Below are 133197 nucleotides of genomic sequence, written 5' to 3' on the forward strand. Positions count from 1 at the left end.
TTTAGGTATATTTGTCTTTTTCTTCCTCTGTAATATAATGTTGAAAGATATTAATTTATTTTATGACAGTTATTAAAGACTATGTTGATGTTAAATTAAGATGTTTGTTTCTTTTTCCTTGATTTTTTATATTTTCAGATGTACAGGGTGGGTCAAATTCGACGCTTTTAAATGGAAACACACTTTTCTATAGGAGATAGACGAAAACTAATATCGGTGTCTGGAGCTCAATTTTCATCAAAAACATGATGGTGAAAACCGCATATCAATATTTGTTACCGTTTCGGAGTTACGGGGTGTTTTTCAAAAATGTACATTTTTAACAAATCGCTGTAACTTTTTTGCTATGGAAAATTTTGTATTTTTATGAAAACATTTTCAAAGCACCTTTTTACGTAGAATTTAATGGTTTAAGTATAATTTTTTTAAAATTAATAATTAATTCAAGAATTATCAACAGAAAATTTGATTTTTTATATGGGACACCCTGTATATTTTTACTTTATTGAAAAGAATTTAAAATTACCTTTCCAAAAATATAACACACTTGATATTTTGCTCGATCGCTCTTCGAGATATAGAGAGTATATAAAAATTCCCCGGCTTTAAATAAGTAGGCTTTGAACGGCACCGGCTGTAATGCAAAAAAATTCTAGCTGTGAGCATCAATTAAAACGAAAATAATATTTGCTATGAGCGATGCAGAATTTTATAACAATTTAAATTATATTTAACCAACATCAACACATTTAAACTATATCTAATAACAATAAAAATAAGTAGGAAACCAAGACATGAGATTTTGCTACAGGTGTTCGACATATCAACCGTCTTCTGTTATGGACAGACGGGGCAGTTTTTGAACATTTCTCGCAGTATTCATTAACTCAGTGGGGGTGAAAGATACCCCCTCATAACTGCTAAGTATTTTTAATTCTTGTCTAGATTATACAGAAGAATAAGGAACCTTTATTCTTCCGCAAATATATCCATAGGATTAGATCCATGGGTACTAAGTCAGGCCAACTGAGATCTTGGTTAGCTATTCAATTATTCTTAAAATTGGCTGCAAAAATTTGCTGATAACTTCAGCCTTCAGAGGCGGTGCGTCGTCTTGCTGGAAAAATATGTTTTCGAGTTCCATTAAAGGGACATCATCAGTAAGGGGTCCAAAGCCTACTAGTTAAAAGTGACGAGCTTTTAAAAATTCTGTATTTCGAAGGGGATTATAACAAAATATCAAGTGTGCTATATTTTTGGAAAGGTAATTTTAAATTCCCTTCAGTTAATTAAAAATATATAGGGTGTCCCAAATAAAAAATAATTTTTTCTGTTGACAACTCTTAAATTATTAATTTAAGAAAAATTATACTTAAACCATTAAATTCTACGTAAAAAGGTGCTTTGGAAATGTTTTCATAGAAATACAAAATTTTCCATAGCAAAAAAGTTACAGCGATTTGTTAAAAATGCACATTTTTGAAAAACACTCCGTAACTCCGAAACGGTAACAGATATTGATGTGCGGTTTTCACCATCATGTTTTTGATGAAAATTTAGCTCCAGACACCGATATTAGTTTTCGTCTATCTCCTATAGAAAAGTGTAATATGGCCCACCCTGGGTGGGCCATATAGCCTGGTGAAAACCGCACATCAATATCTGTTACCGTTTCGGTTTTTCAAAAATATGCATTTTTAACAAATCGTTGTAACTTTTTTGCTATGGACGATTTTGTATTTTTATGAAAACATTTCCAAAGCACCTTTTTGCGTAGAATTTAAAGGTTTAAGTATAATTTTTTTAAAATTAATAATTTAAGAATTAGCAACAAAAAATTTGATTTTTTATATTGAACGCCCTGTATATTTTTAATTCACTGAAAATAATTTAAAATTACCTCTCCAAAAATATAGCACACTTGATATTTTCTTTGAATCCCCGTCGAAATACAGAATTTTCAAAAGTTTGCCAGTTTACATAGTAGGTTCTGGATCTCTTATTGATGATCTGCTCCTAATGGAACTCCAAAAGATATTTTTCCAGCAAGACGTAGCACCGCCTCAGAACGCTGAAATTATCAGCAATTTTTTCAGCCAATTTCGAGAATAATTGGATAACTAACCAAGGCGCCAGCCGCTGGCTGTCCAGGCCGCCGGATTTAGCGCCTATTGGGGTTCTTATCTTTGGGGTTCTTGTTTTTATATTGCCTGTATACGTTAGACAAGTATTAGACATTTATTACTCTGTATATTTACGTACAGATAAAACAATTGTAAGTGAATAAATAGTAGTTTATTTAGCGATAATTATAAATAATAAACTTCTTATAATTTTGACAAATAACAAAGAAAATAATAAAATTACAGAAAGACTTACATTAAAAACAGACCAAAATAGTATGAAGGTTTAACCTTATCCTAAACATCTACATTTCAGTGTTTTTTTTTACACTAACAAAATTATATAGCTAAAATATTTTGCGATTTTAAAATATTTTGGCATAATCTGAAAAACAAATATTTCAATAAATATTATAGTAGGCATTACCGGATGAAGCTCGTAGGTTCGAGTCTTTGTCACCATTTGTCACCAAAATTTTTCTAAACTTAACTAACAAAATTACAAAAAAACAATTATTGTCTTATACAAAAAAAACAGATTTACCTTAAATAAGACATAACATATAAAACTATTTACTAACTAAAAACAAAATTGTTCAACTACCATGGTATTTGAACTAAGAAGAACAATAATTTATAAATTAAGAGTTTTTTTAAACTACAGGGTGTCTAAAATGCACCTTTCACTAAAATGACTACATTCAAGCCGATACAGAAGATACAAAACAACAATATATAGAAACTGGTAGAGTATGAAGATAGACTGGTAAATTCCTTGTATTCTTCTCTGGCTATACGGGATTTGTGTCTTGAACCTGTTAAAAAAATGCTAATTTTATTAAAATATAACATTAGCAGCATCCTGTTTCATCGGAAATGGCTATAACTTTTGATTTTTCAATGACACCCTCGGTATTTTTTTACTTTATTTCGATAGAATATGACTTTCTGAATAGAATGACACATGATACAAAGAATACAAGGTATGATATTGCGCAGGTTGGTTACTACGTCACAGGTGATAAACGCAGGATAAACGGCACCATTGGTCGGCAAGCTCCGCGCGCCAATTTCAAATTGTCAAACAGATGACACAATAAACGCGAAAATAATTTTTCAAATGTCATGCTCGATGATTTGACATAATTTTTGGGGTTATGTCCTGATTCTTCCCTATTTTATGTCTTTTTTTTATTAGTGGCAATTGAACAATATGGATATTTTTCTGTATGGCGTATGACGTCACAGGTGGTATGCGCAAACTTAACGAAATTGGAGCCGCTATCGATCATACCTTGTTTTCTTTGTACCATTAGAATGACATATCCGTAGCTAACGTCATATTCAAGGCCTGACTGTTTTGACAGTTCTACCGAAGTGGTCGAGAATTAGTAGTCCTGAACAAACCAATTGTTTTCATTAGTTTCGCAACAAATCTGTGTTTCTTACGCGTTTCTATGCTAATATAATTATACTAAATAATTTTGAGTGAATAGTGAACTATCTAGATCCGATTCATAACATCGTACCCGCGAAAAAAACCATACTTTCGGTAAAAATTATAGTAACACCGGCGATGCCGGCTGTGTGTCCGGACTAGGAAAAAGTTGGGAAATTTATATAAAAACATAATTAATAGTGTTAGTGTTAGTGCATAGTGTTAAACCAACGTAAGTGACGTGCATTTTTAGGTAAAACAATTGTCGTTTCTTTATTTTTACTTTGTGAAATAAAAAATGCCGCGACATTGTTCTGTGTCTGTGCCTTGTAGCAGCAATTATAATAAGTACTCAGGATCTGTCTACATTCTCTTTCCCAGCAATATTAACTGTAACTAAGTCACGTCCAAAACCTACAGAAGATCTTGTGCCTACAATTTTTCCAAATTAACCCTCTTATATGACTGTGCATGTTCCCATAAAGAGAAAACATCCCGATGAAAGAAAACAAGATTTGGAAATTCAGGATGAAATAAATGTTAAAAATAATTATTATTATTATGAAATGGCAATATATTTTAAAGAAATTAAATGAATTGTACTTTATTTCAGTATTTTATATAAAAAAAATATCTTTATCTTTTTATTTAAAATTTACCGAAATGGTTACTTGAACATCGAACTACAAATTACTTAATGATAATAGTTAATTCTACCTGATATCCACATTTTTTAAATATGTTAGGCAAATTTTTACAATTATTTTTAATTAAACTTTAAAATGTATTCTGCCCTTATCATATACAATACATTTTCTTAACTTGTCGATAAAGTATAGTTTTCAAATTTTTTAATATTTGGAAACTTTATCACTAGGTATATTATTACTAGCTGCTAAATACTCGCTAACGCAATTTTAGGACATGCTTTTTATTATCTGGATTTTATTCTGTTCATCTTATGCTGTTGTTTATTTCATATTAATATTCGTGTTTTAGATCTAAATTTTAATGCTATTCAATTACTTTAACGCGATAAAAGTTAATGTTATTTTTTAATACCTTTGTGTATAATATTTTTCATATTTATATCTGGCAAAACTATCAATAAATACTATTATTTATGCAAAAACTGTATGCAGTACCATATGGCACAATTCAAAAGCCCGACTATTGCGGTGACGTCACAAATCGATGTGTCTGGCCTGTATCTCATGTTGGTTATGACATATCATATGTCAACTTTTGACGTTTTTGTATATGATTTATTTGACATTGTAACATGCCGTTCATAACGACAATTTGACTTGAAATAACAAGTGTGTTATACCAAATTATTCGTAAAAAATGCTTCTTCCAAATATGCTAATGAGTAATGAGCCACCCTTGTTTCATTTGAAAAAATTGAGATAATATGATTAAAAAACGATTTGGGCATTTTTTAACCGGCTAGGTCAAGACACGAAAAACATTAGATGATCAAATCTATTTTTTCACTTTTGAGAAGCACCCGGTATATTATAAAATTGTATATCTACTTGTATTTTTCTATACTCACTTGACATATGTATGTTAAGTTGAATTTCACTGTTGGCTGTCACGTCGCAAAGCTCACAATGGAACGTTTTACCATCCCTTTCGGCTCTGGATTTGTGTCTTCTTCCTTCCAAGTGTCTTTGGAGAATTTTGGCACTGGTTACCCGGATATTGCAAATATCACAGCATAACTACAAACATTAAAATCTATAAATATTCTATTTTGGCAAAATGAAACAAAAAACACAAAACTGATTTAGTTTATGATAAGAAAAAGATGATTATAAATGTTGTGCTTCTTTAACTGTTTATTTTTTTAAATACCTAGTAGTTCTATGTCCTCGGAATATTGGGACCAAAGACTGGGACACACTGTATATTAGAGTTTCTTTTAATATAGTTTTTTTCCAAACGTCACAAAACTATTAATTTTTGCGACATGATTGACAATATAAAAAGGTCATTTTAACGCCTAGGCAAGTACGAAAATATATGATTAAACTGACATAAAGTGTCAAATTCAACGAGCGTAACCATAGTTTCTCGATATATAACTACATATTACATCCAAGATATTATTTTCAAAAATTTTTATATTATTTGGAACGCTTGAAATTGTGGCATTTGAAAAAAAATAGCATGTTCTATTCGGAGTAAAAATGACTTTTTGTGCGTCGCCTGTATGTCGGACTTGCTAACGCTCGTCCGTCAAACGTACAGGGTGTCCCACTAAGAATAGCTCTCGGCTGTATATAAGTGACTATATAATATACATACGTGTAGTAAACCGATAATTTATGAAATTCACTTGAATTAACTAAATTATATATTTTTCTTGCATTTTAGTTTTTATTTATTACTTGTCAAAGATTAGATGTCAAAGAATTTAGATAGGTTAATTTGACTTACCTGCTTCAGTAGCGTATCGGATGTTTGTGTTAATAAATACTTATTATAACTTATCTATTTTTATTAGAATTATATATTTTTATAACAATTTTAATAACTACCAACATTTATTCACAACGTAAAATAAAACAACAAATTATTGAGTCTACCCCACGTCTACCCTGCATCATAGTTTTACATTTTTTAAATAAAATTAGAACGACACTGATAAACCGGAATTTAAGTCGGCCATATTTGAGGCCCATCGCGGTGTACCTAAAATTTTTGATATGCTCCTTCCTTAGTCTTCTTATTCAAAGGTAGGAGTCATATTGACATCAAAATCAAATTTCTTATGTCAAAAAACTCCCAGACACCAATGTTCATCCAAATATTGACGTTACTTCAGAAATTATTTGGAAAAAATCGAATTAAAAATGAAACTTCTACACCCTGTATCTCCGAAACTAAGCATTTTAGGACATACATTTATACGAACTTTTTTACTTATTTTTATCTGCAGAATATGCTGCCGAAGTTTCCGGAATACAGTTCGGACCACCCTGTATATCGTGAAACTTTGGTTACGCTCGTTGAATTTGACACTTTATGTCAGTTTAATAATATATTTTCGTACTTTTGTGCTTAGGCCAAAGGCTTAGGCGTAAAAGTGCTCTACTTTCATGCCTAGGCGTTAAAATTCCTTTTTTATATTGTTAATCAAGTCGCAAAAATTAATACTTTTGTGACGTTTGAAAAAAATATATGCAGTGAATATTTTAAATCAGTTTTTTTATTTGAAATTAACGTAGAGGTATTTTATTATGGATTACACATTTACTTACCGACAGTTCACTGGCAGAATTTCCATTTCCAATAGTACTTATAGTACTGTATTTCCCAGTTTTCAGTAACTCTTCGATATTATCACTTTTGGTCAAATCATGCTGATTTTCCAGTTCATTTTGCTCGGATAATATCACATCCTGCACGCCACTATGTATATCTCCAGACATTATATCGGTCTTTTTATTTGTATAGTAAGAAGATGTTAAATTACTAACATTATTCATGGAAAATGTAGTAGAATTGTACATGTGGACGTGTTGTTTAAACCGACTAGTCTCAGTGAACGGCCAGCGCAAAAAGAAATACCTATTTCAGAGAATCTGGACAAAAAAATTGTGTTTTTTTAATATAATATGTTGTCTGGTAGATGATATAGTACTATATACAGGAATATTTAAATTTTGAATTTATTTTGTTGTAAAATTATAAGTTTATTTTGTGATTTATAGTTATAATCTATTAATGAATAAAATATTCTCAAAAGAATATGAGATTTTTTTAATTTCTGAAATTTACTTTCCTATACCGTGTGCAGGGGTGGATGGGCCACATGGGAAAACGGGAAAATTCCCGGTGGGCCGGTGGAAATATAGGCCGGTGCGGTGGGCCGGTCCCGATCAGAACTCAAAAAAAGATTGATTTAGCAAAAATGAAATGGTTAATCTTCTAACCAAAATTACGTAAGATTCTAGTGACTGCCTAACTAACTAATCAGTTTGCATCAATATAATGGTTAGTTGCTTTTAAACATAAACATCAATTTTTAAAATAACTAGGTATTGTTAGATGTTTTTTCTGAGACACTTATAATTTTAATAAACATCTAATAATTTTGTTTGTTGTTCCATTTGAAATGTTTTTTTTGTTTGCTTTGTGCAAATATTTTCAGGGCTGGTAGATATGAATTAAAAAAGCATACTATATTCTCTTTGCCGTGTTTCAAATAAGTCCAAAATAACCGAGTTATTAAAGTTTGAATTTAAAAAAAACTGATTTTTTTAAAAAAATTTGCCGCCTAAATCTTTCTGTATTTGCATCACTTTTTGTGCCGTAATATCAAAGATTAAGAAACTATACCGTGGCAAAATTTGCAGTGAACAGGAAGTTCTAAAAAATTTTCTAAAATATACAGGAAAATTTAAAAGAAAAAGCACGATTTTCAACATCTTTTTTTTACAAAATAAAAACTCATAGACGTGTCCTGGCACCTGGTGGTGACATAATATACCACCCCTGAAAATATTTGCGCTTATTTAAGACTCATTCTGTATAGTTTTACCAATATTCTTTTATTAAAACACATTTATATCCACTGCTTAGGTATTGCCTAGGTTTTTTTCGTTTGAGTCAAGGCATTATCATACAAGATGCCAAATGTAGAAACTAGGAAAAGTTACGTGATGAGAATTATACCAAAATTAAGACACGTATACATGACGAAGCTGCTGCTGTACCAGAAAAGAGAGACTTTCTTTCTACAATCTGTAAGAAAGTATATACCTGAAAATCTAAAAATAATGTATTTCATAGAGGATTGGGCCAGCTGATGAACTGAATGAATCAGGAAGTCAAAACCGTGATTCAAAATCGTAGCATATTCAAGATCAAATGTTATCGATAATGGAAATAAAACAGTAGAACCCTCTGAAACTGAGCTATTTTCTAGTAAGAATTCAGATGTCCGACCCGATATTGATCTTTATAAAAACTTGGATCAAGACAATTTCAATATTTTTAAAAAATCGGAGGCAAAAGAGTTTTTTTCGCCCGAGCGAAAATCACCCTTACTTGGGCTGATTTGACCCTTATCTAGGGTGTCCCAGAAATAAGTGCAAGTATTTTAAGGGGGGTAGATTTGGTCAAAATAAACATTTTTTCTCTTTACCGTTTTTCAAGTAAGCCCAAAATAACCTTTTTAACCAAAATTTTACTATGAAAATTTAAACAAAAAATGCTTTTTTGCTTAAATTTTGAGAACCACTGGATCTTTTCTGTATTTTCTTTCATGTAAATTTAATCTACTACTTATTGTCAGTTGTCAGATTATCAAGAAATTATGTTTTCTTAACTTAAAACTAAAAAAATTCCAAAAATTTCTTCAAAAAATTCCAAATTTTCGCAAAAAAACTGATAGGCGTGTTTCTGAGGCCGAAATATACTACCAGTTAAAATACTTGCACTTATTTCTGGGACACCCTGTATATTAATAAATAAAATATGTTTCTTCGTTATGGTCATTTTGTTTTTGTGGATTCGGGCCGGTTGCCTGTTATTCCCGGGCCGGTTTCCACTTCTCCATCCACCCCTAACCGTGTGCGTCTCAAAAGTGGCTCACCCATAGACTTAAAATAAAATATAGACTGAGCATCTCATTCATAAATAGCTGGAACATGCGGTCAGACACTGTCTTGTTATTGTTGTGTTATTGTTTTAGGTTATAACGAGTGCGACACGAGCGATAGATAGGTTGTCTTTGTCGTAACCATAGACAAACTAACAAAAGCAAGACGCGTCAACGCTGTACTGTAAAACGGTAACAAGTTTGATAAGAGTTTATTACCGCGCTTGCGTCAACTGGCCTTTTAGACGAGGACGGTTTACTTATGGATTGTGTATTTTGTAGTAGCCTTTTAGACAAGGATGTTTAATTAAAAAGCGTTTTTAAAATCAAATAAATTTATTTCCATCGGTAAAATAAACAATAATTTCTGGACATAACAGATATAAAAACAAAAGTTAAATAAACGAAAACGTATTCCTCTTATTAAAATAACAAAAAGATGATAAAAAACAACAGTTATGGTAAACGAAATAAAAGCATTCTTCAAAAGGTACAAAAAAATAATTATGTATGTTATAATATTAATAATAGGAACAACAAGAAACATCTTAAAAATATACAACTTTTTCAAATATAAAACAAAAACATAAACTTCACATTTTCACAAGAATTTGCAAAAATATTAACATTTCGAGTCTATTATAAAATATAAAGCACGAAAATTCAAATCATAAAAAGATTAAAAAGATAGAGATTCTTATAACTTACAGTCAATTTGTAGGACCTTCGTTTTGTCTACGTTAGCGATGTAATCACAATAATATGTATAATCACAGTAATTATTATGTTCTTCATAAATGTAAAATGTATTAAATTATTTGTTTTCGTTTTGTACGCTAATAAAATAATAGTAATAACCAAACAAAATGCAAAATCAGGAATTCAACAGTTCGTTCAAGGCAAAAACGTTTTTCGTTTTATTTAGGTTAGGTTTGACGAGTGCGACTGCGCGATGATTTCTGACTCAACTGGCCAGCGCAAAAACAATAATTCGACTTCCTCAATCCTTTGAAAAGTCTTGCTTTTGTTAATTTGTCTATGGTCGTAACGGTCGTGCCCTGACGACTCTGCCGAGAAACACAACACTGTCTTTCGTTTCTCAAGTACACCTGAACTCTCCGTATCATAGCCGGGTAATTTTTTTATTTTAATGAAGCTATAATTAAATTAAAAATATATCGTATTAAGTAACTTTTTTATATTTTATTAAGATTTAGGACAGGTTTTTTACATAAAAGTTTAGAAAAAACGTCTTAGAGTCCGAAAAGGATAAACATAATAAAATACACGTTATAGAAGAAATTTTATAATCGAAATTACGTAATTTTTGAAATTAATAATAAATTATTAATTTTAGTCAAACATTTACAACCCCTAATATTAATCAAAACCGGATCTATTCCACAGATATAATAGAATCGGCGACAGGGAGAGAAAAAAAAATGATTGTTGTAATTTTTTTTCTGGTTAAGTGATGTCTTATTATGTAAATTAGAGAAAACATAAATCTGTTCCATTAAAGCAAGGAAGGTGATAGGAAGTGGATAAAATAAAAACTACATTTATTTAACTCGGTACTGTCTTTATTATACCGGGTGCGTCTCAAAAGTGGCTCATCCCCATAATTTTTTTATATTTTCAAATAAAAAAACAAGATTTAGTATGTTAGTATATGAAATAAATTAGGATTGATTGACGCATTCAATTGTTTTTGGTCACTTCCTGTGTCACCGGAAATGACTATAACTTTTAATTTTTAAACGGCACCCTCGGTATATTTCTACTTTATTCGATAGAAAATGACACTCTGAATAGAATGAAATATCATATGTCAACTTTTGACATTTTCGCATATGGTTTAATTGTAATTGTAACACGCGGTTCATAACGACAATTTGACTCGAAATACCAAGTGTGTGGTATCAATATATTCATAAAAAAATGCTTTTTCCAAATATGCTAATGAGTCACCCTTGTTCCATTTGAAAAATTGACATATGTATGATTAAAAATACGATTTGTACATCTTTTAACCGGCCTAGACAAGACACGAAACCTATTAGACGATCAAAACTATTTTTCCAAGGCTCCTTGATTAAAACTTAGTGGATTGAAAAAAACTGGATTGAAATTTAAAATAGGATATGTTTTTAAGCGACAATGTCAAAAGTTGACATATGATATGTCATTCTATTCAGAGTGTCATTTTTTATCGAATAAAGTAGCAATATACCGAGGGTGCCTTTAAAAATCAAAAGATGTAATCATTTCGGTGAAACAGGAAGAGACCAAAAACAATTGAATACGTCAATAAATCCTAATTTATGTCATATACTTACTAACATACAAATTTGTTTTTTTATCTGAAAAAATAAAAAAAGTTATAGGGTTGAGCCACTTTTGAGACGACCCGGTATATTAAAAAATATTGTTTCATAATGTAATATCATTTTAAAATTCTTGTATGTTATTTTAGATTCTGAAGATAATTTTAGAATAAACCGGAATATATTTTTAATAAAAACATTATTAATTATTAACAGGGTTATAATTATGATTTTGTTACTATGTAAGTAAGTAAATAATGTAATGTAAAAGAAAAAATTCAGATTTTACATTTTACTAAAATATTATCTAAATAAGCGCCTTTCTACAACAACGCCACTGACTGCCAATGGGTAAATTGAGAGTTGCCTACCGGTAAAAAGTCGTTTCAAGACTTAAATGGATTATTTAAGTCAAATTTCTTGCAAATTTGGCACTGGCGAACCATATTTTATAGTTTTTGAACAGAAAAAGTCAATAAAATAAACACTTAAGGACTACAAGCTAAGAAAATGCGTTAATACAGCCGGGGAGATAGCGGCAACAAAGCTTTACCGCACACGTGCGACACGTACTACAAGGTAATAAATGAACGAATAGGCTCCCTCGCCTCTAATCGGTGTTGTCATATTGTAAAGAACTTATCCTTATTAAACAGTATCCGACTTATAATTTAGTAGTATAAGGACTATTTAATACATCTATGGAATATTAAAACCTACTTTATTAAACTGTAGTATTAATATCTCAATATATGTGTATAACAAGAAATAAATATTGATAATATTAAAGACGTGACAACATAGGCTGGATGAGGAAGGCTCGGTCGACTGTACCCAGAAGTAAACATGTGTACAAAAAAGGGTGTTTGTCCGCGTTGAGATGTAAATAGTGTAGTCTATATTTTATTTTAAGTCTATGGGCTCACCCCTATAACTTTTTATTTCTTCAGACAAAAAGTGAGATTTGGTATGTTAGTATATGACATAAATTAGAATTGATTGACGTATTCAATTGTTTACGGTCATTCCCTGTTTCACCGGAAATAACTACAACTTTCGATTTTTAAATGACACCCTCCGTATTTATTTACTTTATTCGATAGAAAATGGCATTCTGAATAGAATGACATATCATATGTCAACTTTCGATATTCTCGCTTGCTTAAAAATAAATCGTATTTTAAATTTCAATCTAGGGTGTCATGGCCGTGTTAAAATCACTAATTTTTAATCAAGGAACTTTGAAAAAATCGATTTGGTCGTCCAATGTTATTCGTGTCTTGACCTGGCTGGTTAAAAGATGCCCAAATCGTATTTTTAATCATATTTCAATTTTTCAAATGAAACAAGGGTGGCTCATTAGCATATTTGGAAAAAGCATTTTTTCGAATAATTTGGTACCACACACTTGGTATTTCAAGTCAATTTCAAATAAACCATGTACGAGAATGTCAAAAGTTGACATATATGTCATTCTATTCAGAGTGTCATTTTCTATCGGATGAATTAAAAAAAAATACGGTGGGTGCAATTTAAAAATTTTAGTAGTAATTTCCGGTGAAACAGGAAGTGACCGAAAACAATTATTGAATACGTCAATCAATCCTAATTTATGTCATACAGGGTGGCGCCTCTCATACGCCGCGGAGGCTCCAAGGAGAACGACAGTTTGTATTGAAATGAAATTTTGTGAGCATATGTAGGTTAATTCAGAGCACTTTTTAAAAATATAGAGTTCTACAGGGTGTCTCCAAAAAAAGTTACATATCAAAGTTGTGTTTTTTGTAATGAAACACCCTATATATTAATTGATTTTCGGATTCCGGGCGAAAAATTAAGGAGTGTTTTATAAGAAAAGTATATGACTAAAATGTAAGGTTTTTGACATATTTGACATTTTCTAGAAATAAAGAACAATTTTTAAATTACAATAAAAGCTACCTAAATTGAAATTTACCCGGTATAGCCTAATATGTAGTTAAATTAACTGTTGTACTTTAAATCAAATTAAAACTTGGTCCAAAAAGTTATACAGGGTGAGACAAAATTAATATTGAACATTGGTCACCTTTAAAAGCATGTTACTCTTTTATTTTAAATGGAACATCCAGTATATTATTCCGATATTCAATAGAGAATTCATGTCTCTTCAAAATACTATTAAGGTTGCCTACCCCTCAAACAAAGATTTTCCTAGATATTTTCATTTACCTGATTTGATCTGAGTAGATCTTTATTATTTCATAAAATCTAGGTGGCTGTGATATGTCTGACGTTACTTCAACATGGCTGTCTAATTAGTCCAACTTTAGCAACCAGTTATCGTTTTGTGTCAGTTAAAACAAAAAGAAATTCTTAGAAATTTGCCTAACATGCAAACTTATCCTACATTAGAAAGAATCGATATGATTCTATTAGTTGGTGAATGCAGTGTGCATTCACCAATTAACAGAATAGTTAAATGCTCCTGATTTTATCTAGTCTGGGTTTTTTATGGGGATATGTTAAAGACAGTGTTTACAAAACTCGACTAACTATTGTCGACGACATGAGAGAAATTATTGTAGCTGCTTTTCGAGGCAGAACTCCACATTTGCCTTTTAAAATGAAAAGATCATTTTGCACAGACATTCATTTTATGCAGTTAACAGGAAAGGAAGTATTTTGAGCATTTGATTTCATCTAGCTAATTTTTCTCATATAATAGGTTTATTTCTAGTTTTAATTCTGTAATAATTAAAATATGTTTTAAACGTGTATCTTTTTATTACCATTGAGTATTTTACTCTACAATCTTTAATTTTTGTTAAATTAACAAAAGGTATATTACACAGCCACCTAGATTTTTTCAAATAATAAAGAACCACTGACGCAAAAGCATAAAAATTAAAATATCTAAGAAAATCTTTGTCTAAGGGGTAGGCAACCTTAATAATATTTTGAAGATATCTAAATTCCCCATTGAAGACCGGAAAAATATACTGGGTGTTCTATTTAAAATAAAGGAGTAACTTGCTTTTAAAAGTTACTAATGTTCCATATTAATTTTATCTCACCCTGTATAACTTTTCGGTTCCAATTTCAATTTTGTATAAAATACAATGGTTACTGTAATTAAATATCAGGCTATACAAGGTCAACTAAAATTTAGGTAGCTGTTATCGAAATTTAAAATTTACTCTTCATTTTCACAAAATATGAAATATATCAAAATCCTTAGATTTTAAGTATATGCTTCTTTAATAAAACTTACCTTTATTTTTTTCCTAGAATCCGAAAATCAATTAATATATAGGGTGTTCTATTACAAAAAACATAACTTTGATATGAATGTTTTTTTGGGGACACCCTGTAGAACTCTCTATATTTTTTAAAAGTGCTCTGAATTAACCTACATATGCTCACAAAATTTCATTTCAATACAAACTGTCGTTTTCCTTGGAGCCTCCGCGGCGTATGAGAGGCGCCACCCTGTATACTAACATACCAAATCTCGTTCTTTTATTTGAAAAAATAAAAAAAAGTGATAGGGGTGAGCACCCTTTTGATACACACCCGGTATATCCACAAAAATGTTAAAACTCTTATAAAAAATTCCCGGAATGTAACTGAGAGGTATCAAGAGGTATTCAATATTAATATGGCGTCGGCGCCGATTGTTTTTGAGATTTTTTCTTTTCTTGTCAATACAGAGGCGGGGGAACAAGGGGGGCATGGAAAAACGTGACGCTTTTCCTTGAAAATTTCGTATGCGTTGACCGTAGCGTCGGACCCAAACAGAAAAGATGCCGCCCGCGCACATGGCCAACTCTTTGTACGGTATTTAGGAAACTATATGACGTGCGGGATATAATTAATGATGTATATAGTGGCAATACATGGCTCTTTTTAATTGGGTAATGATATAATCCAATTAAAATGACCGGGGACGTTATTATAATTAGACCCTGACGTTTATTCAGGTTAAAATAGTGCAGTTTATTGTTTGTTTATTTTAGACCTAATTCAGACGAAGCGACACGATATTAACACGACAGCCGAGCAACAGGTGCATCAGATTGCGAAAAGTAGTGGAGAATGCCCAACAGTGAGACAGGTCCAACAGTGAGACATTTAATCTCCTTCATTTAAAACGCGTCGAATCCAATTCCCCTTTCGAGAGTAAACACCAGAACACATCATCACTGAAATGACAACCATTCGTGCCACATAAATTTTCGTACGACTGATATCGGAGATGGAGAACTACCAAAATGATACACTCTGTACATGTAAAAATAATAAAATTATATTTGAAGTACACATCAGCACTGAGATGACAACCATTCGTGCTTTTAGAGATAACTTTGGTACGACTAAACTCGGAGATGGAGAACTACTAAAATGATACACTCTGTACAACATGTAAAAATAATAAAATTATATTTGAAGTTTTTGTTGCAGTAATAATACTCTGAATATTTTTACTAAATCTGCTTGGTCATAAAGTCAATCTTTTAAAAGCTATAAATATGTACATTTACCCAGAAATAGGTACTTGTTAACCACAAATTGTGTAATTTTTTAATTATCCTGATGATTGTGCAAATAAAAAATCCATACATTCAAGTAAAGGTTGCCACATACGTACAGTTTTACTTCAAGGCAAAATTAATTTTCCTTTGAGGAAAAAAATTGTTTATGCGAGGGATATTAATCTGCCTGTTTGCAATGGTGGGGGTGTTCATACAAAGGGGTAGAAAATGAGAAAGGAAAAAATTATTCCAAAACCAAAGCAAAAACAAGGATAGGAATACTTGAGCCAAAAACTAAATACTCCAAACTAATGTTCACCTACCCCAGCATCCTTGAGGAAATCTACGCCATCGAAACATGCGTACAACTTATTTTAGAGACTGATATAGATCGGAAACAAAAAATATGCCGTCTTATCCGATAGTCAAGCAGCCTTAAGATCGATCAACTCAGTAACAATCAATTCGAAGTTGGTCAAAGAATACCTAGAGAAGCTGAAAAAATTACGTAAAGAAAATAAAGTCCTTCTACTCTGGGCGCCCGCCACAGAGTAATAAGAGGAGAAAGGAGCTACAGCTGTTGCAAAAACGATATCAGCCGGCCATATTGATCTTAGTTTTGTGTCATTTGTGCTTTGGGAATTTTTCCGTTTGATTTTCTTCTAAATTAAATGTTTTTCATCGATAATTTCACTGTTTTTTTATTAAAAAAAAGCGATGGTGTGTTGTACGCAGTTGTAGGAGCAGGAAAGGTCAATATTTCACTGGACAGGATAAATACTGGACAGGTCCGTAATGACCGAATTAACGACTGAACATTAATTAGTATTTTATGCTTATTTTAAGTTTGGTGTTGTATGTGTGTGTGTGCCCAGTATTTTGTTCATTGCCATGCACACGGTTAATAGATAATGATATTACATTAGCTCAAAGCAAATTTTGATCATTTGTTTGCTTTTATTATTTGTTAAGTTTTACCTAATCCGGTTCTGCCCAATTTGTAGACTTTTGCCCCGCCTCCTTATACCGTTTTTAAACTACAGAAATATACAGGATGCTTCAAAAAACATGTCTCATCTCTCGTGGAGACATTCCTCAGGTTAAAACAAGATTTATTTTTCATATCAACATAGGCATATATGTATAGGTCCGTCCGATTCTGCTTTGTTTCGTAGCGACAGGGTGTTAAATTCTTAATCTTTTTTCGACTTATTTAAATTTTCTTCCAAGTACTTTTAACGTTTCGAAAGAAAGTTTGAGGGTAAAAGTTAGTATAAATGCGACACATTTTAAAGCTAAAAAAGTGTGGACATATTCACCCGGGACGTGCATATGAGTTATCACTGGAATATTTTTCTAAAAAAAGCATGTACCTCACTGACTTTTTTTCCCTTGTTAGCGAAATAGTGTAAGCAGTTTAAAGCCGATGAAAAGTCGTCTTTCGATATTTTGTCGATTTTGGCCTCCTTGATGAGATAAACGGAATTTCATTAATTTGCCTTGATCCAAGCCTAATAGCAACCTTTAAAAAAAAATAATATCATTAACTTGCGAAAGTTTTAAATAAGTACTCATTGATTCCTCATCAAAAAATATGAAAAACAGTTCCTGTAAATATGGGTATGCCAATGCATAGTTTTAGAGATACAGGATGTTAAAACTTTTTAAAATTATGTTTTTTTTGTAATTATCTTAAATTCCATTATCTTGTTATTTAAAATTGCTGTAGGTTGTATTAGTCCAACCAAGTAATAATAACTAATAGTAATAATATTTAATAATAAATTAGTTAAAATATATAACTTAAAATTGGCGCAATGTTTTTTTTTTATGAAAAATATTCCAGCCATTACCCATATGCACGTCTCTGATAAATTTATCGACAATTTTTTAGCGTTAAAATATGTAGCACTCGAGGGTTAAACCGCAGAGGGAAAAGTGTACACCATAATTCCTTTTACTCAAATAATTCCTCAGAATTCCTCGTAATTCCTTCGGAATTCCTTGGAATTCCTGGTCTTCAAGGTCAAGGTCAATCATTCAAGGTCTTCCTTGGAATTCCTTGGTACGAACTCGGTAACTCTTTCAGTCTGAACCAGCGTTGCCACCTCGATTTCGCAGTTCCGCTATGAATTTTCTGGTGATTTTTATAAATGTCTAATGTCTCTATAAGTAAGTATCTAACAATAAAAAGTACTATTACGAGATTTACGTTTTTTTAGTTAAATTTTAGGACTAATAGGGGATAATGAGGTAAAAATACTGAAAATATGTCGGCACTTACTTATTAAAATTAATTTTTCTCGGGATTTTTTGAAAATGATAGGTACCTAGTTATACTCGTATCTATAGGAAAGGAAATTAATAAAACTTCAGTTGCGCGTCATAATACGATCACCAGTAAATTCCATAAGATTACGCATGGTATCATTGATGAAGTGCACCTAAAGTTGTATTAATTTCCCTATAGTATATACCTAGGTATTATTCCGAGGAAATGAAAAAATCAACTTTACACTTTCTGGAGTACTGAATAAAAAAATCTTATGAGGGTTTCTTTAAAATGGCGAAATCAGGGAACGTTATAAGTAGATCTCTCGGGGGTGGTTCGGCCGTACTATTGGAAAATATTTTAGATATATAATCGAGGGTACAATATTAAATTAAAAGAATATCTAACCTGTAGATATTTGATATTGGGAAATTTTGGAAGCGAAAACGAAAAACGGATAGTAAAAAATCGCCTGCAAAACGTTTTTCTTTAAATTTAGTACTACCTATTATAGTATTCATGGTTTACTAATGTTCGTTAATTTTTTATAAAGTTGCTTGTAATTCCTCTTAATTCCTGTGGAATTCCTCTAAATTTCTAAGGAATTCCTTGGAATTCTTACGGAAATAATTGGAATTCCTAGTAATTCCTGTGGAATTCCTTGGAATTTCTCGTAATTCCTTGGAATTCCTGTAGAATTCCTTGGAATTCCTCGTAATTCCTTGGAATTCCTGTAGAATTCCTTCATAGTGTACACCATAATTCCTCTGCGGTTTACCCCTCGGTAGCACTTATAGTAACTTTTAGACTCAAAATTTCATTCGAATCACTAAAAGTGCTTGGAAGAAAATTATAATAAATCGAAAGATTATTAAGACTATAACACCCTGTAGCTACGTAACAAAGCAGAATCAGACCTATGTTGATATGAAAAATAATTTTTTTTAGGTGAGGAATCTCCCCACAAGGGGATGGCACATGTTGTTTGAAACATCCTGTATAGTAGCGTCTTCGCTCGATTGAGGCTAAGAAACAACGGATTCTGTGGGGAAAATGGGGAAACACCAGAACACTTTATCACTGAGTGCGCCGAGACGACAACCATTCCTGCCATGAATTTCGGTACGACTGATGCCATCAGAGTTAGAGAACTAACCTCTGTAAAACCGTCTCAGTTACTGGTTTTTGTCTAAGCTCTGAGTCTGTATGATGAGTTATAACTGAAGAAAGGGGGCATAGTAGTTCTATAATTTTCGGTTTAGGTTTAAAAACCTGTTCCGCTTCACCATCTCTGTATTGGTCGTCCAATACTTCTCCTTCCTGGAGGTTGATATCGTAGCATTTTTTGTGCAATTTTATCATCTGGCATTCTTTCTACATGTTCCTTCCATTTGTTTTTATATACTCTTACTTTTTCTTCTAATGGTTGTATTTTTAGTTCATTTCTTATTGTGCCATTTCTTATTCTGTCTTCTCTATTGTAGTGTAACAACCCAAATTCGTCAACAAAGTTGAAGAGGTAATATTTTGACCAACTGTATAACAAACAATTTAAATGAAAGAAAGGAACCTACGTTGTGTTAAATATTTTTTTATTGTGATTACGTCGGATGCGCCTCGACAAAGCAATATTTTGGGAAATTTGAGGAGAATAGGTTATGTAAATAAAACGCTAAATTTGTAAATAGCCCTACTTATTTTATTAAATGAAATGAATGGAATGCCGTACTCTGCCTGGAATTCACATGTAAAACAGCACGGCAGAGAAAACCATGATCATTATTCCAGAGAATCTAACTATGCTGTCCTGAACTTTAATAAAAGAGAAATAATAATATAGAAACTGTCCTCATACCTAGGTTTGTAGTTTAATACATTCAAAACATGCCACATTTATATCTTTCAAAACTGAAGAGGTTTTTGTTAGTTTAACGGGTCCCCACCCGTAGGTACGAAGTCCCTTGTTGCGGAATCGACGCTAAAGTTGAAGGTTTGGTGCCAATATCTTATAATTTAATAAATTGTAAGTTATTCTATGAATTATTGTATTTATTGTTTTTGTTTGCCCTTTTGCGAGCTAAGATATTCGCCCATGCAAGGTCGAAAATTGTTAGTACACTCTACAAGCCTCTTATTCTCACAAACCACAAACATCGGCACGAAGGATCAGTAAACGATTTTATTTAGATTACTTTTAACCTGAAATTATTTACAGCATAAATAGATTCCATTAAATGCATACACATGTTATATATTGTCTTTGTCAGATCAAATGAATAATGAAAAAGCTTTAGAATAGAATTACAACAAGAAAACAAAATAATATGATTAAGTTAACATTAGTTAAATAATGAGAAAACATTTACTTTACCTTTAATAACATTCTTTGTCACAGAACTCAAGAACCAAAATAAAATCAATGCGTCTCGAGTGGTAGTCTAGAAGCTATTATCTAACAACTATCACCTCTGTTCGTCGCCTGATTTCCCTCTCCCTAGTTTGTGAATAATATTTTAAAAATCGTCATCGTTTTTAAAAAAAAATATTTTTAAAAACGTCATCTCCGTTGTTCTGAGTCTTTGTTTTTTAACTTTTGTGGTAGTCCAGGCTTCACTTCCGTATAATACTATCGGTACTGCTAATTTATTATATAGTCTCACTTGCGTTTCTAGCCGTGCATTGTTTTTCAAAGTTTTAGCGATAGTTCCACACTGACTGGAATTTATTTATTTTTTTCATGTAGTCATTATCTTTATCATAGGTTATGTGGCATCCCAAGAAGCTGAAGTGCGATATTTGCTGTAGTGGTTTATTTCTTAAAACTATTTTGGTGCGGATTCCGTCTTTGTCCCAGTGTGCCATCACTTTTGTTTTTTCGGTAGATATTTTTCCATGATATTTTGTTATTATCTTGTCTAGGAGATGAACCTGCCTTTGTAAGGTATCCTCGTCTGGTGCGACTAATCACTTGGTCGTCTGCAAACAGTCTGGAACAATCTAACGTCACTAACGTCTACAATCACTCTGAGGTAAAATATCAATTCAATTTTTTTCGTTAATATAAGGAAGTGGGTGTGCGTTATCGTAATCTGGCGGTGCGCCTGATAAACCATCCATATTCGCTAGCAGGAAAATTCAGACGGTACCGCCGCGAACATCGCAACGTTAGTTTGAAAAATGTTTCAGCGCTTGACAGACCTACGAGTTGCGGAAAATGGACCAAGGCGTGAGAATTACTAGAGAGAAAAACCCGCGGGAGAAGGCTTCTATTTTTTCTATTATATTATTCTGGTAAGTAGATCTTTTAGTTTTTAGTTTTAATTCTAAATTCATTATTAAATACAGAGAAAAATATAGTGCAAATATTTTTTGATAACAGATTTTTTATTTTTAATTTTAAAATAATTTTTGAATTTGAGAAAAATAAGTGTAATAATTCTTTGAAAACAGAAGAAATAAAAAAGCAGTGCTTAATTCATAATCTACACTCGCCGGCACGAAAAACGGGTACCTTAAAATTTTCATGTATTTTAAAGTTTTATATACAGGGACCGGCAATAGTGCGTCGGGCATCTGTAGCTCCTAGAATAACAAACTTAGAAATGTTGTTTAAGTTCAAATCTAAAGTATGTTCTAGGATGTATTCCAGGAAAATATTTTAACTTCTATAGGGTGGCTCAAAAAAGTGTGAGTGGATCGGGACGATTCTTTTTAAATGGAACACCCTGTATATTATTGCATTTTTGGCTTCTTTTTAGATTACTTTACATAATCCTAAGATAATATGAGTAAATATATTTCGATAGTTTCAGAGATATTCATAAATAAATAAAAAATATATATTTTTCAGCCTTTCTTAAAAAAATTATTAAAGATACAAAAACTGTCCTGAAATCAAAACTATATGAGATATTTACTTTAGATGGTCTGTACTTACTTTGCTATAAATATGGTAATCGTATATTATACAGGATGTTCAAAATTTTACGCCAAACTTTCTAAAATATAAAATAATTTTTCTTCGTTTTTTTTTAATCGAAACACCCTGTATATTATCTTTTCAATAGATGGAGAATTAAGAGATGAACATCCTGATCCACTCACACTTTTTTGAGCCACCCTATAGAAGTTAAAATATTTTCCTGAAATACATCCTTGTACATACTTTAGGTTTACACTTAAACAAAATTCCCAAATTTTTTATTCTAGGAGCTACATATGCCCGACGCACTATTGCCGGACCCTGTACTGTATATTGTGTTCTAGTTGACCGATTTTCAGGATCTTTTAAGCAATTTGAAGCTGAATTATTTGACTTTTTAGTATCTCTTTCTAAATTAAGAATGAAAGTTACCATCTGTCAATTATACAAGGGAACACACCATGTTGTTATTTTGGGGGAAGTTTGGAACACCCTGTGGAATATGTTAAAAAATCAAGGAATTTGAAAATCATTTTATTATCTATAAGTGCATCTTTTCTCGATTGTTTATATTTTGGTTAATCTCAATAGCTTTATTTTTCTTTGGAGATTTTCGCTTTTGAAGAAGACACTAACATTTTTTCGTATTTTTATATTAAAACCATGACCTAAGGCAAGTTATAACAGTGTTTATGATTTATGTAATGTTACTTCTATTGAAAAATCATAGTATTATTGCTTGTTGGCTGTTGGGCAGTTACTTTCGCAGAGATGGGTTTAAGTCCAGAAGTTGTTTCCGCTATAGTTGCTTTAATTGAAGATGATAGAGATCAAAATTATGTCGCTAATATATTTATGTGTTCACGAAGTATAGTACAGTCGGTTTCTCAAGACAAGTTCATATGCTAGACGTCCAGTAATCGAAATTAATTAAAAAAAAATCGAAACTAATTTTCAATTTAGAAAGATATACTAAAAAGTCAAATAATTTAGCTACATTTTGCTTAAAAAATCATCAAAATCGACCCACTAGAACAAAATATATTAAACTTTAAAATATCAAAATTTTAAGGTGCCTGTTTTTCGTGCTAGTGAGTGTATTTCAATTAATCATGAAGTTAATATAAAATAATCTTCTTTAATCATTCGTTAATTCAAAATTAATATTCTTATGACATTTATATTGGTGGATCTATTAATTCCTATGTACAAGGTGTTTAAAAAAACATGGGCTTTCCTCTTGTAGAAATAAGATTTATTTTTCATACCCACATAGGGTCCGATTATGAATTGTTTCGAAGCTAGAGGAAGAAGCACTTGGACGAAAATTATAATAAAGCTAAAAAAATTAAAATTTTAATCCCCTGTAGCTAAGAAAATAAAGCAGAATCGGACCTATGAGGAATTTCCAATTTCCACACGAGAAATGACACATATTTTTTGAAACGCCCTGTATAATATCTATATCCTTGTGGCGTCTTTATTTCTTTAAAAGACTTCTGGGTTTTTGGTCTCTAGAAGATTCACTAGAACCATTTTAACTTACACTAAACCATTGAACACTGAACAACAAACAAAAAAAATGTAATATAGAAAATATCATGTAAAGGTGATACATTTTATATTGGTGAAACATCTAATGTTCTCTTTTGTTAAAAAATATTGTATTGCAAAGGATGTAGTTTTGTTATAGGAATCCATTTCTTGTAAGCTTGAAAAATTGAAAAGTAGTTTTATTGGCCCGTATTGCGATTATTGACAGCATCCTCACTAAATTTAGTAGTTTTTTCTTAACTTAGTCAGACACGACTAAACCTACTGTTTTATACAGGGTTGTTCACCACATACGACACGGAGTATTGTAGCTAAACGATTAGATTTTACAAATTGTAAGTTTTGGGTTCGTTGAAGGACTATTGGAGCTACAATTTAAAAATATTTTTACAAGATACAGAGTGTCCCAAATAAGTAAAAAATATTATAGTTGTATTTTTTTAAACGGAACACTCTGTATAGTATTCTATTTTTGGATTCTACGATTGAAATAAAGGTAAATTTGATTAAGGTTTATCACACTTAAATCTTACCGTTGTTGAAATATTTTCAATTTTATGAAATTGCAGAAAAAATTTCAAGGCTTCATTTCTCCAAGGGTATCAGAGTTTTTAATACTAAATATTTACTGCACATTATTTATTGATCAGATATTGTGTTGCAATAATAAAAAATTTTCTATCTTATACAGAGTGTCCAAAAATTTACATTAAACAATTACTAGCTTTAACCGACAATAAGTTGTTTAATTTAAATGGAACACCCTATATATTTTAAGTGAATCAGATGCACAATGTAATTGTCTATCAAATTGTATTATACCATTTTTTACCCATGTCTTCAAGTTTTCGTTGAAAATGCATTTTCTTATAATTTAGACCTCATTTATCAATATACCCATGGAATATTGATATTTTAGATTATTTTTAAAGATGTAACAAATTTTCAAAAAGTACAGATACTAATATTGTCGATATAGTTCGCTTATTTCATTAAAAAATAAAAAAAATATCTTTTGTTAAAGAGGACCAGTTAATATGACCCCAGTATTCAAACTACATTAATTGACTGTTTACGTTGATTAATAATAATTGCTCCAAATACTAAAAAACTAAATTTTGGGTGTGTATTAGACAGTGTGTTAAAAAGAAACATCTTATAAATGTTATTTCATTTTTTGACGAATGCTTATTTATAAAAACAGAGACGTTCATTTAAATAACTTATTATTATATTAATTTCTGAGCCAAGTCCATATTTATTTAGAATATTTTATTAATTAAAACAATTTAAAAGTATGTAATTAACTAATTTTTGGTCGGACATAATGGTGGTATATTTAATTGGTATATTTTTTTACAAAGATTTAAATAGTTTTTTTGTATACCAATGGGCTTGCAATATTTACCACCTGTACATTTTGTACATATTTGTTGCTTTAAAAAAATCTGAAATGTCAATATTCCATAGGTATAGTGATAAATGAGGTCTAAATTATAAGAAAATGCATTTTCAACGAAAACTTAAAGAGATAGATAAAAAATGGTATAATAAAATTTGATAGACAATTAAATTGTGCATATGATTCACGTAAAATATACAAGGTGTTCCGTTTAAATTAAACAAGTTATTGCTGTTTAAAGTTAGTAATTATTTAATACAAAATTTTGGACACTCTGTATAAGGTAGTAAAATTTCTATTATTGCAACACAATATCTGATCAATAAATAATCTTCAGTAAATATTTAGTATTAAAAACTTTTATACCCTTGGAGAAATGAAGCCTTAAAATTTTTACTGCAATTTCATAAAATTGAAAATATTTCAAAAACGGTAAGATTTAAGTGTGATAAACCTTAATCAAATTTACTTTTATTTCAATCGTAGAATCCAAAAATATAATAATATACAGGGTGTTCCATTTAAAAAAACACAACTATAATATTTTTTACTTATTTGGGACACTCTGTATCTTGTAAAAATATTTTTAAATTGTAGCTGTAATAGTCCTTCAACGAACCCAACACTTACAATTTGTAAAAATCTAATGGTTTAGCTACAATACTCCGTGTCGTATGTGGTGAACAACCCTGTATAAATTTAAAAATATTTAGATGTATCAGTTTTAACTAAAAAAATAATATATTAACTAAAAAGTATCTGTTTCATCTTGATACTAGTTGGCCCCATTAACATATTTCAAATGTGTACATTCTATAAATACACATCTGTTGTTTTAAAATGAACTTTTCTAACTTTGTATGAGTTTATTTAAATGTATCCTTGTAATTTATAACCACTTCTGAGAGAATGACCTAAACAAATACATAAAAAATAACATATGCATTTAGGGGAATCACTGCAGGATTCTGAAGTTAATTGATATATTTAGTATTGACATCAGATGTAAACAAACGTTTAAAAATTAAAAAAAATCCATATAAAATAAGCAAGAATAAATTACGATTTATCATGATTAGTTTTATTTTAATAACGCATATGTGGTTCAAATTTATTTATTTTTATAAACAATATACATCTTTGTTAAATTGTATCAATGTACTTATAGGCCAGTAAGCGAGGATAAAAATAGGGTATTACCTCCGAATTGTTGACACCCGCACCGATTGACGTGAAATTTTAACAGAGAATAGATATACCTATATGTAAGAAACAAAAGTTACATAGTAGCGATATGTGCTTTTACCCTGGGGGTGACTGCCACCCCTTCTCGGGGTGAAAAATAAATCACTCATTTTAATTGAAATCATCAATAAAGGGATGCATTCTAAGCAAAAAATGTTCTATAACATTTTTTCAGAAAATTAATATTTTCCGAGTTATTTATGATTGAAAATGTTGATTTTTCATCTAAAAACTGCATATTTTACTGCCATTTTTTATAAATAACTCGAAAACCTTGGGTTTTATCTCAAAAATGAAGATTTTGGAGAGGAGAAGAAAATGAAGATTAAGAAAATAAATATGGCCGTTTTTAAAGTGCTCGAAAAGACCTTTTAAATGCTTTTTTAAAAGTTCATTTCAAGTTCGTAGCTCAAAAACTCGCGGAGTTATGATAAAAATAAAATGGTCATCTCATATTTTCGGAAAAAAATTAACAAGATCTATGAAGAAAATATTTCAACTATCGAATGGTTTTATTCGAATAAAATCATTCATTCATTGTATACTAAAGCATATGTGACAACCTCGCCGTGCGACTAAATGGTTATCGTTGCGCCACGAGCCACGACTATCGAATGCTTTTGATAAATGAAATTTAGTATTCGTTTGATTTTTGTGTGCGTCAGTGCATTATTAGTTCTTCCAAATTTTTATAACTTCGCCTTGTAAATACTATGCTATTTTTGCGTTTATTAAAATATTTAAAATACTAAAATAGTAGTTTTTTTAATTGACGATTGTGTGCGAATTGGTCAAAATTTTTGCCGAAAATTTGTGTGATTTTCCATAGCCCGATCTTTCAATTATTTAATTTTATATGGTATATTATGGTTAGGTTAGATTGCATTTTTTAATGGGAAATTTTGAGAAGTAGCAATTTTTAAGAGAGATGAGATCAACTTACAATTAATTTTAAAAATACATATTTGTATTTTAGATGTTTTAATACTATGAATTTTGAACTTAATAATCATATTTAAGTAATGTGGTTACGTAAATGTGGTTATCGAACTCAAATTTTGGAAAAAATTTTCGAAAAAAAAATTGAAAAAATTAAATTGAAAGTTTTACACGTGCCAATTTAAAAAAAGTTAACAATGTTTGTATTTTGTTTATGCTAATTCTCTTACATGTAGTTTTTTGCGAAGAAATATTTCATTTATTTTTTAAAATAAATGCCAGTAAAAGTAAATATTATTTTTAAATAGTAATATAAAGTAATAAAAAGTAATATAAATAATTTTGATTTCTAATTTTTTATTTATATTTTCCTTCCATTACACTGCATGCTTAGAAAATTAATAAATGTTTATATTTCATGACTTTAAAATTTGTTGTTAATATAACAAATTAGTTCTGTAATTATTATTATTTAATAAACCAACGTTGCCATTTAGAGACTATATTATTTTTAAATAGGATATAATATAAATACTTTTGACTTCTATTTGTTGTTTATATTTTAGACGTACTATCCCTAACTAACTAATGCTAAAGAATAATATTCTTTGCTTATACCAACTAATACGAATATATGGCAACAGCGCCCTTCATAATGTATTTTCTGTGTAAATACTAGCACCTCAATAAAAAAAATAATGTGTCCTTATTTATATTTGACTCCGCAAAAAATCAAAGATGCCGGCTTCTTTCATAGCATTTTCTAGGAAAGAAACCTACGTCGCCGGACGACAACTAAAATCCAGTTTATATTTCATTAAAATCGATCCTGACGAATAAATGAATTTGATAAATGAATGAATTTTATATATGAAAGGTTTTTGCTGCCGAATTACTAGTATACAATATTTCAAGGCAAATGACGCATCTATTCGATAATTTTTATTCGAATAGTTTTCGACGAATGTTTTTTTACTAGCTATCGAATTATTCGAATGAATTGCAACTATCGAATGTTTCGATAGTATTCATTCGATAGTTCCCACTACTAGTTATGATAAAAATAAAATGGTCATCTCATATTTTCGGAAAAAAATTAACAAGATCTATGACTAAAATCATAAAAATAAAACTATCAATTTGTAGGAAATTACAGGAGCTACAAATTAACCTCTATAAGTTAAACAGTCTTGAACTCTTCATTTTACGAGATTTTGGTGTTTTAAGGGCTCAAAGAAGGTGGTCCTTACAAGCCAGTCAAACTAAAAAAAGTAATATATACGAAATAAAGAGATCGACAAAAAATTGAAAGAGAACAAAACATTTCTTACGTATCTCGCTTAGTTTTTGAGATATGACAAAAAAAATATTTTTTTTTCATTATTTTCAACTTTTTTCCAAATTTGGGCATTCTAAACCTCTCGAACTTGCATAGCCCATTATTATAGTCTGAAAAACGAATAACTTTGAATTTGACAGTTTCCGCGGGCTTTTCTAGTGTTAATTTTATTAAGTATAATTTTTTTTTAAGAAATTAATTTTTATATTAAAATTATTAAACTAATTTAATTTAAATTATATAAGCAGCTCGCTAGTCTTTTCCAAAAGTGCCTTAATGGTGAAAATATACCGAAAGAATGGAAGACATCATATATAACAACAATACACAAGAAAGGAAGTAAAGACGATTGCGATAACTATCGAGGAATCTCCGTGCTGAGCTCTGTTTCAAGGGTCTATGGGAAATTGGTCAAAAAGAGAATTGAGGAAGAATACCGGGATATGGAGGCTGAAGAACAAGCGGGATTTAGAGCTGGTAGATCCACGGTCGACCATTTATTTACACTAACACAGATAATTGAGAAAAAGATGGCAAGAAATCAAGAAATACATCTCCTCTACATAGACCTCAAGAAAGCATATGATGTGTACCCCAGTCTAAATTGCGGGAAGCCCTCGAGAAAACGAATATCAGCATAACATTAATTAAGGCTGTCCAAGAACTTTATAAGAACAACATTAGCCAAGTAAAGAAAGGAAAAACAATATCAAAGGGATTCAGCATAAACAAAGGTCTTAAACAGGGCTGCTGTCTATCGCCCACACTGTTTAAAATCTATTTGGAACAAGCTCTGAAAACGTGGAAAAGGAAGTGTGAACAGATGGGGATACTATTAAACGACTCGATACTTTACACTCTTTGTTTCGCTGATGATCAAATAATACTAGCTCAAGACTACGAGGATCTGGAATATATGACCCGCAAACTAATTGAAAAGTATAACAAGTGGGGGCTGGAGGTAAACCTTAAGAAGACGGAATATATGTGTATCGGCGGCGAACAACAGAACATAATCCTAGAACAGCAACAGCAAGAAATAAAACACTGCCAAAAATATAAATACCTTGGCATGCACATTACCACCCTTGGTAGCCTTGATGAAGAAATTAAGTGCAGAAACAACCATGGAAGACAAGCAATTAGACAACTCAACAGTATTTTATGGGATAAGGCCGTATCAAAAGAAAACAAACACAAAATTTATAACAGCATAGTTAAAAGTATCATTAGTTATGGTAGTGAAGTATGGCCTTTGAAAAAAAGAAACCTTAAGTTACTCGAAGCTACAGAAATGGACTTTTGGAGGCGCGCGGCCGGAAAATCGAAACTGGATAGAGTTAGAAATGAAAGAATTCAGAACATCATGGGCGTTAAACACCGAATATCAGAAGACATCAAAATTAACCAACTCAGGTGGTACGGGCACGTACAAAGAATGGAAGAGAACAGAATCCCGAAAAAATACTCAATTGGACACCACAAGGCAAACGCAAGAGAGGAGACCTAGACGGAGTTGGAGAGAAGGAATAGACGGGGACATCAGAACAAGAGGAATAGACGAAAACCTCTGGACAGACAGAGACCAATGGAGACTGGAAATCAGAAGACGTCGAAGAACGTTATAAACTGATTTGTATATATATCATTTTATTAAGTTACTTGCGGGCCTGCTGACGCAATGCCGTCTCTAATAGAACAGCCTCGGAGCGAGATTTATGATGTCACGCTAGTTAGATACTACGGATTAATAAATATGTTGTAGAATACATGGAAAACATAATTATTCCTCGTGTTTTTGGTTTGTATTTTAAAAATGATATAGTTTACATGAAATATACATAATATACAGTTAATAAATACAATATATACATATATACCTATTTATAGTAATAAATACTTTGGCAGATAAACTATGAACCATATAAATGCAGCAAATGTTTTACAATATGGCTGAAATCGTACTCCATAGTCAATGTAGATAGTTTTTGTGTTAAGAATAATAATTTAAAAAAATATTTGGTCATCTTTTAACAAGTTTATATTAGTTTATTAATTGCAGTAAACATTATAATATATAAATAAATTTTGTTAATGCAAATAATAATACATCACTATTAGTAGATATTGAATGTTTTTTGTTAAATTAGATCGATTTTCAAACCCCAAATTTTAAAATATATTTTACATTTTACCCATTATCTTATGTACCACCTATTCATTATTTGTATATTGCTCCGTGGCTGTTCTATTAGAGACGGCATTGGTCTAATATTTAGAAATGTCAAAAGCTGATGACATTTTACTTTTGTCAATTATGACATTTCGTGTTGATTTTTTCAAGAAGAAAACTTGACTGTCACTTGTTTTATTATTTTCCTTTTCTATTTCACGAAAGTAAAAAGAGTTACCTATCTGATTTGTTTAGGCATTCAATTTAAAGAATATCAGTAACTTTTTTGACAGAGGGATTTTATATTTGCCATGTTGGTAAAAAATAACGGTCAAAATTCAAAGTTATTCATTTTATAGACTATAGTACCTAAATATAGCCTACTGTACAGGGTGGGTCAAATTCGACGCTTTTAAATGGAAACACCCTTTTCTATAGGAGATAGACAAAAACTAATATCGGTGTCTGGAGCTCAATTTTTATCAAAAACATGATGCTGAAAACCGCATATCAATATCTGTTACCGTTTCGGAGTTACGGGGTGTTTTTTAAAAATGTGCATTTTTAACAAATCGCCGTAACTTTTGGAAAAATGGAAAATTTTGTATTTTTATGAAAACGTTTCCAACGCACCTTTTTACGTAGAATTTAATGGTTTAAGTATACTTTTGTTTAAATTAATAATTTAAGAATTATCAACAGAAAATTTGATTTTTTATTTGGGACACGCTATATATTTTTAATTTATTGAAAAAAATTTAAAATTACCTTTCCAAAAATATAACACACTTGATATTTTCCTCGATTCCTCTTCGAGATATAGAGTATATAAAAATTCGCCCGCTTTAAATAAGTAGGCTTTGAACGTCACCGGCTGTAATGCAAAAAAATTCTAGCTGTGAGTATCAATTAAAACGAAAATAATATTTGCTATGAGAGATGCAGAATTTTATGACAATTTAAAATATATTTAACCAACATCAACACATTTAAACTATATCCAATAACAATAAAAATAAATAGCGAACCAAGACATGAGATTTTGCTACAATAGGTGTTCGACATATCGACCGTCTTCTGTTATGGACAGACGGGGCAGTTTTTGAACATTTCTCGCGGACTTCATTAACTCAGTGGGGGTGAAAGATACCCTCTCATAACTGCTAAGTATTTCTAATTATTCTTGTCTACATTAAACGGAAGAATAAGGAACCTTTATTCTTCCGCAAATATATCCATAGGATTAGATCCATGGGCACTAAGTCAGGCGGCCTCGACGGCCAACGGCTGTGATCTTGGTTAGCTATTCAATTATTCTTGAAATTGGCTGAAAAAATTTGCTGATAACTTCAGCATTCTGAGGCGGTGCGTCGCGTCGTCTTGCTGGAAAATATGTTTTCGAGTTTCATTAAGGGCATATCATCAATAAGAGGTCCAAAGCCCACTAGTTAAAAGTGGCGAACTTTTAAAAATTCTGTATTTCGAAGGGGATTATAACAAAATATCAAGTGTGCTATATTTTTGGAAAGGTAATTCTAAATTCTTTTCAGTTAATAAATAATATAGAGGGTGTCCCAAATAAAAAATTAATTTTTCTGTTGATAACTCTTAAATTATAAATTTAAAAAAAATATACTTAAACCATTCAATTCTACGTAAAAAGGTGCTTTGGAAATGTTTTTATAGAAATACAAAATTTTCCATAGCAAAAAAGTTACAGCGATTTGTTAAAAATGCATATTTTTAAAAAACACCCCGTAACTCCGAAATGGTAACAGATATTGATGTGCGGTTTTCACCATCATGTTTTTGATGAAAATTGAGCTCCAGACATCGATATTAGTTTTCGTCTATCTCCTATAGAAAAGGGTGTTTCCATTTAAAAGCATCGAATTTGACCCACCCTGTACATGTATTACGCTTAGTCCTTAGGTTTTTGTTCTTATGATTTTAGTCGTAGATTTCGTTGTTAATTTTTTCCCGAAAAAATGAGGTGACCATTTTATTTTTAACATAACTTCGCGAGTCTTTGAGCTATGAATTTTTTTAAAAAAGCATTTAAAAGGTCTCTTCAAGTAAGCATTTTCTTCAAAAGAAGTGTTCTGTCGCCATTATTTTTGGTATAAAGTTGCAATTTAGTTTTCGAAAAATAAAAAATCACCTTTACAGAGTGATAACTCGGCTATTATTACACCTACGGCAATCAACAATGAATCGTTTAGTTATTCGAAAAGGTTCATTTGGTTCATGTTTATATGAGTTTAGCGATAAAACGCAAGGTTTTCGAGTTATTCATAAAAAATGGCAGAAAAATATACAGTTTTTAGACGAAAAATCAACATTTTCAATCCTAAATAACTAGGAAAATATTAATTTTCTGAAAAAATATTATAGAACATTTTTTGCTTAGAATTCATCCCTTTATTGATGTTTGCAATTAAAATGGGTGATTTATTTTTGCACTACCCCTAGGGTTCACCCTGGGGGTAGTACAAGTTATATAGTAGCACACATCGCTACTATACAGGGTGTCCCAGAAATAAGCGCAAATATTTTAACTGGTAGTATAGTTCAACCCCAGAAACACGCCTATGAGGTTTTTTTTGCGAAAAAAAATGTTGAAAATTTAAAATATTTCTTGACATTTTCCGGGAAATTTGAAAAAACTTTTTAGTGCCACTTGTTTATTCACCTAAGATTTCCCTACGGTGTATCTAAACCTTGCAGTGTTGCAACCTCTACATTAGTTATCTACATTCTACATAGTTCGGCGGAACATAGTTCTACATTTATAAATTCATAGACAAATTTCTACTCAAAAAATTAGGAATGTTATATTTAATCTTTTATCAGTGCTCATTGTTAATAATTATAGAAAAAAAACACATTAATTATTTTTAGTACTTACCCTTTCAATGAAAACTTACCAAAAACCATTGAAAATTAACTAAAACATTACGTTTATGACATTTACGAAAATCTTTGTTATGCTGCAAAATAACTTTATTTTGGAATAAATTTAATAAAGTGATTCATATTATTCACAATCCGGTCACAAAAAGAAATTCCTAAAATGTTTATCGTAATTTAGAATTCAATTCAAGAAATTTAGAAAACAGCCCAACGAATAATCGATTCATTTTTGTTTTGTTTGTTTTCTTTCATGTTTCTCTGTTTTATTTGAACCACTGTTTTATAAAACACCTTGAAAAGCGCACATTACTTTGAATACCTTACTGAATGAATAAATGTTGAGAATTATTGTCTCTTATCGCCACTTTACCAACTATTTTCAATCTAAGAAAATACATGTTTCACTCGACAATTATTGACAACGTATTTTGTTTTTTCGCTATTTTTTCGATGTATTTCGACAATTCCATCGACAGCCTTACCGTCAGCCAAGAATTGCCGCGTGTGAACTGGTCCTTTGAGTCGCCAGTTGCCGCGCCGTCGTGGTGGGCTTGCGTCGGACGACGATGTTAAGCAACGTTGCCGTAGTTACAACAATTTCAAATTCAAGACATTCGAAGCAATCAAATTCGTATTAAATTTTAAAAATAAAACAGAGAAACAGGAAAGGAAATAAACAAAACAAAAATGAATTGATTATTCGTCGGGCTGTTTTCGATGTATTGAATTCTGAATTACGATAAACATTTTAGAAATTTCTTTTTTGTGACTTTATCAATAACCAATTCATTTGTGTTTTGTTTGTTTCCTTTCATGTTTTTCTGTTTTATTTTTAAAATTTAATAAGAATTTGATTGCTTCGAGTGTCTTGAATTTGAAATTGTTGAAACTACGGCAACCTCGCATGACGCAAGCTCGACACGGCGGCGCGACAAAGGAGCAGTTACCAGTGATGCGCAGCTCTCTTGGCCGACGCGACGTTTGGGCTGTCGATGGAATTGTTGAAATACATAGAAAATTGTGCGAAAAAACAAAATACGTATTTAAAATTGTTGAGTGAAACATGTATTTTCTTATATTGAAAGTAGTTCAGAAAGTGGCAGTAAGAGACAATAATTCTCAACATTTATTCATTCGGAAAGGTATTCAAAGTAATGTGTGCTTTTCAAGGTGTTTTGTAAATCAGTGGTTCAAATTGTGATGAGGCCTATATGAAAATAATTTGTTAAAAATGGGGACTGTTATTTTAGTAAGTGTATTTTAGTTAAGTGTATATCGAAAAAGGGAACTGTCACAGTTACATCGATCTGTCATAAGTATCTTTTTTAATGTTGGGTAAGTTTTTTAATTTAACTTCTTTAACACATTATTAAACATTTAACTTTTAATTTATTTTATGTAATAATATCACAATCTTAAAAATGTAAAACATCTCTGCAAACTCCTCAGGTGTTGTGATTTTATGACTTACTTTTAACATATACTTTCTTGTCCCTATGGCAACACAGTGCGTTGAATTAACTGAAATCCGGGCTTGATCCGGGTAATTGGATGTAGTTGGCGATATCTGCCGGCGGTTCTCAAAATGTTGCGATTATTTTTTTAAATTTTCAAAGTTAAATAACTCGGTTATTTTCAATTTATTTTAAAAATGGTAAAGAGAAAATACGTTTATTTTGACCAGATCTACCACCCCTTAAAATATCTGCACTCATTTCTGGGACACCCTGTATAACTTTTGTTTCTTACATATATCTCTATTCACTGTTAAAATTTCACGTCAATCGGTGAAGATGTTCAGAATTCGGACCCTAAAACCCTCGCTTACTGGCCTGTTACTGAATGGTTTTATTCTTAATTTTGTTATTAACTATTTTGTATGTAGGTTAGTATGGGGAATCTCCAGATGTATCTATGCTTTTAGAGAAATATTTAACTTCGACCATATTAATGTAACGCTATAAAAATAAATATATGATCTAGAGAGAATAAATATTCTTACATGATTTCTTTTATTTGTAATTGCTTCTGTTTTATGGTAATATGATGAAAAATAGTCAAAAGCTAATTGGGATGTTAAATACTTTACTTAAATATTTTTACTTGTTGAAATTACTCTTAGAAATGTTTATAAAATATTGTTAATTACTTTGTCACTAATTAGGTATATGGGTTTTTTTTATTTCATTATAAATACATAAATATTCCGTACTGTATACCGGGTGCGTCTCGAAAGTGGCTCACCTTTATAACTTTTTTATTTTTCCAGATAAAAAAAACGAGATTTGGTATGTTAGTATATGACATAAATTGACGTATTCAATTCTTTTCGGCCACTTCCTGTTTCACCGGGAATGACTACAACTTTTGATTTTTACATGGCACCCTCGGTATTTTGTTACTCTACTTTTCGATGGCTATGAAATGGAGATCGCTGTCATTTTATATGCAAACTAGCGTGTACCAGCGACTTCGTTCGCGTCGAATTAATCATTTGTAATGATGATGATAAAGCAAAGCAAGACTTTCCATTAACATACAAACTGGATAAAATTTTCTCACATTTATGTCAGCATGAGAAAAAACAATATGGCGATATTATTATATAACTTGGTAATATTTGAGTTTCTAAAAATCCGTTTGCCAAAAATAAGCTTTTTACGTCAAGCAGTTTAAGCAGAATCATGGTTAAGAAATTTCCCAACTTTTTGGAACACCCTGTATGATTTTTTAAAAAATTTCAAAATATGTAAAAAAACCAAATAAATTATGCTGGTTCAAGCATTTTCCCGAAAGACTAACCGTTTTTTAAATAACAAATATTGTAATATTTGAGGGGCGTTTTCACCCTCTTGGAATTTGAGGTTCGAGAAACCCCTCCTTATCGAACCTCTACACCCCACAGTCAATCCGTTTACCAAAAATCAGCTTTAAACGTCAAGCAGCTTAAGCAGAATCGTGATTACTCAATGGTCATATTTTATGAAACACCCGGTATAAATTTATAAAAAATCTTAAAATATGTAAAAAAACAAAATAAAATATACGTGTTTAAGAGTTTTTCCGAAAAACTCACCGGTTTTTAAATAAAAAATATTTTAATATTTGAGGGATAGTTTCACCCCCTTAGAATTCGAGTTTCGAAAAATTCCTTCTTATCGAACCTCTACACCCTAAAGTCAATCTGTTTTCCAAAAATCAGCTTTTTACGTCAAGCGCTTTAAGCAGGATCGTGATTAATCAATGATCAGATTTTTTGAAACACCCTGTATACATTTTTAAACAATCTTAAAATATGTAAAAAAACAAAATAAAATATACGTCTTTAAGCGTTTTTTCGGAAACTTGACCGTTTTTTAAATAAAAAATATTGTAAAATTTGAGGGGAGGTTTCACCCACTTGGAACTGGAATTTCGAAAAATCCCTTCTTATCGAACCTCTACACCCTAGAATCAACCTGTATGTCAAAATTGAGCTTCTTACGTTGAGTGGTTTGAGCAGGATCGTGATTAATCAGTATGTCAGTCACTTAAGGATTTTATACAGGTTGTTAATTTGTTTATTACTCGCGGCCAGAGCTTTATGGTTGAAATATGGCAACCTCGGTCCCCTCGTCGATGGACGACGCGACGGGACGAGTCAGAAGAAAACCCTATAAGTGTATGCGTTCTCAATAGGCAGTGTTGCCATTCTGTTCCCCTATAAGTAACTGTCCAGTTAACAATCTGTATATTAGTATAGATTTATATGGGAGATGTTATCGATCGTCATTTCCCAGCCAACAGGACGTCGTTTTTTCTCGATCATACGGTATATAGTTAACAATGATCATCAAAGCCGTCTTGTCATATTGAAAAAAAACTTCAAAAAAAATGATAATTGAAAAAATTGAAAATTGTTGCTGGCAAGTTCATTTCGCTTTTAAAAATTAACCAAGGCAAAAAATAAAATTCTCAGGAGACATGGTTCTGACCGTCAAATTATATTTTAGGAAAATTTACAGACGAAATTATTGTACAGGGTGTTTTAAAGTTAAGGTAAAAAACAACCTCTCGTTAAACCTGTATAATATGCTAAATACCAAAGTTTATCAAAAACTGAGTTTACGAATTAAAGTTGATATACCTAATTATATACAGCTTGTTAAAAAACTCATGAAAATAGGGCTAAAAATAACAAAAATATAACACTTTAAATTTGACCAAAAATTTCTCCGTTGCGTTTTTCTTTTTGCATCTAAGTGTATTTATAAAATGTAATAGTCACTTTTTAAGGAATATGTATGGATTAAACATATGGATAAAAAGTATATTATATATCCTGTATCATCAGTGTAAATATTTATATAAGATTATCTATTTTAGTGCTGAGATATAGTATACTATGTGACAATTAAATAATTCGCAAATACAGTAAATAGTAGTAGGTGATCTGATGAATCGTACCAATAACAAAATTTTCTGCTTATCTCTTGATTAGATTAGATTAAGTATACTTCAAAAACGGATAAATATTTTCTATTTTGGCCAGGCATATTATTGTATTTATTGTAATTAAATTATTTATCATTATCAGAAATTAGTATTTTTTCACGAAAATATGAAGTGATTTTTGTCAGATTTTATTAATGTTCTCTATTTGGGATATCATCATTATATTTCCGGCATATTCAACCGTTTCCAGTTATGGTGAAGCCACATATTGACATAACCCCTTTGCGTTGATTGAAATAATTGGGTGGCTTATTTCTTCGATCAACGCTCTTTGTAATTGGGCCCATTGTTGTCCATTGTTGGCTATGCGAGTCCAAGTTATCCCTTTAAACTTTCTTATATCATACTCCCATCTCAGGTTTGGTATTCTTTTAAAAAAAGAAAGTAAAAAAAACACATCATTGTTTCACAACGAGATCTATCGATTAAAAATATCTTTAATATGGCGGCACTTCCGAAAACACCGGAAGTTCATAGTATTTTCTTTTTTTAAATGGATGCCACATGTTTTATTAAATATTTAGATTCTCTGTAAAATTTTATGAGCTCACCACCCCTCCAAGCTTGCAATTTTTTGAGTATGCATATTTAATTCGTATACTCTTTTATAAAGATTTAAATAGTTTTTTTGGTATACCAATAGGCTTGCAATATTTACCACTTGTACATTTTCTGCATATATGTTGCTTAAAAAAAATCTGAAATGTCAATATTCCATGGGTATAGTGATAAATGAGGTCTAAATTATAAGAAAATGCATTTTCTACGAAAATTTGAAGAGATAGGTAAAAAATGGTATAATACAATTTGATAGACAATTACATTGTGCATCTGATTCACGCAAAATATATAGGGTGTTCTATTTAAATTAAACACGCTATTGCCGTTTAAAGCTAGTAATTATTTAATATACATTTTTGGACACTCTGTATAAGGTAGTAAATTTTTTATCATTGCAACACAATATCTGGTCAATAAATAATCTTCAGTAAATATTTAGTATTAAAAACTTTGATACCCTTGGAGAAATGAAGCCTTAAAACTTTTTCTGCAATTTCATAAAATTGAAAATATTTCAAAAACGGTAAGGTTTAAGTATGATGAACCTTAATCAAATTTACATTTATTTTAATGGTAGAATCTAAAAATAGAATAATATACAGGGAGTTCCATTTAAAAAAATACAACTATAATATTTTTTACTTAGTTGGGACACTCTGTATCTTGTAAAAATATTTTTAAATTGTAGCTCTAATAATCCTTCAACGAACCCAAAACTTACAATTTGTAAAAATCTAATCGTTTAGCTACAATACTCCGTGTCGTATGTGGTGAACAACCCTGTATATATGATATGAATATTAATATTATTATATTAATATTATTATATACAGTGTGACCCACTCAAGACCGGGCACCCTCCATAAAATCTGTGTTTATAGTCCGATTTTGATGATTTTTTTTTTCAAATATAAAGTTTCAAAAAATGTACTTTAGGGCTCAATGTCATGTTATTTCACAAAAAACAAGGCCTACTTAATAAAGTTTTTGTGGTGAAAAATTTGCAAAATCATATTAGCGATTTTTTTTCAAAAAATTTGAGTACACCCCTACATTCGGCATCCCCCAAAACAGTTCTGTACCAAATTTCGTTTAAAAATATTAATTATTAATAATTCTGCAGTTAAATTAAATAATTCCCTATTTTTGCCAATTTAACGATGAGTTATAACGTAACCCTTGAAAAAAACAATCCACAACAATGGGTTTTATTAGCTGTCAATTCTTGCAGCGTAGAATTGAATATTAATTTAATAGCACGCAGAAAAGTGTTGTATCAAGAAATATTATTTGCATTATGGAACAATTAAATATTAGGGATAAAATTGAAATGATTCGTTTAGTGGGTGATAACTATCTTCAAGCAGGAGAAGCTGCCAGAGAATTTAACAACAGACATCCCGACAGACCTGCAGTAAGTAGAAGCACGGTTCAACGAATAAATAGAGTTTTTAATGAAACTGGTTGTGTGTCAAAATACTTACTAAAAAACAGAAGGCCGGAACATTGAATAAATAGGCGGAATGAGGAAATATTAGAATATTTTCGTAACAATCCTCGTGCAAGCATTAGAGGCGCCAGTGTTGATTTGGATATACCAAGGGAAAATATTAGGAGATGTTTGCGAACTAATAAAGTTAAACCCTTTAAACCAAAGATTTTACACACTTTGGAAAACGGAGATGATGTTAGACGATTAGAATTCTGCTTATGGGCTCAAGCAGAGTATTTAAATAATAGAAATTTCTTAAAAGAAATTTTATTTAGTGATGAGGCAACATTTAGTACAAACGGAGTAGTATCCTCTCAAAATTCGCGATTCTGGGCAGTCGAAAACCCTGAATGGGTGATCAATACAAGAAGACAGTATTCTCAGAAATTAAATGTGTGGTGTGGCATACTTGATGATAGAATCATTGGTCCATATTTTTTTGAGAGAAATTTGAATAGTCCAACGTTTTTGAATTTTCTGATTAATGACTTTTGGGATGCAATACATAATTTACCATGCCAAACCCGTTTGAATTTAAAATTTCAATTGGACGGATCACCTGTGCATAACGCGGCAGTTGTCAGGGAATGGTTAAATGAAAATTTTGAAAATAAGTGGATAGGTCGAAATAGCCCGCTAATTGAGTGGCCACCGAGATCCCCGGACCTAACACCCCTTGATTTCTTTCTTTGGGGTTTCTTAAAGCAACAAGTTTACAAGTCTAGACCTCAATCTGTAGATGAATTACGTATTAGAATTACAGAGGCTTCTGCAAATATTACACCACAGCAGCTTAGGAATGTAACTGTTAATCTAAGAAAAAGATGCGACAAATGTATTGAACTGAATGGAGGGCTGGTAGAAGCAACTAGAATTATTTGAATATGTTTAACTTATTATTCGGTTATTGTGTTGCTTGTAGTATTTTTATCATTGTTTGTAATAAAACTCGTTGTCGTGGATTGATTTTTTCAAGGGTTACTTGATAACTCATCGTTAAATTGGCAAAAATAGGGGAATTATTTAATTTAACTGCAGAATTATTAATAATTAATATTTTTAAATGAAATTTGGTACAGAACTGTTTTTGGGGGATGCCGAATGTAGGGTGTACTCAAATTTTTTGAAAAAAAAAAATCGCTAATATGATTTTGCAAATTTTTTCACCACAAAAACTTCATTAAGTAGGCCTTGTTTTTTGTGAAATAACATGACATTGAGCCCTAAAGTACATTTTTTGAAACTTTATATTTGAAAAAAAAATCATCAAAATCGGACTATAAACACAGATTTTATGGAGGGTGCCCGGTCTTGAGTGGGTCACACTGTATATGAATATTATTTTAAAACCTTGGTTGAAAACTAATTTGACAAATCAGAAAAGTACTCCACATTTTTAAACGATAACATTTGCACTTCTGCCAATGGTACCATCGACAACTGCTACACTAGTGTGGTTGGGGTAAGAAAACTACATTCGCATGTTCTTACACTTTATTTAAACAATGACGTTGTGCTTACTTTAGTTATTTATTAAAATTATTTATTTATTAAAACATAAAAAGAAAACTTTTTATTTTAGGGGTGACATATTATAAGGGGTGAATACCACCCTCTGATACTCCAGTGCAAATTTTAATTTAGATTTATTTTAAAATTTGAAACATGAAAAGAATATAGTATTTTTAAGTAACACGCATACATTAAAAGTGACCCGTTTACGTCGCAAGGGGTAAAACTCAGCCCTTGTCACTTTTTAAACCATATTTTCTGTTATCTTAATTCAAAAAAAGAGTTTTTAAAATTATGCAACAATTTGTTTCCATAATTTAATTTAATTTAATTTTTGTTCCTTTAGGGGTGATAAAGGGGTAAAATATACCCCTCTACCATATTTGCTAGAGACGACCCATCAATATTCATATTCTACAAGGTTTTCTGAAAATTTTAAGCTATGGCACAATATTGTATCACAAATCTGCACACGGGATCCCATATTTGACACATTGAAACCGGACTATATTGACATGATTCAAAAAACCAAATGCTCAGGAGATATGGTTTTGTGCTGGCTGAGGCGCGCCGCTAACTCAGAAGAAGGATCCATACGGCCACCGAGTGGGGGTTTAAGATTATTATTTGTTAGACATTGTACAGTCTGACAAACGGATCTGAAACAACGGGGCAACGGCAAGGGGATCGCAATTTTCTAAAATCATGAGCGATTTCATTCATAAAATATCCACGAGCGCGCGGCGTTTCATAAAAATATATCAGGAATTTTTATAATATTTTCCAGTAAAGTTCATAATATTATTTTACTTTAAATGTACCTGCATTTTGTTTAGTCATTTGCCAAATATAGTAATATTTGTTAAAACGCGGGTAATAATTACAATAAACACAAATCAAGTTAAAGTTATAAAACACAATACAATAACACCGCCACTGGATTTTTCAATAGTAGTGACTGTTTCTACTATTCCTAGAGAGGGGCATAAAGTTGGGGGTAATGGCGACAAGACGTGCGAGAATCTCGACCAATCAGACTGGTTGAATCCGGGATGCCATGATGAATTTTGTCAGCGTTGCCAGCTTATCCTAAGCGGACGTTATCTTAAGGAAATACTTTACCTTTTATAATAGGCAGAATGAAGGAAATCAGTTGATTAGATAAATATACATTATTACAATAAGAACTACGTCAACATATCAGCATATATATAATTATGTATGCTGAAATGAACTAAAATATATTCAATTTATAGGTAATATCGAGCAACTTTGCTTTTCTATAATTAAACGTGACAACATCGACTTTTTTTGCCCGAATTCCTTCCGCTGTTTTAGATTCGTTTGTCAGATAATATTGTCCAGGGCCATGTAAGTGAAATATTAAAAATGGTTCCAGCAAAAGTTTCCCAATTATGACGGATGATGGCGCTGATCGTCAAAATTTTTGGACAGGGATTTTGCTTACCGACAATACGACGTGAGCTACGACCGGACAGGACCAATCAGAATGAATGATCAGTCCATAAAGTAACTAAAATAAAAGAGTGTTTGAAAGGTTGTCTAACTTGGCCATAATGTTGCATAGTTCAGTTAGGGCTCCAAAGCGTCGCCACCTGCTACCTGTCACGTGTCATTACAAGAATGACAAGTGACATGACAGCAAATTATTTGTATTTTGCAATTGTTTACAATTTTGTTTTGAATTTTGGAATTTTGTTATTATTTTGTGTAGCATAAACTTTGTTTGTTTTGTGTTTGTGCGTACAGAAATTATGGACGAAGTTTTATTTCCCGAGGAACGAGAGACCTTATATTTCTCTATGATTTGAACTTTATATTTTGTGCTGTGTTTTGCCATCATCATGTAATATTTTGTTCAGCCGATGATGTGATTTGAACACGATCCAGGAAAGGGTATCATGGAAAGCAAGTTCGATATGTAAAGACATTGCCCATCTCTGAACTCTGTGAACGTAAAACGAACTGACTATAAATTTGCGCCTTCATTTAATAGTGTTGAACATTTGCTACATCAACTGAACTTCAACTGCTGACTGCTGAGTTTATAAATCCAACTTAAAGGTGAATTAATTTTTGATGATATCTTATTTAAATCTTTATCTGTTATAATAGCATAGATTGCAAACCCTGCGATCTTATATGCTTTGTTAGTGGCGTTGTTAAATACGTTTTATAATACTATAGGTAAATCGAAGGGTAAATCGCTGGTGTATTTTGGTGGTGTACAAGATGTTGGCATTTTCGTGGCATTATTGGTATTAGTACTAAATTATTTGGCATTACCTTGGCATTAGTGTACAGAAATTCATCAGGAGTTTACCCCTCGAAGTTAATTCAGCATATATGTTTTATATTATCAAATTTAATTTAGCATTTAACTGTAAGCATTTGAAAAGTCTACAATAGTTTATACTTTTCAAATATTCCGTTTTTAAAAATAAACTTTCGTTATATTTTTGCAGTTTTAATTTCGTAATATTTTAAAAAATACATAAAATTTTATATTCACATTTAAACAGCCCGCCTTTTTTGTGGTAGGCAATGCAGATACCTATTTTACCGATAACGTCTGTCATATTTCGATTAGTTCAGTTAGGGCTCAAGGGTGCGCTACAATCGATCCTCGTTAAACGTGTTGCCTACTTTTGACTATGGAAATGACAACTCTTTTATTTTATATTTCTCTATGGATCAGTCTTTCTTGGACATTTGCCGCGGGAGTGTGTGTTAATTTCTGTTGTGATAAGTGTGGTTGTGTTTGCAGTTTGTTTTTTCGGTTTTGATTTTATGTTAAAATTAATTTTGAAGTATTGTATCACCTGTTTTTATGTAATAGTACTTTTTTTAGTTCTATGATCTGATATGTTATGATTTGTTAATGTTTGTTTAACAATGTTATACCAAAGAGGTTATACTTAATATATCAATTTGCATAGCCTAACTTTTTGATCAATAAACTTTGTAGATTTTCAGATTATTTAATTCCTTTTGTTTCCGTATGTAATTTTATTTTTAAGACATATTATGTGATTGTTTCAGATAATATGTTTTAAAAATAAAATTGCAAATAGCGAATAAAAATAATTAAAATAAAAAAGTGTATTTTACAATTCCCCCGGCCCCGCACCCCTTTGGCTAACCTGTAAATGTCAGCTTTGTCGAGAGATGGCGTTACGAAAATGGAACCGATTTATTACAAGGAACTTAGGCTTCTTTTTCGTTAGTATATTCTGTGATTTGTTAGACATTGTATTGTCAACTCTGACGCGTAGCGCATCTCTCGCGTAACACGTGCCCGACGACATTTGACCGTAAAATTATATTTTAAGAAAATTTACACACGAAATTATTGCACAGGGTGTTTTAAAGTTAAGGTAAAAAAACAACCCCTCGATTAACCCTGTATAATATGCCAAATACTAAAGTTTATAAAAAACTTAGTTTACGAATTATAGTTGTTAGTTATAATTATACACAGTTTGCTAAAAAATTCATAAAAATAGGGCTAAAAATAACAAAAATATAACACTTTAAATTTAACCAAAAATTTCTCCGTTGCGTTTTTTTCGCGTCTGGGATATTAATTTTTTGTAGATACAGATTAGAATAAAATAGTAGATATATAAACAACTATAGTAAACAATAAAAAAATAAACGCATCAAGGACAGAAAAACACATATAAAAACATCAACAACTTAAATAAAATTAAAATTCGTGGTACCTACTTCACAGTTGCTACTTTTTTATGAAACTAACTATGGTAAATACATATTTGATGCCGCTGTTACAAATTTATGACAAAAATATATGAAAAAAAGACTTAAATCTTGTCTAAAAAGACTTAAATCTCATAAAAGACTTAAATCTATTAAAAGATATAAATATTTTCTAAAATGACTTAAGTCATTAAAAAAAGTTTAAATCTTTTTTTATTGAATTAAATCTTTTCAAAAAAGGTTCTTTTGAAAAATCTTTCAAAAATTTTTTCTATTTCGGAATAAAGACTTAAATCATGTCATTCTGAAAATGACTTAAATTTTAGGTCTTAAGTCAGCTCTCGAAATATGACTTAAAATCAAATGATTTCAGTCATTAAAATGGTTTAAGTCAAAAAAATAACTTAAGTTTTCTGTGAGCTTGCAGCTCTGCATTACACAATGTGAAAGTGTGAAAAATGTACCAAAGTTATGCTGCAGTCACAAAGATACTCCAGTTGACGGTAACTAAATTTATTTCATATATTTTTTATAGTTTCACAGTACCTGTATTACGAAAAGGACGAAAACATGGATTGGAAGAAAACGATATATACCAGGTGCTTCCAAAGTTTGACTCAGAAAATTTAGGTAATACGTTAGAATCCTATTGGAACAGGAGCAGATATTCCAGAAATAATAACGTAAAATCGAAACAAAATGGTGAAGTAACATCAAATGGATACCAGAAGCAATCTGTTGAAGAAAATGAGCCAAGAACGATATTCAGATGTCTTTTAAGATGCTTTGGTTGTTATTACTTCGCTCTTGGAGTGATGCAGCTGATCATGAAGACAATAGCAATGTAAGTCACTGCCAGAAACCTTTTAGACGGTGAGCTGGCTACATAAAAAACCTGATCATCGTTACATGGCTATTTTTTTGTGTAAACTATCCTTTTGTGTAGCTATTATGAAATAGTCATGTTTGCCAGCGCGATCCCGGGGCTTAAAGCGGGGGCGGCTTTAAAGGGTGAAATTTTGACACTAAAAATATAAGGTACACGAGTTATAATTGCCAAATAGCTTTTATTTATTATTAAGAAACGTGTAAAATTGTCGACAGACATTTTTCACGTGGCTAAAATGCCGCCAGACAACGCGAAAGAGGCATGGAATTTTAACAAAAAAATTTATCGCATACATGCATGTCGATTGGTGGAATGTCATGTTTATTGTTTATTTATTTAAAAAGCCGTATGCAAAAGGGCAGACAAAAAACGTCGTGGCTCAGCGGTAGACAGTTATCAAAAGCGCGATATTACTCTACAGGGTGAATCTTGAATAAGAGCAAATATTTTCAGGGCTGGTAGATCTCAATAAAAGAAACATATTTTCTTTTTTACAGAATAAGTCCAAAATAACCGAGTTAGGGTGGCTGCAACGACCTCCCGTAATCCTGCGGTTAAAACAAAACAATTGATTTTTACGAGGCATGTTTTTTAAGTAAGTACCGTTTTGGAATTAAAAAAAAACGTGCAAAGATATCGCAATAATTTTATTTTTACATGAAAGCCTGTACCTTAATCTACTTTTCTACATAATTTCCGTGAATATTGAGGCACTTGTCATAACGTGGTACCAGTTTTTCAATACCCTCCTCATAAAATTCTGCCGCCTGACTGGTTAACCACTGTATCACAACTGTTTTGACTTCGTTATCGTCTTGAAGACGCTGACCGCCCAGGTGTTCCTTCAAGTGCAGGAATAAATGGTAGTCACTAGGCGCCAGATCAGGGCTGTATGGAGGATGATCTAGAGTTTCTCATTTAAAAGATTTGATGAGATCTTTGGTCCGATTAGCCACATGTGGACGGGCATTGTCATGCAGCAAAACAATACCCTTACTCAACTTGCCACATCTTTTGTTTTGGATTGCACGGCGCAGATTGTTCAATGTCTCACAATTAGATGCTGCATTGATTGTCTCATTACGAGGCAGAAACTCCTCTAGCAATACTCCTTTTCTGTCCCAAAAAACTGTGCACATGATTTTCCGGTCAGAATGTGTTTGCTTAAACTTCACTGTTTTGGGTGATGATGAATGTCGCCATTCCATGGACTGTTGTTTCGATTCTGGTGTGACGTAGGCCACCCATGTTTCGTCACCAGTAACAATTTTGTCTAAAAAATCTTCACCTTCATTGTGGTACTGCTCAAGGAAAGTCAATGCATTGCCTAAACGTTGGGTTTTGTGCAAATCCGTCAACATTTTCGGAACCCAACGTGAACACAATTTCCGGTAATTCAAGTTCACGGTCACAATGCGATACAAAACACTACGAGAACATTGAGGAAAGTAGTCGCACAATGATGAAATTGTAAAGCGTCTGTTTTCTTTCACCTTTTCGTCCACTTTCTGCACCAAATCTTTATTAACGACCGAAGGACGCCCACTCCGTTTTTCATCATGCACATTTGTGCGGCCATCTTTAAATGCTCTCACCCATTTCCTTACCATTCCATCACTCATAGTGTTTTGTCCGTAAACTCACAGATCTCACGATGAATATCGATCGGTTTTACGCCTTTAGCACTAAGAAATCGTATGACAGCCCGTACTTCACAATCGGCGGGGCTCACGATTGTCGGAGGCATCTTAAATACTCAATAAACAACGTATACAATGAAGAATCAGACTGTACTGGCGTCTGTGCATAGACAAGAGATGTAGGTAACCAGCGCGCATGCGCGGAACGCCGACCGTAGCGCTGCGGCGGCGGAATCGCAAAACGGTACTTACTTAAAAAACATGCCTCGTATATATGAAAACCAGCTGTTATGTTTTGACAGCAGGATTACGGGACGACGTTGTAGCCACCCTTGTTCAAGTTTGAAAATTTAAAAAGAAACTGATTTATTTTTAAATAATTTTGTGAGCCACCTGTTTTTTTTTCCTGTATTTGCATCCATTCTTTTAGTGTGTAGCCATGGAGTAAAGCCGTAAGCATGGCAGGTTAAGAAATAATTATACCATGGCTAAATTTGCGGTAAGCAGGCAGTTCTAAAAAGTTTTCTAAAACATACAGGAAAATTTAAACAAAGATGCACGATTTTCTAAATCTTTTTTTGCGAAAAAAAAACTCATAAACGTGTTCTTGGGGTCGAAATATATCACCCTTAAAAGAATTTGCACTTATTTAAGACTCACTTGCACTTATCACTTGCACTTATTACTTGCACACTTATTTAAGACTCACACTGTATAAGGGTTTTCAGGAAACGCTCGCCGCGTTATTAATTGAACCCTAATACATGTAAGTCTACAAAAAGTTTACGGTGTAGATATCGACTCAGAGGAAGGCTCGTTTTGCCAGAGCGAGGATCTGCAGTACGATGAGTCAGATACAAATAGTGAGACAGAATAGTAAATATACGATATCTGTTATTGAAATAATAAAAATTAGATTTATAATATAATCGTATAGATGATTTATCTATACTTAAATGGATGAGGCGGCGAGCGAAAGAGTAATATGGCGCTTTTGATAACTTTTAATTGTGACTGAGATTTGTCTGCAGCTGATTTAGCCACGATCTTTTTGTCTGGCCTTTTGCATACGGCATTTACAATAAATTGACAATTCCACCAATCGGCATGCATGTATACCATAATTTTTTTCATTCTTTAAATTTAATTTCTTAATAATTTTTAAAATTTCATGCCTTTTTCGCGTTTTCTGTCTGCATTTTAGCGAGTAGAAACATTTCTGACAACAATTTTCCACGTTTCTTAATAATAAATAAAAGCTATTTTCGCAATTATAACTCGTATACCTTATAATATTTTTAGTGTCAAGTTTAAAATTTCACCCTTTCGATTGACCGCCCCCGCTTTAAGCCACGTGATCGCGCTGGCAGACTAGACTATATTTCATAATGGCTATACAACAGGATACTTCACACAAAAAATTAGCCATGTAACGATGATAAGGTTTTTTATGTAGCCAGCTCTTAAGGCTATTTGATTTTTGATAAAAAATTATAGAGCTTGCATTATAGTATATGTTTCTGTGCTATACAGGGTGCGTCTTAAATAAGTGCAAATATTTACAGGGTTGGTAAACTTCGATAAAAGAAACATATTTTGTCTTTAGAGTTTTTCAAATAAGTCCAAAATAACAGAGTTATCTTACATTGAAAATTTCAAAAAAAAATATTTTTTGCTTGAGATCCTTTTACTGGATCCTTTCAGGGTTTTCTTTCTTGTAAATTTAATCTACTACCTATGTTGCCATGTTATCAGGAAATTATATTTTTTAACTGAAAACTAAAAAAATTCTCAAAATATTTTTCAAAAAATTCCTATTTTTTTTTGTTAAACCATTCTACAGGGTGTTTTAAAGTTTCCTCAAAATAATAACATTTTGTTTTCACTCGTATAATAGACAGATTGGGACTTCTATTTCTAATTTAAAAAATGGGCTACAAAGTCAAATATTTTAGCTACATATTGCTTAAAAATCATCAAAATCGGCCCGTTAGAACAAAATTTATTGAACTTTAAAATAAATGCAAATTATAAGGTGTCTGTTATTCCTGTCGGTCAGTAAAAACATTAAAAAGATTTATTTAGATTGTTCAAAGTACATGTTATATACATCCGTTTTAAAGCGAAATGCACATAAAAATTATATGTATGTCAAAATATTTATTAACTTGAGTGTGTCACAAGATTTTAAAACATCTATAATAACTATTAAAACAATGTATTAAATTAGGTTCGTCTTGTGTGGCCAACCGTTGTTTATTACTTGACATTATAATAAATTAATAATAAACTTGGTAAATTTCATATTAGTTAACGGAAGATCAGTTTTAATTGTAATTAAAACAATTGCAGGTATTAATATAATTGCAGTAATTAATACATTAGTAGGGGAGCAAAAGATGATACATATAGGGATTTACATGAGCGTAGTGTGGGGACCTGTTGCTGGGGTCGGCAACCTTTTGCTATAAAAGGGCCACAATTTTTTCAAGGAAATATGAGCGGACCTCATTTGCTCATGCATCCATGAATCATATCATATGTCAACTTTTGACATTCTCGTTTAAAACAAAATTGAATTTTAAAATTCAATCTAGAGTGCCATGGTTATGTTAAAAACACTAATTCTTAATCAAGGAGCCTTGGAAATATCGTCTAATCGTCTAATGTTTTTAGTGTTTTGTCCTGGCCAGTTAGAAAATGCTCAAATCGTATTTTTAGTCATATCACAATTTTTTCAAATGGAACGAGGGTGGCTCATTAGCATATTTGGAAAAGGCATTTTTTTACGAATAATTTGGTACCACACACTTGGTATTTCGAGTCAAATTTTCGTTACAAACCGCAAGTTATAATTTCAAATAAACCATATGCGGAAATGTCAAAATTTGACATGTGATATATGTCATTCTATTCAGAGTGTTATTTTCTATCGAATAAAGTAAAAAAATACCGAGGGTGCCATTTAAAAATCAAAAGTTGTAGGTAAAATTTCCGGTGAAACAGGAAGTGACCCAAATGAATTGAATACGTCAATCAATCCTAATTTATGTCATATGTTTGTTCCAACCCGCCGCAGAACCGTCACCGAACGATCACGCTCGTGCGCAGTAATTCAAATGTGTTCCAACCGAGATTTGACGGTTATCGGACGATCCTATTTGCGTACCAACCTACCTTGGGATCGTTTAGTTACGATTTCAGAACGGTAATTTCGGTACATGGTCCAAATTGAGAACTGTTTGGGTTTACTTGCGCATTAAAGCATATTGGCAGGGATTATCGATATTTAATAGCTGATTCTGGTCCGGCGTCCGGCCGATGCTTCTTTCTTGGTTATTTTTTACGAATTCGAATACGTGTGCGTTATACTTTTGCTTGTGAGTTTGTGTGGAGTAAATCGTTCGGAAATATTAAATTGTACAGTTTCATAATTATCTATAGATAATAATTAAGGATGAGTGACGATGGTATGACTGATTTGTTTACCTCCACTTCAGATAGTGACAATTTGGAGTTGCTGCCTAGTGAAAGGGTGAAAAATGAACAATATTTATGGAATTACTGGATTCTGATTCTCCATTTCAAGAATAATAATTATTATTATTGCAAATTGCAAACAAAAATAATAGGGTTATTTTATGAAATTCTAAACAAAAACAAAAAACCGATCGATACACGCACGCTTGACACTTTTGACAGTCCCGAAAACAATCCACAAAGCGTTCCAACGTTGATACTTTTTGCAAATTATTTGAACCGTCACGAAACTATTCGAAGTCCGCGCATGCTAACAAAGTGCAAAAAAAAAACGATTTGAGTACGATTTCGAAACGATCTCGAAATGCTGGTTGGAACAAACCTACTCTCATACCAAATCTCGTTTTTTAACTCTAAAAATAACAAAGTTATAAGGGTGAGCCACTTTTGAGACGCACCCGGTATATCTATTTAATTTATTGATTATGTAACGAGCACTTTGTTTACTCCAATGACTAAAGAATCCAAGGACAAATAACACCCGAGAGCAAATTGTGACGATGTCACCAAACAGTGCCGTGGCACATATTTTTCTTAACCTAGCTGTTTGAAGCAATATTTATATTTTTTGATAATTGTTTTGACTACGCCTATGGTGTATCATCCTAATTAATTACGAAAAAAACGTATTAAAATGTTAACAAAAGGTACAAAACTAGTATCGACGTATAGCACATATCAAGTACGTATAGATGTGAATTGAAATTGAAGAATAATTATCGAATTCAATAAGAAAACGCTAAAAAGTTGGGGTGGACTGTTTATTTACCTATGAAACAACTCCTGGCTCTTTCTTATCGCTGTTGCTTTTACACTTGAAAGCTGAACAACTAATCACCATTGTAATAAAGTTTATACAAAGTTTACTACAAACAAACTATTAAAAATCGCTAAAACTGTCGCTGGTGACCAAATGATGACTCATTGTTTGCCACCAAAACAAAAAAAAGCTCACAAATTCTGCTGTAGCCCGTATAGAAGCGTTACATGTCCTTATATTCTTTAGTCTTTTGTTTACTCACTTGTTTCGTCGAACTGTTTGAATCCATTTTTGCTTTTGATCAAAACGGTGTGAGAAACTATGAAGCTATAAAATGTTGTTTCGGGAAAGTTGAATATCCGGGAAAATTGAGTTATTGAATGTTATTGCACCCAACAACTCCCTACGCTCTCCTTTACGCGTTAACATTTTTTCGGCGATTTTATTAACATTTGAAATTGTCACAACTCATCGCGACGCGACGCCTAGTATGAATTCTTTTTCACTTATTTTTTACTACCCTAAACAGCGTTATATCACACAAACCACGTACTCAAGTGTTTTATAGTTTCAATAAGTGCTCTAGCAAAAAACTAAAATACTTAAATATTATGACAAAGCCACGACTTCAATTTTATTTTAATACGATCAACATGAAATCAGAGAAAATGTCTGATTTCTGCCGTATACAGCGCTGCGGTCGGAATTTTTTGAAATCAACTGAAATGCACCAAGTTTATAGAGGTGAGCCACTTTTGAGTAACACCCGGTATGTATATAGTTGCAGTAATCAAGTTAGCAGTGTTAACATTTTTATTTTTTTCTTGTTTACCTAAAAAATATGACTTTACGCTGGCGTTTATTAATAAGAATTGCGCATATTTGCGGTTTAGTATTTTCGTATTTTATCGGCTAACTGCAAAAATGTGGTAGATTAAAGCAAACATAGATCACACGAAATAATAAACAAAATATTTTGACTGCACTTAGTTTTCCGAAAACTAATCAGTATATTTTATTAAATAAACCGAAATAATACCATACAATCGAAAAAAAAACGGCGTCAAAGATGGCTCGGTAGTGATAAATTTTGGCGCGGTCAAGCCCTAGACGTCATTTACTTAGCCAGTTCTTGAGTTTTTAATAGCTCTTACTGCTAGTTGGCCTTAAGAAGCTTGTAATTTGTTTTTATATTGAGTGAAGATGATTTTTAAATGGTGTAGTTTAAAGTTCAAAAAACTTTCTATCCTTTTTTAATCTTGCTATAATAATTAGTGTTAATTTTTGACAAGTTTGATAATAAAATAAAAATAACAAAATAATCGTGATATACAGGGTGCTACAAATTCGAGGTACGAGCATTGGTATCTCGGTAACCGTAATAGATACGATTATGGTTAAATTGGGGCAAAGTTCCGTATGTTCACAAGATGCCATCAAAAAAGTCTTAAAATTTTCAAGGATTGCTGAGTTTTTTGGAAAAAACGGATTTTTTGGAAAATCAATTTTATTTTTTCCTGTCGTTAGTTTTTAGAAAATCAAATAACGAATTGCACATTCTCATAGCCACTTTATTAGAGCTATCTGATAGTATTTTTAGATTTTTAACTTAACTGATAATTTGTAAGATACAGAGGCCAACTTAATTGTTTTAAATACGGACATTTTTTATTTCAGATTTTGAAAGAACTCGGTCTCCTGAGTACAATGATATGCCAAATTTTATACTTTTTTTTTGTTTTGGGTATGAGTACAATGATGTGCCACACTTTATACTTTTTTTTGTTTGTTTTGGCTTGAAATTATTTACAATAATCAACATGAAATCAGAGACAAATTATTTACAATAATTTCAAGACCGACTCTGGTTTCTTAAATTATTTAATCTGATTATATTCATCGCAACAATATTGATCAGCGCTAATTAACATTGAATAAGGAAAATCGAGCCAATTGGAAGATTCAAATTAATAATATCCAGGTCAGAAATTTAAAGATACTATTTCTAACTTTTTTATTGTGAATTTGAAATCTCAGTGTACGATCTAATAATATACATAATATTAACCTTTGTTATTATAAATAAATCAACTTCTACACACTAGTTTCTAATGTTCTGCATGTTCGAAAGGGTTACCACCCTCCCTATTGAACAAATTTATTTTTCGTTCAATTTTATTTATAGCGCTTTGAACTTTCTTCTTATACTTCCGAATGTATTTTGTAATCTTTATTGTAAATGTTGAAATGAATTGATTTCACTTTTAGAAATGACGTCAAGTAATGTATAGCTACTTGGTGATAGGTCCAGAAACCTCGCTGGGCATTATACTGCTCTACCATTTCCAATCCATCTTCCGGGAAAATGATTTGATTGTTTACAGTACATCTGTTGGATCTGTGTCTATGAAAGGAATGCGGGCAAAAAACATTTAAATAAACAGCAATATATTTTATACGTCGATTTGACGAGTGCGTCACCGCAAATCGCTCCGCCCACTCACTTTATTGGCTACTTGCAAATTTGTCGAATTTTTATTGATGGGACGCGTCGTCTAATTTTTTAGGAAAAACATCGAGAAAATATCGTTTCCCCTCTCACGGATACCCCGGAGCTACAGAACGGACAAACGTACTGTATATTATATTATATTTGTATTAATTATTTTATATTATTTTATTGCATTTGATTTTCCGTATTCAATGTTTTACTCCACGTCATTGTTAAGTTTGAATGTTAATCAATATTGTAACGATGAATAGATTAAATATAAAAAAAAACAGGACCGAACTTGAAATTAGTTTAAATAAATTGTGTTCAAATGTCAAAACAAAAAAAATATTAAGTGTGGCATATCATTGTACTCAGGAGACCGAGTTCTTTCAAAATCTGAAATAAAAAAATTGCAGGTCCGTATTTAAAAAAAATAAGTTGGTCTCTGTATCTCACAAATTATCAGTTAATTTGAAAATATAAAAATACTATCAGATAGCCCTAATAAAGTGGCTATGAGAATCTGTAATTAGTTTTTTGATTTTCTAAAAAGTAACGACAGAAAAAAATAAAAATGATTTTCAAAAAAATTAGTTTTTTCCAAAAAACTCACCAATCCATGAAATTTTTAAAAGTTTTTTGATGGCGTCTTGGTGAACATCCCAAAGCGCAACTTTGCCCCAATTTAACCATGTTCGTATCTGTTACGGTTACCGAGATACCAATGCTCGTACCTCGAATTTGTAGCACCCTGTATATATATATATTTTTATTTTCTATTTTTTTCAGAATACTACTGCCCAAGGCTATGTCAAAATTCGTAGCCTTTTTCCAAACTGACCAAACTACTGTTTCCAAAAAGGAAGCTGTTCTCTACGCCTTCCTTCTGATAACTATCAACGTAGTTAACTGTATATATAACCACAACTACCAGCAAATAGTTATGGAGTACTCTATGAAAGTTAGATCGGCGCTTGGCTCGCTCATTTATAGAAAAGCGTTAAAACTAGGGTCAGGAGCCTTTTCTGACGCTTCCATGGGAAAGGTAACATCATACAGTGTGTTTGTATAGTCTGTGAAACGAATACTTGAATTTGTCAGTTCCCGCGGGTTTTTCTAGTGTTAATTTTATTAGGTTAGCAACTTGGGCCATGCTGACGCAATGCCGTCTCTAATAGAACAGCCTCGGAGCGAGATTTATGACGTCACGCTAGTTAGATAGGTACTACGGATTAATAAATATGTTGTAGAATATATGGAAAACATAATTATTCCTCGTATTTTTGGTTTGTATTTTAAAAATGATATAGTTTACATGAAATATATATAATATACAGTTAATAAATACAATATATATACCTATTTATAGTAATAAATATTTTGGCAAATAAACTATGAACCATGCAGCAAATCTGTTACAATATACAAATAATGAATAGGTACATAAGATAATGGGTAAAATGTAAAATATATTTTAAATTTTGGGGTTTGAAAATCGATCTAATTTAACAAAAAACATTCACTACCGTAAAATGGGGTGAATAGAAACAGTTTCGTAGGCTATTAGCGATATACCGGTTGATAAAAATGTGGTATTATTTTCCCGAATATTTTAAAACATGGGTCTTTGTTTGTTCTTTGCGTATACATATAATTTGATTTTTGAAAAATATGCATACAAATATTAAATAAAAATAACATTTGTGTTTCTATTCACCTGCTATTCGGGAGAATAGAAACACACATTGATGTTAATGTTTTTATCTATTCTATTTCCAACAAGGTGATTAGAAACAGTAAATTATTACATAGTAATAGTTAAGAAGTAGGTTTAACAATAATTAACAATACATATAATATGACAACTTACATGTACCAGCTTATGTATTACTTTAAAAATAAATATTTTATTTATAAAGTTTTCGCGCCATACAAAATAGGTGATAAATCGATCTCACATTTATTGATCAGCTGATTGACAGAAACAGTGCTGCCACAGATAAAAATATAGTTTTTACATTTTATTGTGTATTACCAATGATAGAAAAATTAGATATGTCGACTTTTTTTTACTTTGAATATTTTTAATCGTGATTTGATTTTTTTCAGAAATTTTGTTTCTATTCACCACTATGTTTCTATTCACCCCATTTTACGGTATCTACTAATAGTGATGTGTTATTATTTGCATTCACAAAATTTATATGTATATTTTGCAAGTATCAATGTTCGAAAAATTATATTTGCAAATAATACAATATCATAGAAAAAAAGGAGTCAGCGATGGATACGAAATAAAGATCGTCATTTTATATGTAAAATTATTCTAAAATGTTTGATTTTCTTGGGATTTAGGTTCGGGGAAAACGCTAATTAAGTTTTTATTTGGGTTTTCATTATTTTTTTTTTGGTTAAAAAAAACGTTTCGGCTAACATTATAGTCTTCATCAGTGTTGTGTCATATGAAAAAAATAGTGTCGAATATAATCCAAAAAATTACTTAATTAAATTTATTAATCCGTAGTATCTAACTAGCGTGATGTCATAAATCTCGCTCCGAGGCTGTTCTATTAGAGACGGCATTGATCTGATATTTAGAAATGTCAAAAGCTGATGAAATTTTACTTTTGATAATTATGACATTTCGTGTTGATTTTTGCAAGAAGTGGAAGAACTGTCACTTGGTTTATTATTTTCCTTTTCTATTTCACGAAAGTAAAAAGAGTTACCTATCTGATTCGTTCAGGCACTCAATTTAAAGAATATCAGTAACTTTTTTGACAGAGGGATTTTATATTTGCCATGTTGGTAAAAAGTAACGGTCAAAATTCAAAGTTCAACTTAGTGAAATAAATTAGTGGTTTCAATTATACTTTTTATGAGTTTATGTTCATTCATAATGCCTAAAAATACAATTAAAATTAGCAACAGCTTGCGGTAGTCAGTTGTATCCATAGAGAAAGCCTAATAATTAGCTTATAAAACAATAAACTTTTCATTTCTAACCACAATTTTTCTTGGCGGATGATAGTCAAAAACCAAAATGACATTACAAACAAATTTTGAAGTACCTGTAATTAGTAGCAAAAGTTAAAAGTTTGTTAACTTTTTCTACTAGTTGAAAATTACCTAACCTAACCACTAATTTTGATGTGCTAAATACGTACATTGAAATTAGAGGAAGAAACTTCTAGCCTAGTAGAAACCACTAATTTCCAGGTTCTGAAGGAGGCTTTATGAGTTTGTTAACTTTTTCTACTAATTGAAAATTACTACTACTAATTTTGACGTTATGAATGTTTACATTGAATTTAGATGAACAAACTTCTACGCTTAATTATTGAAACCACTAATTTGTTCCACTAATTTCGAGGTTCTGAATGCAGCTTGACGATTAAAAAAAACACTAACATCTAGTTTCCAGTTGGGTTCTAACGCAGTGTCAATTTTTCAAGAAATGAACCACCCCTATCACAAAAGTATCTACAGGGTGTCATTGAAATGGTGTAAAAAATCGTGGGGTGTAAAATAGTACTCCTAAAAATAGTAAAAAAAAGTTCCTATAAGTATAGGGCAGAAAATGCATATTAAGGGAGCTAGGGGCACTGAAAGGGTGAATTTAAAATACGGTTGTTTTGAAATTGTAGGCTTAAAAAACGAGATAAAATTTTGAAAAAAAATCCTCAAAAAAACAAAAAAGGTTCTCTTGTTGCACATCGCCCAGAGTGGCAAAGAGTTTGCTCTGATGGGTTGCTAACTAGTTAATCAACATAAACTCATGAAAGTTATGGCGCACGGTGGGGTATTAGCATGAAAAAGGTGATCGAAATTCGAAAAAGCAAATGTGTTTAAGATTTCCCAAAAAAAGATAAATGATAAGTTAAATCATCTCTGCCATGATGGCGTTGCTATGGGTGTGTTTAGTTGCATTCATTTGTTTCAACGAAACGTCAAAGTTGTTACTTCTCACAGATAAGAGGTAAATGGCTAAATTTTATGTTTAAAATTACAAATTGTTGTTGTTCTTGTGCTCTTTTTACGTTTATATTATCGTTTTGATTGAAAATGGCGCAGCAAGCTGCAGGTATGTATTCTACAAAAACGTATTATTTATTTTGATATTCTCTATACTAACGATTTTTTTTGCAACTAAAAGTTAGGCGTTCAGAAAATTTGATTAAATTTGTGACATTTTTATTATACTTAGAGATTTAGTTGCGCATTTCGAAGAATTCAGCATATTGTCTATATACGTTTTACTTAGTAAACATTGGGCTTTCATACAGTAAAATAAAATACTGCGACTTTTTTGCGATTTTGCTGATAAAATGAGAAAACATTCTTGGTTTCCTCTAATTTGCCAATCAGTGATATACTAATGCGAGGTGTAAACCGCGATGGCATTGTTGTGTACAAAGCGATCGCATTAGTGCCATTAGCAGTATAGCACAATTTGGCATTAGTAGCGACTTTAGTGGTATGGGCATTGCTCGCGGATCAGTCGTAGCATTAGTAGTAGTAGTTGCGATATTACTACTGGCACTGACCGTGGAAACACTGGAACAGTGATTTTTCTTTCTTTTTTTAGAATCGACGAATTATCCTTTATTTTGTTCAGATTATTTCCTCTTTAATTGAAAATAGCAATAATTTATATAAGGTCTACATAAAAAAATTTCGATCAACTATCAGTGTCAAATACCCCACTGTGTGGCGGTTCAAAAGTAACCAATTAGCTATCAAATAATTAATTGAAAAATCAAAATTTCATTATTTTTAAAACATCTTATTGCTTTAGAAAACGAAATAACAAAGCTATGGTTTACTCAGTACCGATTAATACTGAAGAGCAACTACGGCAACGCATTATTGGCTGTTCCAATCAAATTCGGGCAACACCAAGGATATTCCACAGGGTACGCAGATTTTGGAGAAGAAAAGCAGATGTCTGCATTGAAATGAATGGTGGTCACTTTGAACATTTACTATGAATGAGAATTAAGGAATGCATTATTTTAATAAGGAATTTTGGTAATTGTTTTATTTCGTTTTTAAAGTAAAAAGATGTTTTAAAAATCATGAAATTTTGATATTCCAATTAATTATTTAATAACTACTTGGTTACTTTTGAACCGCCATAACTTTCGTAAATTTATGTTGATTAACCAGCTAGCAACCTATCAGAGCAAACTCTTTGCCTTCAATTTTCTCGAAAACCATCACTCTAGGCGATGTGCAACAAGAGTAACTTTTTTGTAGGAAAGGGTATCTAGTTTTCAAAAAATGAACCCACGTTGGAAAAAAATAACCTCAAAAAAGTTATTCACGAAACAACCCCTTACCCTTGCAAAAACTACCCTTTCCGCTTTTCCAAATAATTTTTCAGTGTCACTATTTGATTTAGGATCAAAATTTATGGCAGAGGATTTTTTTTTCAAAATTTTATCTCGTTTTTTAAGCCTACATTTTCAAAAAAACCGTTTTTTAAATTCATCCTTTCAGTGCCCCTAACTCCCTTAATATAACAAAACTTTTTTTTACTATTTTTAGGAGTACTATCACCCCCCGATTTTTTTACACCATTTCAATGACACCCTGTATGGACATTATTAAATATACGTTTTTTTCAATTTTAGGTAGTTACCCTTATTACGAAAGATGTCTATAGTATAGATACAGCACTACAGTTTTTCAACGACCTCTGGATAGGAGTTATCCAGACCATTGTTGTAACTTGTGTTCTGTACAAACGAATAGGAGGTTCAGTTTTTGCAGGGATTGGATTTTTCTTACTCATGGTTCCTTTACAAGGTAATATACAGGGTGGTCCGAATTGTATTCGGGAACCTTTGGCAGCATATTCTGCAGATAAAAATAAGTAAAAAGTTCGTATTAACTTATGTCCTAAAATGCTTCGTTTCGGAGATACAGGGTGTAGAAGTATAATTTAACTGTTTTGAAGAGAAATGACTTTTCGTCCGTACCTGTATAAAACCCATCATCATCATCATTTAGTTTATACCGTCCACTGCTGAACAAAAGCCTCCCTTAACTCTAGCAATTTCCTTCTATTTTGTGCCACTTGAATCCAGTTTCCAGCCACCCTCTTAATGTCATCTGTCCATCGACTAGGAGGTCGTCCTCTGCTTCTATAGGCCTCGTGTCTCGGTCTCCATTCCACAAGTCTCTTTGTCCACCGTCCATCTGTCATCCTAGCCACATGTCCTGCCCAATTCCATTTAAGATGTAAGACAGATATCACCGCATCTCTTACTCCTGTTCGATTTCGTATTGTATGATTGGGTATTTTATCTCTGAGTGTAACTCCCAACATAGACCTTTCCATTTTCCGTTGCATGACCTGTATTCTATGTATGTTCTTTTTTGTCAAAGTAAGCGTTTCAGCTCCATACGTGAGGACAGGCAAGACACACTGGTAAAAGATCTTTCTTCTTAAACATATGGGAATATCAGATCTCAGTATATGCCTTAGTTTGCCAAATGCCGCCCACGACAAACCTATTCTTCGTAGAATTTCGTGGGTCTGATTATCCCTTCTAATACCGATCTCATGCCCTAAGTATTTATATATATATGCACTTGTTCCAAAGGTATGTAATTAATCTTTAAATTTCCACTTAGTACTAGGTTCGTCATGTATTGTGTCTTTGACAAGTTAATTTTCAAACCGACTTTTTCCGAAGCATCATTCAGCATATCCAGCATATTCTGTGCCTCCTGTATGTTGTCTGTTATTAAAATAATGTCATCTGAAAAATAGAGATTATTTATCAATTTGCCATCGATGTTAATTCCTGTTGAATCCCAGTTTATCATTTTTAACATACTTTCTAACACAGCAACGAATAGTTTAGGGGACAGTGTGTCGCCTTGTCTTACCCCTCGATCGATATTGAATTTATCTGTGCATTGATTTGTCGATATTCTGACATTTGCCGTGGCATTATCATATATATGTCTTATGATTGAGGAGTATCGATGATCGATGCGACTCTCACTTAGTGTCTCTAGAAGCTTCCGCTGGTCTACCGAATCGAAGGCCTTCTCGAAATCCACGAAGACAAGCATTAGTGGTCTATTATACTCAATGCATTTCTCGATAAGGACCTTGACTGTTAGAAGATGGTCATTTGTTCCGTAACCTGATCGGAAACCTGCTTGTTCGCTCGAAAGAAAAAAGTCTATTTTATTTGTCAAACGCTTGGTGAGTATTTTAGTAAATAATTTGTATACGTGGCTAAGAAGGCTGATGGGCCTATAGATTTTTAGGTCTGTAACGTCACCTTTCTTGTGTACAATAATGATGGTTGCGTTGTTCCACTGTGATGGGGTTATTTCTTCTTCAATGCATTTATTAAATAGGACATTTAAAGCTTTTTGATGATTTCTGGTCCTCCTTCTTGGATTGACTCTATTACCAGTCCATCGTCGCCGGCATATGTATAAAATGTATAAAACTACTGAGTATGAAATTATACATTTATGACGTTTTTTACGTAAAAATGGTTTCTTGGTAAAAATCATAACGAGTAATGGTTCCTCGAAATATTTGGAATAGAAATTATCAATACCCGTCATCATTGGCATAAATTAAACCTGTTGCCAAATAAAACACTAAATCACCACAATACACCAAAACACTTACTTTTACACTGGACGCGCGTTTCGCTGACCATGTTAGCATCATCAGCAGATGATTATAAACTCAAGTTAGATGATTATAAACATAGTTTATAATCATCTAACTTTAAAAAATGATAAATTTAAAAAAATAAAAAGTTCCTAAATTTACCATTTCAATCTAATAACTATTAACTTTTGTCAATATTATAACTAAAACACAAGTTGGTAGCGCTACCTACAAGTAGGAGCCATATTGACATCGAAATCAAATTTCTCATATCAATACACATCAAGACATGCACCAACTTTTAAAATATCGACTAATTGGAAATATCGAAATTATTTAGAAAAACCGGAATAAAAATGAAACTTCTACACTCTGAATCTCCGAAATGAAGCATTTTAGGACATGCATTTAAACTAGGGTTGTGCCACTTGAAAATTTCAAATGAAATTTTCATGTCAGCAACTTTTCCAATGTGAAATTTTCATATTTTAAAAAAGTGAAATTTCATTGAAATTTCAAGTGAAAGTTTCAATTCGAATTTTTCAGCATAGAGGTGAAATTTTCAGAAATGTATCGTGAAATTTCAACTTGCAGGTGAAATTTCAAGTGAAATTTTCATAAATCTCGCGAACTCCTTTATCGTGTTCGTATGTCGACCGTATTGACGTAAGTATCGATCGTTGATTTGCTCGATTTACTTGCGCGTCTGAAGAGGACCTGCGCTTGACATTGACAAATAAAAAACAGCAGTAGATGTAGATAGATAGAGTATATGATTTTCGTTGAAAATGTTGATGTATTATTAGATTTGTTATTTTTGTGCATTTTTTGTGTTTCACATTTCATAAAGTTTATTCTGTGACCTGTTTACCTACTTGTGACCTGTTCTGTGTTGATTCCAATTTTTAAAGAAATAATGGTTAAGCCCAAAAATACTATTTGGAAATATTTTTCTAATGATCAAAATTATACCAAAACAGTAAAGTGCATATTTTGTAATGAAATTCATTATAAAAATGCAATTCGTTTAGAAAAACATTTTTGTAATTTTAAAACAAAATTGTAATTTTCATGAAATTTCCAAGGTGAAATATTTAATTGTCAATATTTCAGGAAATTTATGAAATTTTCACTGAAAATTTGAAATTTTGAAATTTTCACTGAAATTTCCAAAATTTCAATCTCAGTGAAAATTTTATTATGAAATTTCAACATAAGGTGAAAAATGAAATTTACCCATCCCTAGACAAGACAGAAACATTCATGTTTTACGACAAAGTTGTGACAAATCCAATACGTTTCTGCGACATTTTTGTCTCATTTTTGTTTTGTTTCAAAATTCGGAGACTTTTCAATGTCCCGTCTCGAGTCGGTAAAGATCAAAGTGTCTACGTTTTGTTCGCATATTTTACGACAAGTTGTTGGCGCAGTGTGGATGACGTGTGCTGCCAACAGTAGGAGACCAGTGAAATCACACATGGTTAATAAAACTCATTCGCAACAACTAAACTTTTGACTTTGTTGTACTTTTGTCCTTGCGGTGTGGACGAATTTTTGTCGCAAGTTTGTCTTGTTTTTGTCTCAAAATCGTATCCGGCATTAGAATGTCTTTTCTGTTTGCCAGTTCGTTGCACATTACTTTAGTTTTTATTAAATTCATTTTGTAGCATTCAGACTTTATTGCTCTATGTATTTAGTATATTTACGTATTATTTGATAATCCATAATATTTACGAAATATAACGTTATATAAAAAAACAGTGAAGTGTTTGTTTTTAAAATAATGTTCGAACTGTATCTTATCGCCTCATTTTTTCGAAAATTATTCTAATCTATTTATACGATAATTGAAAACTGCAATTGCATTTCGCAACTCTGCCGACGTGCACTTCACATTCGTGTTTGTTTATGCAATCTTATCAATTTTCAAAATGCAATAGTGCGATAATCGATAAATAGTTTAGAATTACGGTCTTCCACTTCTATTGATGTTCGTTTTATTGATTTGCACACCTCTACTTTTCAACCAATAACATGCTTTAATGTTGATTAGTTACCATGGCAAAATTTCCGGAAATTTTTTCGAGGCGCCACGAAACTTTAGTGGAAATTTTTTGACAGTTGAAAAGGTAAACATAAGATCTACAATCATAATGTGAATGAACTACAATGTCTATATATTGAAATATTACCCATTTGAGTTTTAGCATTTGATGTAACTAAGGTTGGTAATATTTTTTATTTAAGGAAATATGTTAGATATACCTACATATGAATTTCTTCGAAATTGCCATATTCTAAAAAATATAGTTCTGCCGCCTTTATTTAACTAAAGCTGGTATTTTTCGGGTGTTATCTGGTTTTATATTTTCAATTTCTTCTTTAATGACTTGTTGGTTTACTTTTCCAAATCGCGACATTTCGCTATACACTTCTTACTCTACGTACAGACGTTTTAAAACTAGTAATAGCTTAATGACAGAATCGCAAACAAAAATGACAAAACACATAATATGTCAAAAACATCAATACCTTGGCCAACTTAACAAATTGAAATTATTTTAAAATGTCATGTTGGATTAATATTTTTTTTTCAAATTTAGGTGTGAAATTTTTTTACCGAATACCACGCAAGCTTAAATTATTCCTGGAAATTTTCTTTCGGGCACGAATATTTTAGGAAAATTTTCAAAATATTCGTGCCCTCAAAAAATTTTCCGAAAATAATTTAAGCTCTTGTGATATTATAAGTGAAAATTTCATTATGAAATTTCAACATAAGGTGAAAAATGAAATTTACCCATCCCTAATTTATACGAACTTTTTTACTTATTTTCATCTGCCGAATATGCTGCCGAGGTTTCCCCAATACAATTCGGACCACCCTGTATAATTAAAACACATTAAAATGAATTAGAGAGTTGATAATATCAACCCTTTATGATTTTTTTGTTGAAAGGTGTCTTGATAAACAACATCATTTTTAAACTATAAATGATATAATTAATTTTTTTATTCCAGTGTATTGTGGAAAATGCTTTTCCCAAAAGAGACTGGTGGCCGCAAAAAATGCTGAAAAAAGGATTCAGCTGGTTAAAGAAACATTCACTGCCATAAAAATTGTAAAAATGTATACCTGGCAAGAATATTTCCATAAGCTTATTACAACTGCAAGAATGTAAGTTATAATCCTTCATTTTACACCCTGTATATCTACGCTGTCGAAAGATACGTACAATTTATCTTAGACGCTATCCGAAACAAGAAATACGAATAGTCATTTTATTCGATAGTCAAGCAGTCTTAAGAGCGATCAACTCAGTAACCGTCAATTCGGAGTTGATTAAAGAATGTCTAGAGAAGCTGACGTACTAAATTCATCACAGAACTTCAATACGCTGATGACTGCGCTCTAGTTGCAAAAACATTACAGCAATTCCAAGAACTGCTGAACACATATACCTGGACATACGAGTCTTTGGGACTTAGTTGAACATCGGTAAAACTAAAAACATGTGCACTCCCCCAGAAAATCAAAACAACGCTATAAAAATCGGAGAAGAACTATTGGAATATGTAGCGGAATTGAATTGCCTCGGCAGTTTGATTTCGGAATAGGCCAATATCGATTCTGAAATTCAGCACAGGATTAGCAGCGCCTCAAAAGCATTCTGGAAATTAAAAGATCGGGTTTTCTACAATCATGACTTGAGCACACAAATGAAACTTTCCGTGTACCGAGCAATAATAATCCCCACCATGTTATATGGAAGCGAAACCTGGGTGCCGTACCTCCGACACATGAACGCATTAAACAAGTTACAACCAGGGTTCGGAAAACTACATCGTACTTTTAAAAACTACATAAACTACATTACATGTAGTTAATGTAGTTTATGTAGAGTGTGTAGTTTATGTAACCTATGTATGTAATTTTCAAATATCAAAGGTTTGGGGTGAGGTTATAATAAGTGGAAGCTTTAAAAACACATAATGTATTTAAGAAAAAAGAAGAAATATAGCTTTAAATATAATATTTACATTATATTATCTCTATTACACCTCATACAAAGGGAAAATATTCATAAAATATCAATACATAGTTTATTAACGTAGTTTTTTATGTAGTTAATGAACGGGAAAAGACGTAGTTTTTGAAGAAAAACTACACGTAGTTAATCAGGTAAATTATGTCTTAATTAACTACTTCCAAACCCTGGTTACAACAGAGATACTTTAGACAACTCTTAAGAATCAAATGGTACCAACATGTCTCAAATGTATCGGTCCTTGAAAAAGCTTGCTGCGAGAGCGTTGAAGTCATGATTACTAAATCCCGCTTGAGATGGCTTGGTCACGTATGCAGATAGCAGCAAGCACAAGATAGGAGACATTATGGAGACAAACTACACACATCACCTGACTACTATATTCCTCTTGTAGGAATAAAGACAGAGAGAGAGAGATTGCCAGCTTAACAAGGGATAGGAGGGGGAAGGGATTCAAACTTAAAGCAGAACTCAAGAGGCTGGAAGGTTCTTCCGGAACTTGGAATGGGAATTCTCCAACGGTCTAAGACACTCGAAGAAATTTCTCGGGACTTACGACCGAGAAAAGTCAAATATTTTCGTTGATTTACATAACAGAGCCTTGATAACATAAGAGAGCTTCGCAGTGACCTATTTTGTGCTTTGCTGTTTCAGGATTTTTACAAATAACTTTTATTATTACATATTTTTATATTTTAGAAACGAGACTGCCAAACTGAGAATAATTTATTATCTGAAGGCTGTGATTTTAACTGTTGGTGGACTAACCCATAAGTTGGCGTTATTTTTAACAATAATAACATACACCTTAGCAGGACATGCGGTTAATGCTGAGACAGTATACTTTATACAGCAGTGTTATAATGCATTGAGATCGTGTTACACTGTATCATTTCCAATGGGAATCAGTTCTTTAGCTGAAGTAACAGCAGCAATGAAGAGGTATGTTGAAAAAATATACCGGGTGGTGAATATAGGAAATCCCGTGCAAATTTTGAACGGTCCAAATATTGGCTCCCATATTAATTTTACAGCAAAGTCGTAAATATAACTTTTTAAAGATCTGCGTTTGCTGAATACACAAGCCAACTTTGTACAATTTTGGACAAGCCGATTTTAAGTTATTTAAGAAAAACTGCATCTATTTTTGAATTAAAACTTGACAGGTAACAATGCTAAACCAAGCAAATGCCAACACACCTTAAGTTGTCAACCTACGATTTCGGAAATGTTAAATTATATTTATTAAACGTTAAGCTTTTGCCTGTTTGTAACAAGTTTTAAATCACAAAAATGCATTTTGGATACACTAACTGTAAATTCTTCCCCTAGGAGATGTAAGACCTTGTCGTTGGTGGAGAAGCTCCTGGTCAGGTGCTGGGGGGAATCCCCTACCGGGGTCGGGAGCCTACCTCTAGACCCAATAAGCGACACAAGCTACCGTTTCGTCTACCCGGCCTGGGTCAACCAGGTGGGCTAGACGATCCTGTGAGAGTAGGTCTTAGCGGAGCAGAAGCACGGAGATACCTCCGACTGCTCCACGAAGGACTTGCTCCAGAGGAAGCAAAAGCGAAAACACCCCTCCGAAAAAGGGAGAGTAAAGAAACCAAGAAACAACCTGACTCATCTCCATCAAAGGGCAAGAGAGGGAGCGAGAACCTCTCACTCACAAAAGCCGGGATGGAAAGACGTCCAACACCGGGAGGCAAGCAGGGACGTATCACCAGCTTTGCCGCTATTGCTGGACAAGTGAAAATGGCGGTGCTGCCAAAGGATTTCCCAGAGGTTGCTCTGACCACCGACCAGCAAACGTCTCTAGAAGAGGCTATACTGGACGAAGTAGTGGCGATCGGATCGCAACACAACGATCTACAAAATGTGGGTCAGCTGCGTTTTGCGGGGATACACTTTCGGGTGGGTATGATCCTCATAGATTGTGTATCTCAAGAATCGGCGAATTGGTTGGTGGAAATCGCACGTAAGCTTAAAACAAATAACGGATGCATGCCAATCAAGCTTTAAGCTTGATTCTCATGCATCCGTTGTCCGACGATATGATGATACGATATTAATTTTATTGGTTGAATTTAAGGACTTCGATTGGTTAGAAAATTACGAATTTTTTAAATTTATTGCATTTTCATGCCTCCGTTCATCGGATATACGATTTGCTTTTGATTGGTGTCATTTTATATTTTCATTTCCACAACAATTTCGCTGTTTTACTTATTATAGTCTAAGGGCTAGCAACGTTTTCGAGAGAGAATTTTAGCAAAGCTGGTTCTTTAATATATCTTTTGCTATGCTCTCCTGAACGGAGTGCGGACCGTCTGGCTGCCATCGTATCAACGATGGCAACATCACACTTTATCCAAAATAGTTCAAATTTGGCATGTGTATTCACCATATGCAGATCTTTAAAAAACCTATTAACGACTTTGCTGTAAAATCAACAGGGGATCCAATATTTGGACAGTGCCAGGGATTTCCTGTGTTTCCAACACTTATAACCTCCCGGTATATCACGTTGTATGTTGTATAGTTCCTGTATCTAAAGAAGAAACCACGGCTTATTTTGCTGATCCATGAACGAGCAGCTTAAGGCGGGGTTTTACCTACTAAGAGTCGGTGACGTGTGTGAACATGTCCATTAAAATTAAATGCGACGAAATATGTTTTGATATGTTTCAGATTCCAGGCATTCTTGACAGCTCCAGAATTTAAGGAAAGAGATAGTAGCTCCGTGTCTATTGTTAATCCAAAGGTTTATTTAAACAAAGTATCTGTCCAAATTGATGGAAAGGAAGTGTTGAATTCTGTATCCATAAATCTAGAGAAAGGCTTACTGCTAGGTATGTTATAGTCTGTCCAACGTGAAGATCCTTGACAGTGATATATGTAATTTTAATTTCAAAGTAGTTTATTTTATTTTACAAAGAAACAAGTTGGTACAACTGGAACGCATAGTAGGAAATTATTATATTTAAAATTTGACTGACAAGTGATTACTTCAAAATATTGTGAATAAAACTGTATAAAACTGAAAAAATGTAATCGAGTTATTTAATTTAATAAAAAACGGTATGTGTTAATACAAAACAAACAAGAACAAGACACCACATACCAAAAAAATATAAAAAAGAACTATTTCTTACTTTCAAGCTTTATGAAACTTCCCGCATTTATGATTATATTTCTTAATATAACTTATGTACAAATACAAATTTGTAATATTCCGCAGGAATAAATAAAACAACATACATAAAACAAACTATTTTATAATTAATAACACTTACCAAATTTTATAGGTACCTTAAAGGTCGATTTAATTTTTTAAACCAGTACCTTTGGCATTATTTTTCTTGTGCAGTACTAAAATCCATTATTTACGTATCGTGTGATGTCGATATTTTACAGCTACTCCAGTTTTTAGTATGTGTTTAGTATGGTCCTTCTACCATATTCGAGATGCACTTATCTCCGACGAGATGGTATACGAACTTTAATGATGGTAACTTTATTGGTGTATAAGACTTTTTGCCTGGGGAGCGAGTATTAACCATAAACTGTGCTCTGTGTCTACAGTTAATTTTCACTCGATTTTTCCTCCACTTGACTTCAAAAGACACAAAACACACGTAATAACACGAATCAAAATGCATCATCTTCCAAAACGCAGGGTATTTGACAAAACTGACAAAAGTTGACACAAAATTATAACCTCTAATTTGGCAAGACTTTGACAAGCGTCAAAAATCTAAAGGCGAGTTCATACGCATCGGCGTCCGTTTGTCGTTCATCGTTCCGTCAAACCAATAAAATTGGAATACGATCTGTCATTTTTGAAATAAACCAATAAAACTGGTTAAAAACAACAAGAGACGACGCATGACGGATTTATATTTAAACCCATCCATAGTTAACTTAAAAAATGTTAGAAATTTTTTTAGTAATATAAATAGATTGGTATGGGACGTCATCGGTTTTTTTTCTGTCATCGTCTGTCGAAATCTTACCTGAGAAAAAAAAACAGAGATATACTTTTATATAGAATAGTTTGTAACGAAGATACTTTTTCTATCAATGCATGTGATTGCATTTGTATTAATTATTATCTAAAATAAAAGAAATTTTTATTTCGGTATATTGCCGAATTGTAAAAGAATTTTGATCGGTTTGGATCGCTGAAGAATTACAGTGGATACTTTCCGTCCATACCTGTATAAAACTACTGGGTGAAAAAATATACAGTTCCGTCATTTTTTACGTAAAATATGCCTCTTAGTAAAAATCGTTACGGGCAACCGTTCTCATGATATTTAGAATCGAAATAGTCAATACATGTCAAAAAACCGGCGTCCAGTTGGCTGGGAAATGACGATCGATGACATTTCCCATTTAAATTTACATATAAAATGACAGCGTTCTTCATTTCATAGCCATCGCTGACGCCGTTTTTTTTTTGATCATACGGTAGTTATTTGACCGAAATGATACATTTGGAAACTTTTTATTGTTTTAATTAATCATACATTTTTCTTTGAATTATTATTATTTTTTATTTATTTCAGTTGCCGGAAATATAGGAAGTGGTAAAAGTACACTACTAAAAACAATTCTAAATGAGTACCCTATATCAGGAGGAGATATATCCATATCAGGGACCATATCCTACGCTCCTGAAGAACCATGGTTGTTCCCTTCAACAATTCGACAGAACATTCTTTTTGGTCAACCATATGAACAAAGTCGATATGAGCAAGTCTTGAGAGTCTGCGCATTGACTCACGATATCAATATGTTTAAAGATCTGGATAGTACTATTGTAGGAGATAGTGGAGTAAACTTGAGCAAAGGACAGCAAGCTAGAATTTGTCTCGCTAGAGCTGTATATAAAAATAGTGATATATATTTGTTGGATGATTGTTTATCAGCTTTAGATGCTCAGGTGAATATGAAAATAATTTTATTTCTTACTGAATCGTCCAGTCCCCCCTTGGTTACGTTAATCATAAACACACACAGAGTCCTTCATCACTCCTTTGGGACATTATTAACGGGAATTAAGATACTATAATGCCCCCCCCTTTTATAGGTAACAATCATGAAATACAATAGAGATTTTGAATAGAAAACTACTCTAGTGGCGCATCTAGATCTAGAGTCTGGGGTGCTGGCAATATTTAAATAAAGTACAAAAGTAAAGTAAAGTAAAGATTTCAGTTAACGTCTCTTTTTTACACGGAATCCGAACCGCGGTCTTCGGCCATGTCATGGTCAATGGCCTACCGACTTGGTTTGGTTTGGTGTCTAAATCGACTCTTACTCACGAGATATCCGATCTCATCCGGCCTCGAACCGGCGCGGCGTGAATGAGTAGTGCGTCTCAATAGATTTTACACTTTTGCCTTTTTTTGGACAACAGCACGATACAGAGTTTCGAACCGGTCACCCGTCCATCCACTAGTATCGCCTTACGTCGCTTAACTTCGGTATTCTAATGGAAATCGGTGTTTCGACGTAGGTAGGCCGTTGCCCTAAATAAAGTACAACATTTAAATTATATTTTTGCTGAAAAGTTGACTGTGGAAATAAATCTACTTTCATTGGTTTGCATTTTCTATTTTGATCGGTATTTTTAACTTCTTTTAAGATAATTTTATCTTATAACACGTTTATTTTAAAGATAAACTTCTTTTTGGTAGGGATAATTACCTACCCGTCTATGCGCCCTTGAACTACTTTAATAATTTATTTACATTGCTAATGTCACATATAAAAAATTTACAAGAGAACAGTTTCATCGACATTCCCTGCTACAATATTTTTCTGTCCTAGCCATTGAAGATATTTTTTATATTCCTTTTGGCGAATAGATTCACTTTTAGATGGAAATAACGCTTTTCGTGCTTCTTCAGCAAGATCATTAACAAAATGCAACATTTGTGTCGTTTTAAAATGGGACAAAAATATAATCAACTTTATTTTTTAAATTAATGATTAAATATGGACCTGGATTTTTTATTTCATACGTTAGAAAGAATGCGATGCAATGATGCATCACACTTCTTCAAAAAAATATTGCTATAGTAATATTTCGTCACCCTAGATTGTTCTATATAGACCATTTCGATGAAACTGAGAAAACAAAGTTTAAAGTTTAAACTGGATCTGGATATCCGTGAATACTATAATAGCAAAATGGTTCTATTAAACATATAAATTAAAGGTAATATAAAAACCTATCAAACATTTATAGTATTTATTTTTCTTTTAGAAGCTTTATTTCAAGATATTAGTGATTTTAGATTTGGATATAGAACAAATGTGTCTATTAGCTGTGCATTGAGCCGATTTTAGGGATATAGAACTAAATAAGGGGATATAGAATAATATAATACTCATTTTAAGTTGATTTATTTGTATTTCAAAATATTATTTCAACACAAAATAACTGAAGTGGAGATATTAAGACATTAACTAAAAACAACATAAAAAAATGAAAACCTAAAATACAATAGCAGTATTATTCGTCTGCATTGTTTATTAAAAACTATCGTTTTTTTTCCGCCTATTTGTTTGGTATGTATAGTGGTAGAATAACTTAATCAGATTTTCAATCTGATTTTTAACTTTCATTGGATTATTTAAATGTTTTTTAGCTATCTCTAGTATTGATAGTATTAGAGAACGATTGAGCAGTCAATTGAGTTGAAGCAGCTGGTTTCACAAAATTCCAAAGTGTGAAACATTCGAATTTGCTAACAAATCAGGCAATCAGTGCTTTTCAAACGAACGATTGAGCAGTCGATTGAGTTAAAGCAGCAGGTTTCACGAAATTCCAAAGTGTGAAACATTCGAATTTGCTAACAAATCAGGTAATCAGTGCTTTTCAAACGAAAGATTGAGCAGTCAATTGAGTTGAAGCAGCTGGTTTCACGAAATTCCAAAGTGTCAAACATTCGAATTTGCTAACAAATCAGGTAATCAGTGCTTTTCAAACGAACGATTGAGCAGTCGATTGAGTTGAAGCAGCTGGTTTCACAAAATTCCAAAGTATCAAACATTCGAATTTGCTAACAAATCAGGCAATCAGTGCTTTTCAAACGAACAATTGAGCAGTCGATTGAGTTGAAGCAGCTGGTTTCACGAAATTCCAAAGTATCGAACATTCGAATTTGCTAACAAATCAGGTAATCAGTAGTTTTCAAACGAACGATTGAGCAGTCGATTGAGTTGAAGCAGCTGGTTTCACGAAATTCCAAAGTGTGAAACATTCGAATTTGCTAACAAATCAGGCAATCAGTGCTTTTCAAACGAACGATTGAGCAGTCAATTGAGTTGAAGCAGCTAGTTTCACGAAATTCCAAAGTATCGAACATTCGAATTTGCTAACAAATCAGGTAATCAGTGCTTTTCAAACGAACGATTGAGCAGTCGATTGAGTTGAAGCAGCTGGTTTCACGAAATTCCAAAGTGTGAAACATTCGAATTTGCTAACAAATCAGGCAATCGGTGCTTTTCAAACGAACGATTGAGCAGTCGATTGAGTTGAAGCAGCTGGTTTCACAAAATTCCAAAGTGTCAAACATTCGAATTTGCTAACAAATCAGGTAATCAGTGCTTTTCAAACCAACGATTGAGCAGTCAGTTGAGTTGAAGCAGCTGGTTTCACAAAATTCCAAAGTGTGAAACATTCGAATTTGCTAACAAATGAGGCAATCAGTGCTTTTCAAATGAACCGATTTGCCGCCTATTTGACAAACGAACGTTTAGTGGTGCAATTTCACCCGCTTAAAACCTTAATTAAAATAAAAACAGATACATACATTGTATGTTAGAGAGAAATAGATCGAGAATAAATGGATATAGAACAATCTAATTTTTATGCATAGTAACATATTTTTTGATCTGGTATTTTCTTTCATTATCCAATTCTTAGGATAAAGAACACAATAATTCTATTTTTTTATTACAAACTGTAGGATGTAGCCTTAAATAGTGATTTTTGGATGTAAGCCATTATATGGTTTCGCGACTTTCAAATTAATATGGGTATAGTACAAAATATTAGATTTTTTTCTTTATTTGTGAATTTGGCTATATTGTTTATGTTGATATAGAACAAGCTAATTCTGCATAAAAAAATGGTGTATGTAACTTTACCCCAAAAGTGGATATAGAACAACCTAATTCTAGGGTGACGATTTTTAAAGCCTTAAATTTTGAAAAGATTAAAAATGGAACATTTTGATTTTTTAGGTAAATAAGCATGTCTTAAATGAGTGTATACGAGGTTTCTTGAAAGACAAGCTCGTTATATTAGTAAACAACAATGTAAATAATATTAAATCCATGCCCACTGGTAGTGTGTTGTATTTAGAAAATGGTAGAACCCTGGATCTCAAACAACAAAACGAGGCTTTAGATAAAAGAATAACTTACTATATTGATGAAGGTAAAAAATATGTGACACAAGATTCTCATTAAACTTTATTAAAAACCTCGAAATTAGTGGAATAAATTAGTGGTTTCAATAATTTGATTTAGTAGAAAAAAAATTAAGTATCAAGTATAATTGAAACCACTAATTTGTTCCATTAATTTTGAAGTTTTATTCATATATGACTTTCATTACTTTTTTATGATTAAAGAATCTATAGATACAATAATTATTATTTCAGATATATTATCCCATAATAAGTCACTAATGGACCCAAACAATTCAAATGAACAATTTGATGCCACCGAGAGTGACCAGCTGTTGAACGACAATACTGTTGACGCAAAGAAAAATCTTTATCATGAGGAAACCAAAAAAGGCAAAGTATTATGGAAAAATTACGTAGCATATTATCGATCATCTGGAGGAATCTTAGTGTTGATTTTGACGATAATCGTGTTTTTCTGTTGCCAAGCAGCGCTTTCAGCATCTGAAAAATTGATTAGCATTTGGTGAGTAAGATTATCCTATTTTTTTTCAAAAGTTTGTGAGACTCTCCCGTTTTTGCGAAAGCTCACGGACGCCGAGTTCGGTTCCTCGGGCGCCACCCCCAACGTTTAAAGTGTTTGAGTGACCACTAGTGCCAATACAGGTAGCTTTTATACAGTGGAGATACCAGGGAGTGATGAGATGAAAAGAAAATAAAACACACAATTAACTATAACGTAACACTAGGTTTTTATTTAACTAATTAATTATGTACAAAAGTAATCAAAGAAGGTTCACGTCCTCGAATTGTAACAATAGTGAAATAAAATGTATATTTAGAGACCCGTAAAGTAAAATTTACAATAACAACCGTGTACCTCTAGAGTTTTGATCGATTATTCCCGATACGTAACTCCCTGACTGATTCTATCACGCGAATCAAAACGCGTTCCCGAAATGACGTTCTATTAAATAAGACGACGTGAGTTCCTGATCGGCGTCGAATTTAGCGGCGTCCTAATGAACATGGACACGTAGATACCGGAGCAACACACTCTACTACGACGCGACTCTCTAAACGGCGGCGACGTCGTTACAGGCGTCCCGATGGTCACAGCTAAATATTTATCGGAACGGCGTCCGTTTTGACAGCGAAACCCGGACCTCGGATTGAAGTTAACAGCGTCCCGTGGGATATACAAATGCGAGTCCCGGATCTATCGCGAAGTTAACAGCGTCCCGTGGGATACACAAACGCGAGTCCTGGATCGATCACGAAGTTAACAGCGTCCCGAGGGATACATAAACGCGAGTCCTGGATCGATCGCGAAGTTAACAGCGTCCTGTGGGATATGCAAACGCGAGTCCTGGATCGATCGCGAAGTTAACAGCGTCCCGAGGGATACATAAATGCGAGTCCTGGATCGATCGCGAAGTTAACAGCGTCCCGAGGGATACATAAACGCGAGTCCCGGTGTGACGTAGACGTTAGCGACGTCTCGGCGAGTTGTACGTCGTTTGGATAAGCGCAGCCCGCACACACACCGCCCGGTCAGGACAACCTCGGGATTTCGGCGAGATCTCGTCCAGCGTCACTGATGCAGCATGCCGTCCAGACGACACACCTAGAGAAATACGGGAGCTACAAAACCAGCCTCGGGAATTGGGCGAGATCTTGTTCTAGCTCCATGAATATTCGCGACCCGTGCGTTTACTGAACTACCCCGACTGTCCCTTAAGAAGATGAATTAATTATTAGCCCGTAATTAGCTTTCCCCGAGAGATACACTGAACCGGAGCAGATGTCAGACAACCTTTAAAAGAAAATGACATCGTTCCTGGCGACCTGCCCGTAGCACAGCGTAGTCCCTTTTTGCCTGCTCGGCAATCCTGGCAATTTGAATATTAATGAAGAAAACTACGAACTCTCGTCTCATCAACCGAAGGATACGTCAGATCGGAGCAGATGTCAGACAACCTTTAAAAGAAAAGGACATCGTTCCTGGCGACCTGCCCGTAGCCCAACATGGTCCCTCCTTGCCTGGGCGGCAATGGTTGTTCTCCCGCGTTTTTAATATCCTAACAATCCCGTTAACTAACTCCCTTATCCCTATAACACGTCCAGGTAGTCGAGTAAACGCTTAATAACAATAAAAATAATACGACCTACTCTCGATCACTTTGGTGGTAGGTGCTTACCTTAAACAGTGCGGCGACAATCGGCGGCTGGCAGCAGGACACTTGGCAGGGCACTCCGGACTCGAACCTCACTATTTCGCGTGCGACCACCACAGGCGACCACCAACTGACTACCTGGAGCTGTTGCAGCCAAGGCACAGAATATACACCATACAGAAGCGACAAAGAACTTTGAATAGCATTGGTCAAATGGGAACTAATTGCGTGACGTCACGTTTGACATCCGTGCGCCTTGAACAGCATTTCACACTGAAAGAAAATTGTTAGATTTTAATAGAAAACGATGAAAGGCAGGTTTATTTAGTTTTTTAAAACTAGAGGGATTTAAATCAGTATTTTTATTTAGAATTAAAAATAAATAAATAATTATGAAATATATTTTTTAGTCTTTTATGCATAACATCTAGAAATAATTATACCTGTGGTCGTGAATTTTTTTTTGGTGTATAATTCTGTGACGTCACGTTTGACAGTTAACCAGCATTACCCACTCCTAAAAATTTTGAAGCAAATCTCTTTGTCGCTTCTGTATGGTGTATATTTTGTGGCCAAGGTACTCGACTGACGCTCCCCTCCACTCGGCCTGCACTAGCAGAGTAGCGCAAACGGCTCGGTTTTTCGCATTAAACTATAGCGACCAAAACCGATCAAAACTCTCTTACAAAATGGCAATTAAATATTTAACTTATTTAATTCAACAATATGAACACTAATGAAGTTCATTACAATAATGAGTTAACAATAAAATACATTGACTGTCATTATTAAAAGAGAATGAAGTCTCTATTATTCTAGTATAATATTAACACAATATACAGGGTGTCCTAGAAATTTTATGAACTTCATTACAAGTTACCCAACTTTAGATTGTAGATTATATACAGTAACCTTCTAGAAGTATTGTGTTACCCTTTCTTGAATTATAACTTACCATACAGTCTCAGGGGCTTTGGTAAAAGCCAGTATCTGAGACGGTTTGGCGGAGGTTAATTCTCCATCTCGGATATCAGTTGTACCAAAGTTTATGGCACGAATGGTTGTCGTCTCGGCGCACTCAGTGATGAGGTGTTCTGGTGTTTCAACAGTTTCCCCACATAATCTGCATTCGCCATTGTTTCCAAGCTTCTAGTCTACTGAAGTGTTCATTAAAGTCATGTTAAAAAGACCATGCCAATCCAAAGATTGTTTTTACTTAAATCCAGGAAAATCTTTGATTTTTCTCGGTCGTAAGTTGTGGGAGTGTCTTAGGGTACGTTTATGTTGGAGCTGCGATAAACGATAGAAGCAGGGAATTAGCGCTGCTCTTATCGTTGCTCAACTGCCAAGCGTATCTCGACGCGTTGCTCCAATATAAACACCTACATATAAATTAATATAATAATATTCTTTGCTTCGCTACTATCGCTGCTCTTATCGTTTACAGCCGCTCCAACATAAACGCACCCTTAGATCGTTGGATGATACGTATTCCAGGTTACAGATGGAGTTTTCCAGGTTCTTAAGTTCTGCTTTAAATTGATTTCCAGTTGTTTTTGGCCCAGTTAATGGAATATTCGCGCCTTTTCTAGCTAGATTATTTCTAAGGAAGACTTCTTATCGTATTTTTTTCTGCCTAATTTTTCTTTGCCTAATTTGTTCAGCTTTTCTAGGCATGACCTTTTCTAGGCATAGCAACTTCGAATTGATGGTTATTAAGTTGATCGCTTTTAAGACTGCTTGACTATCGGATAAGATGGCCGTTTCTTGTTCCTGATGCTTCTTATCTAAAATAAGTTAATTGTAGCTACGTATCTTTCGATAGCGTAGATTTATGCATGAAGAATGTTGGGGTAGATGCCCATTGGTTCAGAGTATTTAGTTTTAGGCCCAAATACTATCCCTGTTTACCAGATTACTTTTGCTGTTCTACAGATGGTTGTCATACAGGGTGGTCCGAACTATAGTCCGGAAACTTCGGCAGCATATTCTGCACATAAAAAGAAGTAAAAAAGTTCATATAAATATATGTTCTAAAATGCTTAGTTTCGGAGATACAAGGTGTAGAAGTTTCGTTTTTATTTCCAAATAATTTCCTGAATTTGATATCAATATGACGCCTACATATTTTTTAACTGGTTTGAAGAGTAATAAATTTTCGTCCGTACCTGTATAAAAGTACTAAGTAAAAAAATATACATTTACGAAATTTTTACGTAAAAAAGGTCTCTTTGTAAAAATCGCTACTAGTAATGGTTCTCGAGATAAATTGACATAAATTAAACATGTTGACTAAATAGTTACTAGACTGAAATCATAAATTTGAAATGTTTTTTGTGCCAAAAGTTCAACAGAATCTGTTTTATCACCGTTTTTTCGCAGAAAAAATTATGATTAATTTAAAAAAATAAAAATTTTATAAATTTATTATTTCAGTCAAATAACTATCTACTCAACGAGTTTATTTTTTGTCAATAATGACATGTATTGACTATTTCCATTCTAAATATCTTGAGAACGGTTGCTCGTAGCGATTTTTACCAAGAGACATTTTTTACGTAAAAAGTCACGGAAATGTACATTTTTTCACTCAGTACTTTTATACAGGTATGGACGAAAAGTTATTACTCTTCAAAACAGTTAAAACACATGTAGGTGACGCCTCCTACAAATTGGAGTCATATTGATATCAAAATCAGATTTCTCATGTCAAAAAACTCCGAGAGACCAATTTTCATCCAAATATTGACATTACTTCAAAAATTATTTGGAAACAATCGAAATAAAACTGAAACTCTTGGAAATACCCTATATTTCCGAAACTAAGGATTCTAAGACATACATTTATAAGAACTTTTTGACTTGTTTTTATCTGCAAAATATGCTGCCCATGTTTTCGGAATACAGTTCGGCCCACCCTGTATATCCCATCTCTAAGCTACTTCCTGTAATGTTTAGTAGATGGCAAGTAGCTATTTCCTGACCATTCTTTAGAAGGACAGGAAAGATCAATCCCATCTACTTCTGCTGCTTTATAAGGCTGAAAGGTGTCAATAACCCAATTTTAGTACATTTTTAATAAATTTAGCATATTTCATCAATATCATTTTTAGGGTAAACAAAGAACCAGCACGAATAAAAATGATGATTAATAATAAGACTGAAACTGAAGAATATGCGAAACTCTTATCCCAAACCAACAGAACAGTGAATTGGTACATTGGAGTCATGCTGTTTGGCACAGCACTGACTTTGATCAGGTCCATTATGAACTTCTACTTTTGTACAAGGGCCGGAAGAAAGCTTCACAAAGTACTGATCGCTGGTCTATTGAATGCCAGAATGGTTTTCTTTGATCACCATTACATTGGCAACATTGTAAACAGGATATCCAAAGATTTTCATACGATTGACGAGAGCATACCTTTCATTATCTATGAAAATTTCAGAGTAAGTTTCCAGGAATATTTAGAAATTATTCTACTGTACTGTATTTGAGAATATATATTGATTTTATTTTTAGTCGCTCTTTATTGTTTTGGGAACAGTAGTGTTGATAGTATCGGTAAACAAACTGTTCATAATATTGACAGCAATTATGATCATTACTCTATACTTTATCCAAAGATATTACATAAATACAGGAAGAAGCTTGAAACGCTTGGAAGCTGCTAGTAAGTGTATCTTAATATATCTTAATAATATGTTCTGTATGGTGGTAGGTATGCTAGTATGGTATTTTTTACATTATTTGTTAGAAAATTACATTCTACAACCTTTGACATTTTTATTTAATGTAACGACAGTCATAGATAAATGAAACAAGTTTAGATTGGAAAGTGCCCATAAGGACAATGTAAATACTATTTGGCGCTATTCTTGCAACACACAGTGTGAAATTTACGGGGTGTAGCTGGAAAAAAATATTTCAGCGACTCTTTGAATATGAAATATTAGTCTTTTTCGTTTTTATATAAGAAATTTTATCAAGGCAAGGTAGATCATGCACCCAAATAATCGTAGTAGGGCATATACAGGGTCTCTCATAATGTTTGGTACATATGGGAAAGTTTTTTACTATATTATCAGTGATTCATAAAATGTTTTTGATGAATGGACATTCCTTGAATAAATTTTACAATAACATAGGACCTGGGATAAAGTTGGTAAATCGAATTAATTCCACCTAGAACGTCAAAGTTTCACACTGTGCAACGGTCGCGACCCAAAGCTTTTGGTAATTTCGGATCGGTTCGGCTTTTTCCGGAATTATGTCCTCAAATATTATTTATTCAAATTTATTATTATTTTCATTTAATTTTATAAATAAAATACAATGCATGAAGAATGGAAACAAAGTATAACAATACCCATTTTTAAAAAGGGAGATAAAACAGACCCAGCAAACTATAGAGGAATAACATTACTGAGCACCTCGCTAAAACTTCTGACTAAGATCATTGCGGACAAAATCTCCTCAATAGTGCCAATAAGCGAGGAACAACAAGGATTTCGAAGAAACCGATCAACTACCGATGCACTATTCATACTCAGGCAACTAGTTGAAAAATCCTTAGAATATAACTCTCCAGCCTATCTATGTTTTATAGATTTAACAAAGGCCTTTGATAGAGTTCAACTAAAAGACATCATCACCATCTTGGAAAGCAGTAATGTCTCGAAAGAACTCACAGAACTTATCAAGGACTTAAACACAAACACGACAACCCAAATAAGAACAAACTTTACCTTAACGCAGCATCTTCGAACTACAACTGGTATTCGCCAAGGCGACAGTCTCAGCCCTCTGTTATTCAACACAATCATGGATCAAGTAATAAAACCGTCAAGAATACTGGATTAGGATATCGAATGGGAATGCATAAAGTAAACATATTATGCTATGCCTATGACGCAGTAACCTTATTGCAGAGTCAGAGTCAGAGGACGACCTCCAAAGAATGCTACAAGCTTTTTAACAGACAGGCAGAAAAACTTAACATGCAAATTTCACACAAATAAGACCAAATGCATGACCATTACAAAGGAGCCTCTACGGTGCAAATTGGTAATAAAAAACAAAACTATTGATCAGATAATGTCATTCGAATACCTCGGATGCAAAATTACAAGCTCAGGATTCCTGGAAGAAGAAGTAAGGAAACAAGCCAATAAAGCTGCCGCAATATCAGGACATCTTAAATATCCCATATGGAAAAACAAACATTTGAGTACAGAATGTAAGTCAAGAATATACAAAACCTGCATACGACCAGTGATGACATATGGTGCGGAAACCAGAGCTGAAACATCAGTAACAAAGAGAATCCTGCGAACTACTGAAATGAAGACCTTAAGAATGATAACTGGATACACATTGAGGGACAGACAGAGAAATGTAGACATAAGAGAAAAGTGCCAAACAAACGACGTTGTCAGATGGATAAGGCAGAGAAGAAGAGAATGGAACCAGCATGTCATTAGAATGGGCCCCGACAGAATGGTCATAATAATTCGCAACAACGTACCCCATGGCAGAAGACCTACTGGACGACCACCTAAACGTTGGCAAGACAGTTGGCAGTCAACCTCGCAAGAGTTGCTTAGACGAGTTGGAAACCGGAACTAAACAGGCGATACGCCTTCTAAAAGAAGAAGAAGAAGAAATAAAATACAGTTTGTTGCATACAAAAAACTTTATTTTATATAAGGACATGTATGTGAAATACCTATGAAACATTGGAAACCGACGTTATGCCACGATCCACGATGGTTTTTGCAGTTCATAACACAGTTTTTTAGTTTTTAATGCCACTTTTTCACAATTATCACGGATTTGGTAAGCAAAATTTAAATTAAACGCACAAGATAGCAACAATTACTTTGAGAATGGACACTTTAAACACTTTTCGGTATTTTTTCAATAAGAGCGGTTTAAATTTTGAAAGATTTTATAATTTTTGAAGATTCTGACTTTGACAATAGAAATTTATTTCTGTTATTGTTTGCGGTTGTTCTTAGCAACCGCTATAGCAGCGCCAGATCGCGTACAACGGTCGCGACCCAGAACAATTATATATTTTGACGGGCTTTCCTATCTAAATTTATTTCGTTTATCTATGACGACGACAGTTTGACTCGCGAAACCAAGTATGTGGTACCAAATTATATGTAAAAAAATACTTTTTCAAAATATAGGTATGCTAATGAGCCACTCTCGTTCGATTTAAAAGAAATATCAATTCTCTAATTGGTTAATTATTAGTTAATTTATCAATAATTTTTGATAATTCCATTTTTAGCGCGAAGTCCAATGATCGGATATGTCTCTGCTTCTCTGGAAGGCTTGCCAGTAGTTAGAGCTTTCGACCAGGAAGGTGTCTTGAAACACGAGTTTGACAGGCATCAGGATCTCTACATTTCAGCCAACTATATGAATTTAAGTTCAATAAGAATGTTTGCCTTTACCCTTGATATGGTGGCCACTTTTTTTGTGTCAGCTATCGTGTTGATATTTGCCTTTTGGCTAAATGGTAAGTACTCGTCAAAAAAAACTTGAACGGTGTCGCCATCATGGATCACTGAGCGATCCCTTCCTAACAAATACAGGAGTTAGGTAGGGATGTGTCTTAGCGCCTCTCCTATTCAACGTCCCATACAGCACGTCCAAATGAAATTACGTTTCTACAAGAGAAACACATGAAAAACAAAATATGTTAAAGTGAACCTAAGTGTTCATCTAGTTCTAACATATACATATGAGATACACGCAGGTTTATATTGATAAAATTGTGTGATACAGGGTTTACTAGTTGTATACCGTGTGCACACAGGATTCTAAAGAGTTTTTTGTAACGTAACAAATAATTATTAAAATGATGAAATCTGACGTCGGTATATGAGACATACAATGTATAATGTGTTGTGCTTATAGTACACACCTTGTAAAAATGTAACGTATACACATAATATAAATATCTATATAGACACTTTGTAATAGTGTACTGTTGTGTCTACATTCTAGCATAAGGTGTGCGCACGCGCGGATAGCCTCAGCGTAGACACACCGACCAAGTGTATCTTATGTGTCCTCTCTCCTTTCTCCTTTCTAGAAGTGGTATGTGTTAGCAGCCATTATTGTTTTATCATTCGGAAGCTCTATATAAATGTTCTGTTTGTGTGTAGTTTAAAAGAGATTTAAAGGTAAGCACAAGTTTTTAATTACCTTCCTAAGTGTATTATTAATATTATAGTAGCGACTCTTCCCGTACTCGATACCCAATTTACCAAATTTTGACTCCAATGAATGAAAACTCCAAGTATTCTCGTATAATGATAAAAAGGTTAGCTCTGCAATATATTTTTTTTTAATTTGGAAATAATAAAAACCTAAATAGACCAGTGAAAGAAAGATTTAAACACTTCAAAGAACTTCTTACAGTGATATTCGGTAAGTTATTGATGGATCAATATACAGATATGTTTAATATTCAATAATCAGTTTCATATAAAATTTAAGGGTGAGATTGTTAATCTGGAAATACAATACAACAAAGTCCAACACAGTACCCGATGAATGAGTATGCTAACAAACTAACTGCTTGGAAGGAAAAGAGGAGAAAAAATGACTAAACGAGGTCCACCAAATCGTGGCGATATACAGTACGTCTGTCCGTTCTGTAGCTACGGGGTATCCGTGAGAGGGGAAACAAATTTGCAAGTAGCCAATAAAATGAGTGGGCGGAGCGATTTGCGGTGACGCAGTAGTCAAATCGACGTATAAAATATATTGCTGTTTATTTAAATGTTTTTTGTCCGCATTCCTTTCATAGACACAGATCCAGCAGATGTACTGTACCAGTGTTTACCATTTTAGTATGTTGTTATACTAGGTACATATATTTTTAATACATTTTGATACAAATTCTGTTCTTTTACAGTGTTTTCTTTTGGAAAATACAAAGTTTTGCCTTCCTAATTTTCGTTCTAAAAAGATATAATTGGGATTATTGAATAAATAATTCTTAAAAAGAACGAAAAGTTAGGCATCAAAACTTGTATTATTTCCTAAATTCGTTCATAGGAAGTACCGTATGATCGAAAAAAAAACGGCGTCCAGTTGGCTGGGAAATGACGATCGATGAGATTTCCCATATAAATTTACATATAAAATGACAGCGATCTTCATTTCCCAGCCAACTGGACGCCGTTTTTTCTCGATCATACGGTAGTTTTATCTAGCACAAGATGTATATACGAAGCAAAATACATACGTATACACGCGGTAGTCACAACTGCAATGTGTAAACAGAGTTTAAACGTAATACACAAGCAAGTAAATGTGATTTGATGTGCTGTATGGGGTATTCATGGCAGCGCTCTCCATTATAGTAGAGAGCAAACTGCAGGAAAAATGGATATAAAATGGACACAGATACAACGGCGGTCTGTCAACATAAAAAGATTCAGGGCAAAAAAAAACACAAAATTCATCACAGAACTTCAATACGGTGATGACTGCTTTTGAGTTGCAAAAACTTTACAATAATTACAAGAAATGCTGAACACATATACCTGGGCATATCTGGGCTTTGGGCTTTAAGCTAAATAAATAAAAATAAAATCACGATAAAACTAAAATCATGTGCACATCGCCGGAAAATTGCAACAATGTTATAAAAATCGGAGAAGAACTATTGGAATATGTAGCGGAATTCAATTACAGGCAGTTTGATTTCGGAAAAGACCAATACCGACTCTGAAATTCAGCACAGGATTAGCAGCGCCTCAAGAGCAGTCATCAGCGTATTGAAGTTCTGTGATGAATTTTATACGCGTTTTTGAGTCTTTTTATTTGCCTCTACTATGTTTTTCTCCAGTATATTAATTTTCTTACACTAATTTTATTTTATTTTATTTTCTAGGTGCATCAGCTGGTGACGTTGGACTTGCTGTTAGCCAGGCTATGTTATTGACGGGACTTTTACAGTGGGCAATACGTCAAGCAACAGAGATGGAAAGTACCATGACTTCTGTGGAGAGAGTACTAGAGTATGCTGAAGCTGAACCGGAGGATAAATATGGTAAATATGGACATTGGCCGAGAAATGGAAACATTCGGTATGAGAGTGTTTCACTGACGTACCAAACCACTGGGGAAGAAGCTTTGAAAGATATAAGTTTCGAAGTTCCAGCAAAGAGTAAAATTGGTATTGTTGGCAGAACTGGAGCAGGAAAAAGTTCTATAATTTCCACACTCTTCAGGCTTTACGATTTTGAAGGAAGAATCTTAATTGATGATGTAGATATTAAAGAACTATCTCTAGACTTACTTCGTTCTAAAATAGGTATTATTCCTCAAGATCCTATCCTATTTTCTGGAACAATAAGGACTAACATTGATCCACTCAACATCTACAAAGACTCAGAAATCTGGAATGCTTTGGAAAAGGTCCAGATGAGACCAGTGATAATGAGTCTAGACCAAGAAATTGTTGATCACGGACAAAGTTTCAGTTCTGGTCAAAGACAATTGTTGTGCCTGGCTAGAGCACTGCTTTGTAAAAACAAAATCATCATTTTGGACGAGGCAACAGCTAATATGGATTTACACACTGATAAGTTGATTCAAAGTATTATTCAGGAGAGTTTTGCTGAGTGTACTGTATTGACTATCGCGCACCGACTGTACTCTTTTACGAATTCTGACAAGGTTTTGGTGGTTGAAGATGGTCAAATCGTGGAATTTGATGATCCAAAAGTGTTAATGTTGAATGAAAATAGTGTGTTTTGTAGAATGACAAAAAGTGCAGGTGTATCTAATGATTTTTAAAGAATTTTTGTATAATAAATTATTTTTTTGTAGTATTTTGTGTATATTTTTTTGTTATTTCTCAACTCCCTTCCTACTTCATTACTTTAAAGGAAGAATCTTAATAGATGATGTAGATATAAAAAAACTATCTCTAGATTTTCTTCGATCTATAAGATGTATATGTCCCGAACACACAAAACTGTTCTCCAGAACAATAAAGACTAACATCCAGCTACTCAACATTTACAAAGTCTCAGAAATCATAAATGTTTTGGAAAAAGTCCAAATGAAACCAGTGATCATGAGTCTAGGCTAAGAAATTGTTAATCACAGACAAAGTTTCAGTTCTGGTTAAAGAAAATTGTTGTACCTGGTTAGGGCACAGGTTTGTATAAATAGAATCATCATTTTGGATGAGGCAACAGCTAATATGGATGCCACTGATAAGTTTGTTCAAAGTATGATCCAGGACAGTTTTGCTCAGTGTACTGTACTGACTATCGCGCATAGACTGTACTCTTTTACGAATTCTGACAAGGTTTTTGTTGTTGAAGATGGTCAAATCGTGGAATTTGATGATCCAAAAGTGTCAATGTTGAATGAAAATAGTGTATTTTGTAGAATGACTAAAAATGCAGGTGTATCTAATGATTTTTAAAGAATTTTTGTATAATAAATTATTTTTTGTAGTATTTTGTGTGTATTTTTTTGTTATTTCTCAACTACCCTCAAACTTCATTACTTTGAAGGAAGAATCTTAATAGATGATGTAGATATAAAAAACTATCTCTAGATTTTCTTTGATCTAAAATATGTATATGTCCCGAAGGCACAAAACTGTTATCTATAACAATAAGGAGTAACATCGAGCCACTCAACATTTACAAAGACTCAGAAATCTGGAATGTTTTGGAAAAAGTCGAGATGAAACCAGTGATAATGAGTCTAGACCAAGAAATTGTTGATCACGGACAAAGTTTCAGTTCTGGTCAAAGACAGTTTTTGTGTTTGGTTAGAGCATTGGTTTGTAAAAACAAATCATTATTTTGGATGAGACAGCAGCTAATATGGATTTATACACTGATAAGTTGATTCAAAGTATTATCCACAAGAGTTTTGCTGAGTGTACTGTACTGACTATCGCGCACAGACTGTACTGTTTTAAGACTTTTACGAATGCTGACAAGGTTTTGGTGATTGAACATGGCCAAATCGTGGAATTTGATGATCCAAAAGTGTTAATGTTGAATGAAAATAGTGTGTTTTGTAGAATGACTAAAACTGCAGATGTTATCTAATGATTTTTAAAGAATTTTTGCATATAAAATTTGTATATGATTTCTAAGATGATTTCCTGCTAATATATTCTTTTTTTCTTTGAGAAAAATATGTATTAACTCAGACTAGATAGAGACTACATTTTTTTTATCAACACGTGATTTTTTAATTCAGATAATTCTAAATTATCAAAGTTTGATAAGATATAATAATTTTTTTATTACCTTTTAATGCATAAATCTTTTAACTTTCCACTTGAGTTTATTTATGTCTAAAATTAATTTAAATTAATTTAATACAAATAGAGAGGGTGTTAATACAAATATACAGGAAGATTAATAAATGCAAAATGTGTGTCGTTTTAAAACGGGACTAAATATTTATAGATACTAAATTCAGTACGAAATAAAATTATCTATATACCCCGTGAACTGTAGTGTGAATAAACTCGGGCAATTATTGTCCTTATTGGTGTTAATTACTGAGGGCAAACGTTGCCCTCAGTAATTACCACCTTTATAATTCCATTGATATACAAGGTCCGGCAATAGTGTATCGGGCATCTGTAGCCCCTAGAATAAAAAAAAACTTCTAGATGGTCGTCGCTCAAAAAAGCGTGAGTGGACACCCTGTATATTAGGGTGTGCCAAAAAAAACTAACCTATGGAATTTATGGGTTAAAATGAACCTGATAACTGTGCTGATAACCAGGAAAAAAATATCCCCGGAAGGCAGGATTTTTAGCTCAATTTTAAAAGGTGTCGGTGAACATTGAAAGTTTTCAATAACACGTAAAAAAATCTTTTTCCATTAGAAGTACCATAATTTTGAAACGGTTTACGATAAAAAAATTTACATCGCAAATTCCAGTAGAGCATAAAATTTCCTAATAAATCTATCTGTGAGTAATTATTTTTTTCAGTTCAATCGTTCGTATATTTGAAAGTGCTTTGAAAAGTGAAAAAAATCACTAAATAAACACTAAAACTGCATTTTTTCACTTTTCAAAGCTTCCAAATATACGAATTATTGAATTGAAAAAAATTACTCTCAGATAGATTTTTTAGTAAATTTTATGCGAACTGTATTTACTACACTTATCTATCGAAATATATTTACTTATATCTTAAGATTATGTAATGTGATCTGAAAGGAAGTCAAAAATGCAATAATATACAGGATGCTACAATTAAAAAAATCATCCTGATCCACTGACACTTTTTTGAGCCACCCTGTAGATGTTAAAATATTTTCCTGAAATACACTTTAGGTTTGCACTTAAAGTTTTTTATTCTAGGAGCTACAGATGCTCAACGCACTATTGCCGAACCCTGTATAAATAACTATCACATGATATTTGTTTCTCTAACATTCGAATTTAACTATTTTAACTGAAAACTGGCAAGTCACTTATAGCTGTACCAATAATCAGTGTAATCAGTTATAAAATAATTTTTAACTATCATTGATAGATAGTCTAAGGAATGATGTCTCTATTCGGTTGTTATCATTTTTCAAGTATAATAAGTACACTGATACAATAAGTACTTAATGCATATTATTGATTGAATCCTGCAATTTGTGTTACAAAGTTATAAAATTAATTATGGACTATGTTAAAATAGTTAAGAACAATGAAAATCCTAGAAAAAGTGCGAATTTTTTTTCTGTGATTACTTTTTTGTAAGTAATGTGTGAGTTTTTATAAGAACTTTCGCCAAGTAGTTTATCTATAATAAATTAAGGTAATGTTTTAGCTACAACTTCACAATTCTAAATAAAGGCAGAAAAAAGGATTTGGACGAAAAAGATGTGTATAATGTTTTGCCACAATTTTCAGCAGAAGAGCTGGGAGATGATTTAGAAAAACAGTGGGAAAATGATAAGAAAACTCATAAAATACCCTCACTATGGAGGTGTATATGGAAATCCTTTGGATGGACTTATATTGTATATGGAATTTTGCAGTTGATTTTTGGTGTCTTTATAATGTAAGTAAACCACACGATGTAGTATAAATCTGAATCAGAAAACAAGTATACATATAGTATTATATAATATGAGGTAATATACAATAAAGCCAAAACAAGAGTAATGATATACAGTACGTCTGTCCGTTCTATAGCTACGAGGTATCCGTGAGAGGGGAAACGATATTCTCTCGATGTTTTTCGTAAAAAATTAGACGACGCGTCTCATCAATAAAAATTCGACAAATCGAGTAAGTGCCAATGAAAACATGAGTGGGCGGTAACGATATGCGGTGACGTACCCGTCAAGTCGACGTATAAAATATATTGTTGTTTATTTAAATGATTTTGTCCGCATTCCTTTTGTAGACAATAATCCAGCAGACGCAAAGCAAAAAATGCTAGAAGTATGTTGCAAAAATTCTTTATTGTACGATTTCATTCAAATTTGGTAAAATCATTCTTTTGCCAGTAGCCCGTATGAACCCAGTTAGTATCTGCTGACTTGAGATTGGCTGGGGTGGTGGGGGGGATTCAAAATGGAAAAATATCTTTTGACTAATAGAGCTACAAAATGCGGTAAGAATATTTTACATTTCACTAAATTTTACGATTTTTGGCAGAGCCAAGATGAAACAGACAAATATTGAGCAATTATTACTCCTCCAGCATATACAGGGTTTGTTCAGATGTTCTAAATGTGAGTGCATGTCAAAATTTAAATATAAAGTTGAAATATTATTTCGGCTAAGATAACATTTTTCAAAAACAAATATTGCATATAGTGTTGTGCCTTAGAAATCCTGTAAATTGCCCAACTTTCTTATTTCAAATTAGTACCCAATTTTTTATTTATTTTTGATATTTCTCCTAGAAATTGAATAATTTTATGTAGCATATCCTATACCTAATTTGAAATAAGAAATTCTAGCAACCAAGCCCAGGTTTTGAAGCACTTTGGATATATAAAATATAAATTTTTGGCAAATTTATTCAAAACCACTTTTATTTGAGACATTTTTCGGATTACGTCAAGGTCATAAAAGATAACTGTTGTTAATTGATAAGAAATTACAGGGGTATACTAAAAATCAAAAATCGAACTTTTATTCAAGATTGTTTGTCATTTGAATAAGTTGGGTCTCTAATAATACCATGTAATATGTGAATAATATTTTATTATTATATTTTAACATACACAATAAGTAACAATATTCTGAGACTTAAACAATAACGATTTCAAAATAACAGAACTTATACCTATTAAAAATATCTAAATTTTATTTTACCACCTACTATTTACTGATATTTTGTAAAAGAAGAAGTGGGTATTGTATTTTTAGGTAGTGAAAGATAAATGGAATATATTTATATTAAAAATAACGTAATGTCAAAATGTTGTAATTTTTTAAAACAGTCATTTGATTATTAGTTAACTAGTGTGTTTCAAGTTCATTCTAGCTACTATAACAATTAATTTATGAGAAGTATCCATAAAAGGATCTGATCAAAGCACATACGCATTGGAGACATACGCTTCCAATAAGTTTAAAGTTGCGTTAGTTTTGGTTGTTTGACTTAACTTTTTAAGATGAATATATGCCACTATCTAAAAAAACCTTAAATGATTATGAATACTTTGACCTTTACCTAGTTTTATATCAAAGAATCAAAATAAAAGATCCTTTTTGGTTATATACTTGGCATTAAATTTGTTTCTTGAATCTACGTAAAACACATTATGACAATTTCACAATAATTATCTGACAGTAGCTAAGGTCGTCCGATTCAATTGTTATAATACTATGTAATATGAATGCAATCTAACTATTTAAAATATTGTAGAAAAAAAGGCAGTTATTGGACACAAATTAACTGAAAATGTAGGTTTTGCGCAAAGTTCGTTTTACAGCCCTTCGAAAGAGACTCGAATATGTTTTTTGTTAGTTTTATGTGGTTTCCTCTTAACTAATATGTTTCCAATCTAATGTTATTGCACTATAAACAACTAAGAACTAGAATTATCAACTATAAACACAATATAATATACTGTATCTTAAGCAATATGTAATTATTTAACAATTATTTTTTTTTTGGGAAATAAAAACTGGTACTAAATTTTTGATGATTTTTTATTTAAATTGTAAATTAACAAATAATGGTGGATGCTACGTCAGAAAATTATACAAGTTTATTTTAGCATATAACAGGGCACTCTAATAAGACGAAGTATTGATCGAACTTAGTAACAGGATATGCAGTAGTAGCTATTGCTAAGTTAAATCACATTGTAGCCTCATCTTTTGTGGCCATTTTGTTTTTTTAATCACGACATTATTTCTGTTTGTATTGGAGATACTGCTTTAAAACGAACGTCTCGGAAAAATGCTTCGCATGCAAAACCGCGATTCATCCGTGAAAAGGACTTTATAGTACGAGAGCTAGCAACGTCGGAAAAACAAGTATTTTAAGACGTCTGGCTCTTTGATACATCTTTTACAATGCTCTCGAACAGCATGCGGCCTGCTGGTAAACGTTGCGTTCCCTACTGCGCATTGAAAGAAGATCCTATATTTTTATTAGTCCTTTAAATTCTATAGTCTGTCCAACGAGAATATAACTATACATATATGAATATGATACCTATTTATAATTTGACTGACAAGTGATTACTTTAAAATATTGTGAAAAAACTGTAAAAACTGAAAAATGTAATCGAGTTATTTTATTTAATAAAAAACGGTATGTTTTAATACAAAACATTAGAAAGAAACAAGACACCACATTTAAAAAAAACATAAAGAACTAAAATTACTTTCAAGCTTTATTAAAACTTTATGCAAATTATATTTATCAATGTAACTTATGTCTTTAATACTAATTTGTAATATTCTCAAACTTATCCCCAAATCTCAAACATAAATAAAACAAACTATTTATGAATTAATAATGCCACTTACCAAATTTTTCAATATAAAGGTTGATTACTTAACTTTAATCTTACTTTTTAAACCAGTACCTTTTGATATTTTTCTGCAGTCCTAAAATCCATTATTTACCTATCGTGTGATGTCGATATTTTACAGCTATATTCAATTTAAAAGTATGTGTTTAGTACGGTCCTTCTACCATATTCGAGATGCACTTATCTACGACGAGATGGTATACGAAGAATATAAACCAGTATATTATCAATTTCTATGAGCAATATCATTTTCAAGGAAATCTATTCCTAATGCCAATTTAAAGACACAAACACACGTAACACTTTCTTCAAAATGCATCATCTTCCAAAACGCAAGGGTATAACTTGAAATAATTGACACAAAATTTAACCTATATTTGGCAAGACTTGACATCAAACCCTTTGAATAAGAAGACTAATCTGCATATAAAAAATCTTAGGTACATTCGATGGGCCTCAAAAAAGCCGACTTAAATTCCGGTTTATCACTATAGTTCTAATTTTGCGGCTTAAAAATACAAAACTTGATGTAGGGTAGACGGGAAAGACAAAATAATTTGATTTTATTTTATTTGTGAATAAATGTTGGTAGTTATTAAAATTGGCCAAAATATATAACCTAATAAAATAGATAACTTTATAATAAGTATTTATTAACACAAACATCCGATACGCTACTTTGCAGGTCAATCAAATTAACAATAAAAATCTCTTTGACATCTAATCTTTGACAAGTAATAAATAAAAGCTAAATGCAAGAAAAATATATAATTTAGTTAATTTAAGTGAATTTCATAAATGATCGGCTTACTAGCGAAAAGTTGTTCCATTATTTCACTCAATTTTTGCCGAGATCTACCGCACGCTACACAACCAACTATTTTATGTTTTCTTTTTCGATACTCGACGCCCATAGTGTCACTGTTAATTTAAGTTCCTCGACAATTTCCATCTAGATTTTTTGGGCCAGTCAACTATCAGTAGTAGAATAAATAATAAATAACATAAAATCACCCGTAAAGACTGACAAATCACAAAATTTCAAATCAAATTCAAATGTGTCAAATGAATCTCAAACAGAACTGTCATTAGATCCCCACCCTAGATTTTTTTTTTTATGGTAAATTTTTTCCGCCCAACGCATGAATACATGGATAGCATTATGCTCCTTCCTTAGTCTTCTTATTCAAAGGTCAAACCAAGATTGAAATACGATTTGTCATTTTTGAAATAAACCAATAAAACTGGTTGCAGTAGACGACGCATGACGGATTTATATTTAAAATCATCCATAGTTAACTTAAAAATTATTAGAAACTTTTTTAGTAAAATAAATAGATTGGTATGGGACGTCATCTGCTTTTCTTCTGTCATCGTCTGTCGAAATCTTACCTGAGAAAAAAAACAGAGTTATAGTATTGAATATAAAATGACATAAATCGAACATGTCTCCATAGCGCAGTGCGTAGAGTTTCCGACAACGAACTGAAGATTCAGAGTTCAAATCCGGGACAGGTCAAAGACTTTTTTATTTTTATTTTCGTTTATATTCTGATAGTAAAGTATTAAATATTTGTTTTTTTTAATTACCAGAATTATTTAATACTTTACTATCAGAATATAAACGACATTACAAATGTGGGTACAAATACGTATATGTTGAGATCGCACATTGTTATCTCTGAAATTAAGCATTTTTAGGGCATAATACCTTTATACGAACTTGTTTACTTATTTTTATACGCAGAATATGCTGCCGAAGGTTACCTAATACAGTTCGGACAACCCTGTATATAAAAGATATATTTTGTGCGTGATGCCTATATTTTTTTAAATTATATAAGAATTCTTGCCACTTAACTGCTGATATAGAAATTTAATTCTACGCTGTGTTTGTCATAATGTGGATCAACCTGCTCTCACTACCGGTTTCGGAGCCCTACTCCATCATCAGGTGAACTTGGGCAGATCCACAAAATGACAACCACAGCGCAGAGTAGTTAATTCCTACTTGTCGGAAAGTATCGGTTAGATACTCTGGTTGTCATTTTGTGGATCTGCCCAAGCTCACCTGATGATGGAGTAGGGCTCCGAAACCGGTAGTGAGAGCAGGTTGATCCACATCATGACAAACACAGCGTAGAATTAAATTTCTATATCAGCAGTTAAGTGGCAAGAATTCTTATATAATTTTATTATATACCTATACTGCAAGAACTTTGTTTTCTATTTTATTATTTTTTTTAGTTTCGTACAACCCATGGTTTTCGGAAAATTTGTGGCGTACTTTCAACCAGAACAGAAATCTATTACTTCTAGAGATGCCCTTTTGTATGCCTCAGGCATAATAGGTCTTAAATTATTACAGATCTTGTTTGAAAATAATTTAGCGCAACTAGTGACCGAGTATTCTATGAAAATACGGACAGCAGTAAGCTCACTGATTTTCAGGAAAGCGTTGAAAATCAGTCCGTTGGAACTCTCAAACATCAGCATAGGTAAGACCTTAAAGAGAGTATTATTTACTCTATATTTTTCTGACTAGTAATTTGGTTTATGTTTAATAATTATATTTTCAAATCTGTATTATCGAGGAGTTCGAAACATCTTCTACATTACCTAATACTGTCATAAATTGTTGGCAATCGCCTCAAGGCCCACAAATTTCACACTCACTTTAAAATAGTGCCACAATCACATTCGCAGTCCCACAATCACTGTCGCAATCTGACAATCGTATCGACCTTTGAATAAAAGGATTAAGGAATGAGTATAAAGGTGCGTCCACATTGGTCGTGATCCTGCTTGCTCTCTTGCTTCTGATTGTGCTTGCGTTGTTTGCGTTTCCTGTTTGTCGTGTTTCTTAAGATCTTTTAAGAGACAAAGAGAAAAAAGGCGGTGTTGGATATCTAATAATTTCAAAAGTAGATCCCAGCACAGTGAAAGTCAACATTTACGCGATTTACAAACAGACAGAATGTTTTTTTAATATTTTTTATCGCATGTCCGCTACTGATTTTGAAAGACTTAACTTAGTTGGCCCCCGTATAGAAAGAAAAAATACAACTTTTAGGAAGTGTATTCCGGTTAAAGAAACAGTTAAATAAAGATTGGCCATAACATTAAAATTCTTTGCAACTAGAGACTCACATACCAGTTTGGGTTATTTATTCAAAGTTTCCAAGCAAAGCATTTCAAAAATAATACCAGGTGTATGCCAAAATATAAATAAAGTTCTCAAAGATCAGATTAAGATAAGTAAGAAATATAAATATAGAGATATATTTTATTAAAGGTACATTTAATATTATTAATCCAAGAACAAAATACAAATATTTGTATTTCTGAACAAAATAAAATAAGAAAAAAGATGATAGTATCATCATACTGCAGTAAATACCGAATCCTATGAATGAAACCAAACTAAAAACTTAACAAACAACGCAAACAGCTTGATCGCTTCGAACCGCCGTAAAGTATGCCCGCATGGCTCCGAAGCGTCTCTTTTGGTGCGTCCAGACCTGATGAGTCGAGTGCGAGACGAGAGCAAGACATTTTCTATTCATTTTTTGACGCAAGCCTGCCGCTGGGCGCCAATTTAATCATATCCGGGAGGATATGATTAAATTGTGTAAACATGTCCGATAAAAATCTGCAGCAAATAATAACGCATAAGTAATAATTTTTGTATCTTTAACATGATATTTGGTTTGTCGTATTTTATTCATCGTCGATTTTTTCCCTTTTACCCTTCATTTGTTTCGAGACACGACGCCTTCTACAAAATTCGTTTTTTAGAACAAAATGTTAAATAGAAATGTTATAGGAAAGGTTAAAAAGCACATTTGAAAATCACTGTAGAGTATACAGGGTACTTCAAAAAGTGTTACGGATATACCGGGTGCGTCTCAAAAGTGGCTCACCCCTATAACTTTTTTATTTTTTCAGATAAAAAAACGAGATTTGGTATGCTAGTATATAACATAAATTAGGATTGATTGACATATTCAATTGTTTTCGGCCACTTCCGGTTTCACCGGAAATAACTACAACATGTGATTTTTAAATGGGACCCTCGGTATTTTCTTACTTTATTCGAGAAAAAATAACACTATGACTCACTCACACGCGGTATGTTTTAATAGGAATACCCTATTTTTTATTTTATTAGATTCTACGTGCAATTCGGTAACTTTTTTTGCATATCATATTATATACATATCTAAAATAATCGATTTTGTAATAATTCAATTTGTTTAAAGAAATATTAGATTTCGGTGGTAAAAAGTGCCAGTGACGCAAAATTTGTAAATTCTATTAATAGAATTTACAAATTCTATTTTAAATAGTCGAAATTCATAAATATATGTTGAACACACTGTAGCATCTAACTCAAATATCTTTACCTATATCTCTTTCTTCGTCCCTATAAAACTATCAAATTAAACTAACTTAAATAAAACTATTAAATTAAACTAATTAACAAATTTTAGCACTCCAACTTGAGAAACAATAGCATTAATGACAATTTTTTACGATTCTGAAATCTAACATTTTTTGTTTAAGCAAATTGAAATATTACAAAAACTATTAGTTTTAGGTATATATCATTATACCTCGCATTATACATAAAAAAAGTTATAAAATTTTACGCAGAATCTAAAAAAAATAATGTATTACATTTAGAAAACTATGTTATATCCCTAATACTATTTTGAACCACCCTGTATACTCTATAATAATTTTAAAATATGTATCTTAACCTTCTCTGCAGTTTTTCTATTTTTTTAATAATTCTCAAAACAAATAAAATAATGAACTTTATCGTTGTCTCACCCTGTGTATTTAATTTACTAGGTAACAAGATTCAATAATAATTAATCTTCCTATAATAATCTCCTTCCTGTATGTTGCCAGTAGAGAAATATTTTTTTACATTTTTCCCAAGTTTTATTCACATATCTACACACGCATCGTGTTTTTTAATATTCCTTATCTTTTGGATTGCATAACATTGGTTTTTCTTTATATAAATCGATTAATTTCAGCTGATCTTCTTCCTGAAAGTCTCCATTTCAATATGCGCTATAATATTAGAGCTAATATCTCGCGGTCGAGCGAGTCTACCAAAAACACGTCCAGACTTGGCTGCGAGCTTTCTTTGATCTCGGCCGTTGATAAACCGACAGGGAAGGGACAGCAACGAGGCTCCGTGGGTTGTCTCGCAAGACGGTTGCGAGGCTCTTGCGAGACCCCTCCATCCTTTGAAAAACACCGCAAATTTCGAATGTCTCGCGCTCGTCTCGCGCTCGACTCCTCAGGTCTGGACGCAATAAGCTGCGTATAAATATGTCGAGACGAGTGCGAGAGACACCCGAGACGAGTCAACCTCAAGCGGATTTGAGGTTGACTCGTCATATTGTAACGGGCTCTGAGCTTCGAGCCGAGCCTATGCCCAGCCGGACGGCGTTGTCTCCGTTTTTTTCCGGAGCCTTTGGCGAACCATCAAAAGGATTGGGGCGTCTATTTAACCAGTGGCGTATACACCGCGGCTCCGCGGAACAAGTGCTTCGAGTCTCAAGGGGCTCGGATTCCACATCCCATTTTTATATAAAAATAAATAGTCTTTCCTTTATTTGTAATAATGCATCCTAACTAGAAAGATGCAATTTTGTCTTCTCTAAAATAGTATAGGTAAGTTAGCCAAAGTGGGTAAATCTCATATACAAAGATTTATTAGTGATTTCTTTTATAAAAACATGAAAATTTTATGAAAAATGAATAAACGTAATGAACTTTTCGTCGAGTTATTAACGGCTCAAACGTAAATTATGCGCTATTTGTGCTGAACGGAATTAAAGATGTAAAACAAGCTTCTTTACATATAGGATACATAGAAGATAAGAGAGGCAAATCGAGAGTGTTGAAAAAGGTGGCCATGCTCTCAGAAGTTCCTTACGGTACTCTCATAAATAAAGGGAATCGACAAAGAAAGGAACGATTCGATATAGAAAAATCCAGAAATTTGAACTATCCAGACTACTAAGAAACTTAATTTATGGCAAATATGAAAATAATAAAGTTCCCGCCATAGATATAATTAAAAAAAAACTCTCTGAGCTTTAAAAAAACCCTGTTCAGAAAGCACATTACGGCGAAGGTTTAAAAAACTGCATGGGAATTAGATTTAAAATTATATACATAATAATATTTTAAAAATTATTAATAAGCGTGCTGCAATGATGGAAAGCCATAGAATGATAATGTGGCGAATGGAATACCTTGAAAAAATATACAACTTTAGAAATGAAGAAATGCAGATATATTATTTACAATATTTGTTCCAGGTTAGTTATTGGCACTTAAATGTAGATTTAAATTAATAATTTAAATCTTAATTACATAAATTTCTAATTTTTTAAGTAAATAAAGTCGAATTAGGTCTTATCTTACAGCGCTTTCAAATGGAACGGAGCGTCCGCGACTTCGAGCAAGTACCATGAGCTTATATGAACAATTTCATTTGGGTTGCGTATGCTCCGTCCGGATGAGCTATCTTGAAAAAACATCCGTGCGGACGCTCTGCGCGTACGGTCCGCTCCATCTGAAAGCGCTGTTACTCTATTTAAAAATTTTATAGATATACAAACCACATACAAAATATATTATTGAATAAAATAATTAAAGACTCAAAAAAACGGCACTGGCAGAAGGCTCCGCCGCCGCCGCGCCGCTGCCGTGCCGTTATCTCCAGGTATCTCAGTCGGCGTTCTCCAGTTTTTTTAATGTAAACAGTTCGAATATAATTTAAATTTATCATGAATTCCTTTAATTTATCTAGCTTGTTTTTTTACCTATTTTGAAATTAAACAAACATATACAGGGTGTTTCAAAAAACATGTTCCATCTCTCGTGGGGAAGTTCCTCACGTAAAAATAAGATTTATTTTTTATATCAACCAATCCAATTCTGCTTTGATTCGTAGCTACAGGGGGTTAAAATAGGGTTCCCAACCGTCCTCTATTCCAGAAACAGTCCTCTTTTTGATCTGATTGTCCTCTTTTCTCTCACGTATTGAAAACTTTGTTACATACTAACTTCAAAATCTAAAAAATATTCGTTTATCGCCACAATGCTTTAAAGAATTGTTAATCTGTGTCTTTTATGTAATTTTATGTTTACTTACTGTTAGTTTATGTCTTGAAAAAAAGTTTGTTGACAATGGTTTGCTTTATTTTAATAAGTTTTGAGTATAAATATTTTTGTGTATTTTAAATATTTATCGCATACCGTTTATATAACTTTTTGGTAAATTCTCGACATTTGAGCGACGTTTCAAAAATGTTTCGCCTGTGCCTTTTTTTATCCTCTCGCCCCTATTTTTTATTTTCAAAGTTGCCAACCCTAGGTTAAGTGTTTTATCATTTTCTTCCAAGTGCTTTTAGTAATTTGAGATCGTTTGATGACTGATTTAGTTCTGATCCGGGTAGTTTTTTGTATAAAACAGTGCCACCATCGTCGATTTTTTTCGTTAAATGCGAATAAGAAAATATCCTGATTATATTCTGGCCCTATCCCTTATTATTTTTATTTACAAGCGATCTTAAGTTTATAACATATACATATATTTTATTTAATTGTTAACATTAGGGTAGTTTTACCAATTGTGTATGTGTGGAATTCCACTGATATGTGTTTTAAGTTGTTTGTTAAATTTTTAAAATTTTTTGATTGTATTTTGCTCTCTTAACTTTGTAGTGTCCTGAAGATGCAAATAAATTTTGCGAAACGTCGACAAATTTAAAACAAAGGACTTCTGTTGATTTTTTTCGATCCTAATCCAATTAAAAAACACATTATACTTAAATTTATTAATTAATTTTTTAAAATATTGAATGGTATCGAATAATACTTTAATATATTTATCAATATTTTAAAGTATCGATACTTTATATTCAATACAACCGATACCAAAATATCGATACTGCCTCAGTATCGCACAGCCCTATGAAGAATTTTGTGGGTTCGCCAAAGGCTCCACTGAAAATGGATAGCCGCGAGACAACGCCGTTCGACTGGGCAGGGACTCTGCTCGAGGCTAAATCGCTCGGCTCGAGGCTATAATATGACGAATTCCGCTTGAGGTTGACTCGTCTCGTCCTCGTCTCGGCATATTAGTACGCCTTTTGGAAAGAATTTGCTATAGCCTCGTTTCATACTCGTTTCGGGTTTGTCTCGTACTTGCCTCGGCATATTTATACGCGGCTATAGATGTACCGCGACAGAGCCGAACAGTCGAAACAGACATTTTATGTGATTGCAAGCACGTGGAGCAACGCGAGCGTCGCGAGCGCCGCGAGCATTTCGCTCCGACTGTTTGCCATGTTTTTCGTGTTTCACGTGTTTGTTCGGCCTGCTTGCGAGTAATGTGGACGCAGCTTAATGCTCAGAGATTTAACGCTTCGGAAAAAAACGGGAAAAATTGGAAAAAAACACTGTTTTTAGCGTTTTTTTCACATACCTTGGAAAAATTGGAAAAAACGGAAAAATTAAAAATAAACGTAAATTAACCAAATTATACATTCTTGTGGGGTCAATAGTCAAAATCAAATAAAATTTTTCTTCTTATAATATAAAAATAACTTTGGTTTCAAGTTTTTAAACAAAATAAATGTAAAAAAATATTAAAAATCAAACTTAAATTATCATTTCAAAAAACAGAAACATTATTTAGCAAAAAAAAACTAAGAGGAAGATCTTCCTCCGAGTCCGATCCTGAGTCTTCGGCTTCTGAGTAAGCAACGGCATCTGAATCTGCCTCCACATTACCCTCTTTTTCATCTTGAATTAAATCCACAACGTTTTCAGACTATTCTAAAAGCGGAAATGGTCTGGGATTGTACATATATTTGGCATTTTCATATAGATTTAAGCACATTAAACTAGATTGAATAGCAACCAGCTTTTGAACTTTATCTTGTGTCAATCTATTTCTTTTGTTAGTATGTATAAAACCATGTAAGGACCAATTTCTTTCTGAAGAGGCAGAGGATGGAGGCCCATTTAAAATCCGGGAGGCCATTTTCATAAGCGGCTGTGATGTACATACACAAACCTTTCCACCATATAACTGGATGAGTACTGGTGGCACTTTTCCATAATGAATCTCGACTGAAAAATCCTGTTACGTAGGGTGTAGATGAAAATTTTTATTAAAATTACTTAATAATGATTTAAAAAAAAATATAAGTTTTTATGAGGGTTATATGGGCTAATTTCCTTATCAGTCTATTCTACACTGATTTTTAACACAATTTCAATTTTTCCGGAAATTTTAAATCACTATTAATCCTATCCATATATTCATGCAAGGCAGACGGACAAAGGGCCCTAGGGTGGGGATCCTTGACAGTTCGTTTACCTATTGACAGATCAGAAAAGATCCTGTGGTTCTCAAAATTTAAGCAAAAAATATATTTTTTGGAAATTTTCAAAGTAAAATAACTCGGTTATTTTGGACATATATCAAAAATAGTAAAGAGAAAAGTATGTTTCTTTTATCGAGATCTACCAGCCATGAAAATATTTGCACTTATTTAAGACTCACCCTGTATAACTTACATTACAGAAATAGTTAATAACAACTGTATTTTATAAATGTTTTTAGGAAAAATAGTCACATTACTAGCTAAAGATGTCTATTCAATAGATGGAGGAGTTACATTTCTGAAAGATACAGTTATCGGGGTACTCTATATACTCGTCGTAACATACACGTTGTACCAAAAAGTAGGAGTATCGTCTTTTCCAGCTACTGGAGTGATCCTAGTATTAATCCCTTTACAATGTAAGTGATTTATTTTTGATGTAAGTGCTTTAAAAATATAGTGAACTAAAATTCTAGTATATCTTGGCAAGAAAACGACTCTAAGTAGAATAGAAACCGCCAAAAGAACGGATGAAAGGTTTAGACTAATCCAGGAAACTCTAAATGCAGTTAAAACTATAAAAATGTATGTCTGGGAAAACTATTTTGAAAAACTAATTGGCATAGCTAGATTGTGAGTATTAAAAAAAAACAATTACGTGAAACTCTTTTCTATTTTGACTTAAGAGCCTCGAAAACTTTAATATTTATAAAAGTTCTAGCGTATATTAAAATTAGGTTTTATTGTTGTCTTATTATATTAATATTTATTCTTTTTAGGAAAGAGACTGACAAACTCAAAGTGGTATATTATTTAAAATCTATCATTGTTATTCTGGGAGCCTCAACTCTTAACTTGTCCTTTTATGTCCTTTTAATATCCTATATTGCCAGGGGATACCCTCTAAAAGCTGAAGTGATATATTTTGTGCAACAATCCCTGTTTACCCTAAGGGCCTATATAGCTATGTCAATCCCATTGGGTATCGGACAAACTGCAGATATGATTGGCTCTATGAGAAGGATTCAACAATTTTTAGGTAAATATTATTCAACAAAATTCAGTTTTACCTACTATCGAAGTTTTCTATACCAAGTAGATTATTCTTTTTCACAGATACCATTACGAAATAAAATCACTGTATATAGCCTAAGAGCTGACGACATATTTAGAGAACATATTTTAGGCAAGCTAGAATAACTAAAAATGTATAGTTTATTAACTGGTGAACCCAGAATCCTAAGTCTGGTTGGGGGGTTAGGGGTATTTCGCTACTGCGCAACCTATAACATTTGCAAAAAAATAAATCCAAAAAACATTCTTTAGGCAACTTGAAATTTGTTTATTCTTAAATTTTAGCATCTATTTAACCTAGAAATAAGTATGCCAGACTTTTTTTTTCGGGTTTAAAGTGTAACCAGACCATTCCAAATATGTTTAATTATTATACCTGGAAAACATACTTTAGACATTCTAAAATTTTTACAGCGTGTTTATTAGATGAAATTAAAAAATATGTGTTAATTGCCAGACGAATTCAATGGGATTTAATACTTGCCAGACGCGAATAAAGATTTTAAATGAGCGCGATAAGAAAGTCTTATGAGTATCTATAAGCGCGAGAAAGATAGTTTATTGAGACCCGGTCGGCAGCCGATGCGGCTGACGTAACAGCATTTTGGAGTGGTAAAAACTTAAAAAAAACTAACTAATATTGAATAAAAGAAAACATTTTTTAATAAAAATATATGATTGATATCCTTTCAATAAGAAGACTTTTTAATTTAAGTATTTTGTATCTGAAAGAATAAAAAGACGAATAATTATTTAAAAATTAGCATAATATAAAATACCTATATTTTTTTCAAACGTCACAAAAGTATAATTATTATTACACTTTTGTGTGACATATTATATTATTATTAATTTTTGCGACCTGATTATATTGTCAATTAAAAAAAAGTCATTTTAACTTTTTAAATGAAAATAAAGCACTTTTACTTACTTTTGAATCTATTTAGAAAGATTAACAATGGTAGGTACTTTAATAAAATTCCAGAATACTTATTTTTTTAGCACTGTACATGGTACCCTTTTGTCGGGACTACGTTTTCTGGTAAAACCACTTGTTTAAATTTTAACCATGTCGTTGGCGCACTTTTAAAAATTCTTTGCATTTTTGTAGTTTGCCTTCATCAGAAACAATAACTTTGTCACTAGTAACTTTTTACAAACTACACAACTTAAATGTTTTTTATCCATTGTGATTTAGTAGTTAGTAGCGAAATTAGTAGTTACTAAAATATTTATTTGCAGTAATTATTCTAAACTATTTACACTATGCATGTCCAATATTTAATTTATAAATACATATTTGTACATATATACAATATAACTTAATTCCAACAAAATAATCTCTAAAAGCCTGCAAATAATTGAAATGAAACCCAAAAAAAATTGTTTTTATGAAGATTTGAAGTACATACTCCAAAATACTGTTACTTCAGCCGCATCGGCTGCCAACGGGTCTCAATAAACTATCTTTCTCGGGCTTATAGATACTCATAAGACTTTTTTGTCGCGCTCATTTAAAATCTTTATTCGCGTCTGGCAAGTATTAAATCCCATTGAATTCGTCTGGCAATTAACACATATTTTTTAATATCATCTAATAAACACGCTGTAAAATTTTTAGAATGCCTAAAGTATGTTTTCCAGGTATAATAGGTAATTAAACATATTTGGAATGGTCTGGTTACACTTTACACCCGAAAAAAAAGTCTGGCACACTTATTTCTAGGTTAAATAGATGCTAAAATTTAAGAATAAACAAAGTTCAAGTTGCCTAAAGAATGTTTTTTGGATTTATTTTTTTGCAAATATTATGGGTTGCGCAGTAGCGAAATACCCCCAACCCCCCAGCCAGACTTAGGATTCTGGGTTCACAAGTTATTAAACTTTATTTTTTTTGTTATTCTAACTTGCCTAAAATATGTTCTCTAAATATGTCGCCAGCTCTCCGGCTAATAGGCTTGGTGCATTTTAGTTGATTTCAAAAAATTCCGACCACAGCGTCGTATACGGCATAAATCAGACATTTTCGCTATGTTGATCACATTAAAGTAATATTGAAATCGTGGCTTTGTCATAATATTTAAGTATTTTAGTTTTTTGCTAGTGCATTTATTGAGACCATAAAACACACAAGTACGAGGTTTGTGTGATGTAACGCTGTTTCGGGTGATAAGTGAAAATTAAATGAAAAATAAGTGAAAAAAATCCGATCTAGGCGTCGTGTTGTGTTGTGACAATTTTAAATGTTAATAAAATTGCCGGAAAAAATGTTAGCGCGTAAAGGAGAGCGTAATTAGGGCGTTGTTGGGTGCAATACCATTTAATAACTCAAATTTCCCGGATATTCAACTCTCCCGAAGCAACATTTTATAGCTTTATAGTTTCTCACATCGATTTGATCAAAAGCAAAAATTGATTCAAGCCGTTCGACGAAACAAGTGAGTAAACAAAGTGCTCGTTACGTAATCAAAAAATTAAATAGACATATTCTATGAGAGGATAAAATATAATTTGCAACATTAATGATGTACTTTTTGGTAAAACATTTAGTTTTATCCTTAACATCTTCTAAAATTATAATTATGTACCTTTAAAAAAATTCGTTATAGCCGAAATAGCCCCAATTATGCCCCACTAGCAAAACCGGTGATTAAAACTATGCTCGCTACCGTAATTGAAGCCATAAACGTTTTCTATAAGTTGAAGCCATAGAGCGGTTTGCCAGTGGATTACGAGATACCCAGAGAAAACATTATAGAAAACTCACCCTGTATATTTAAAGATAATAATCATGATCATTTCATTTCAGAATCCAAAGAATACCACCGTGAAAACATCACAATGCCATCTCCAAACGAACATCCAGTAGTTTACCTAAACCAAGTCAGCGTAACGTTTAAGAAAAAACAAATTTTGAAATCCGTATCATTAAACATCAAAGAAGGCCTTATTCTGATCACTGGAAACAACGGTAGTGGTAAAAGCAGTCTTTTAAAAACAATCCTTGGAGAATATCCTGTGAGTAATGGAGAAAAAAAGGTTACTGGATCAATCTCTTACGCTCCCGAAGAGCCATGGCTTTTTCCTTCAACCATCAAACAAAATATTCTTTTTGGACAAGCTTTTGATAAAAAAAGATACGAGGAAGTTTTGAGCGTTTGTGCTTTAACCTATGATATCAATCAGTTTGAAAAAGGCGATTACACTATTGTGGGAGACAAAGGAATAAATCTCAGTAAAGGACAGCAAGCCAGAGTAACACTAGCCAGAGCAATTTATAGAAACAGTGACGTATATTTACTAGACGACTGTCTTAGTTCATTGGATAACCACGTGAACAAACATATATTTGAAAAATGTATTAAAGGATACTTAAAAGACAAAATTTGTATCTTGATCTCGAATAACCTGAGCAATATCAACTCGGTACCTACAGGAAACATTCTTTTAATTGAAAACGGTTCTACTTTGACTCTGGAACAACAAGCTGGAGCTCTAGATAAAAGAATTACGTACTATATTGATGAAGAAACCGAAAGATTCAAGAGAGAATCATACTTGCTGGACGATTTTGAAGAAAGTGATGATGAAGTTGATGAGACTGATACTCTTTTGCAAAATAAAAAAGTTGCAGATAGAGAAATCAATTTGTACCATGAAACTAAAAAGGAAGGAGGGGTGTTATGGAGTAATTATGTCAGATATTTTAAGTTTATTGGAGGATATTTTAGGATAGGGCTCTTGTTTGTGATTTTTATTTCGTCACAGGCCTGTCTGTCTTACTCAGAAAAGATTATAAGTCTGTGGTATGTATGGCTTGCCTTAAGGGGAATTTAGAGTCTCACTTATTTTGTGCAAATTGGCTTGTACAGGGTGAGTCAACGATAGAATAAAAAATGTTACATATCGTCAGTGAAACGTGATAACCTGCTAACTCCATTTTTTACGTTAATACGTTTTTTTATACCATTAGAAAGAGAAAAAAATACTCTATAAGTAGGGAAAGCAAATAAATTTTTTCCCATTAAAGAAAATTTGCTATTTTAACTCAATAATATTTGCTAACTCCCAGTGATCTAAAATTGTCACCGAAATGCTGCTATCTCCGTAATTTTCGTTACGATCACGCTAAAGCAAACACACGAATTCTTTCTCGTATGTTTCTTTAGTATAGTACGTCGATCCAGGGTCGCACTAGGCCAAAGGGGCCCGGGTGGCAATGTAAAGAGGGGCCCGTGTGGATTTTTTTGCATATTTTCTCGCCTTATGTTTTGGTCAATTTTTCCAAATTATATACAGGGTGAGTCTTAAATAAGTGCAAATATTTTTAGGGGTAGTATATTTCGATCCAAGAAACACGATTATGAGGCTTTATGCGCGAATTTTTTTTTTTGGAAATTTGGACTTTTTTTAAAAAAAAAATTGGAATTTTTTTTAATTTTTAGTTTAAAAACATACTTTGTTTGAAATATGGCAACATAGGTAGTAGATTAATTTTACAAGAAAGAAAATCCAATGATTGTCAAAATTATAGCAAAAAATTGGAAATTTTAAAAGTGAAATAACTCGGTTGTTTTGGATTTATTTGAAAAATCGGTAAAGAGAAAATATTATGTTTCATTTATCGAAATTTACCAGCCCTGAAAACGTTTGCACTTATTTAAGACTCACCCTGTATAGAAATCAGGGAACTACCCTACTGCAAGGTAAACCAATGCAATGCAAATGCCATAAAGTAATGCAAAAGCAAATATTGTTAATAATAAATAATGAACTATAAAGGGAGCCTATATATATATATATATATATATATATATATATATATATATATATATATATATATATATATATATATATATATATATATATATATATATATATATATATATATATATATATATATATATATATATATATATATATATATATATATATATATATATATATATATATATATATATAATATGGCCAGTCCGATCCTGCGTCGATCCGTTCTGTAAATACGGGGTATCAGTAAAGGGTAAGGGGAAAAACGAAATTCTCTATATACGAGCAATTCATCGGCGTGCTATAAATAGTTTAAATAACATTACTTAGTTGTACAAGAATTTCCATAATACCTAATCAATTTTTTTTTCAACGTTTTTCCACGTAAATAATACATAATTTTTATAAAAATTAAAAAAATAAGGAGAGAAGTAATAACAATTTAATAAAATCACGCACTGTTTTTCAAGCTCGGTCTACTACCGTTGGATAAAAATTAGGATAAGCATGGAAGGACTGAGTCTACAATATCTTCTAAGAATTATAAGTTTAATTTTTAAATTATTTTCATATTCATTAAGTCCAAAATGCTGCGACTTCAGTTCTTTAAAAATGCATTAAAAATTTATTCGTTTTTTGACTTGTATGTTTTGCTTCTAGACCGACGATATTCTAAATATATGGTTATGAATATCTTATTTTTTAAATTTAATTCATTATTTCTAAATCTGTTTGGGTAATATTCAATTCCATTTTCAAAATTTCAAACAATAAAGGTTGCTATCTCCAGAAATATATTTTTATTTCTTATTTCTGCAAGACGAATATCTGCTATCTCCATATTGTGTCTGAAAAAAATTATGTAACACGAAATATTGAGTGTTATTGTTCCCCAGCAAATAAAATTCTTATCTCTTTATTATATTAACCCATGAAAATACTTCCTACATGTGTACATATTTTTTTGTACCGTTTTTTTGCTCTCCTGTAAAATTAGGGATAATGGAGTTAGCAGTTTATCACATTTCACCGACGATATAAAAGTTATAGGGAAGGTTATTGGGATACACATATGTTATGAATGTTAATGGGATACACATATGGGAAGGTTATTGGGATACACATATGTTTTAAATGCAGCACCCTTTTTTATTTTATTTTGAGATTTTGCGTAAAATTCTGTAACTTTTTTATATTTAATTTTATATACCTAAAATTAACAGTTTTTGTAATATATGAATTTGTTTAAACAAATGTTAGATTTGAGTGTGTTAAAAAATTGTCAGCGAAGCCATTGTTTCTGAAGTTGGATTACTAAAATTTGGTAAGAGAGTTTTATAGAGATGAAGAAAAAGATATATTTAAAGATATTTTAGTTAAATGCCTACATGATTTTCAAAATATATTTATGAATTTCAACTAACTAATTACAATTAAAATATCTCAATTTTTTTAAATGGCACACCCTATATATTATCATTTTTTCTGATAAATTTTACAAAATTCTTCAACCTTTTGTAGGCTGTATCATATCTATATCTATTTTTAATACTTTCCGACTTATTTTGAATTTTTCAATTTTTACTCTCTTTTTTAAATTTATTTATGCTAAAACCACAGCTAAAACATCATAGTTGTCATGACAAAACAAAAAATATTTATTATTCAATGACTAAAGAATATAAGGACATGTAACGCCCCTATACGGGCTGCAGCAGAATTTGTGACCTTTTTTTTTGTTTTGGTGGCAAACAATGAGTCATCATTTGGTCACCAGCGACAATTTTAGCGATTTTTAATAGTTTGTGCGTAGTAAACTTTGTATAAACTTTATTATAATGGTGATTAGTTGTTCAGCTTTCAAGTGTAAAAGCAGCAGCGATAAGAAAGAGCCAGGAGTTACGTTTCATAGGTAAATAAACAGTCCACCCCAACTTTTTAGCGTTTTCTTATTGAATTCGATAATTATTCTTCAATTTAAATTAATATCTATATGTACTTGATATGTGCTATACGTCGATACTAGTTTTGTACCTTTTGTTAACGTTTTAATACGTTTTTTTCGTAATTAATTAGGATGATACACCATAGGCGTAGTCAAAACAATTATCAAAAAATATAAATATTGCTTCAAACAGCTAGGTTAAGAAAAATATGTGCCACGGCACTGTTTGATGGCATCGTCACAATTTGCTCTCGGGTGTTATTTGTCCTTGGATTCTTTAGTCATTGTTATTATCAATAAATAACAGTTTAGTAATTAGTTAAAATTGTTATTACTAATTTATATTAATTAACTTTACTCAAATAAACTAAAGTCACAGTCGTAAAGTTCTTGGTGTATTTCTATATTATGAAAGATGACACTTGATTTTTCCTTGTGGCGAATAGCCATAGATTAGGGTAATACTAGATTACCTAGTTGTTGACAACTACTGATATAGAAATTTTCTTCGACATAAAGTAAAGTTTTTTTTGTCGTAGCAATTCTGGTTGATAATTCATTTTGTAAAGCCAATACTACTATTGCCGCGAAACCGTCTCATCACACACTGAAAATGTTTTCTAGATAATCTACATCCATTCTTATAGTACTTAGCAAAGTACTATAAGAATAATATGTAGTACTGAACCAAAAAATATTTTTTCTTGGCTTGTTCGAGTATATTAGTAATTATCTCTACTATTATCTCTACCATCTCTACTTATTATAACAAATTAAACTAAAATTTAATATTTGTTTTTAACTTGCTTAATAGACATATCCAATTTTGATAATTATTATTACTTACTTTTTGTTATGGTAGCGTAATTGTATTAAAAATATGGGTAAAAATAGTAAAAATTGGAATAAATCGCAAACTATTAAAAATAGGTGTATGGCATACTTAATAAAAGTTGAAAAGTTTTGTAATATCTATCAGAAAAAATTATAATATAGAGGGTATACTATTTAAAAAATTTGAGATTTGATTTTAAGTATTTGAATTTCACAAATATATTTTATATTTTAAACACCCTGTAGAATCTAACTAAAATATTTTTACATGTATCTTTTTCTTTATCTCTATAAAACTCTCCTACCAAATTTTAGTAGTCCAACTTCAGAAACAATGGCATCACTGTCAATTTTTTTACCACACTGAAATCTAACATCTGTTTAAACAAATTTAAATATTACAGAAACTATTAATTTTAGGTATATATATATAACATCATATATGAAAAGTTATAGAATTTTACGTAGAATCTAAAAATCAAATAAAAAATGATGTTACATTTAAAAAAGATATGTTATAGCAAAATAATGGTTACTAAGACTACCTTAGTTTACAATCATCTGCTGATGATGCTAACATGGTTAGCGAAACGCGCGTCCAGTGTAAAAGTAAAAGTGTTTTGGTGTATTGGTGTTTTTATTTTGCTGTGTAACACCAAAGGTTCCAACCCTCAACTGTAATCTAAGATATGTTATATCCGCCACACTATTTTAAGCACCCTTAGTGATGTAAAATTTCCAGAAATATATTTCCTGAAACATTGGAAATATATGGAAATATATGGAAATATATGGAAATATATGGAAATATATGGAAATATATGGAAATATATGGAAATATATGGAAATATATGGAAATATATGGAAATATATGGAAATATATGGAAATATATGGAAATATATGGAAATATATGGAAATATATGGAAATATATGGAAATATTGGAAATATATGAAATATTTTAAAAAATAAGAAAAACTGAAATATTTATTTATAAAAATCATAACAAAACATCGCAAAACACAAAATGCTTATACATAAACACAAATAAAGAGTTATTTTTCAAATTAAAACATAAATTAAGGTTAAATTTATACAAAAAAAATATTTTTGACACACTAGTCGAGCAAGAGGCATATCTTCATCGCTGTCATCAGAATCACACTCAATAATATCTTCTTGCCAGTCTAGTTCCTCAAAACCTTCAATAGTATCGGAAATAAAAATTGATCTATTGCCGTTTCCTATTTTTTTCAGCAAGTTTTCATTGTGGGATACATAGAGTAGCTTAGCGGCTCTATCATTAGTAAGCCTGTTTCTCTTTTTTGAATGAATATGACTATAAACGCTAAAACTGCGTTCCGTCAGTGAATCCTCAAACTCGATATATTCACCATAGTATATGTTTGTAAAACTGTTCTATAGTAAGTTTAATGTTTATAGGGTTACAAAATATGAAAGATATATTAATAAACATCGGGTATGAATCGTTAATGACAAGATTTAAGTATTTTTAAAAATATTTCCAATATTTCCGAGACACGTTTGGAAACTTCCAATATTTCCATTTACAACACTAAGCACCCTGTATACTCTATAAAAAATTTATAATGTGTATGTTAACCTTCCCTATAACTTTTATATTTAAAATTTTCTTGTAAACCTCGAAACAAATGAGATAATGGACTTTATCATTGACTTACCCTGTACATTATTGCGATTGTTGCATGTTAAAATATTTTATTATCTAAAAATCGATTTTTCAGGGTAAATTTAGAACCAAAAGTCACAAAAATGCTGGAAAACAATCAAACAAATTCTACAGAGTACCTAGGAATCGTTGGCCAGCGTAATACTTATCTGAACATTTATTCTATGATGATCATTGGGATATTTGTGTTTTTCATGTTGAGAGCTTTTACCACGTTTACGTTTTGTATGAATGGCGCTAAGAAGATGCATAGAGCCGTTGTAAAAGCCATGCTCAACACTAACATGTATTTTTTCGATACTCATTTCATTGGGAACATTATAAACAGACTATCCAAAGATTTTCACTCAATTGATGAATATATGCCGTTTCTAGTTCTGGAATATATCAGAGTTAGTAGACATATGATCTTGCAATATAAATATTAGGGAAGTATCTTAAAAATTTATTTTTCAGTCAATCTTTAGTGTATTGGGTGTTCTGATTTTGGTAGGCACTGTGAATATCTCATTTTTTATACCAGCTGGTTTACTGTTGGTAAAACTGTATTTCGTTCAGAAGTTCTATCTACCAACTAGCAGAAGCTTAAGAAGACTTGAATCTTCAAGTAAGTATGTTGACCTTAAAATTTTATTGGGAACCTCGAAATTAGCGGAATAAATTAGTGGTTTCAAAAATTCATGATCATTCACAATGTCTAAAAATACAATTAAAGTTAATCGAATATTCTAACAACAGCGGTAGTCATATGTATCTATAAAGAAAACCTAATAATTAACTTATAAAACAATAAACATTTGATTTCTAATTACAATTTGTCTTGACGGATGATAATCAAAGACCAAAATGACACTACTCGCAAATTTTGACATTTAATTATTGGCAAAAGTTAAAGGTTTGTCAACTTTTTCTACTAATTGAAAATTACTACCACTAATTTTAACATTCTGAATGCTTATATTGAAATTAGAGGAATATACTTATACGTTAATTGAAACCACTAATTTAGCCCACCTATTTCGAGGCTCTTAATGAAGATTAATGCCTCATTAAGAACCTAAAAATTAGCGGAATAAATTAGTGGTTTCAATTATACTTTATACTTAAAAATTCACGATCATTCATAATTACTCGTAAATTTTTGAAGTATAATTAGTGGCAAAAATTAAAAGTTTGTCAACTTTTTCTACTAATTGAAAATTACTACCACTAATTTTGACGTTCTGAATGCTTATATTGAAATTAGAGGAACGAACTTCTACGCTAGAAACCACTAATTTATTCTACCAATTTCGATGTTCGGTGAATGAAGGTTAAAGCCTCATTAAGAACCTAAAAATTAGGGGAATAAATTAGTGGTTTCAATTATACCTTATACTTAAAAATTCACGATCATTCATAGTTACTCGTAAATTTTTGAAGTATAATTGGCAAAAGTTAAAATTTGTCAACATTTTCTACTAATTGAAAATTACTACTACTAATTTTGACGTTCTGAACGCTTCCATTGAAATTAGAGGAACGAACTTCTACGCTAATTGAAATCACTAATTTATTCCGCAAATTTCGAGGCTCTGAATGAAGGTTAAAGCCTCATTAAGAACGTAAAAATTAGCAGAATAAATTAGTGGTTTCAATTATACTTTATACTTAAAAATTCACGATCATTCATAATTACTCGCAAATTTTGAAGTACAATTAGTGGCAAAAGTTAAATTTTGTCAACTTTTTCTACTAATTTAAAATTACTACCACTAATTTTGACGATCTGAATGTTTGTACATTGAAATTAGAGGAACGAATTAACTAATTGAAACCACTAATTTCGAGGCTCTGAAAAGGTTAGAGAATGTATAATTTTAAAATTACTTTACTTTAATTTTTTAAAATAAAATCTCCATGAGAAATGCATCATTTTGCTCTGCATCATGTTTTTTGCAGCAAGAAGTCCAATAATTGGTTATCTCAATTCAACATTGGAGGGAGTAGCTATTGCCAGGGCGTCCCAAAAAGAAGGTTTACTCAAAATCGAATTTGATGGTCACCAAGATCTGTACACTTCTGTATTTTATATGAACCAAACAACAGGCAAATTTTTTGGGCTGATATTAGACTTTTTTGGAATCTTTTTTGTGGTTGGGATTATGGCTAAAATTACTTTCTTTGGAGAACGTAAGTATATAAGTATAACTCAGTAATTAAAAAAAACATATTATAGCTTATAACACTGAAAAGCTTAAAAATGGGACTTTTTATGAAGTTATGGCAACTATGGTTTCTATTTAAAAAAAACATATGTTTGTGTCATATGTCAAAAATGACAGACTCTAGAAAAAAAAAACGGAGGACACAAACTCATTAGGGATGTGATTATCTACAACTCTTATCTGAAAACTTTTAGTCTAAAACAGATTATAATGGTATTAGACAATTTTTAAAATAGTCGAAATTTGTTTTTTCGAAATATCTATTAAGCCATGAACTTTTTCAAAAATATGAAAGGCGCATATTTATGACCACACAAAACTGTAATTCTTTCCCCATTTAACCGACTCTCTATCTCCAGTAGTTTCCGAGATACGCAAGAGAACATCGTAAAAAACTCACCCTGTATGTATTTATGTAAGTGATTTTTTTTCAGTTTATCAGAGTATACTAAATTCAAACATCAACTATTTTAGTTTTTTCTCATAATTTTTCTTCTATAGTATTCTAGGAAATATTCTCATTTTGATAAAATTCTTCTTGCTATTATTACCATTTTTTATCAAGCGAATTCTTTACTTGACTGTCTGTTAATAGATTACCATGGCCACTTGATAATTGACACACAATTTGACTTTTGATAATGAACTAATTTAAACAGTATTTTTCTGTATAATTCAAAATGCTCCGTAATAATGAATTTTTATGTTGGTTCTTATAAAAATTTGAGAGAATGATATAGTTTCTTTAACAATCTTTGGACTTTACGTCGTCAATGATTATCGTACTATGTACCATACGATCGAAAAAAAACGGTGTCAAAGAGGGCTGAGGAATGATAATCGATGATAATTTTGGCGAGGTCAAGCCCTAGACTTAATTATTTTGACCCGTACTCTTCTTTATTATTTAATGGCGCTTACTGCCAGTTGGTTTAAAAAAAATATAATTTATTTTTATATTGAGTAAGAATGATTTATAAATGGTGTAGTTTAAAAAACGTTCTATTTTAATCTTACTATAATTTCGAAGTGTTAATTTATGAAGTTTTTAGTCTATAGATAGTGACTTCGCCAAAATAATCATCGATTGTCATTCCCCAGCCGTCTTTGACGCCGTTTTTTATTTCGATCATACAATATTTCAAATCTATAACACTGATATTTTTGTTGATATAGATTTAGGTGCTGGAGATGTTGGTTTGGCTATATCTCAAGCTATGATGCTCTCCGGGGTTTTACAATACATCATTAGGCAGCTCACAGAAATCGAGAGTGTCATGACAGCAATCGAGAGAGTCCTGGAATATGCTGATGTAGAATTGGAACCAAAAACTGGAAGGGTACTTGAAATCGCAAATTGGCCCATCGAAGGAAACATTGTTTACAAGAACCTAACGTTAAAATATAAGAACGATGATAACATAGTTTTAAAGGATTTAAGTTTTGACATTCTTGGTAAAACTAAAATTGGAATTGTTGGAAGAACAGGAGCTGGCAAATCATCTATAATATCCACATTGTTTCGGTTGTACGATTATGAAGGAAACATCTTTATAGATAACGAAAACATCAAAACTTTATCTCTAGAATATCTCAGGTCTATCATCAGCATTATTCCTCAAGATCCTGTTCTGTTCTCTGGCTCAATTCGATCAAACATTGACCCACTAAGCAAATACACAGATACAGCTATTTGGGCTGTTTTAGCCAAAGTCCATGCCAAACACTTAGTAAAAGACTTGAACCAGAATGTCACAGACTGTAACTATAGTTCAGGTCAAAAACAATTGTTTTGTCTTGCTAGAGCTTTAATTAGAGGTAACAAAATTGTGGTTATGGACGAGGCAACCGCAAACCTGGATCCGGAAACAGACAAGTTGTTGCAAGAGTCGGTAAGACAGTGTTTCGAAGAGTGTACAGTAATAATAATTGCTCACCGGTTGAATTCTGTGATGAAGTGTGATAAGGTATTGGTTCTGGATGCTGGACAGATCGTTGAGTTTGATGAGCCTGAAGTACTTTTGAAAAATCGTAACGGATTTTTGTATAAAATGGTTAGGGACGAAGGACCTCTGTGAATCAAAAACTATTTTAAATTTTAAGACGATCAATAATTATATTTTGTTATAAAAGAGTTTAAAATAAATAAATATATACTTTTTTTATGTGTTGCTTATTTAGTACTGTCTTTTGTGGTTTTAATTAATTTGTTGTTAGTAAAGATTTTTTACTTATATTTTATTTTGATTTAATCATTTGCTGATTATGTTTAAAAAAGGAAAAAAAACTTCCAGAACCTTAACTTGTAAACAGCAAACTGTTTTTCAAGAAAAATAAAGAGAAAAATGGTGGTTCAGAACAATCTACATATACGTAGATCAAAACAAAGAATGAAAAATAATCAAAAATACGAGTGTTTTAATTAATATTTTTTTATTAATGGGAATTATATTAATATTAATTCAATATAACAATGACAAAATCTCTTATAAATTTGGCACATAGTTAAAAGAAGTCTTATACATAAATTACAAACTTTTATAGATGTTTTTTTGCCACAATATTGTATTTATTAAAGAATGATTCTCTTGATATGAGGCAGATAAAATATACATCATCAAGTTCATCATAAGATTCTTTTTTACAAACAATAGTAAAATCTCTAATAATTATCATACAATAGAAATTTTTGCAAACTGACAGTAATGTAATATACACTTTCGTAGCATGTGGCAGTTTTTTTAGTAAAGTTTAATACATTCTATACAAAACAATAACAAAATTTCAGTAGAAATATGTTTATATTAGAAACATGAGTATGTCGGTAAAAATAACAATATTAATCGATTTTTTAAGCCTAGCAACAACATAGCAACAAATTTCATATACAGTACGTCCCCGAATTCTCTTACACGAGGAAAAACATTTTTATGGTTAATTCGTGAAGAATTTTTTTTTTGCTTTGAAAATACAATTTGCTTGTGAAATAAAATGACAGGTACAATTGTTACTGTCAGAGGGATATATTGTAATAGAGGGCTTCTATGAAGAAAGTCAAAAATATTTTGATATTTTTTTATTTTTCTATAAAACAGTATGGAATTTTGGAAAATTATAAACGGAATTAGGCGTTTTAAGACAAGCAAGAACTTTCGTGTAGAATGCATTTTTCTCAAAATGTTAAAAACAAAAAAAGTTTTTCCTATTGTGTAGATAATCCGGAGATATACAGGGTGGTCCGAACTGTATTTCGGAAACTTCGGCAGCATATTCTGCACAGGAAAATAAGTACAAAAGTTCCTATAAACTTATGTCCTAAAATGCTTTGTTTCGGAGATACAGGGTGTATAAGTTTCATTTTTATTTCGATTTTTCCTAATAATTTCTGAACCAAATTCCGAATTTGGATGACAAGTAGTATCTATAGGGAAAATATATGAAAAATTTGATTTCGATGTCAATATGAATCCTACTTGTAGCGAGTGCCACCTACATATTTTTTAACTGGTTCGAAGAGTAACAACTTTTCGGCCGTCCCTGTAGTTTTTTCACACTACTATGTTCATTTACGACGTTTTTTTACGTAAAAAATGTCTCTTGGTAAAAATCTCTGCGAACAATCGTTCTCAAGATATTTGGATTCTTAATAATCAATATATGCCATCAATGACAAAAATTATACATGTTTACTAGATATAAAATTATGGAAATGAATATTTTTTCACTCAGTAGTTTTATATACCGGGTGCGTCTCAAAAGTGGCTCACCCCTATAACTTTTTTATTTTTTCAGATAAAAAAACGATATTTGGTATGTTAGTATATGACATAAATTGGGATTAATTGACGTATTCAATTGTTTTCGGTCACTTCCGGTTTCACCGGAAATTATTACAACTTTTGATTTTTAAATGGCACCCTCGGTATTTTTTTACTTTATTCGATAGAAAATGACACTCTAAATCGAATGACATATCATATGTCAACTTTTGACATTTTGGCATATGGTTTATTTGAAATTGTAACATGCGGTTCATAACGACTATTTGACTCAAAATACCGAGTGGGTGGTATCAAATTATTCGTAAAAAATAATGCTTTTTCCAAATATGCTAATGAGCCACCCTCGTTCCATTTGAAAAAATTGAGATATGATTAAAAATACGATTTGGGCATCTTTTAACCGGCCAGGACAAGACACTAAAAACATTAGACGATCAAATCTATTTTTCCAAGGCTCCTTGATTAAAAATTAGTGTTTTTAACACAGCCATCTAGATTGAAATTTAAAATAGAATTTGTTTTTGAGTGACTATGTCAAAAATTGACATACGATATGTCATTCGATTCAGTGTCATCAGAGTAAGTAAACCGACGAATAGCGACAGTCCCGTTTTCAATTTTCTTTGCGGCTGCGCGAAATAAGTAGGTTATCTGTCATATGAAGAAGCAAAGTTGCCACTGTTGCCATTTATCAAATATCTCTATATACTTTATTTCAAGTATACCTCAGGCAACAAATCCGTTTTTTAAATTATTTATTAGCCGTAAGATATTTTATACATTCAAATTTAGAAATAAGAATAAAACAAAACAAAAAAAACATGTATAAAACTTTATAATTAAATCCGGGGGGCAACCGCGGTGGCAATATGGTGTACAAATCCGTTGCAATAATTGGAAATAATTGGCAATAATTGGCAATACTTTTACATACTACGTGTATTTTTGGCATTAGTATTGGCAGTACTATGGCACTTTTGGCATTAGTTTGGCATTAGTTTGGCATTAGTTTGGAATTAGTTAAATATATTTGCTGCATTAAAAATCAATTTTCAGATAAGTTCGTTTGTAAAAACGGATTTTAATACATAATTATAATTAATATATTAAATATACTTGTGTAAGATGAAAGGTTAGTCAAAAATAAAATTAATAAAACATAATCAAAGTAAAGGCGAGAGTAAAGGTAACTTTGGTAAAGGTAAGTCGGTGTAATAATAAGTAGGTTTGTATACAGAGTGTTCCAGGCTGAGTGTACATTAGAAGTTCCTAGAGAACTAGAGACTAACAATATCTAGATCGGAGATTGTTTGTACATTATTGTTTCACAACAAGATCTATCGATTCAAAATATTTTCAATATGGCGGAACGTCCGGAAATGTCGGAAGTTGGCGGCAACTTTCGTATTTTAAATGGGTGCCTCCATTTTTTATTACATACTTAAATTCTCTGTAAAATTTTATGAATTTTGGTATTAAACTCTATACCTAGCATCTAGCATTAACCGTTTTAGAGAAAAAAAAAAAATATTTAAAATTTTTAGACGAAAAAAACTGCCTGTCAAAAATATGGGTATAGCCTAAACGTCAAATTTACTGATTACCACAGCCACTGTCCCATAAAGAGAAGACATGTGGCTATCTATTTCAAAAATTAAATTGTTCGAATGTCATATAATAATGGCCATGCAGCTATCATGGAATTGAGCGATTAAAAATTATCATAAATAATTTTTTTCAAATAGAAACCCATTTTTTTATTTCACTAGTGATTTTTCAATTCGTTTACATGTTCTTATACCTAAAATAAATCGTTTTTAAATTGTTTAATATTTATTTAGTTTTAAAGCGTATATTTTTCTTGATTTTAACCAGTAGCCTATGACTTTAAACGTAATCAATAGATTAGGCCATGTCATAATGTGACACTTTGTTAAAAAATCAGTATGTTATCATCATTTCCAGGCCAACTTTGCAATTATTTTTTTTCGATCCTACAGTATATTATTAATAATATCAACTACCGTATGATCGAGAAAAAACGGCGTCAACGATGGCTATGAAATGAAGATCGCTGTCATTTTATATGTAACTTTATATGGGAAATGTCATCGATCGTCATTTCCCAGCCAACTGGACGCCATTTTTTTTCGATCATACGGTATTAGATATCACTCTAAAGAGCGAAAATACGAGATATATTTTTATAAATACACTTTTTTCCATAGCAACTGTTAAAATTGCCTTATATCTATCAAAAATAGTAGGTAGATCAGGGGCCGGAAAGTGAAATAGCAAAAGCGGTTCCACCGTTTCCATGGAAATTTCAAATAAAATAGTTCCAGCCTCGGGCGCTAGGTGGTAGTGCAATTAATTTTTAGGTTAAGAAGTTGCTACTAGTTATTGCCAGATGGCGTTCAATCAGATTTTTTTTGTAGTTTCCATAGTTTCCAACGGCCATTGTCATACTATTGTCAAATTCTCAAAAAATATTGTCGTTGTCATAGCGCCAATCATAATATTATCAAAAATGATTATCAAAACGTTTTTCAAACTATAATTTGTTATATGTGTTTTTATTAAACAATTCCGTTTGTTTGTGGCTCTAAAAATATAATGTAAGTCTTTTATTTTTGCCATCATTTAAGTACCTATTTATATTTACTCAATTTACAAAACTTTGGGCGTATTGCGTTGGTCTTGTTTTATTGTAATAAACGATGTTTAAATATTTGACTTATAAATAAAAAATTTAAAATAATAAATAATATTTACACATGTTTGGCATTAATTTTATTTAATAATTGTATAAATTATACTGTTAAATCTTATTTTTTACACATCATATCGATACTTGTTATTAGTATTGTTGAATTTGTGTAAAAAATAAGATTTAATAATCAAATTTAATTATTTTAGAATAAAATTCATTCAGCGCGGGCTCATTTAAAAAGCCCGCGCTTCGATCCATTTAAAACAAGCCCTACTCAATAGATGGCGCCACTTCTGTAGGACCATTTTTCAGTATGGCAGAGTCCATTCTTTTTCTAGCTAGGTATATTCTTTGAGGTAGATATAATAGTACTTTACCAGCAAGGGTAGATTTAAATGATACTTTAACAGCGAGGATAGGTTAAAAACTTTATTTCTTCTCGCACGTTTTTTAATTGCTTCCATTTTTGAAAATTTTTGTATTCCTTTTCATAAGTTATTCGGGATTTAAATGGAAGTAGTTTGGATATGGCGTTTGTCGCCTCAGCCTGAATACCTGTTGGTAATTTACTTATTTCGTTTTGAGCCATTTCTGGCTCCAATTCAATCAGCAATCGACACGAAACAGAATTAAAAAATATTGACTCTAAACTTACAACTAAAGAGACAGCTTTATTTATTTGTCAAATTACATAGAAACCAACGCCAACCCAGCACAATTTTTTCTTTCTCGTAATAAATTCCTTTGAAATAATAATTTGTGAATATTTTTAAAACGTAACGCCATGGAAAGCATTGTTTTATACACGACGATAAAATTGCAATATGGTCTCCCGAACTCGCTCGTGAATTAATCTTTTCGGTTCGACGATAAAATACCATTTTATCGTCTTGTATAAAAAATAACTATTTTAAACTTTTAAAGGTGCGTATTCATTATCCGCACGAACGAACGAACGAATGTTCGCTAGTGGTATGGACGGGGACCGTACGATAGAACCGCACGAGAAGACCGGAGGCATTTGTTGGCGAACGCCTTTGATGTACCGACTCGAAACGGATGGTCGAGCGAACGAACGAACGAACGGCCGCATGCGTTCGGTCCCCGTCTAAATATACCGCACTTTCATTCGTTCGTTCGTTCGTTCGGATAATCAATACGCACCTTAAGGTTTGGTATTCATTATTTGGTATACCTTAAGGTGCGTATTCATTATCCGAACGAACGAACGAATGAAAGTGCGGTATATTTAGACGGGGACCGAACGCATGCGGCCGTTCGTTCGTTCGTTCGCTCGACCATCCGTTTCGAGTCGGTACATCAAAGGCGTTCGCCAACAAATGCCTCCGGTCTTCTCATGCGGTTCTATCGTACGGTCCCCGTCCATACCACTAGCGAACATTCGTTCGTTCGTTCGTGCGGATAATGAATACGCACCTTTAAGCAGCAGTATTTATAAAATAGAAAATTCAAATAGTTCATTTTCTAACAGATGGAAATAAATTTATATTAAATAAATATGACTGTTTGACACTTAATGTCAAAGGAAGCTAGATAAAATCAAGAAAAATATACGTTTTCAAACTAAATCTTAAATAACTTAAAAAAAAATATTTTAGATATAGGAACAAGCACAGTTAAAAAGTAACCAATTGAAAACCCTTTTCACTAGTGAAATAAAAAACGCAGATTTTCATTTAAAAAAAATGATTTATGATAATTTTTAATCGCTCAATTCCATGACAGCTACCGCCATTATTATATGACATTTGAACAATTTAAATTTTGAAATAGATTTATTTAAATAAAAATATTATTATATTTATCTAAATAGAGCGACCAGCGAGCCGTCATGCGCCACCTCAAGGAAGGCAATGGCAAACCACCTTGAGTATGTTTGCCATTTACAGCCTCTCAAATAGTGCCGTTCGGATTCGGCGATAAACTGTAGAACCCGTATACTTGTGAAATACGTTGTACAACAATGACGTGCAAACAATCTCCGATCTAGATATTGTGGTTCTCTAGAAACTTCTAATGCACGCTCAGCCTGGGACACCCTGTATATAAAATATGGATAAATGTATATGGATGATATTGTATCGATATCAAAAAAACTTATTTTTTACGGCCCAGTTGAAATGGCGGGTGTTGCACCATTTATTGATGTTGACCTTGTTAACATAAAAAAAATATTTAAATCAATTTGTAAATAGTTTCTATACGTTTTATTTGTTTTTAAAATTTTATATCGGCTATGCTTCGTTGAAGTAAAACAATTAAAAACATGATTTGTAGTAGAAAGATGATCTCATTGATTTGTTGCTAGTTTGATATAAGAATAAAGATATGTTTTTTATGGGTGTTTTAATTTCATTTGATATTCCAAATTTATTGTCATACCACCGACGACCGGCTGACCACGAAGATAGGCTACATATCGTTATTACGTTTGTTTTATATAAGACTGTAATTATTATGATTTGGATATATTTAATAAGGTAATATAAAAGTGCATATTTTCTTTAATTTAAAATGACGTTCTTCTATGACATTCCCCATAAAATTTTACATATAAAATGACAGCGATCTTTATTTCACAGCCATCGCTAACACCGTTTTTTTCGATCATATAGTACTTTCTCAGTGGTGGAAGTTTATTAGTTAATTAACATCAAAATATGCATAGTACCTTATTAAGCAAATATCAATTTTAACTACATACCTAGATAACTAACCAAATGGCGACCACTGTTACATCAGAAATTACACGGTACGGTTTGGCATTGTCATAGGAATTAGTGGCATTGTTGGCATTAGTATGGTAATTACTGAAATTAATTGGCAGTAGTGGGCATTATTTGGCAATAGATGGCATTATTTGGCAATAGATGGCATTATTTGACATTAGTTGGCAATAGTTGGCATTAGTTGGCATTAGTTGGCAATTTTTGGCATTAATTTGGCAATGGTGTACAACATTTTAACCGCGGTTGCCCCCTCGATTCCACTTCAAATTATGAGCAGTGTATACCATGTTTATAGGACCACTTCATAAGATGAGGCGTCAAAATACGTAGTTTAATAAGATCTGTCAAACACGTCAAAAGGGAGAGAAAGAAAATTTGGTCCCACTACATCAAAAGAGCCGACGGTTTCTGTCGCTACTCGGCGATTTACTTACTCTGGTGTCATTTTCTATAGAATAAAGTAAAAAATACCCAGGGTGCCATTTAAAAATCAAAAGTTGTAGTCATTTCCGGTTAAACCGGAAGTGACCGAAAACAATTGAATACGTCAATCAATCCCAATTTATGTCATATACTAACATACGTTCGTTACATATCTCGTTGTTTTATCTGAAAAAAAAAAAGTTATAGGGGTGAGCCCATAGACTTAAAATAAAATATAGACTACACTATTTACATCTCAACGCGGACAAACAACCTTTTTTGTACACATGTTTACTTCTGGGTACAGTCGACCGAGCCTTCCTCATCCAGCCTATGTTGTCACGTCTTTAATATTATCAATATTTTTTTTCTTGTTATACACATATATTGAGATATTAATACTACAGTTTAATAAAGTAGGTTTTAATATTCCATAGATGTATTAAATAGTCCTTATACTACTAAATTATAAGTCGGATACTGTTTAAAAAGGATAAGTTCTTTACAATATGATAACACCGATTAGAGGCGAGGGAGCCTATTCATTCATTTATTACCTTGTAGTACGCGTGGCAAGTGTGCGGTAAAGCTTTGATGCCGCTATGTCCCCGGCTGTATTAACGCATTTTCTTAGTTTGTAGTCCTTAAGTGTTTATTTTATTGACTTTTTCTGTTCAAGAACTATAAAATATGGTTCGCCAGTGCCAAATTTGCAAGAAATTTGACTTAAATAATCCATTTAAGTCTTGAAACGACTTTCGACCGGTAGACAACTCTCAATTTACCCATTGGGAGTCAGTGGCGTTGTTGTAGAAAGGCGCTTATTTAGATAATATTTTAGTAAAATGTAAAATCTGAATTTTTTCTCTTATATTACATTATTTACTTACTTACATTGTAACAAAATCATAATTATAACCCTGTTAATAATTAATAATGTTTTTATTAAAAATATATTCCGGTTTATTCTAAAATTATCTTCAGAATCTAAAATAACATACAAGAATTTTAATATGATATTACATTATGAGACAATATTTTTTAATATACCGGGTCGTCTCAAAAGTGGTTCACCGCTATAACTTTTTTATTTTTTCAGATAAAAAAACAGATTTGTATGTTAGTAGGTATATGACATAAATTAGGATTTATTGACGTATTCAATTGTTTTTGGTCTCTTTCTGTTTCACCGAAATGATTACATCTTTTGATTTTTAAAGGCACCCTCGGTATATTTCTACTTTATTCGATAGAAAATGATAATAGAATTCTGAATAGAATGACATATCATATGTCAACTTTTGACATTGTCGCTTAAAAACAAATCGTATTATAAATTTCAATCCAGGGTGCCATGGTGTTGTTAAAAACACTAAGTTTTAATCAAGGAGCCTTGGAAAAATAGTTTTGATCGTCTAATGGGTTTCGTGTCTTGTCTAGGCCGATTAAAAGATGTACAAATCATATTTTTAATCATACATATGTCAATTTTTTCAAATGGAACAAGGGTGACTCATTAGCATATTTGGAAAAAGCATTTTTTTATGAATATATTGATACCACACACTTGGTATTTCGAGTCAAATTGTCGTTATGAACCGCGTGTTACAATTACAATTAAACCATATGCGAAAGTGTTAAAAGTTGACATATGATATGTCATTCTATTCAGAGTGTCATTTTCTATCGAATAAAGTAGAAATATACCGAGGGTGCCGTTTAAAAATTAAAAGTTATAGTCATTTCCGGTGAAACAGGAAGTGACCAAAAACAATTGAATGCGTCAATCAATCCTAATTTATGTCATATACTAACATGCTAAATCTTGTTTTTTTATTTGAAAATATAAAAAAATTATGGGGGATGAGCCACTTTTGGGACGCACCCGGTATAATAAAGACAGCACCGAGTTAAATAAATGTAGTTTTCATTTTATCCACTTCCTATCATCTTCCTTGCTTTAATGGAACAGATTTATGTTTTCTCTAATTTACATAAGACATCATCACTTAACCAGAAAAAAAATTACAACAATCATATTTTTTTTCTCTCCCTGTCGCCGATTCTATTATATCTGTGGAATAGATCCTGTTTTGATTAATATTAGGGGTTGTAAATGTTTGACTAAAATTAATAATTTATTATTAATTTCAAAAATTACGTAATTTCGATTATAAAATTTCTTCTATAACGTGTATTTTATTATTTTTTGGACTCTAAGACGTTTTTTCTAAACTTTTATTTAAAAAACCTGTCCTAAATCTTAATAAAATATAAAAAAGTTTAAATACGATATATTTTTAATTTAATTATAGCTTCATTAAAATAAAAAAATTACCCGGCTATGATATGGAGAGTTCAGGTGTACTTGAGAAACGAAAGAATGTTGTGTTTCTCGGCAGAGTCGTCAGGGAACGACCGTTACGACAGAGACAACCTATCTATCGCTCGTGTCGCACTCGTTATAACCTAAAACAATAACACAACAATAACAAGATATTGTCTGACCGCATGTTCCAGCTATTTATGAATGAGATGCTCAGTCTATATTTTATTTTAAGTCTATGGGTGAGCCACTTTTAAAACGCACCGGGTAGGTACGGACGAAAAGTTATTAGTTATTACTCTTTAAAACAGTTAAAACCATGTAGGTGGCGCCCTCTACAAGTAAAAGTTATATTGTCGTCGCAATCAAGTTCTCATGTCAAAAAACACCCAGGCACCAATTTTTATCCAAACAATTCTACACGAACTTTTTTACTTATTTTTATGTGAAGAATATACCGCCGAAGTTTCCGGAATACAGTTCGGACCACCCTGTATTCTGTATAGGCAAATTATTAAATTTAATATTTAAGTAAAATTTGCTTGCTATCATATATTAATTAATTAATTAATTATTTACCTAAAAACGTACATTAGGAATGTTTATTAAATTGCATTTTTTTAACAGAAAAATGTACAAACCTTAATACTTAATAATATTAAAATGTATTTATAATCGCACAAGCAATGTACACAATTATTTCTTTGTTATTTTCCAGTAAAGTTATGATTGGGCAAACGTCTATGAGCCTATAGGAAGACAATTTTATTAGTTTTATACTGAACGACATGAAAAACGGGCACCTTAAAAGTTTCCTATATTTTAAAGTTCAATATACTGGGTGTCCCAATGTTCCGTGGATATAAAACTACTACGTATTTTTGGCATCAAAATTCAAGTCCATTGGACACAATTTACCTCTATAGAAAAGTGCTTCGTTTGTCCGTTTGTAAACAAATAAACACAATTTTTTAGATATTTTAATAACCGTTATTCCGATTTGAAGATTTTGGGTGTCTATGTTTGCAAGACATTTTTTTAATGACAAAGATGTTTTGTAAATCGTTATGGTTTTCTTCAAAAGCGAATATCTCCACCAAAAATAAAGCTATTGAGATTAGTGATGGGAAAAACCGATTAATTTCAATAATCGAGTACTCGAGTATCAAGCGATTGCAATAACCGAGTGATCACTCGAGCGAAATATCGCTCGTATTTAAAAATACGGTTTTTTGTCCGTCGCACGTTGTAAGTTCTCGTTAACGCTAAGCGCCAAGCAGTAAGCTGCGTGCGCAGGGCACATATTCTTTCGGTAATGAACGGCAAGTAGTAAGAGGCGAGCGATTCGCTTGATCGCCTGATTTAGTTTATTTCGAAGCATTGTCGATGTAGGTCGTAAAATTTTGTCTCTCAGATACGCAACGGATAAATATACCGGGTGCGTCTCAAAAGTGGATCACCCCCTATAACTTTTTTATTTTTTCAGATAAAACAACGATATTTGGTATGTTAGTATATGACATAAATTAGGATTGATTGACATATTCAATTGTTTTCGGTCACTTCCGGTTTCACCGAAAATGACTGCAACTTTTGATTTTTAAATCGCACCCTCGGTATTTTTTTACTTCATTCGGTAGAAAATGACACTCTGAATAGAATAACATATCACGTGTCAACTTATGACATTTTCGCATATGGTTTATTTGAAATTGTAGTATGCGCTTCATAACGACAATTTGACTCGAAGTACCAAGTGTGTGGTATCAAATTATTCGTAAAAAAAATATTTTTCGAAATATGCTAATGATCCACCCTTGTTCCATTTGAAAAAAATTGAGATATGATCAAAAGTACGATTTGGGCATCTTTTAACCGGCCAGGGCAAGACACTAAAAACATTAGATGATCAAATATATTTTTCCAAGGCTGCTTGATTAAAAATTAGGGTTTTTAACACAGCCATGGCACTCTAGATTGAAATTTAAAATACAATTTGTTTTTAAGCAAATATGTCAAAAGTTGACATATGATACGTCATTCTATATTCGAATGTCATTTTCTATCGAAAAAAGTAAAAAAAATAACGAGGGTGCCATTTATAAATCAAAAATTGTAGTCATTTCCGGTGAAACAGGAAGTGACAGAAAACAATTGAATACGTCAATCAATACTAATTTATGTCATACTAGTTGAAGCCTGGCGCATCCGCCACGACGCGACATCAGGAAAAAAAACTTTTTATTTTTTTTAATTAAATGAATAACAAAAAATCCGGCGTCCGCAGTTTTTAGAAGAGCCAATTACCTATCTTTTAGTGTAGCATTTTTATTTTCCAAATGCTACTTTGTTTTATTACAGACGGTATTTTATTATTGTATCCATATTCTTTTTACATTTCTACAACACATAAATTTCGGAACGCTCTCTATCGAAAATATTGGATCGTACCCTGGTGTATCGACAAGACGGGAAACGTCAAAATCGTCACCTCCGATTTGGCCGTTACCCAGGTCACTGTGCCATTTTGAGAATTAAATTTATTTGGCTGGTATTTTTCACAATATGGGAAAAATATTGTGATTTTGTTATCCTATAGATGGTTAAAGGTCCCATATAGATTTTGATTGTTGAGATATTAATGGATCTATAGTTTTGGTAAGATTTTCTTTGACATTCCATCGGTAGAAAAAACCTTCACATGCCTTTCTTTTAGATTCCAGTTTTTTGATGAGAAGTGTCCAGCCCTTAATTGAGCCCTTCACAATGAGGTAAATTAATACCTTCGTAAATTTTTCGAGTTTTTTAAAATGTAAGGTTAACTAATACCGTGCATTTCTTTTTAGGTTTTTCTACAGATTTTTCTACGTATTTTTCTCAGCATTTTTCCACCTATTTTTCTTCAAGTATTTCTAGACATTTTTCTAGACGTTTTTCTGCAAGTTGTTCTGCATATTTTTCTAGAAGTTTATGCCAAGTTTTTCCACAAGTTTTTCTTACGTGTTCAGTCACCGAAGTAATCAGTAGCAGCCTGTTCGATTAGATTTCAGCCCTGCACCTCTCTGAGGAGAAGTTGGATGCTGTGATGTTTTTTTATCATTAAGAAGATCCTTTTTTTAGTATAATTTGGTATACAAGGCCAGTATATTTTTTTTTATAGTAAACTAAACTTTTATTAATTTGATTTTAAATAATCATTAGTGTGTTAAGAAATTAACTATTCTTAGCATTTTACATTTAACTGGTTAAGTACTTGCCTTCAGCATTACTTTAACCCTTAATTTATAAAATTTAACATTCTGTTACATTTTATATTTTTTTTACACTTAAGTATTTGCCTTCAGCATTGCTTAAATTTCACTTGTATTTGATTATTAAAATAACCATGTTATATTGATTGATTATTCGGATCTAACATCTATTTATGTTAACCTTTTATATCATTACGATCTTTGACCTGTAAGGGCAATCTTGGATACAGCTTTTAAACTTTTTCCCTTAACTATATATAAAAAAAAAGGTTCATGAATCTTCGAAATAAGTCAAATAAAACTTAAATATTTATTATTCAAATATAACCAAGACTTGACCAAGACTAATTGTTTGAATAATATTTGAAAAGATATAATTCGATTTTAAACAAGTTTTAAGATAGAGTTTCTTAAACATATTTCTTGCTATTAATGTACATAACTGCTGTGCCGAATAGGTACCGAATATTTCTAACTAGTAATAAATCTTATTTTTTTTGGGTATTTGAATTGTTTCATTGGTTGATCCAGTTTCTCAAAATATTTAATAGCTATACTAATTTTAGTTTCTATTCAATTAATACACTTGTACAAATTTTCTTATTTCAGTTTGTACTATCCTTTGTAAGTATTAGCATCTTTTTGAAATAAGTGGCGTCTTTTGGTATGCAGTGTAAGGTATAGGTGGGTATCATTTTTTGTCAAGTGCAGAAGCAAAAGCTTGTTCCCACCGCCTCCGATATAAGAGTAGCCGTTCGCAATATTTTGACTTAAATTTTCAATAAAAGGAAAGTTTTTGTCACATTAGTAAAAAAAGCAACTTTCTAGAGCAAGTCGTTACTTCAGTAGATACGACATAGATAAACATTAGCATTTTATATATGTAGATACTAACATACCAAATCTCATTTTTTTATCTAAAAAAATAAAAAAGTAATAGGGGTGAGCCACTTTTGAGACGCACCCGGTATATACGGCGTCGTATAAATTTGCTACCTGCATTGTATGTAGAAAATTCGCTCTGCTTTTTATCGAGTAGGTCACATTAAAATCGGATTTCAATTTATTTCATTCTAGGATCGCTTGCGTTCGTCGCTAGGTACCCGTCACTTGCATCGCTCGTTCATAATCGAGCGATGTCGGTTATTTCAATAATCGAGTACTCGAGCGAATTTTCGCTCGAGTGATCCCATCACTATTTGAGATGAATCAAAAAACAAACTATCTCACCAAAGATGCATCTTGATGATACAGTAGTTTATAAATTTCTTACTTTGTTAAACCATCCCCTCAGGATGTTTCAAACTTTCGCCAAAATAACAACATTTTGTTTTACATCGTATAAAAGACAAACGGATACATTAATTTTTAATATATAAACAAGCAAAAAAAAACAAGTAATTAAGCTATAACAAATCGCTTTAAAAATCATCAAAATCGGTCCACTAGAACTAAATATATTAAACTTTAAAAACAAAGAAAATTTTATAGTGTCTATTTAACTTTTACTCTATAGTTGACTCACCATGTGCTGAGTTTATCAATTTTGTTTTAAATAAAACAGGAGACCCTACCAAACCAAAATACACTCAAAATTTAATTAATGTTGACCCTTAAAAAGCTACGGTCTTTGCCCTCAAAATAATTTTGCTGGAAAATATAATATGTTCTGTATGTTTTACACGCCTTAAATTACTTGGTCTGTAAGGGTGGAGTTAATTTTATCCTAACATGTCTAAAATACACATATCAAAGTTATCTTTAATTAGCAAGGTTTGCTTTGGAAGGGTAAACTCACACATATTTTAGTGACCTGTGCACAGGGGTAAAATTCCTAAGGTAAGGATAAACTTATTTCAAACAATAATTTTACATTCTATTAAGTTCAACTATTTGGGAGATATTTTAAAAGTGTTTTTCACTTTTTTTTTATTTTATTAATTTTAATTTTTGAACCTATTTTAAAGACGTTATATTATTAGAGGTAATAAGCCTCATTCAAAACCTCGCAATTAGTGGAATAAATTAGGGGTTTCAATTTTACTTTATACTTAAAAGAATACGATCAGTCACAGCGTCTAAAAAATACATTTAAAATTAACAGAATATCCTAGCAACAGCTTGCGGTAATTAGTTTGTTTTAAACACACTGAAAAAATTACAAGTAATTTTGCAAAAAATATAAAGTTTAAAAATCATATATTTTTACGTATTTTTACAAAAAATGTAATTTTGCAAAACGGTCTATTGATATTTAATAGCTATTTATGTAACAAGTTGCGAAATGAATGTGTTTTAAGCACGGGAGCATGCGTCGAGTGCTTAAAACACTCTTTTCGCAATGAATTTCATATAAGATTTTTTGTCAAAGTGGATAATTTGAGATTTTCATTAATATTATTATTATTTATTTTTAAACATTTTTTAAAATATTCTGGTAATCGGTTTCTAAGGCATTATTTATGCATTGTTTAATGACAAAGTTCTGTCAGGTTCAAACGTCGCCGTATTTCCATACAAAGTTTTGTGAAAAAATGTGTGATAATGACGAGTCTTTGGAAATTCAACAAGGCTCTAAAACTGCGCTAGAACCACGTTAGTGCCCGAGAAGACGAAAAACTTATACTAGACCACCTACGACAACTTTGAAACCTGGGGCAAAGAAAAACATGTTGAGAATTTCACAGAAAAGGTATTGCTAGCCTATTTCCTGAAGCTATCCACTACCTTAAAGCCGTCAACTCTGTGGAATAAAT

General features: G+C 32.0%; 3 protein-coding genes across 4 annotated transcripts; 2 read left to right on the top strand and 1 right to left on the bottom strand.

Moving 5' to 3' along the window:
- Positions 1-2452: 2452 nt before the first annotated feature.
- On the bottom strand, positions 2453-7147 carry LOC115878463 (zinc finger protein 385D-like). Its single transcript, XM_030895011.1, has 3 exons — positions 6831-7147; positions 5120-5288; positions 2453-2938 (listed from the first exon to the last, which is right to left on the bottom strand). The coding sequence occupies exons 1-3, from the start codon at positions 7080-7082 to the stop codon at positions 2793-2795; spliced, it is 567 nt and encodes a 188-aa protein (XP_030750871.1). The 5' UTR covers positions 7083-7147; the 3' UTR covers positions 2453-2792.
- A 14263-nt stretch (positions 7148-21410) lies between these two features.
- On the top strand, positions 21411-87071 carry LOC115878393 (multidrug resistance-associated protein 4-like). Its single transcript, XM_030894931.1, has 14 exons — positions 21411-21579; positions 46111-46419; positions 55688-55943; positions 60535-60709; positions 65571-65727; positions 67298-67540; positions 69290-69450; positions 71170-71546; positions 74861-75056; positions 75283-75553; positions 80318-80654; positions 80728-80878; positions 83507-83737; positions 86129-87071. Exons 1-14 carry the CDS (start codon positions 21503-21505, stop codon positions 87034-87036), a joined length of 3849 nt encoding a protein of 1282 aa, XP_030750791.1. The 5' UTR covers positions 21411-21502; the 3' UTR covers positions 87037-87071.
- Positions 87072-89778: 2707 nt separating this feature from the next.
- LOC115878542 (multidrug resistance-associated protein 4-like) lies at positions 89779-117358 on the top strand. Of its 2 annotated transcripts, none has more exons than XM_030895102.1 (11): positions 89779-89979; positions 90054-90287; positions 95479-95729; positions 102899-103078; positions 103136-103292; positions 103439-103698; positions 106543-107539; positions 113045-113381; positions 113446-113596; positions 114931-115161; positions 116373-117358. In XM_030895102.1, exons 1-11 carry the CDS (start codon positions 89903-89905, stop codon positions 117272-117274), a joined length of 3777 nt encoding a protein of 1258 aa, XP_030750962.1. In that variant the 5' UTR covers positions 89779-89902; the 3' UTR covers positions 117275-117358. The 2 variants fall into 2 exon arrangements, with proteins under 2 accessions (XP_030750962.1, XP_030751025.1); XM_030895165.1 differs by having other exon boundaries at positions 89900-89990.
- Positions 117359-133197: the final 15839 nt, after the last annotated feature.

The sequence above is a fragment of the Sitophilus oryzae genome, unplaced genomic scaffold (assembly GCF_002938485.1).
Source record: "Sitophilus oryzae breed Bouriz unplaced genomic scaffold, Soryzae_2.0 scaffold_1000_pilon_pilon, whole genome shotgun sequence".
In the NCBI taxonomy this organism is placed as follows: Eukaryota; Metazoa; Arthropoda; class Insecta; order Coleoptera; family Curculionidae; genus Sitophilus; species Sitophilus oryzae.

Excerpts from the sequence above, each read along its gene's own strand:
- LOC115878463 (XM_030895011.1), bottom strand. The coding sequence starts at position 7,082 with ATGTACAATTCTACTACATTTTCCATGAATAATGTTAGTAATTTAACA. Across the intron at positions 5,289-6,830 it reads ATTCTGCCAGTGAACTGTCG|TTATGCTGTGATATTTGCAA; the intron begins GTAAGTAAATGT and ends TAATGTTTGTAG. Across the intron at positions 2,939-5,119 it reads ACTTAACATACATATGTCAA|GTTCAAGACACAAATCCCGT; the intron begins GTGAGTATAGAA and ends TTTTTTTAACAG.
- LOC115878393 (XM_030894931.1), top strand. The coding sequence starts at position 21,503 with ATGGACCAAGGCGTGAGAATTACTAGAGAGAAAAACCCGCGGGAGAAG. Across the intron at positions 75,554-80,317 it reads GAAAAATTGATTAGCATTTG|GGTAAACAAAGAACCAGCAC; the intron begins GTGAGTAAGATT and ends TATCATTTTTAG. Across the intron at positions 80,655-80,727 it reads TTATCTATGAAAATTTCAGA|TCGCTCTTTATTGTTTTGGG; the intron begins GTAAGTTTCCAG and ends TTTTATTTTTAG.
- LOC115878542 (XM_030895102.1), top strand. The coding sequence starts at position 89,903 with ATGGACTATGTTAAAATAGTTAAGAACAATGAAAATCCTAGAAAAAGT. Across the intron at positions 103,079-103,135 it reads AGTATTAATCCCTTTACAAT|TATATCTTGGCAAGAAAACG; the intron begins GTAAGTGATTTA and ends CTAAAATTCTAG. Across the intron at positions 113,597-114,930 it reads AAGAAGACTTGAATCTTCAA|CAAGAAGTCCAATAATTGGT; the intron begins GTAAGTATGTTG and ends TGTTTTTTGCAG.